Source organism: Cupressus sempervirens, chromosome 4 (assembly GCF_028749045.1).
Source record: "Cupressus sempervirens isolate cs-2001-9-10 chromosome 4, ASM2874904v1, whole genome shotgun sequence".
Lineage (NCBI taxonomy): Eukaryota > Viridiplantae > Streptophyta > Pinopsida > Cupressales > Cupressaceae > Cupressus > Cupressus sempervirens.
The window spans coordinates 820,168,263-820,312,441 of NC_143121.1; the positions used below are offsets into that span (position 1 = coordinate 820,168,263).

At 34.7% G+C, this 144,179-nt stretch overlaps 1 protein-coding gene across 1 annotated transcript; it reads left to right on the top strand.

Moving 5' to 3' along the window:
* Positions 1 to 8,269: 8,269 nt before the first annotated feature.
* Positions 8,270 to 85,591, top strand: LOC149563902 (histone-lysine N-methyltransferase ATXR7-like). Its single transcript, XM_089827017.1, has 20 exons — positions 8,270 to 8,404; positions 8,544 to 8,716; positions 14,810 to 15,063; positions 15,289 to 16,114; positions 16,213 to 16,335; positions 21,328 to 21,654; positions 21,801 to 22,124; positions 22,241 to 22,696; positions 23,449 to 24,054; positions 24,321 to 24,996; positions 25,104 to 25,543; positions 25,639 to 25,761; positions 25,952 to 26,032; positions 27,141 to 27,194; positions 27,358 to 27,509; positions 29,354 to 29,399; positions 29,520 to 29,608; positions 29,891 to 30,004; positions 58,325 to 58,425; positions 85,354 to 85,591. The coding sequence occupies exons 2-16, from the start codon at positions 8,585 to 8,587 to the stop codon at positions 29,373 to 29,375; spliced, it is 4,596 nt and encodes a 1,531-aa protein (XP_089683143.1). The 5' UTR covers positions 8,270 to 8,404; positions 8,544 to 8,584; the 3' UTR covers positions 29,376 to 29,399; positions 29,520 to 29,608; positions 29,891 to 30,004; positions 58,325 to 58,425; positions 85,354 to 85,591.
* The last annotated feature ends 58,588 nt before the right edge of the window (positions 85,592 to 144,179 follow it).

Consider the following 144,179-nt stretch of genomic DNA (forward strand, 5'->3'; position numbering starts at 1 on the left):
TAGATTGACTGTGTGTCATCTCTTTTCTTTCTTTCTCTTAATTACTCAACCTAAAACTGCGTTCACTCCATATTGATGGGTGAATGTTAGCACACCTTTGTGTCTTCTATTTAAATACACAACTAGTAATTTATTCATTGCATTTTAAACAAAGGGAGTTGCACCTTCATGTTATAATTAGAGAGCACTTGTCATAATAAGTGACTCAACTATTAGTTGTAGGTTATCTCTTCCCACTTGGGCATCTAAGAGTTATTTTGAAAGGGTTTTGTGAAAAGACAAATCTGTTAACCAACACCATCCAAAATATCAAACAAATGCACAAAGATTAGGAGTTCTTGATGACACATATAGATAGCCAACTTACATCAAGTGAGGAACTATTTGATAGGTTGATGCATTTGTTTTCCTCTAGTGATTTGGTAAAACTATACAAGATCAAAGAAAGTTTAAAATGTTGAACCACCCAATAATGTAACAAGTACTACCTAAGTACAATGTGCAATGTAGATCTTCATGAACAACTTAAGACAATACTACTACTTTGTGCCAGCCTATTAAACCTTTTTCCCTCGTAGATGCAAAAACATTTCAACCTTGAATAATTTCAACAACTTGTTCAAGGTATCCTAATCAATGCAACTTCTTCACTTCTTGAAGTCATTTATACATAAAAGATATTATGTCCACATGTTGTTTTCATAGATGGATAACTATGAAGAAACCAAAATAAATTAGAGGAAATTAGATAATTATTGCTTCAATCCAATTATTATTTTTACAACATTTGTTATCCTCCACTTCTCTGAGAGAAGTTGAATTTGAATAACTTGCGTTGTTTATTTGTGTCTCTCATTGCTTCAATCCATTCATTATCATTTTGAAACCAAACTTAAGAGTTAATGAGATAAGTTTGCATACAGGGAATGGAGATCCTTTGTCATCAATATTGCAGTTATGATTTTTGTTGCAAAAGTAGTAATAGGTCATTTGAGATGGTGAAAATACTAATAGTTAATTAACTTTTTTTAAAGGTAATATGTTCTATATAATAGTGTTTCCTATTAGTTTTAAACTTAAAATATTATAAGGTGATAAAGTAAAAACTAAACTTAAAAAAATTTGAAAAATAGTTATTTAAATAATATTATTAAATAAGATAATAAGACCACTACTTAACAATCACATCAATGTTCGAACATAAAATAAAATCTTAATCCATGTAATAGGTTAAGATTTATTAAATTTACTTTTATCTTGCCCTAAATTTTAATTTATTGAAATGATTTATAAAAAATTTAAAAGATAACATGTTAAAAAAATGATAATATTTATTATTAATTCAAAACCAAATATATTAAACACAATTAATTTTTTTTTATCGGTAAACGATTGAAGCCTAATGTTTTATATTAGCAAGGTAAATTGAAAAGTTCTCCGTTCAAATAGACACTAGTAGGAAAGAACGAAGAAGAAAACCTCTAGTCTAGACTGAGACCTATACAACCGTAAAAGGGGCATACCCCAGTCTTTATTTAATACATTAATAAATTTGCAGATTTACTTAATAATAACTATTACACAAATGGATAGGCAATCACTTCCCAATTCTGTAGGGTTGTTAGAGGCATTCCTTTCATTAAAAGACAATGAAGGGTAATGTGCGATCTTGGAATACCATAAGATAGTTATGAGGCTATACTTGCCTTTTGGTAAAAGTTCCTTGCTCAATCCCTGCAACTAAGATCGCTTGAAATCTTTAGATAAATGTTAGCCTTCTTATATCATACATTACCATGAATTCCATCCATTTATCCTTATTTGTTTAATAAAAAATTGTAAAATCTAGATCAGATCATTATATACACTTTTTCATAATCCTGTGCTCTAATACTGTTAAAAAATAAAAATAAAAATAAATTTTTAAAAGTAAACCTTGAAGAAATAATTATTTAAATAATACGTGTTTAATAAATTCTAAATGACCAAAAAAAATCATCAAACATGCGAGGAAATGTTAACGGACAAGGTAATGATGTTTATGTTTCAAATTATTAAAATTGATTTGAATAAATTAAATGTATCTTAACCTTAAGTTCTACTGCTTTGCTTTTGACACAACATGTGTGTCTAAACAAAAAAGGCATGTCTCCTAGACTTATGGTGGCGAAAGAACAAGTATGCTAGGTCTGCGATCTGTTAACTTTTATTTATGTACATGTCTGACCTCAAAGTACACATGACCATAGGCATGCACAGGTTGACTGGACCTAGGCATAGCACTGGTTGGGTGCAAATATTTAGCTAGAGAGCTAGTGTCGAAGTGGTTTGTGTGTTATCTAGTTTTGTTTTGTTTTGCATCCACTCTATTTATATTATTTTTGTAGTAACATTGCATGTAAACACAATAAGCAAACAAGAGAGAGCAGAAAAAATAGTAGTGTATACTATCTGACACACTTGTTGGAAATGAAGACTTGTGCTCCATGTGTTCCTTATGAACCTGATACAATGTTGAGATGGGTCCTGACAACCCAATTTGATGTTTGCACCCTAGTTTTTGTTGATGCAATCTTTGATAAACCCTAGTCTTTGCCATATAATATCTGATAACCTTGCAATCTCTACGAAGCCCTGATCTTCACATAAATCCTAATTCCAAGAGAAGCTTTCCCACGAGTAAGAAAACTTTCCAAACAAGGAAGAAACAAAGCACCCAATAATATGTACTATATCCCATTAAAAAAAATTATTTGCTGATAGACTTTCCTTCTGGAGTTACCTCCAGCCGGAAGTTGACTCACGCCAAGAAACCTCTGCTGAAAAACAATTTTCAGAGCATGGTTTACATATTTCAGACAATGTTTTGTAGGCTTCAGGTACATCTCTGCAAATACAACTGGTAGAGGAGACTACTTGCTCATTCCAATGTAGGCCTCTTTGGCCACCTAGCATGAATCTTAATGATGGACATCATGAAGTTGCACGCTATTCCACTCCTTCCCACTCTGATTTACAACTGCCTTTCCTTAATCATGGAACCCATTCTCCATGCTAATTTGTGTACATCTGCCTCCTATTTTCATTATTAGTGTATAGATTCATGGTTGCTTCCAAGGAAATATTTTAATAAAGGTAATAGAGATTAAATGACTGCTCCACAGTTTACTTCTGTGTTAGTCTTTGATTCATGGAAACATGGTTTTGCCCTTGTCAGATCCTCTCTGTAATGCTTCATTCAATTTTTCTTTGAGCTCCACCAAAATGTAGTCTAGACAGTTGACAATCCATAAAATTGTGTTAGACTATGTATAAAGCATCAATTCCTACCCGTTAAATAGGTGATTTTCTTGTTAATCTTCTTTAATTCGTTCCTTCTGCTCTCTTTAAATAGTTTTCCTTTTTTTTTTCATGCAATACTATAGAACTGGGCTTAAACAAAAGAATAAGCCTTTGACTGCTTAGGTGGTTGTTTTAGGCCCATTACCATTGGCAAAGTCTGCTTTGTTCATTCCCATTTCCGTTAATACTTATATTCAAAAAAATTCTCCTTAAACAAACTTTAGCAAATGTCTGTAAATCCTTGATTGCAGCTTGTTGGTAGTTTTTATTTCTTAGTCTCCTGGCCTCTGCCAACTAGGAGCTTGAGAACAGGGCATCGACATTCAAGAGCCTTGAACTCTTCCTCAGAAGCTGACCTTGTCTCCAACAAAGTGAACAGGGCATTTTCTGTTCCCCATTAGAGGGAATCAACAACAATGATCCCTGACTAATGAGGCATATTCCCCATTCCAGGACCTCCTCGCTACCTTCCCATGGACTCAACAATGGTTGTGCCAGGCTGCCTTAGCAGCAAATTGGTTGTGATATTTTATCATGATTGCAAATTTGCAAGACATACACAAAGTATGTTACTTGAGAAGGATTGAGAAACTTTCAGCTAAATGTGATTTGCGGCTGTCAAGCCAAATTCTGTAACCTCTGTTAGCATTCTCACAGCTTGTGCGTTAATGGGAGTTTTTCGAACAGGGTATAGAGATCTGTCACACAATAAATGGGAAAAGACATTCATAAATATTGTAGTTTGAAACTGCCCTGACAGTCGTGTATACAAAATGTCAAGTATGAACGGTTTGATATTATGCCTTTGTAAATTGTTTCCCACAAGGATATGTAAAAGCTACTTTTCCATTAGAGGTTGAGTTACCTTTCTTGTGGTCTTAGTGCAGAATATCATTATACATAAAGGCTACTTAGTATCCTGGCTACAAAATCTTCAAATACTTAATGAGAAATGTAATGCTCTTAATCATTTTATAATACTATTGGAATCGTCGTCAAAGAAGCTACAACAAGAAGGTCCATATCCATCTCAGAATCTTTGGATAGTTCTTTATTGATTTTATAGAATTTTATACAAATTATTTTGAAGGAAGATTTTATGGAAATCTATAAAAGGTTGAAAGCAAGCAATATTAGGAATTAGTATACTAAATATATAGTTAAGCTATTTTAGGTCTTTTGAATCTTTGGTATTTCCTACAAGTCATTCAAACTAATTTTTCAATCATGTGCCAACATTTTTAAAGGGAAGAATGAAAATTCATTAGGCCTTTGAGCTTTTTGGAGTTCACTTCAAATGAATCTAAATTCATTTCCCTTTTAATGAAATATGCCACTAAAAATTGATCATAATCACTTGTGATTTAATAAAGAAAATGAATCAAAATTTTGATGCATTTTATGGGGAATAGGTTGGCTTGGCCAACCCATTCTCACTAATGAGTCAGCCTACCGGACATATTCTCCAAGGTTTGTCGCAAAATTCAAATCAAGGGCCTACCTCAACAATAAGTGAAAAATTTTAAATCTCATTGACTTTCTTTGATTTTTGAGCTCCAAAATATTATGAGAGATATATAAACAACCCACCTTTCCTCACTTGGACAATGGTGAAGTTCAAATTCAAAAACTCTCATACAAATTTACAATTAAGCATTCTTAAGAAAGATTTCAACTGGACAAGGCATCCTTTAAAGGCAATCTTCTCCATTGTAACAACTTCTCTCTCATAAAGGCCAAGTAGACCTTAGTCAAACAAGAAGATCCTTTATATATTCATGTCTGTTGATGGTCTCCTCATCTTGCATTGTTGGTGAATCTTATTGTGGCTCTATTATGTTTTCCACATTTAGTCTATCTTTTGTAGCCTTCGTGACTGTTGGTGGATTGTTGGATGGACTGGCATGGGTTTTTCAATGTGTTCTAGTGTCTAGTTCAATCCCTATTCTATCTAATAACTCTCTTAGTGTTTGGATGGCATTTTGTGGGCATTAATAGATGTTTCTATGATACTTTTTGGGGCCTATGTTCTTAGTGCCTCACCTTCAACCCAACATTTCAACTTTCAACCCAACATTTCAACTCTTTTGCAGTGATTAGGAAGTTGATTGCTTCATCCCTGATCTTGGGTTTTGATAGTCTTCTTTCTAAATGACCTTCTTTTGGTGGATGTCACTAAAGGGGTTGTTTTCTTTGTTCTAGGGAGTATTGGTGCTTAGATTTTTCCACATGTTCTAGGGCCTTCTATTCAACCTCTTGTAGTTCTTTTCATCCTCTCCCTCATGGTTACCCCTCCTATGGTGGCATTTGGTCAAGATGCAGTGGAGAACACAAATTCTACTATAATACAACTTTGGTGGGTAGACTTTTTGGTCAATGACCTATGGGTCTTCATTGTTGGGTTGTAAGTTCCTAGTTGATTCTTAAAATTGGTAAGATTGAGCATTTTTCTTGCACTAAAGGTTTTTTTATTTTTTGTCTTTTCTTCTTTGGATGACAATAATTTGATCTCAAGGAATTTATGAGTTGTAGGAGAGAATGCTCTCTTCCAAGCCTTGAACTTATTCTCTCACCCTTATTACCAAACCTCATAAGGTAGTTTAGTGTGGGTGCAACTTTTGAATCCCCCTCAATTGTGGGAGACCATTTGTTATGTTCAATTATTAAAATTCTATTAGATGGTTTTATAATTAATTAATGTCAAATTTGAGTTAGGAGAGAAAATTAAACAATTAAAAAATATTACTCGAACTCAAATAGTACTACACACTCAAGTTAGAGAAAGAATCAAAGTATAATAAAAATATATATAATACAAGACAAGGACATTATACCTCCATTGGATCATTATAATGAAATCCAATGGTTGAAGTATTGGGATGCATATGCTCTTTACTTTGATGTCACTAAATCTTAAATCATCTAAGTATGATGAGTGATGGATCCCCATGTAGTTTTGATAAGCTTTCTTAAATCTAGGACTAGAGGATAAAATCAATGACTAGGATTGGTTTGCGAGTATGTGCATTATAGTCTATTGACAAGTGGTAGAAGGAGGTGAGAGATTCTCGATCAGTGAATGATATTTCCTTATGAATTTGAGATGACACAGAGATATATGATATTAAAGATTTTAAAATAGTTACAATGACAGAAAATTTGAATGAATTCATGCACAAACTATTTGCAATTTTGTAGCTTTTGTACTTACCTCAAGGAAATATATGTGGATGCATATTATAAAGAAGGAAATGCTCCAAACATTCAACATTCATTCCAAGCCTATCTAAATCGTACATAGTACATACTCCACTTGTGTAGCCCTACATTATTGTTTTATCAATGGCTTCTCTTATACTACTCTTACAAAAATAGAGGTTGTGTAGTTTTGGATCTCTTGTAATCATTGATTTATCTTGATCCTTGTTCCTTTGGTGCACCCAATATTGATATGGGTTTAGTTTGTACAAATCTAGTTCTATTTTGAATACAATATACATCATTTATATTTTCAACAATTTCACATTTGTCTTCTCTCTTCACTTCTACATTTCTATATTAAAAAGAGAGGGCATGTCCATTTAACCATTATGATTTTTTATATATAACAACTATTTCAAGCCAATATGCTTCTCCTCAACAAATAAAACTCTCTTAGAATAAAACATCATACAAAATACTTATTCATGATATACAATTCCTCTCAATTGAGAATTAGAAAAAAGTGCCACACCAAATGAATGCCATGAGTTACAAAACATTAAAGAAACTTTACATATAGGAAAGGACGTTGACGAGATGGTTGTATGTCCACCTATAAGTTCAACCCACATTGACAAGTACAATATTGAGGGTTTGTTTAACATGTCATTTACCACTTTCTTCCCAAATAGAAATGCACTAGCCCTCCAATCTCAATCTAGAGGTGTACAACTCCATGAATATGCATCACATCTTATGCATCTCCATGATACCAAATTTGGTTAACATCTACGATTTAGATACTTTCTTTTGAACCTTATGGTGAGTCATCATAGCTATTCACTTGCATCCACTTTTATTAAATGAAAAGTTGAAGGAAATATACTAACCACTATTGAAGAAATACACTCTCACTTAACTCACCTCTGAGAAAATAAACTAGTTGAAGATGTCAAACATAAAATACAATATTCTACTATTGTAATTTAAGGTCACGCTTAAAGGTTTCTACTATAGACATATTATAATTCTACAATTCAATATGTTCATAAGATGACACTTCTATATGATTTCTGGTTTCTACTATAGACATATTATAATTCTACAATTCAATATGTTCATAAGATGACACTTCTATATGATTTCTTACATTACATAAATCTTTAGCTCTACTTCCAAATCAAAAACCTATCAGCTACACCTTGCACCTTTTTTTGGTGCAAGCGCTAGTTATAAAATATTCTTAAAAGCAAAAGGAAACTTAACTTTCAAGCCACAAGGGGAACAAAAGTACCAAACAAAATGTGCTAAAAGAAGGTTGAAGATTGAAAATAGAGAAAAACAAGAAAATCCACATGACAAAGGCAAGGACACCCTTGTTGGGTTATGGGTCACGGTGTCACCCCATTAACATGATTCTCGCACTCCAAGTCAAACTTTCCAATGGGGAGAAAGTTGTCATCTAAATTTTAAGGAAAAAAAAAATTATAGCAATAAAAAAAGCTAATTCTGGTTGAAGACTTGTCTAAAATCGTTCTCTACATAACTAATGCGTCCCTGACATCATTGATTATTCTGCAGTTTCTGCAGACTCTCCGCTCTAAACGGAACACAGGCGAGAAGAAATTATATTCTTGTCAATTTATTTTACCGGGGGAAACCCAAACGTTAACAACCCAATAAAAATATTCTCCAAAATTAAAAAGTTACACGGCAGGCTATAGAATGAATGTCTATAAATAGAGCCTAACGCTGAACGAGTATGTCTAATTTCTCTCTTAGATCTGAGGGAGAAACGGCAGCTTGGTTAGACTTAGTGGAGGCGCTTGGATCAGAAGCGATCCTACATTCTTATTTACAGGTTTAAATTTAAATGTTTGGATTGAAGCCCTGGTTTAAATTTGCAGGGTTTCATTAGAATTTATTTTCTCGAGAGGGTTTTGACTCGTGAAAAGAAAGAATCACAAATTGTGTTGTGATGGGCGCTGTTTACTTGTTAGGGTTTTGAGTCTTGAAGAGAAGAAGCACGACTTATGTGATCATGACTGTAGATTGTATTTTTATGCCGGTCATGGCCGATCAGGTAGCAGGACAACCGTATTATGTTCCGCCATTGATAAGCAATTCCATGCCGGCAGTTAACGTGGCTTCTTATTCAGAATATCATCCTCAGGTAAAATTTTTAACACTTCTTACGGATTCTTAATCGAATTGGGGTTTTTAATGTGGATTAGGTTCACCTTAGGGTTTCGATGTTCTAGGATTTTTTTTTTTTAATGAGAATTGTTAGGCAGCGAATTAAACATAATGGAAATATTACGAGATATTTCTTGGGAAATACCTTTAAAATTATAAACATATCAGCGTTTTCCCCCTCCATGATTAAGTGGACTATTGTGAATCGCTGATTAGCTAATTGAAGTTACATTTCTTCAAAAATATACTCAGGAGACGATCTAGAAAACTTAATATAACAACGTTTTTTAGTTTGATTGTGGACGATGTAAGTAAAAGGTTCACTTATGTGATTTTTTTGATGCTATTTCTGTTTAATATTCTACACTATTAATCAATTGCTTAATCTTCTGTGCTTGAAACCTACTATTCTGTGGTTGGGAGTTTTAGATCGTAATGCGATTTTCAGTTTGTGCTTTCTGTTTGTAATTTCATTTATCTGAGCAGCCTCGAACTTTGCTTGTCAGGGTAGGACTTGTGTGTCAGTGTCAATGTGTTTAAAAATCAGTATGGGTAGCTTCCTTAACTAAATTTTTTAAAAAAAGATAGATAATAGTTGTGGGGCTTAATGATATAGGTACTGTGCCCAATATCCAAAAGACTTTAAGAGACAGTAATCTATTATTTGCATGTACACAGAAATGAAATCATTGAGATTCTGTTTCTTCTCACGTCCTCCTTGTACAGATTCCATGCCTTAGTCATCTTATTTTTTTCAAGCAGCATTTAGGTCAATGAGGCTTAACATCACCATGAATAGAGGCATTGTTAGGATAATATTGTTATGATAATATCGATGTTCTCACACACCTCCTCCTGGTAGTCTTGATTAACTATACACTGTGCCATACACATTGCCTCTAGAGTATCTCCTAGGACTTGCATGGTAAATGAAATTTAAAAAAAAAAAAAAACCCTCATAATCGTGCTTGCCATTCTAGAAATGAAATTCAAAAACCTTAATACATATTTGGAAGTCTCCTTTGATTTCAATGTTGTTCAAATTTCTTGCATTACATAGTTTCAGACCACGAAAAAGTATCTCCATTTCTGTTTCACTATTGGTAGTAATACCAATATTTTTTGATAGAGCCCAATCACATTTTCTATTATAATCTCTGATGATACATGCATCCCTTCCTTCCGTGGGTTACCCTTTAGCAGCTCCATCAAAATTAAGCTTCCATCTGTTGGATTTTGGTGCTGTTCTCCTTACATTCTCCCTCTTTTGTTTCTTATTGTTTGCTATAATTCTCTGGCATTTGAATTCTTTCCATTTATTTATTCATCCCATTGTGGAGACATTGTATTAACTATCAGGTTTTAATCTGCATTTTGCATTGGCCACGCTTGATTAGTCCAATAATCTCTTCTGCTCTTTTCTGTGTCTCCTTAAAATTCGTTATTCCTTTCTGTTTAGATCTACCAAACCAATATTGAAGGTGTAATAGTCCGTAAATTTGACCACTATGATTTACTTTTAACCCTTGACCAATTTGTAATTACTTCCCCAATATCCTTCTGACAAAGCCTGGACCATCCAAAAGCAGCTGTGAATCCAGTTCCAAGACATTATTGCGAAGGGACAAATTAAAAGGAGATGATTGATGGTTTCTTTGATACATTTGCAAAGAGGGCATCTTGATGGTCACCTTTTTCACATAGGGGATCAGCAGTTAATGTTCATTTATTCAAACCATTTAAAAAATACACCTGCTTTAGGAAGAACTGAGGTGTGCTAGCACAAAACAGACAATCAATTCTGGTTTGTTTGTATTGCATTTTGTCTCAAGTATCCCATCTTTACAAAGTATTCCTAGACTTAGCTCCACACCAAATAATTTTTTCATTTTGATAATTATTATTATTTTCCTCTGGATAATTCTGTTTGTAATGTTCCTTGGAGATGTACATGAATTGGCAGAAGATTGTTGTTTGCCTAGTTAGGAGAGCGACCCATTGCGTCTTGGACCAATTTTACATACTACACTACCTGTAAACCAAGTGCTGTTTTGGTATCCTCTATGAACTTTGCATTTCTATCTATATCCGTTAGAGGCATGTGGCTGATATTGGATTCCACTCAAATGTCAGCATTGCTGATTTTCCATGTTTAATGTTCTGTAAGCAGCTCTGTTTGCCAAAAGGACTTTCAACTGGTGAGCCTTATTCTGTATTGCTAATAGTAATATGCGACTAGGTTCATGGCAATGCACATATTTTATGTAAAAGATTCTGCACCGAAGTTTGTGTGGCTTCTTATACATTTTTGCATCAGAGCTTTGCCCACAATGCCAGATCTTGAGACTTCATTCTTCTTATATCATCACCTCCAACCACCCTTGGAAGATGAACCTTTCCTCAATGAATGGATTTTTCTTTGCTTTTTTTGAGCCTTCCCAAAGGAATTTTTTGAGGAGAGTTGGAACCACCAAGAGGGGTGACTTGATTTTAATAAGCCATCTAACCAGAGTTAACCATTAACTCTTCCATGCTATCATCTTGTTTCTGCAACCATCCACTCTCTTCTCCAAATGATTTGAAGGACATGTTTCGACAAAAATTGGAGCCTCTAAATGTTTGGTTGGTAAAGATGAAATGGGAAAGCCTTAGTATCCTTTTTTTGGTGGCCTTTATGTATTTCAAAAATCTCTGATTTATCTTTGTTCATACTTTGCCCTGATAAATTAGTGTATCTTTCCAAAGCCTCTTCAATAATTTTAATTTTTTGCTTCTCACACGTTTGCCTTTCCAAAGAGAGACATATCATCTACAAACTGTACATGAGTGATAAGTTCCAACCCATCAACTGCCTTAATACCTCTCCGCATCCCGCAATCTCTTCTATTTTTAAAAGCTCTGCCATTGGTTCTGCCATTATCACTAATAGAAATGGAGAAATGAGGTCTCCTGTCTGATTCAGCTTGGTGCTACAAAGAATCTACATAGGGAACCTTTTGCTAGTATGGAATTTTTGACCAAGGAAATACAATAGAAATGGAGAAATTAGGTCTTAGTGTACCTTTCTAAAGTGTCCTCGCATGTTTGCCTTTCCAAAGAGAGACACATCATCTGCAAACTTTGCATGAGTGATAAGTTCCAACCTGTCAACTGCCTTTATAACTCTCCACATCTCACAATCTCTTATATTTTTAAATGCTCTGTACATTGGTTCTGCTATTATCACTATTAGAAATGGAAAAATGAGGTCTCCCTGTCTGATTCAGCTTGATGCTTCAAAGAATCTACATAGGGAACCGTTTTTTAGTATTGAATCTTTGACTGAGGAAAACAAATACTGGATCATTTCTAGCGAATGATTGTTGAAGCAAAATTTCTTCATCATTGCCAATAAGAATTCCCATACAATCATTCCTTCCAGTCTTTCTGATATCATGGTATTCACAGTATTACTTAATGCAATAACGCTGCCAATGATTTCCCTGCCAGGCATAAATCCTTTCTGCTTGTCTGATATGATGAAACTGACTATTGTTTACAAGGACCTTTGTTATTATTTTATAAACTTCATTGCACGACAATATAGGTCTGTTGTCAATAAAAGTTTTTCATCAATCCAGCACATACTTTCTAACTTGAATGCTGTCTTGATAGGTTGTTACTTTGCTTTTATTTTCCAGGCTAAAGGGTAAATGATCAGGAGACCAAAATAGGAGGAATTAATGCTTCAGTTTGAAAATTGCCATTCAACCTAATGGGATATATCAAAAACTTGTCTAGCCTTTCCAGAATGTTTGTTTGTTGGTCCATGTGTATGTCCCATTTGATGTTACCCAGTCAACTAATCAGGTTTCTTCAACAAAATCTCTGAAATTTTGTATATTTTTGTTTAACATTTTTGATTCTCCCCTTTTCTGTTCAAGATCTAACATTGCATTAAAGTCACCTTCTAATATCAGGGGGTAAATGATCAGGAGACCAAAATAGGAGGAATTAATGCTTCAGTTTGAAAATTGCCATTCAACCAAATGGGGTATATCAAAAACTTGTCTAACCTTTCCACAATGTTCGTGAATCCTCATTTTGTTGGTCCATGTGTATGTCCCATTTGATGTTACCCAGTCAACTGATCAGGTTTCTTCAACAAAATCTCTGAAATCTTGTATATATCTGTTAAACTTTTTTGATTCTCCCATTTTTTCTTCAAGATCTAACATTGCATTAAAGTCACCCTCCAATATCAGGGGGTAAATGATCAGGAGACCAAAATAGGAGGAATTAATGCTTCAGTTTGAAATTACCATTCAACCAAATGGGACATATCAAAAACTTGTCTCGCCTTTCCACAATGTTCGTGAATCCTCCTTTTCTTGCTGATCCATGTGTATGTCCCATTTGATGTTACCCAGTCAACTAATCAGGTTTCTCCAACAAAAATCTGAAATTTTGTATATTTCTGTTTAACTTTTTTGATTCTCCCTTTTTTTCTTCAAGATCTAACATTGCATTAAAGTCACCTTCCAATATCAGGGGAAGATCCCTTAATTCATCCATTTCATTTTTTATGGACTTCCAAGTGGAAAATTCTTCCTCTTTTTAAGTAGGCCCAAAATTGAACAGAATGAAATGAATATTTGACTTGATATTGTATACCTGACAGACCATCCATTAGGTATCAAATAACTTAATTGCCATGGATTCCTCCTGTTACAGAATTCCCAATCCTACCATGGTGCCACATGTGTTATGAAACAGACAAGTCCATGGCTTACAGTACTTAGCAAATTTTATAGCCTCCTCAATGGTTATTTTGGTTTCTTTTAATAATTCACCTGACAATTTCTGCAAATGACGATTAAGTGTCTTTTGTCAGGGGCATTTAAGCCTCCGACATTCCAAGTGGTGATATTATTTACTTTCTGAGGGAGGCATTTACTCCCTTGGATTCCATCATATATTTCTTAGTGCTTGCATATCCTTTTTACACTGCATTATCCTCTCTTTTTTGTTTTTCAGATTTCGGCCTTTGCTTTTGCCTGTCTTAGTTCTTCCTAGTTCCCTGGCAGCAGATGAAACTAATTTTTAAAATGTCAATGATGAAATGCAAATATTCTTGTTTTGTCTCATGCATTTTAGTTTTTTGTGTTGTTGATCTAAATCAATAATCTTGATTATGATTTTTGGTTCCCTGTTTTCTTCATTAGGCACTTCCATTTTGTATACAAACCTCTCAAATGGCACTTCCAAATCTTAAACATTGTGATCTCTTTTGGGATTCAACTCTAAAGACCTTGAGCCCTTCCCCTGTGTGTTTGTATGCATTTGATTCATATTGTCAAATTTTGTTGGATATACGTTTCTATGATTATTAACTTCTAATGATGAGTAATAATGTTAAGTTCTCCTAATCTCTGATTTTTGAGTTTCAGAAAACAAATTAATTTATGCGTTATAGAATCTTCGTAAGGCCTTGCTGTTATGAGTGGTGCATTTACCTGTCTTTAACAAGTTGGTTTATGTGGCATAAACTATTTGAAAGATATTGCTATTATAAGTGCTGCATTTACCTTTCCTTATTTGTGGTTTAGCATCAGGTGAGTTGCATTGTTTTTATTGAGTTCCTCTAAAGTAAAATGAAATTTGACATGAAGATAAATTCTTTTAATAATTCATTCAATCTTTACAGATATATCTTTAACTTTACGTACAATTTTTACATCTCTAATATCACTAATTTATACGATACAAATATCACTAATTTATATGATACAAAAATCTTTTCCATACAAGCAATTCTTTGATGTGTTTCTTTTTGTATGAGACCTGTGCCACCTTATTGCACCTTGGAAAGGTGACACATTTTCATATGCCATTCCAATAGATTGCGATACCATATAGTATCTATAATATATGTCAGGGAATATCCATTATGTTTGTTTCAGATCGGTAACATATCTCATTCCTGGATTGACCAGATACAAAGCAGTATTATTTCTAAGACAATCTCTACTTGGCCATAACATCTCTGTATTATTTGGAATATTTATTCATTTTTATTGCCTTTTTTCAGTTCACTTATCGGATTGCAAACAGAGGCTCAAGAGTGGTACATGCAGCTAAAGAAGGTTCTATGGAACAGAAAGCTAATATTAACAGAAGACCAGCTGATATAGAATGTTATGGAGATTCATTTGAGGCCAGAAAGAAACAGAAAATGTTAAATGGTCAGGGTCAGTATTCTACCCAACCAATTATTCACACAGCAGGTGTGGGAGATGGTATTACATATGCAAATAGTCACCATGAAAGCAAGTTATCTCAGCAGTAAGTGGCTTTCTCACTTTTATCCTTCTTTTTTCCTGATGCTTTTACATTTTCATTGCATTTATTCTTGGTTATGCATTTGGGATGTTAATGTTTTATCCAAGCATTATTCTTGACATCTGTTAATTTACTTGTCTGTTTTGTTTGTCCCTGAAGTTTTTTTCTGATTTTTCCATTCATATGTAGAATATTTAGTTATTATTATTTTTTTCATTTTTATTCTAGATATCTCAGAGGTGCACAGTGGGTTCCATTCAAACATGATACATCTGGAACAACAGATTTGAACTCCTTTCAGGATTCAAAAAATACATTTCAAAATGCTGGATGTGCCATACGAGAAGCTTATTTTAATGAAGAAGGTAGTAATAGAAAAGACACACAATTGGTGACTTCAAGGGGCTGGATGTATGTTAATGATCGAGGACAGATGTGTGGACCATATATGAAAGAGCAGCTTTATGAAGGCCTTTCAACTAATTATCTTCCAGCAGAACTTCCTGTCTATGTGGTTTTGGATGGAGTACTTGGTGAAAGTGTACAATTGAAGTCCCTATTTCATTCTAATACAGATTTTGAAATTGGAAAAACAATAGGATGGAGCACAGATGCTGTTCAGGGCAGCCATTTTCAAAATTCATCTATGTTGTCAACTGCTTCATGTAGTGAAGCCATAAAGTCCACCAAGTTGGCGGGGAATGTATTGCATGGTAGTCATTTTTCTCAGATGGTTCCATCAGAAATTAAGTCACAGACAGATACAACTTCTTTTGCCTCCCACGAATTGTCAACTGCTTCATGGAGTGAAACTGTAAAGTCTACCAAGTTGGTCAGTGATGAAATGCGGAGTAATCATTTTTGTCAAACTCCTCCCTCGGAAATCAAATTACAGGCAAATACTACTGCTTGTGGTAGTCACAAATCTCATACCAATCCACAGCAAGGTTCTGATGTAGAATCTATTCACAACTTTTCATTGGCAACCCTCATGCAAGACAAGCAGCAGAATATGCAAGATGTAACGAACGAAGAAAAAACTAGTTTTATTGAGGTGCGCAATTAGCTTGTGAATAATTCTTTAAATCCAAGCACATCCTGTTGTGATATAGTGATTTTTATTTCTAGAAAATGATGTTTTTCTTTCTGTAGGTTCATTCTTTTGATGAGCGATGTTGGGAAGTTAAAGACATGGATGGCAAATTGAACGGTCCATTTACTTTTTCAGAACTTTTGAATTGGCACTGCATGGGCTATGTTTCAGGATTATTAGAGGTTGGTTTTGTACTTTGTAAATATTGTATTGCATGCATAATGCTTATTGATGCAAAATTTATAATCAACAAAAAATAAATGTAGTTAAATTGTGACATGAGAATGCAATTTTTCATTACAATCTGATTAAACATAGATACATGGTTTCAAGTAATTTTTCTAACAAAGATTAATTTAGTTAGTAGACCCTAATACCTGTTGGTATGATAAATCATAATTTGAATAGCAAATGCTTTCCATTTATTGGGGGAGCAATTTGGAGTTCTGCTTGATTAGTTCTTGAGATTGTTTCTAAGTTGCCAACTCGGGATCAAAATTGGAAATTGGTATGGCTATACGAGTTGTCGGTATGACAAATTGTATATTTCTTACCTCTACATGCACTTTTCAAATTGGCTTCACAAGTGGTTATTATAGAGTTCTTAATTTCTTAAGAACAATATTATAATTTAGTTACAAAAATTCTAGTTGCCCCCTAGATAAGATGCCCTCTGGATTACAAAATTTTGTAATGGTCTTTGACAATTTAGTGTCATCTCTCTGATTCGATGGTATGTTGCTTACCTCATAAATGTCCTTTTCAAGACAGCATCATTAGCAGTGTATATAGAATTCTAGATTTTGCAGAAGAAGTGTTATTCTCGTTCTATTACCTATTATCCTCTGTGATACGAGTCTTGCTCTATGAGGTACATGCCTTGGAATAGTTGTGACATAGTTGTATGAAGTCATTCTTACAGAATATACTTTAATTTTCTTCTGGGTGTCCAACATCTTTAGCCTAAGTCAGGGTGGCATCTTCTGTGTTCTCCTGATGGATACACTATTTTATTTACACGCTTGCATGTATGTCTCTAAGTTTTCTAGAATGAGACCTCTGTAGTGTTTTTTTAGACTGAGAAATCGAATAGCAATTATGTTGGCTTCACGGTCAGGGAAAAGGGGCATAAGCATTTTTTGATGCCTCGATGCATCAAAAGGCTTCTTTGATTTTGCAATGGCTGTTAATGCCACATTTCATAAGTTACCTGTACAACAATGCCTCTGTTATAATCTTTCACCTATTAAGTTGATTTTTTTTTTCAATGGAAACATCCTTTTAGGTACAACAACACTTCTGTTATAATCTTTCACCTATTAAGTTCATTTTTTTCAATAAAAAAATCCTTTTAGGCCCTAGAGGTAGCTCCTCCGTATATCTCCTATATTGTGGCATATATTTTTCACTACGTTCAAGCGTTACACTTAAATACCATGTCCATTTTAATATCATTTCTTCAGTCCATTGTAATTTTTCTTTTTCAATAATTAATTGAATACTTATTCAGTTAATCATTCTTGTAATTAATCATTTGTCCCAAAAGAAACAACAAACCCATTTTCATTCATTTAAAAAAAAGAGAGTAAAAAGTCTATCCTCTAATGTTCCATCATATCTCCTTTGGATTGTTTTCTATTTTCAACCAATGAAAATAGTTAAATAAATAAAAGTGGATAAATTATCCTCAACCATTTTATAGCCTTTACTACTTCTAGTTAGTGAGGATACATTATCCACATACTCGTCCACTGCCCCTCATAGAATCTGTAAAATTACTGATCAGAAAGCATAACACCAATTTGATGTTGAATAATGGAACCATCCTTCCCTGGAAACAGAGATACACTGAGAACAGCTGCGGAACCCTCCAAACTATTGCAGACAAGAAAAATGTCCCAAAACTGACTACAAAATACTATGTTTAAAGAGTGCGTAGCATTGTCTTTTGGAGAAAAATAGTAAATACCCTGAATGAACATCCCATATGAACTTAGCATATTACAGAAAACAGAATTTTGATTTTTGAGGAGAAAGCTTGACCAAAACCCAACATGAATTTTTGAAGAGAAAACTCGACCAAAACCCAACATGATTTTTGAGGTGAAAATCAATCAAATGAAATAGAAGATGGAAGATATAGATCGAATAAGATGGATCAGAGAATGCAAAACTCCATTTTTGAGGAAAAACGGTAAAAGGCAACTGCTTTGTTTAGGGGAAAAACTTGTGAAAACCCTCCTGATTTTTTTAAAGGGAATTTTATTTAATGAAACCCATAGATAATATTTTAGAAAAAAATTATTAGAACCCTCCTATAATATGAGTTTGATCAGAAGGCATTGTAAATTCTAGATTCAACAAATAAAATAATGACGAACCCAAAAACAAAAGGCCTAAATTTTTTTGGATTAAGGTTTGCATTTGTATATAGAATTTTTATAAAAGCTGTTTGGAAGTGGACAACGCCAAAATAACTGGCTTAAACAAAAAAATACCAAAAGTCTTGAGCCAACTTACTTGTTTATTTATTAGACTCTTGAGAAGAGCAGAAAAAACCGAAATCAGTGTTGGAACCTGATAAAAATGGAAAAATTGCAGATCATATAAGATCTGGTGGGACTGAAAATTGCAGGGACTTGATGAGCTGAAATATGCCATCATGGGTTTGGAGAAAACTATTGGGTGTTGAAGGTAAAACTATCACTGAGGAAGTCAAATTGGGTAGAAGAAAATTGTTGCAGAGAATTGCTGGGTGCCTAGTTAACAACGTGTCAGGGAAAAACAAAAAAACATTGTTGTCTTTGAAATCTGCGTGTGGTGAAAAATACATTGAAATTGAGCAGAAGAAAGGAATATTTGAAGTAGCCGTAGGTGAGAAATAATGGGCCATTGGCGGAGACAAATAAGAAAACACGGACTCCTCCAAAATAGTGGGCTGCAAAGAAAAATACAGAGGGTACGGCTAAAAATAACGCTGCCTCTGATCAAAGTTTAAGCTTTAAAAACTCTGGAAATTCTAAAAATGTTTCACAAAAAAATTGTTGAAGAAATTTTTATAATTTGAATTTTTTTACAAAATTAAAAGCTTCCAAAATCTTGAGCTCCACCCTAAGGAAATTAGGCTTACCCACTTTGATACCTAGAAATTGTAAACACCGGAATGAACGGAATAAATGGATTGATTGTTTTATTAACAATGAACTCTTAAATAGAGTTGTTTATAGATGCTAATTATAGTGTAGTCTAAAAGTAGACTTAACTGAAAAAACTAAAAAAAAGCCTAAAGGACCATTAACTAAGGTTCTAGAAGAATGGGCTAAATATAGCAAGAACCGAAGATACTAACAATAATGTAATAGTTTTAACAATTAACTTCTATGTATTCTTTTCTTCTTTTTTTCAGAATTCTCATAGCTGATGTGGCTTATGTATTGCTTCGTTCTGAATAGGCAAGAGTATAGAGCCCTCTGTGTATATTTTGGCATCAATCAATTTGGATGATGAATGTATAATTTGCGCCCCTTAAAGAAAAAATTACTGACATGTCCTCCCCCACACCCAAACTGTGGAGTACCCAATTATCCTCACCTCAGCCATGCACATACAGGAGATTCCCAGGAGTCCCTAGAGTGTCTTGTAGATGTCCCCTGTTGCCGACTGACATCAAAGTCATATAAAATGTTATTTTATTTTATTTTTAACCTTTGGTTTTTATAATAGGTTCTATAGGTCCTCAGATTGATGAGGATGAGATTGTAGGAGGTGTGTTTGGTGTTCCTTTGGCGAATCTTGACTGCGAGGAGTCTAGTAGTTTTAATGACAAGGACTTTGGCTTGGGGGATGATTAGAGGCATCCCTTTAGTACATTTTGACATGATTTTGTACTCGTTTTGTATCGATCATGATTCATATGATGCCACTCATTCTAATCATATTTATGATATTTGATAAAGTGATCCAATATAAATCAGAATGCTATGTTTGCTGATAATTCAAATTTTGACTTTGAATATTTCGATTTTGTATGTAGTATGTTACTATGTTGAATTTCCAATGGTTTTGTTTCATGTTGCAGCTTTGCTTTGTTCAAGTATTTCAATTTGGTATGTTATACTGAAACATCATTTCATAACTAGAATTTCAACTTCTACATGTTAAGTATGCCCCCTGCTGCTGCTGTCCCAAAATTGAAGCCCTTCGATGCCCCATCCCTGAAACTAATCCCGATGTCCTCAAGTTAGGGTGTTACATTGGGAAAAATACTAGTGCATGGGTACTTGTATCTATACCCTTGGGAGACATACCAGTTGCTGGTACACGTACCCAACTATTGGGTACTTAGTGGAGCATTGTAGCAAAGGACCTTGATTAAAATTTCTGATTTTTGTTTCAGTTTTTTAGTTCGCGTATCAGCTTGCTGTTTAAATGGCTTATTTCAACATCTAATCACTAATCATTTCGAAACTCACAATGATTATGTGACCTTTCAATTTATGTACCCGAATCCATACCCATCTCCATAGTACCCAAGTACCCCTGTCTCCGTGCAACCTTGGTAATTAATGAGTTGTGCAGAAATCTATACCTTGATGTTGAAATCAATAGTCATAGCCTATAGGTCTTATTGGATATTTAATTTCCACAAAGCAGTCATCAGTTAAAAACTGCTAGAGCATAAAGCTTATTTGACTATTTGTTCCCGACGCTCTTACCAGTAGATCTCCCACCTATGAGTTTGAAAGGTGGTTCACTATGGATTGCAAAGTGTGTCTACCAAGACAAATGCGTCTGTTTCTTTCTTTGTTTTATGTGGACTACAAATCACGCATTGAAAAGTTATTTTGCAAGCTTGATATAAGAATTTCTGTAGATGCTTATTTATTGTTTGACATGTTATCTTATATCAGTTTATACTTTCTGGGCAATAGAATCAGTGTGGAATGAGTTTGATTTAATTGCTGGTTGATACTTATTATCAATTTGAAAATCTTGCATGCAAAAGTTTTACATCTTGAAAGTGAAAAAATACTATAGACTGTAGAGCAATGTTGTAGAAAACTTTAATTCTGTAGTTATACTTTTGTAGACAATAGTGAAAGTAGTAACATTATATAAGATGTTTTGGGACTATAAAATTGCTTACCTTATCATATCATGGATGCTAATGACAGGTTCATCATACTAGCAAGAAGTTTGGCCCAAGCAATCTTGAGCATCTTCTTGTGACTCAGAATGCCGTAGTGAACTCTTCTGGGCCAAATAATGCAAGTAATAATTGTGATTCCATAAAGAAGGTTCTAGATGAGATTGTTGTGAATGTTTGCTCAGAGTTGCATACTCGTACCATGAAGAAGGCCCGTACATTTGTTTTAGATGAACCAATCAGTGGCTGTGTGGAAGGTTTTTTGAATTCCAAGAAGGACTTGCACCGGGAGAAACTTAAAAAAGATAGTCAAAGACAAGCTATTAGGGAACAGTCTGCAGAGAAGCAGTCAATGGTTTGTTGAAATCTAGTTCAGTATAGTCATTATTTGTTTTAGTTTTTCACTGTAAGATAGTGATATGCTGTTTCCATGTCCCTACCATCTTGAATTACATACCTAAAGTCTTTTTTTACCATGGAGTCTAATTTTGAGGTTTATAGGTTGGCACTGGGGATTTGTCTGTTCTGCTTCCTTTTGAGCAAATTGCCAGTGCAGACCTATTTAAAAGGAGCTGTGGTAGACATGAAAGTAGTACGGAAACTTCTCAAATGATCAGGACATCTGGGGAGGTAATTAATGCTAAGGAACTGCGTTCAACAACACACAAGCATTTACATTCAGCTTGTATGGAAGTTCTATGGCGGGAGCTCTTTACTGAGCCTTTGAAAGACTATATTGGGAGGTGGACTAGGACAAAGAGGTCATCAGGTTCTTCACAATTAACAAATATTTCTGCTGGTCGTGTGTCTCTACCTGCTCATCGGGTAGATATACTGAACTTAAGTTTTGATGACTTCTCAATACTTTGTAGTGTAATTTACTAATTTGTCTATGTTCAGGTTTATGTCCAGTTTTTAAAATTTATTCATCTTTTTAACAGGCTGAATCACATCAATTTTGTGACTTGACCGACTACCCCCCTGGGTTTGGGCCCTGTTCTTCAAACTATAGGCGCGATTTGAGACAAAATTATAGTCCAGATAGCATGAGAGGAGGTCATGATGATTCACTTTTGCCTAAGTCAGACTACCCCCCTGGGTTTGGGCCGTCTTCGGATTGTAAACGTGATGTGATAGAAAATTATAGTCCAGATTCGAGGGTAGGTCATGATGATTCACTTTTGCCTTTCCAAAAGCACAGTTCTCACATCTCTGAGAAGGGGAATGGGCAGACTAACTTGGGCTTACACAAAATTCTGTGTAAAGAAGTACAGAAGACTGTCAAAAAAGAAATGCATACTGTAGCACTGAAATCAATTTCAAGTCATCTTGGAGATGTTGTAGCGACTGAGCTGAAAAAATGGGTCGTTTCTCACAAGAAAAGTGAAGAGATTAAGGTACCGAATATCATCTTTTGCCAGCTGTTCTAGAAAACTACAAGTTATTCGTTTCTCCCTGTTGGAAAAGTAGTTTCTTGCTAGGATATAATAATTAGTTATTATTTTGGGATGAGTTCAAACAGGATTGGTGTTTACGTGAAATATTTCATTATGTGACTGCATAAAATCCAAAGCACTGCTGACATATAAGACAAAGTAATAAAACTATACAATTTAAAATATAGCCACCAGAATGACAGAGAGAAATAATGGATATCAACAGAGAACAAAACAATTATATTTATTTTTACACTTTATCAACAATAAGAAATAAAAACTTTATTATTTGAAGATTTATTATTTATTTTTTAAATTTAGGCACATTAAAATTTTAAGATGTAAATCAATACCTACAAATGAAAGTATTAGAAATAAGTATATAATATTTACAACACAATCATTTTAAATTAAAAGTGAAGGAAACATTTATTGAAATAATGCATGGTGTCTTTGCCAAAAATAAAATTGAAGTTCAGATATAAAAGTAAAATACAGATACCTCTTAAAGTAAAAGTACAAAAAAAACTTAAAAACCTAAAACAATTTGTCAATCAATGTATTCGGTACATAAAGTAAGTTTGAAAAAAAAGAAGAAGTAATTCTGAAGTAAAACAAATTGCCTGAATGTTCGAATCTGATATTTCCCAGTGTTTATGACAAATGTATTTAAGATGTGTATCTTAGTTTATATTTCCAAATGTTGATACCAGGTTGGCAATGGCTCGAAACATGTAGAGAAGGTTGACAATGGCTTGAAAGCTTCTGAAGTTTGCATATTGTCTTCCAAAGAGTCTAACGCATCTGTTACAGCAGCTGATTTGGGAACAGGCAGAACTTGCACAGTTGAACCTGCTATATGCAGTCTCACGGATGCAGTAGGAAATTCAAAGACACGTGGTACTTGTAAGCAGGATATAGATAACACTTATCACTGTAGACTGGAGGGAAGTTCAAAACATTCAAAGGGAACAAATATTTGCAAGCCCACTTCTGAAAGATCTCATTTATGGGAAAACAAAAATTATGAGGAGCCACCTCCACCTGGACTTGAAGAGGTGCTGAAGCCAGTTGAGTATCGTCATAGAGATGGATGTCACCAGGTAAAGCCATCTAGAGACTTGTCGAAAATGGACGAGTATGTTGCTCGGACACTTTTCCGACAGGAGTTGCATAAGGCTGTGGTCAAAGCATCCCGCGCAGCTATTCTTGATGATGCTATCCATGAATATTTAGGAGCGTGGCTTGCACCCAATAAACAAAATTCTGTTCAGCTGCTGAATGCCACATCTGGTATTGAGATTGGCAGGGTTTCTCAGGTAGTAGTTTATTGTTTATCCTAACTAGTTTCCCACTAATTTGGAATTGCAAGGTTTGCTTTGCTTTTATTTAAAACAATATGTTTCTGTGGTTCCTCTTCTTTTTAATTGATAAAAGGCTTGAAGTCATTTATCTCTTAGTTTAATGAGACTTCTATTCAGGAATCAGGATTAACAGGACTTTTGTTGAGGAACTTATAGGTTCAGTTTAGTTATTCTTGCATGCTTATGGATTTAGTTTTACTTATACTTGCATGCTTTTGTAGGAATCAAGCAGTCAAGATTCAAGCTCTATTATCAAGATGGAACAAGCACATGCTTGTTTGAAGAAAGATACAATGTTGTATCAAGAAAAATCAGAGAAATGCCTGCAGTCAAGAATTCCATCTAAATGTCATGCAGTAGTTAGTACGAAATCAATTATAGTAAGTGATAAAACAACTCAAAAGCGATCATGGGGTGTATCAGTCGACAGGAAGTCTTCTCTGGTTAAAAAGAGAAGTGCACTATTAAATCAGTGCCCAGTGAAACCGAAAAAGCAAGACAAATTAAAACCATCTATGCATCATTTGCAGGCCAGTGTCTCTACAAATTTGAGTTGTACTGGAAGCTCTGTGGGCTGCAGCTCTTCAGATGGTTTTACACAAAAAGTGCACAGTGTTAATATTGAGGAACAGATAAAGGATGCCAAAAAATCTGTGCATTGTAGGGATAATGTGAAATGTTCTGTTGAGAAACCACTTAAAAAGGTTTTGAATCCTCACAAGTCTCGCACTGTTTCTATGGATCTCTTATTATCCAAGGCACAATATGGCTCTCTGGAAAATTTGGGAGGTGATGGTATAAATGGTAGTGGAAATATTTCCTGTTGCAGTCCTGGTGTAACGTATTCTAATAAGGCTAAGACACAGGATGTAGCCACTGGAAGTTCATCTTTACAAGGCAAGTGTACATTATTGGATAAATCAATTTGTATGGCATTTCATGTTCTTTTGTTGGCTGACCCATAGACGAATTGTAATCTTCATTTGATTTCATTTTCTGTGCAGTGCCTAGCTTTAAAAGAAGAAGTTTGAAAAAGAAATATGTAGCAGAATTGGCAGAGAAATCTATTAACTGCGATGACAATTGGAATGTACCCTTCCTGGCTGGTATAAGTGAGGATTTGCCTAAGCAGTTGAGAAAAAGGAAAGAGAAATCTGAATCTCTGAAGGCCTTTGTGAAGTATAATAATCCTTTGTCAGATGGTTGTGCCCGTTCTTCTATCAGTGGCTGGGCATGGCACAAATGGTCACACAATGCTTCTCCTGCAGAGAGAGCGCTGGTGAGAGGTTTTCGAGCTCTTGCTATTGATCAGACTGGTGGTTCACGAGACAAGCCTTCAAAATTGGTAAATAAGAGTCAGTCAGCCCGTACAAATCGAGCAAAGCTTCGGAATCTAGCTGCTGCTGCAGAGGGTGCTGAGCTACTCAAAATCACCCAATTGAAGGTTTAAGAAATAATGAATTCATCTTCAGTTTATATAGTTCTCACTCTCAGTTTTAATCAATCCATTAATTATATCTGTCCTACTTTGTTCTCTAGGCTCGAAAAAAACGGCTGAAGTTTCAGCAAAGCAAGATACATGACTGGGGCTTGGTTGCTTTGGAGCCTATTGAGGCAGATGACTTTGTGATAGAATATGTTGGGGAGCTGATTCGACCTAAGGTTAAATACTTGACTCATGTTTGTTAGATTAAACAGGGATAATTATGCTCTGAGGTGCCTTATTTGTGTGGGTAATGGTGTCCTTTCCTTTTTCAGATATGCCTGGGCTGTGAAACAATAATAGGGTTTTCAAATGCTTTATTTTTTGGAGATGATTCGGATGATTGTATTTTTTGCCTTAATCTTATAGGTATCTGATATTCGAGAGAAAAACTATGAGAAAATGGGTATTGGCAGTAGCTACCTGTTCCGAATAGATAATGAGTATGTGGTGAGTTATCTTTCCTGCATTTGAAAGGTTCTCTGCATGTTTAATATGTATTCTTTATAGATTTTATATTTTATATCTTGTGGATGTTGTTACTGCACCCAATATTGGAAGAATTGTTAGATGCTATTTCCGTGTGTTTATGAAATCTATCATGATGATTTGTAATAAATACATTCATATGTAGTTGCCTGGTAACCTTGCATATATCTTATAGCCGAATGACAAACTATATTGGAAATAATGTAAATGTATGCCATTTGCATGCCGACTCTATTTTGGCAGCTGTGCTATGTGCCTGTATGATTGTTTTGATCTATTCTGTAGTCAGTGGCATGCACCAAATGATAATCTTTTCTTTATATCAGACATTATTAAGCATCGCACATGAGGTGATATGTAGTGACATCATTATATGAAATAAGATTGCTCCTTTTTAAATATCTGCATTTCAAAAGACTTCATCAAGTTATAATTCAAACGAAGTAGCAAACCTTGTCTTTGTGTACCTTCTTTTTGTTGATGTTAATCTTCTATTTACTGGCATTCTTCTTTTAAATTAATCTTGGTTTATCTTTTAAATCAATTTAGCTTTATTGCATCTGGTTAGATTTACTGAAGTCTGCTTTCTCAGCTTAGTTATCCAAAATTTGTTGTATATGGTATGTGTGCTTCTGTTTTCAGACAAAATAATATATGAAGATTAGCTCCAGTATGGTTTGGAAATTTTTAATCTTAAAGGATGTATTTGGTATTTAAAACTACCTGTAGCACAAGTACATGACTTAAGCAATAGTGACTAGAATATATGCAAATCATTTTCGTGGATTAAATCAAATAAGATATTATTAATTCTAGTTTGCAACAAAAGTTGATAAGATATGGAATGACGACACTTCAAGAGCAAATATGTCTGGTCAAAATAATTTGGTACAATGACACTTGAAGTTAAGTTGAATGATTTGTTCAAGGAAATTTTAACATAATATTCATATGCAATGTTATGCTATGCATTGTAGTGGTTGCTAACTATGATTGTCCAGATGATCTGGTTGTAGTCAAAACTTTGTTTTCTGAACTTTTGGCTGATGATACGAGCTCCAAATGACAGGTTGATGCAACTAAACGTGGTGGGTTAGCAAGATTTATAAATCATTCATGTGAGGTAAGAAGTACAAGTTGGTACTGAGTTGGTTTTCCTTTTTCTTGAATTTATGTATGGTTGACTAGACTTGTTGGTTTCTTTATGTACTTTCATCTTGTTTATCAATATTATAGATCCGTCTTAACTATATGGGCAATTTACTATTGAAATTTTGTTGTTTCAGCCAAACTGCTACACAAAAATTATAACTGTGGAGGGCCATAAGAAAATATTCATATATGCAAAGAGGCTTATAACTGCAGGCGAAGAGCTAACATATAATTATAAATTTCCACTCGAAGAAAAGAAGATTCCTTGCAATTGTGGCTCAAAAAGGTGAATCAAGTTTTCTCAGAGGAGCTATCATATAATTTATCATTTTATATGTATTGAATCTTGATGTCTTAAAGAGTATTTGTCTATTGGCTTTTCAGTTGGATTTGAAAATGACATTTATTTTAGTTCTCCTTATACAAACATTAGCCAAATTATCTGTGGTTCACGTACAGGTCAATTATATAATAGATTTAAACAGCATGGGCATTTCTCTCATGCAATTTCCTTGGAAATGGTAAAGGGTTCCTGTGGTTTAAATATTTGATAGGGTATTAATATTCAGCCAAGTGATTTCTATTTCATGGTTATGTTGGCCAAATTCCTACTTCCAGCAGCAAGCTGGAAAATTAAAGCAGGCAATAAAGATTCATGGTTTCTTGTTCTGAGATTTTTTCTGCTATTGAGGTTACTCGTTTTAACTACTTGGTATTATAATTGAACTGTCAAATCCAAAATTGAAATCACTCTATAGTTCTTAGTTACATAACTGCAATGAGGCAGGGAATCCTGAAATTCACTCTCTTTATAGTTCCCGGTTACGTGGTTTATTGTTATAGGCATGGTCAATACAAATTCTTTTGGTAAGGCAAAGGTTGTTCTGCATCTGAATATTTCTGCAGCTAAAATACTACATGCAATTATTGTATGGGTATCATCAAATATTAATAAAAATATTGTTTTTACCTGGTAAGGAATTCTATTCCACTTCATAGAGTTCCTTATTTAATTTTCTCTTGTTTGCATGTGGGATGGTGTAACAGTCTCTAGTGAACTTGAATAGCCTTTTAACTTGTCTTCAACTTTATTAAGTTATAGCTTCAGTATTGCCCATTCTTAATTTAAAATATTTTAAGGCTAAATATTAGCTTTACTGCCTGTATTGGTATTATTGCTCTTATTTTAGGTCAGTTCAAAGCTGTCCATAATTCTTTGGTATAGTAATAGGGCCCTTCACTTGAGTTGCTACACCACAAACCTACTGAATTCTTTATACCAAAGCAGATTTAAATTAGCTTAACCCCAGTGGAACTCTTTCAAGAGACATCTTTAACATGATGTTTGCCTATGCTGTGTGCTCAAATCAGTCTATTATGAAAAATAGTGTCTGTTTTCGGTGTCATTAGAGGATATAAATTTGAAATGCTTGTTGTGGGCTTGTATCAAAAGTACCATTAGATAGGATTTTTTGTTCTACTATGCAAGATTTATATTCTTTTCCCAATCATGGTAGATTACTTCTGGGGTATGTTTTTATTGCCTATGGGTCCATGGTAGTGTCTGCCTTTTAAATCAAGAGGCTGTTTAAAACATGTGGGCGTGTGTGTGTATTTATATTGATTTATATGCTGGGGTGTGTGTGTGTCTGTCCATCACAGCTTGTGTATTATTGATATTGATTTATATGCTGGGCATGCTGCTTCTTACCTGAAACCTCCTAATATCATTTAAGCCTCTTCAGTTTTCTTTGATTTTTATCGAACTCAATTCAATCTGTATTGTTCGAAGAGTATCTTTTCCCACTCTTGTCTCCTTTGCTTCAATCCTTTTGGAGTTCTTTTTCTTTAAACATGTAGATAGGGCGATTGTGATTGCTGCATATGTTATTTCTTTGTCTATTACAATATTACTCGTCAGAGCAAATTGACACCTTGTGTAGCATAATTATTTCCTGATTGTGCTTTTATCCATACTTTAGTATATCACTAATTATTTGTAGTGAAAGTTCACTGGTTGATTGTGGTGGAGATTTGTAGTTTAGGATAGCAAGATAGCATGAATTGAACCTTTACTGTTTTCTAAATTTGTTAATCTTCTGTTTCTCATAGTTTTTAATTGGTTCACAGGTGTCGTGGATCATTAAACTAAAAACCTATAAAATGATGCTACAAGGTAGTGTATGCAGCAGGCCCTCTTATTCTTGTTATATTAACTTGTGATGTGTTTCTTGTAGTGTGTGCCATAACACTTTATTGACTGACTATTTATGAATAAATTATCCAACTGTTATAGGATATTGTTGAATCGGTACATGATTCAGATCTATTGATGGTTGCTTGCACTTCCTAAACAGGAGGAAAGGTCTGCACATATTTTCTAAGGTCAGTAAAGGTATAGTACTCATGAAGATAATATTATACATTAATTTTCATAGTAATTTGCTCGTACGGAAAATATATGCAAGGTGTACTAAAATAACTACAGATGCTACGTGAGAATTTACTTATATTGATTCATTGAAGTCTAAGAATAACTATGGACTATACTGTAGCGCAAGATAATGCTTCGTTCCAGTTGATTGAGTGCTTGATTAGAATAGTTTGTCTATTTGGTTAAGAGATGGAATATTTAAAATTTTCCACTTTTTTCATGAATGCTTGCAGGTGAAAGACGTGGAAAGCATGTCTTTTGCGCATTACAGGAATTGCTCCCTGGAATGCTTCGTTTTCTGCATGCTGGCTATTTCGACATTGAGACAAATGACAGATGATTGTAATGCAAGTACTTCTCTCGTCCTCTTCTTGTCAAAGTGTATAGCAATAAGGCTAATTTGGATTTTTTATTTGTATGCACTACTTTTCTGTATTTGACAGCACATGCTGGGGGTTTTTTTTATCGAAATATAGCATAAAAATAAATTCAGTTGATAAATGTCCATGGAATAGAGAGTTACTTTCTCGCCTGCATATTATTATGCTGCATAATATATACATTTATGTTCATTAAAATGAACATTTATAAAGATGATGGTTTGTTGCTTAGAAATCTGTTAATAGTGATAGTAAAGAAAGTATGTCTTGTTTTTTGTCTCATTTTTTCCGGTGGATATCTCTTGAAACTAGATGCATATAAAATTATTTGTCTTGCACTTAAGGAATCTTAAATGATTTTACAAGTATTTACAGAAAGTGTATGATGTTGATATATAGTAATGTTCAAATACCAAATACTGATTACCATAATGAAAACAAGGGTTTGCTGTTAATGCTAAATTTAGAGATACAGGCAAATTAACGAAGCGTGAAAGTTTGGTGTGTATTGTGATACATATTTTTATTGAAGCTCTTTTTGCAGTTCCCTTTTATAGGGGTATGGTAAACCAAGAAAACAACTGGTTTGTGTAATTAAGAAACTAAAATAAAAATTAAAAATTCATTATTTATGTTTCTTAATGGTAGAATATATATTTTGCGAGCATGTGCCATTTTCTCAATTGTCAATTTAATTGGCACAACCTCTAATTCTGAGCTAATAGCGATTTGATATTTGAGGGTTCTTATTTAGGTGTACAATAAGCCAGAAAAGCTGATTATAAAGTATTGATGTTATACTTGTAATCTTGTAGCAATATAACATGATGCAGAGAAGGTATATAGTTACTCTGGTTGCATGTTTATGTGCATAGTCTCTTTGCATAAAAATTGACAAACATTAAAACATCTGTTCGGTGGGGAGGTTATGGCTAGAAATACTTGGGATATATATCTCAATGTTTAAAAGTCCTGAATTCTTCTTTAGTGCATGGGGATGACAAAATTTGAAAAAAAATCACAATGTTTCTCCAAGTTTGCACAATAAGCGAATGCAGCAAAGTGGGGTATGGTTTCAGGGATGGCAAGTTTTCTCGAATTTTGCGCAAAGTGAGGGGACTGCAATTGAGTTTATTCTAAGTTGCTGGCTTGTGTATGGATACGGGTACAGGTATCCGGTATGTGGGTTACATGGAATTCTTTTGGGGGGTTTGGGTACACCTGTGTGTAATGGTATATATATATAAATTAAAGAAATTTACAGAATTGTAAAATCAAATCATTTGATAGTATGATACTTAATTATTGATCAATGCCCAACACCTAACATAAATATTATATGCCAATTGATAGCTCAAAAATATTGAAATAAGCCTCATCATATATGTCCAAGATCACGATTCAAATGAAGATCGTTAAAATTACAAAATCGACAATAAATATGGTAATTGCCTTCTATCTTAACTGTAGTACATTGAACATCAAATGGATTATAAAACAAATCATCATATATTGCATTTTCAGCTGCTGCAAGTTCAAGATCATATGAACCAAAAGTGGTGCCATTAACACTAGATGCACCATGTGTAGGTATGCCATCATCATCATCATCATCCACATCATCCACAGCGAGTCTAGCAAGTATATACACTTAGTGGCCGCAGATGCGCTCGAGCACACCCCAGATGTGTTCAGGATGCACATCTTGGCTTGTAAATGCATGCTGAATGCACTGTTTGTGCATCTGGGTACTTCTACAGTCTGGGACAGTCTGGGATGCACCATGCATCTGGAGTTGATTCATACCTTAAGGAGGTGAATTCGGTAACTTAGTATTAATTTAAGTAAATTTGAAGTACCTTGAAATTTTAAAATGTAAATACAGTTTTCTGAATTTGCCAATGAAAATTCTCCTATCTCTTTGGCTTAGTTCCTCATTAACTAAAAAAGAAAAAATATACACAATGGAGCAGCCTGTACTATCCAGGAAAAAAAGTATGGCCCCTCCATGTCAGCCAGGACATTTGTGATGTTGCCAAGATTCCTGGAGAATTGCCCCTGTGGAATGGCTCAAATACACTGATTTTTTGGCTGTGAGTTTACCAAATGAAAATTCATATAAGGTTTTCTAGACTAATGTTTATGGAATGTGATATATTGATGAAAGCATCTCAGAAATTTCTATTGGTGAAGATGATATGGAATAAGGTGGAGATTATGTTGCATGACGAGGGGGTTAAGATGGTGCTATAGATTTTGTTACACATTTTAATCTGTCAATATGATAGGCAATGCTTGACAATTATTGTTAATAAGAAATTTGGCATTTTAACTCCTCAGTGATATTCCTTTTGGACAGGATTTCAAGTATTTTGTTGCATATAATATTAGAAACAGGAAATGATAATAATTTTGACAAAAGAGTTGAAAACAGTAAATAAGAATTCAAAGATTTTAGGTTGAAGAAACATTTGTCCAAAGCTTCTAGGTTAAAGAAACATGGGTCTTTATGATTTTTTTAATGGGAACCTGAATATTTTGTTACCTATATTGTTAGAAACAGGAGATGAGAATGAGAATGGGAAGAGAGTTGGAAACAAGAAATTGGGACTCTCAAGGTTTTAGGGTGAAGAAATTATAGTTGGATTTTTTTTTTTGGATCAGAATTTGAGTATGCTGTTGGCTATATTATTATAATTGGGATGATAAATCACAATTGGATAAGATTTTGGAACACGAATCAGGGTCTCAATGGTTTTGGTATGAAGAAACATTTGTCTCAAGACTTGACAAAGGAAATTGATGCATCATATTGGTATGAATTATTGCAAACCAAAATTGGGCTGCCCTTGATAATGCATTTGATTGTTTTTGCACAAACCATTGACAATTACATTCATTTTGTTATCATGATTTTAGGAGATATCTTTGCATCTTGTAAATGTCTTTTGAGGTATTCATTTTTCTAAGAATTCCAATAAGTATCCGTCTCTTGAATCCATATACAATATCTTTGCTAAATAAATTTCCCATAGATATATAACCAGTTACATCCTTGTCCCATCATAGAAGGGACCGATGAATTTAATCAAAATCCAAGCATTCTCAACTTAACCAAAACACCGGGAACACAATAGCTATCATGGGTGATAACATGTCATCAATTAAGGAAGAGAGTCTCATGTGAGAAAGTAATAGATATGATATACATTAAATACTCTCCATATTATAGGGAGGAAATAATATAATGTCTCAATAATAATTTCATAGCTCACAACTTACTTAATAGTACTTCGGCCATTAAATTTTGTAACCATTTTGTATTGTGCTTCCCATATATCCCGACTTGTAAATCTATGCTACTGATTATTTGAAATCTCTAGCCCTAGCACCATGAGATGCTTAGATGTCCTTCGTCTCTTGATTTTGTTCCTTAGAAATTTGAAGTAGGGCTTATTTTAAAAATTTCCTATAGAAGTGCATGCCTCAAGGTTGGCATTTCATCACTATAATTCTATTGATGAGAAATTTACATAGGAAACCATAATGAATATCAAAATTATTTTGATTTCAAAAAGCCTTTATAAAGGCTCTTTACAAAGGGACCTTTTGTGGAACTTTCTCTTCAATTGCATGAATGTCAATTGTAATAAATTACCATTATTAAATTAATACCGATAAATGTGGTATGATGGATAAAAGAGGCACACCCTTTATCTTATTGAAATAATTTGAGAACTAAAATTTGGTTCATGCGACCTAACATCATAGAGCTTGTTATGTACTATGCTGCAATAAAAAGGTTGTAGCGATCCCCTAAAAAAAGGTGAAATGTTGTAAAATGGACCGCTCTATCATCTTGATGTTTGTTTTGGTTTTTTGAATTAATCGACCATAAATAGACATTACTTGCTTCAAGTAGAATTCAACTATTGCAGCGCTTAGAACTAGAATGATGTAAACACTGATAGTATTCATTGGGATGGTAAATATTGATTCATGCTTTTCTACTAATTTATTTCGAGCAATACACATTGGTAGAGAGCAACGATGTTTATTGGCTAGGCTTTCAGTCGTATAATTTTATGAAGATAATCAATTGTCATTTTGTAAATGACATTTCAATCCTTCATTTCGTTGGTTAGCCAAGTGTTCTAATTCATCACACATTTTCGAGCAATACACATTGGTAGAGAACAGTGGTGTTTATTGGCTAGTCTTTTCAGTCGTACAATTTTATGAAGATAATCAGTTGTCATTTTGTAAATGACATTTCTTTGGTTAGCCAGTGTTCTAATTCATCACACATTTTCAATTGCTATTTGGAATAGAAGTATACATGAATTGGTATTGAAACATAAGTTTCTCGAGTCTTGTAGGAATTCTTGGGTGATACAATTCTTCTTTAGAATGATTTAAGTGACAATTCTTTCAAGATGTGTAGTTCGTAATAGTGCTGAAATGGTAAAATCTCATAAGTAATAACTTGAGCCATCCAAGAAAGCATGCAACAAATATTGGAGAGAACAAAACTCTTTGGGCAAAAGTTTTTTATTTTAAGGAAAACATTGAAGAGTTTGCAAGTAGACAAGGAAGGCTAATTCTAATGGTTGGTTGGTACCCTTGAGCATTTGTATCAAGAGTTGATAGATCATAGCATGATCCAAAAGTATTTTTGTTAAGTGTTGATAACAAATGATGAACTGGGCTGGAAGCTTGGAGAATAGAAATGGGATTTTATAAGGAAGAGGGGACTATGCAAGAGTATATGATAAAGTTTTCTTCAAAGATTTGAAGCCTATTGATTTCAATTCCATTTTTGAATGCATTCCAAAGATATGGGTTGCAAATTGCTAGTCAGGATGAGATATGATTTAGAGTTCTTGCAAATTAGAACTATTCTTAGAAGATTAGTTGCTAGTATGCTTTATACAAATATAAGAGAAGTATTTTTGGTGTTTTTAAGGTGTCAACCTTTTTAAGAACATTGCTCGACTAATGAAATTCATGGTAGACTTCTCCATCACAACCTCAATATGAATGCATAACAAGAGTGCGTTGGAAATAAATTAACACTCTTGCTATGAACTTTTTACATTGAATAACTAAATGTGATTATTACAATGCTCATAATAAAATAACAATGTAATCATATAATGGTCCTAATGTTACATCCTTATTATCCCTTTGCAAATCTTTATCACCAAGTCTTCAAACGTGCAATTTTTTGATTAAGTTGGTTGAAATGCTTTGAGGTGGCATGTTTATGAAGCTTGTGTGAATGGTGGTACAAAATGGTATTGCACTTGAAGTTTGATGCCCTTGTCCAAAGACCTTTCAACAAGAGATGAAAAACACAATGCATTTTGGAAGATTAAGGGAGAGAACTTTACCAACTTCATTGTGGTGTTCAGTGAAGTTCATAGAGTCTTGTTGTTGGATTCTGTTTGCTTGTAAATTTAATGAATGTTTCTTTGTGGCAAAAAAATAGGAATATCAAATTTTGTCAAGTGAATGCGTGGTATGAAAGATGTTGATTTAAATATTTTTTCATGTGGTTTTGTGGCAATGGAAGACAATAGGAGAGACAAATATATCAACTTCATTGTGGTGTAGTGAGGTTCATAGAATTTTGTTGTTTGATTTTATTTCCTTGCAAGTTTAGTGAATGTTTGTTTGTGGCAAAAAACCATAGGAGTGTCAAATCTCATCAAGTGAATGTGTGCTATGAAAGATGTTGATCTAATTATTGTTTCATGCAGTCTTGTGCGAATGCTGATTTGTACTTGATAAAGTGGAGGAGATTCTCTTGATGGTTGAGAATAGAGTCAAGAATTTGTATTTTAGAAGTGCATGAGATGTAGGATTTGAATGATAACAAAGATTAGCTATACAAAAGTTAATATGGAAAATGCAATTGACTAGGAGTAGGCATAGACACAAACAATTGTAGTGGGCATACCTAAGAGATGATCAACCAACATAAAAGTGACTTATAAGTTGCAACTAGAATTTAATAATTCCATAATTATAATGAATTTGTTATGTGTAATTATGTAATGGGGATTTTCTTTGAGGGCCTTTGTTTTTTGTCAAATAGGAGTTTAGAGAGAGCTCAATGGGGTGTGCACTATGGAGAAATCAAGATCAATCAATGTCAGGTAAAAAAACTCACCTCACATTGGCTTTGCAAAGCCTTGAATTTATTGTATGTTGCATGCAAGACATGAGGAACAATGTAACACAAGGACTTGCACCCACTCCTAAACCTCGAAGTACCTGTCCCCAAGGCTTCCCCACACTAGTTAATTGAGTACCCAAGTACCCCACCTTTGCCATTCTACAACCATGCTACCATTGGGATGGGTATTTGAGATTCTATTTGATTTTTGATTTTGAATGTTTGTAATATGTTACTATGTTGAATGCTCAATGGTTCTACTTCATGTTGCAATTTTGCAATGTGCAAGTATTTTAATTTGGTATGCTTTATTGAAACATCATTTCATCACTAGCATTTCAAGTTCTATATGTATACTATAAAATACCCCTCCTTGCTCCGTCCTCACCTTCTCGTTGTCCCTTGGCCGTCCCTACGTTGTCATGAAAATGAGGCCTAGTTTCCTCACGTCTCAGAAACTCGACTTGGCATACCCCAGTACTAGTGTTACATTGCTAAGGAATATTGTCATGTCCCTATTGAAAACACTAATGATAATACATCCTTTTAGAAATAGTTTGTAAGAATAATAAAATATATTAAAACTAGTGAATGAGTTATATTATAATATGTCATTTTTTTGATGGAGGTTTAGACCTACGAGCGAGGATGATCAACAAAGGCATGAAGCTTGTGAGCAAGCTAGTCCCAACGAGGGTTAACATGGAGAATTTTCGCTGCTTGATATGGGAACACGAGCCTATAGGCTGAAACCTCTTAGAGTAAGAGCTAGGGATTGAGGGGTATCCATTCCGCCAAACCCGCATGTGGCATGATCTTGGACTTATCCTTTATGATGTCAAAGCTTTGCACTTAACAAGATTTGATCCCTAGTGGGCTCATTTGGAGCCATTCAACTTCATGAGTACACTAAGGGCCCCCGATGATGACTTATCATTAATATATTATCAATAAAATAGTAAAAAAGTAAAATTACATTATAATATTATTATATTGCATTTGTGTTATCATTGTTGACCTTAACAAATGAGTCAGTGGAAATACATGAGACTGAGTGACTCTAGAGATGAGCATATCGATGCTTGTTGAAATATAATTGATGTAAGGAACATAATTATGAATTGTAGCCATAGTTCGTAAGCATTAAAAAACTTACATGTATTAGTGACAACAACCATTAAACGAGGTCAAATTAAGTTAGTGAACAAGAAACTCATAGTTGAAAATCTCTAATCAACTATTTAGCAACATTGACAAACATTTATACAAACCTATCGAAGATGCATATTTGGGTTACTAGATAAATAATTAAACATAGGCAAATCATTGCCCATAGTAGTAAATTAGTAAACATGTTATTTGGTCTCCATGTTGCTATTTTCTGAAGGGGCATGCTACATGAATAAGTGTGTCTATTTGAGGAGAGCCACCTTTGATAAGATTAATTCTATTTAGGTAGTTTCAAGTGGTTAGTACAAAAAGTAAGATACAATGGGAAGATATGTTGTGGAGAATGTATAGTCCCTTTAGGATACCAAGGATAATTTGCCTACAACTAGAAATATATATCATAAAGTCTCAAATCATTGTAGAGAAGGAAAACCATTATATATGAAGATTATTGTATTATTTAATATCATTATATCATGAAATCTAAATAGGGACAAATCATTAGAAACATTAATATTTATAATTACCCATTCCTTAGGAATTCAAATAGTTAAAATCAAAATTGAAAGATTGATAAGATGACATATATGTATATCAATCACAACAAAAGTTCTTAGATAATCCAATATAACTTATTGATCGACGAGTGGAATCAATATATTGATATTGAATGATTGATATTTGTGGATAACATCTCCTTCTGTCTTTGAGTTGTGTTAATAATACGGTTGGATATCGTTGTTAAAGATAAATCTAATAAGATGAATAACTAATCATATTAGGGAACATTACAATCCAAACTCTAATCGAGAAATATCAGATAATTTAAGTAGGGTGCTAACATGGGACATTACAAGTGGTATCAAAGCATGGTCTCACAATCTTGTAGGGTACAAATTTATGCTAATGAAAATGAGTCCTACATATAAATAATATCAATAAGACTAGAATAATAATTTAAAGCAGTATATCATATGAATATATACTTATGGTATTGTAATATAAGTGATATTGATATACAGTAGCCTTGAGAGTTGATCATTGGTGTTGCATAGGGAAACACAAAATAAATCCTTATAAGATAGGTGGATACCAAGATGGTGAAGGACATGTATTTCCAATGCCTTGAAGGAAAATCCTAACATGAGTATGAACATGTAGTCTCAACGCTTTGAGGAAGCCTATTTGTGTCGATCGCCCTATGATAAGTAATTCCACACTTTCCTTAGGGTTGAGATAGGACAAACTTAAGGAATTAGGCCTTAAATATGTTAACTATCTTGAATGTATTATGAAATTATTCTTCAATTTTTTAAGTTGAATGGGCATATGTTGCATATACTTTATGTATGCTTTTGTCCTCGCGCACTTATATGTATACTCTATGCATGCTTCATCTATTCATTCATTAATGTACATACATTGTGTCTCCTATGTGTCTTCAAGCATTAGTGCGTATTCTTTGTGTCTTCACATATTCATGCATATGTTTTCATGCGTATACTTTATGATGTTTTACTTGGTTTATCGACAACAATAGAATAATTTAAGAGAGATGACTCTGAGACATATTATCATGCAAGTAAGATTTTGGCAAATTCGATTGGCAACAAGAGGGCTTAAGATCATCTATAGATAAGATAAGATAAATTTATTAATGTTTAACAAGAGACCAACGAGGGTCTAAGGGACTGGAAATAGTATAAAGGGCAAACACCAATAGGGGGAGCACCAAATGGTGTCTGTAGAAAGAATGTGAAAGCAAAACAAAAAAAGAACCAAGAAAAAGAAATAACAATAGCTAAGAACTCCTCATAGGCGAGTAGTAGTCCACAATGGAAAGGTGGACATTAGGGCAATCAGGTACACTGGAAGGTCGCCTCTGAGGTCTACTAGAGGGGCGTTGTTGAGTGTAATCTCTGTGGGGTCTCACAGATCTGATGTGAACCAAGATAGTGCAAAGAGGCCGCTTCGATCCTCGAGCAGGAATTGTAGGACTGAAGAAAGAGGTGATCAGTTGCGTAGGAGTCGATGTCGAGCAAAGCTGGAGCTGTAAAGTGTGCTTGTGAAGCCCCATGGTCTCCTGAAGGTCGAGTGCAAGATAGTGCTGGTCAATATATTTGAAGAATGAGGGAAGAGATCGACACTCTCTGAACAAACAGTAGAGTCTCCCTAGGATCTTATAGTAAATGGGACAACGAAAAATAAAGTGAGACTTGGTCTCAATCTCCCTGAGGGGACAAAGTCGACAGATCCTGTCCTCCCTACCAATTTGGTGACAAAGCCGATGAGATCCCACCCTAAAGGATCCCAAGGAGATGCGAGGAGTGTGAGTCCAACGATGAGTGAGGTACCAGGGATGTAAGATGAAGCTTGAGATAAAACTTGTCTTAAGTTACCAAGTGTTACTATTAAATAAAGAAGAAACATTTAATTGCTTGAAAACAAGGGACTATCGTGTCCCCATTGACAATACAAATGATAATAAATCATTTTAGAAATAACATTTGATAACAGTAAATGCTTATAATAAAATTATTGAGCGAGTTATATTATAATATGACTTATTACTAATATTTACTTATATACCAATAAAAAATAAAAATTCTATTATAACACCATTACTATGCATCTATGTTATCACTGTTGACCTCTAACAAATGAATTAGTGGTAATACACAAGACTAAGTGACTCCAAAGACGAGTATATCATTGCTTGCTGAAATACTTTTGATGCAAGGAAAATAATTATGAATTGTAGTATGCAAATGATGCATAGTTCATAAGCATTTCGAAACTTTTATGTATTAATGAAAAAGATCATTAAAGATGGTAAGTAAGTTAATAAGTGCATATAAAAGACTAAATTCCATAATGAGATATTCACCATTAGAGTATTATGATAATAGATAGTTTCTATTATTATTTATTATTTAATGGGTGTCTATTGTAATCTCTTGTAAATATTAGACTGTTCCTAATATTTAGTTTCATGTGTCTATAATAGAATGTTTCTATTCTTTATGATTGTTTCATAAGGAAATATTGTCCATTCTTTTGTATATATTGATCTCTCGATCGTTGTTAATATCAAACAAATATTTACCAATTACTTCGTAATATGGTATTAGAGCCAATTCTTTTGAATATTATTGAATAATATTATAATTTCTTGGTTGAAATTATTAATTATATTTTTCAAAATTGTTTTCTATGATATTTGCATCATGTGAGGCATTTTTTTGTCTACAACTTATGACCATTTTTTTGCAATTGTCGTCTATAATTTTCTTGTAAAATTGGACCCAATTTTCATGCATTTTTGCAACCTGTTTGTGGTTTTTTTTTTTGAAAAAAAGTGGCCTATTTTGCTTATTTTATGGTTGGTTGCTATATTTTGTGACTTATAGGTTTTCCAAACCCTTAAACTCAAATCCACAACTAGGAATTGTGTTTTTTCTTCACATTTTCGCCATTTTTTTGGGTTTTTGTAGCCCCAATTTTTTTGTAGCGGATTAATTTTTATATAGATTCTTGGTGGGTGTTTTGAGATCTCAACTTGGTAGTTGTTCGTTTGTCTTCGTGCCCCAATTTTTTAGCAACTGGATCCAGAGTTTGACAGCATATTCTTTTTGGGTTTTTCGAGCTCTTCTTGGCACCACTTCATTTTTTGGGTCTTCTGCTCTTTTTCCTTGAAGTACGTACCTTCACAGATTTTCACGCTTTTCATTGAAAAATGTGTTGTAGGGAAACCAGAAGTTCAACATTCACGATTATGGCACATGGAAACAACAGATGCAAACCATCTTCAAATATTGCAACACCAATCAGCCGGTTTTGGGTACTACAACTCGACCTACTTACGCTAGTCTTGATTAGGTTACGTGGGATCAGAATAGTCAGGAGGGGGTGATGCTTCTCAAGTTATTCATAGTTGATGATCAACTCCCATAGATTCCATCTTGCAAAATAACTGCCAAGATATGGGAGCATCTCAAGAAATTTTATGAGACTTCAGACAAAAGTGAAGCCTTATTTCTCAAGAGAACTCTGTTTTCTATTATCATGGATGAGTGGAAATCACTCTAGGAAGACCTGAATGAGATTTAAGAAATCCATGATCAATTGCTTGTTATGGATGCAAGATGGAGGAAGAGGACATTGTGGTCATAACTCTTAGGAGTTTATCCAAGTGCTATGAGCATTTTATCGAGAGTCTCAACATCACTTCTACTAGTGTTGATATGAAGTTCACAGATCTCTGTATACTTATGCTTCATTAAGATGGGCGAAAACAACAATTCGGTAGCAATTCCAACTACACCTCCACAGAGCATGCCTTTGCTACTAAATCCTTTCAAAAGGATATAGGCAAGTCTCATTCACAAGAGTCTTCTTAGAAAAAGTCCTTTGCTCTAGCTTCAGAAGACTCCAGGGAAAAGAAAATTCAATGCAACTATTACCACAAGTTTGGTCACATGATGGTTCAATGTCGAAAATGCTTAGCTGCCCCATCTAAGTAATTTGGTTCACAACCCAAAGCGAATAGTGCAAAGCACATTGAGTAGACATAATTTGCCTTTAACACCTTCATGGCTAAAAGACCTACAAATCATATGAGGTCGTCTGCTTGGTATATTGATTCAAGTGCCTCCTGTCATTTCACCCAATGTAGAGATTGGTTCACTAACTACCAGTCTTATTCAGATTTTGTTATTTTTAGTGGAGGGGAAGAGTAGACCATTGTCGGCAAAGACAACATTTGGATTTAGTCTTCTATATGAGGAAACTCTGAATAGACCCAAAGGCACTACTGGCTTAGGGTACACAAATCAAGAAAAGGAGCACAAGAGAACAAAAGGCCTACCTACAACACTTGTTGAAAAATAGGTCATGCTTCAAATGTTTGTTGGAACAATACCATGTAGTCCAAGTTTAAAGGTCAGTGCTACAATTGCAATAAGTATGGTCACAAGGCAAATGAATGTAGAACCAAATCAAAAATTGAAGGGAATTGTTTTACATGTCATAAGCAAGGCCACAAATCTTTAGAGTGTAGATCAAATCTAAACATTCAGCACAATGGAACTAGACAAAGAGCTTTTATTGGTTGACAGTACAATACATGGGGAAGATGTCATTATTGTGGAGGATATGGGCACATTGGTATAAATTGCGTAGAAACTCACATCAAAAAAAGAAATCCCAATATAAGATGCTATGTCACTTGGCAAGAAACTGCACGAAGAGAGATACAACAAATAATGATGAAGGAAACAAAGGTAAGTCAAAAGATTGAAGAGGTTAGAACTCAAAAAAATAAGAAATGTGTAAGGAAAATAGAGGAAAGCCCAAATCAAGAAGCTATCATCATCAAATCTAATGAGTTGGGTGAAGCATCCACATCCAACTAGGCAGAACATGAAGATGGCTAGAACTGAGAAATCAAGAAGACCTCACATCAGTTCTAGATGCTGAATAAGGAAGCAATTCAAATCAGCATAGAAAGATGGACAAGGTAAATTAACTAGATTATGTTCTAACCGAGTTACAACTTCATTGTAACCGAGTTGCTTGATGTCACCAAGCAAAGTTAGAACCTAGTTCTAACCGAGTTATGGAAGGATTAGTTCATGCCGAGTTTGAATGACTTAACCAAGTTGTCTCACCTACCATTGTACGATACATTTAAGAGGCCCTAAATTTTTGATTTTTTTTGATAAAAGGCGAAATCAAAGGTTTTATTGTTACCTTGCATTCAGTTTTCAGAGCGATTTCGAGCACTAGAGCAATCTATAGGGGAATTGGTGTTGGAGAAGGAAGTTGCAATGGAAGTTTTAGTAACTATGAATTTCATTGTTCACCGAGTACAATGGCATCCAACTCCAACACAAAGGTGGAAAAGGGTTTGGAAATGCTAGTGAAGAATGTGGTTTGCAAGGCATCAAATTTCAAGCTACATCCAACAATTGCTAAGCAAAAGGATCTAGTCGGAGCACATTCGGCCATACCACCAAAGGTATTGTTAATCAATGATATCAGGTCGTTCTACCATTGCACTATTGAAGAATTAGACACGTTTGAGATGAATGAAGCATACAATGCCCTGTGTGACAATGGAGTACTCAAGCTTGATCATAGACACTTGAGATAAAGGGTTTGACACATGCCCTATACATGTCAAAGGATTTCAAGATAAAGTGGATCAGGTTTGTTTTGAGCAGAGTGCACGACATGTCCTTCTGGCTCGAGCAACTTGTGAAGATTATGAAGATGGTTCATCGAGTAACATGAAGACCGACCTATGAAGGCTTCCATTTGGTCCACCTAATGGGAGGGCTCCAACACCTCTTGCAGCTCTAGTTATACCAATGATTCATGTACAGACACCTCTGGCTTCTCCTAGAGGATCACCTAGATATGAAGATGCTTTACCTGAGCTTGATCCTGATTCTTCTGATGAGGAAAATGATCATAAAGCATCTCTTGATAGTAATGTTTGTCATTGTCCTCTTTGGCCTAAGTGGTGGGCTAAGACACTTGCTTATCTTCGAGATGACGAGCTCATTTATGGGAGAACTACTCGGAAAAAGAGGAAACCTATAGAGTTCGTTAACTTTTCTGTCTTGGCCAACTTTAATAATGTGTTTGAACCTCAAACATATTCTAAGGCAAAAAGAATTCCAGAGTGGGAACAAGCCATGCCATCTGAACACTAGAGCCTGCTGAAGAATAACACTTGGGTCCTTTCTGATCTTCCACTAGGGAAGAAACCCATTGGCTGAAAATGGGTTTTTAAAATCAAATACAATTCTAATGGTACTTTGGATAAGTACAAAGCTCATTCAGTTGCAAAGGGCTTTTCTTAGCGTCAAGGCATTGATTGTGAGGAGACCTTTGCGCCTATTGCAAAAAATGAGCACAATCAGATTAGTCCTAGCCATGACAACACAATTTGGCTAGGGAAGGTGCATCATATAGATGTCAAGAGTGCTTTCTTGAATGGTGAAGAGGTCTACATGACGCAACCTTCTAGTTTTAAGGTTGTTGGTAAATAACACCAGGTTCTTAGATTGGTGAAAGCTCTCTATGGTTCGAAGAAAGCCCCTAGGGCATGGTACATGAAAATTGATAAGTACCTCATTGGTCAAGGCTTCAAGGGGAGTTCTTCAGACAAGAATTTGTACATCAAGACTATTGACAGTGACATCATTGTCCTAGTCATTTATGTGGATGATTTGATCATCACTGGAAGTTCAACATCTTTGATTCAAAGAATCAAACAAAGTTTATGCCAGACTTTTGATATGACTGACCTTGGGCTCATGCATTATTGCCTAGGTGTTGAGGTTTGGCAACAGTCTATTGGTATATTCATTTCTCAGTCTAAATATGCCAGGGCTCTGTTAGACAAGTTTGGTATATAGGATTTCAAGCCCCCATCTACACCCATGGAGAAAGGTTCGAAGTTATCAACCAAGTATGATTCTTCTCCAGTGGATGATACTACATACAAGCAACTAGTAGGCAACCTTATCTACCTCTTTGTTACTAGACCTGATATTTGCTTGGAATAGGATCACCTCCATTTGGGTTTCATTCGGTTGTGCACTGCGTTAGGTGGTATTAGAGCTAAAGGTCGATCTGGTGGCGATTTGCTATTTTGGGTGTATGAAGATATTGGAAGATGCCTTTGAGAAGATTGTACCCTAGGGAAATTGCAGATCTTTGTGATGCCGTGGAGACTAAGATTACAGAGAAGGCTAATGTAGATTTCAGATATGAGATGGAGCTAATGAAGAATGTAATGGCCATTGAGATTATGAGGGCTATAGTTGGTGTACTTAGGAATGTGGGTATTGAAGATGGTTATGAGGAAGCTGTTGAGGACTTTGAGTTTGTTGGATCTAGTGGAGACAATATAATTGATCGAGTTGAGAGATCTGTGTTGTGTTTACAGATTCAAACTGGGCAGGTTTTGTTGATGATAAAAAGTCAACTTCTGAATATGTGTTTAGTTTGGGTTTCGGTGGAGTCACATGGACCAGTAAGAAGCAATAGGTAATTTCTCTGCCCTCTACATAGGTTGAATATAGAGAGACATTCTAGGTAGGATGTGAAGCTGTTTGGCTTTGTCAGATGCTTGGGGATATGCATATGTCACAAGTAGGTTCGACAACTTTGTTGGTTGATAACCGAGGTGTTATCAAGTTAGCTCGAAATCCAGTCTTCTATGAATGAGCCAAACATGTGGATGTTCACTGTCACTACATATGACAACTAGTTGAAGACGAGACAATTGACTTGCAGTGGATTCCTACAACAAATCAGATTGTACAAATTCTCACCAAGCCTCTTGGTCCAAATAAGTTTGTCCAATTTTTTGAACAACTTGGAGTTGTGTATAGATTAATCATTAAGGGAGGGTATTACGATAATAGATAGTTTCTATTATTATTATTTAATGGATATCTATTGTAATCTCTTGTAAATATTAGAATGTTTATAATATTTAGTTTCATGTGTCTAGAATAGAGCGTTTCTATTTTGTACGATTGTTTCCTAAGGAAACATTGTCCATTCTTTTGTATATATTGATTCCTTGATCATTGTTAATAAGAAGTAAATATTTACCAAATTCTTTGTAGTATAAAGATTGTGAACATCCATCTCTATGAAGTTGACAAGCATCCAATCAACTTTCAAGCAATGTTAGCAAACATTTGTATTATCCTGGATAAATAATTGAACAAGGAAAATCACCGCCCATAGTAGTACATAATGCATGTTAATTGATCTCCATGTTGTTATTTTTGGAAGGGGATGCAAATAAAGGGGCATGCCATTTGAACAAGTATATTTGAGGAGAGACACCTTTGAAAAGATAAATCCTAGTTAGGTAGTTTCAAAAGTGTTGACTAGAAAAAGGTAGATAAGATGGGAAGATGCATGGACACAAAGGATAATCTGCCTACAAATAGAAATATAGATATCATGGAGTCTTAGCTTATTGTAGAGAAGGAAACACATCATCTACTAAGATAAAAGCATAGTATTATTTGATATCATCATATTACATAGCCTAAATGGGAAAAAACATTGGAAACCTTAATATTTATAAAAGCCCATTCCTTAGCAATCAAATATTAAAATTTGAATGGAAATTGATAACATGACATATATGTATACCAATCAGAACAAAAGTTCTTGGATTATACAATATAATCGTATTGATCTATGAGTGGAATCGAGCCAAAAATTGTTAAAATACTGATACTAATCGATTGAGATTTGTAATCAAATAGGTAGAAGTGAGGCAAAATATTACTTATTAATTTTCTTTATATGAATTGTATTATTGACAAGCGTTCAACAAGTAATCTTGGTTGCTAAACATCATATCTAATCTTTGTTACGGGCAAAGGACCCATATACGGTCTTATATATATTGAATTGATAAAAAAATCAGAATTGAATATAATAAATATATTCATTACAGTACCAAGATTGTAATATCAATTATAATAGAAAATTTAGAAATAAATATGTATGCTCAATCCTATTATTGTTCAACTTACAAAATAGAAGTTGTAATGTTATCAAGGAGGGGCTTGTATATTTTCCAAGCTATGGATCTTTATCCCAAGATAGGGTGGGGAACAACCACTTTGATTGCCTTGCAAGCGTCAACTAAAGAAAAGCTTAAGTGCTTGGATTTGCAAACTTTGAGGGAATCCATTGCAAGTTTGTGTCTAGGCAACTTGGATAACATCTACTCCTTCATCTTTGAGTTGAATTTGTAAAGGTTGGATTTGAGTGTTAAGGATAACTTAAACATAATAATTTATAGTAGAAATTATGTGGAGCATTTGTTGAAGTTCTGAGATTTATTCTAGGAAAGTGTACATTCAAAGAACACTACTATTTTCTACCTTAGGATACTTGCATGCGAAATATCACTTTGTTTTCACCAGTATCATGTGATAAAGCATTGATAAAGTAGTTATAAGCCTTTGGGATATTAAGGTGCGATCATTTATACTAGTATGTCCATGTTGTATGCTTATCTTTTCATAGCAATGTTTTGACTGTAACATGTAATGTGTACAACTCGTGTGTATCTAGCAAGGAGTATCTTCACAGTCCTCATTGCAGTATCAAAATGTGATAAAGTTTTTCAAACTTGAAACCAAGAAGGATTGCCTTGCTTGGAGGATGAATTAGGGATATATGGAGGAATTCTTCTAATATTGATAAGTTAGGATGACCACTTGATAAGGGGTGACTAGAGTATCTCTAAGCATCTCTAGGTAGGCAGACAAAATTTAAATTTAAGAAAATAACCCTTCTTAAAAAAACTTTTAACACAAGCACGATGTATGACAAAAAAACACCATCTAAGATGGCTCTTTGATTAAGTCCATATGCAAAAATTATGGCTTCTAGAAAATATAGGATTAAAATTCATAGGAGTTAGGTAGGTTTTGTCCTTTGAATCTTGTTAATGTTTGGTCTCTTCACTTTCCATTTGAAGGTTTTGTGTCCAAATTATAAATTTTCTAGCAAATAGGAGTCCAAAGTAAAGGGTTGGAGGATAACTAGTTTATTGTATCCCTTGGAAGTGCGAGGATGATTTATAGTTATAAGGTTAACTAAGATTCTATTACATTTTCTATTTTTATAGTTACAACAATACACCCTTTGTGTACTAATATTCAAATTCCTCACATTGTTTACCATCATTTTGAATTGCTAGTAGAATAGTCTTATTGTAGGGAGAATTCTAGATTTGTAATAAATAATGCAAATACGATAGAGAGCAACAACGATGTGAAGTAGGAAAGACTCACGATATAAGAAATTCTACAATGGTAGTGATGTTTGTGAGGAATTGTTTATTATAAGTAATTATAAGTGAATTATTCTCCGCGAGGATTTTGAGAGGTGATAATGACCAATGGTTAATGGTGATGAGTAGTGATGAGGACTTGTGATGAATCTAAATTTTAAAAAATCCTAGAAACATCCATATTTCATGGTTTTGTAGCAATGGCTTATGTGTCTAATTAATGTATATGAAAATTTCAAGTTGTTTCTCGGATATGGTACTAAGTCCTTTGCACGTGATGCCCTAATGAAATATTTAATTAAATTAATTAATAATGGCTGTGTACAACTACATATATATTTAGATTCAAACTACAAAAAAAGTGTTCAAATGCCAAGTATTAATATATACATAATACATAACATGTTATGTGAGGTCTTTTTGGAAATTGGCACATTTATTAGGAAATAGATGGTTGTGGAGGAAATCTTGTCTCCTAGCAAAAGCTTCATTAGTCATTTTGTTCTTCTAATCTATATACATTCTAATTCATGTTAAGATTATCTAAGTCTAGTATGTGTAACACATCATTTTTGTATACAGTATCCCTTTTATGAATGCGAGGAGTTAATTTACGCAAATCTTTTGTATACAGTATCCCTTTTATGAAAGCGAGGAGTTAATTTACGCAAATAATTATTTTTTAGATTTTTTTGAGTTATTATTAATGACAAATCATACAAGCAAACTTTTGTCCACTTATAAAAAACAATTATGTGGATGCTTGCTATCTCTTGTTTTTATTTTTAGGTTGTATGCTATGGTGCAAAAAAATAATAACAATCTCATCAGTGTAATGTATTTTTGGGGTCATCTTTGGTATGTTGGGCTTCCTTTACAAAATCAACATTCTCCGAAGTTTCTTTTTTGTATTTGAAGATTAAAAAAAAACCTGTTAGGATATGCTCGTTTTATTATGCAGCTAGATTCAAAGGTATTTCTTATATTAATTCCACATATCTCTTATATTCAAACCCTTTTTACTATTTTCATTTTTTGATTTGTCTCTATTAAAGTATTTGATGGCTTTGCATGCTTTTTTTAAAAATTTTTTTAACTTTTTACCGAGGTTGGGTATGCTTGTGTTGTTTTGGTAGTTTTACTACAGTCTTGTAAGCAATGGAATCTTACAACATTGTTTTTATATATTTATATTTAATCAAACTTCATTATTTAGATAATAGTTCAAAAGAGTTAATGTTCTTTTGGAAAACAAATTTTATGTGAAATTCAATTGCACAAAATATTATATGATTGTAGCATGTTTTCTATTGGATTTGAGTACAGTAGGACACAAATTTACATTCAACATAGAAACACAACTCATAAATGATATGATTAAAAATCATAATAAAAATTTACATCTCCGTACAAAGATTTACAATGATTGAAACTCAACATGATGTCATCCAATTCATCTTTTGTTGTTTCTATTGCCCTTACTTTGCTTCTTTCCCAAATAAATGATCTCATCTTTGGGTGGTTGTCATCTTGTACGATATAGTACTATATAGATTAATCTTATTAGAGACAAGTGACTCCTTAGGAGTTGTCTCCACCTTTTAGTACAAGATGAAGGTTGTAATCCACAATGATGAGGTCATTGATGTGTTTTGTTTCAACTTGCTCAACTTCTTTGTGAGAGTAATTGAGAACGAATTTTGCACACTCATAGAAGTGCTGCATGGTTGAGACAAAAATGTAAGGTGCTAGCTTTGGAACATTTGGGGTATTTTTGTACTCTTCTTCCTAGAAGTATTAATACAAGTGGCATTTAGAACTCCGTAACAATTGCAACTTGTAAGCAATACTAGTGAGTCAGAAGACAATTTTATTTTTTAATTGATTGTTACTTGTATAATAGGTTAGAATAGTTGATTGTTCCATCTTCAATCAATGGTCTTCTATATGAATTCAGTTTGATTTTGTATATATCTATAAATGTAATTGATTAGAATTTACTCCCTATTCATCAAGTACAAAACCACCACCAGGAATTTAAACATTTTACTAGCTAATTTAAGTTACAATTAAAATCAGGCACTTTAAAAAGATGATATGAATTTCAAATGATATTTTAAAATTTCAAATTAAAAAAAATTCATTTTTTATTACCGGCTGTTTATCTAAGCCTCTATTTGAATAAGAGTTTTTGTTTTTAAGGAAAACCGGATGCAATATAGCACAGTATTGTACGTTACTAATTTGGTAATCATCAAATTTGACGAGGGATGAGATTATCATAGTCCAATTTGAATATAAAGTGTGGATTGGTGAAGGAACTTGGTTGCTGTCAAATAATATTGGAGATTGACGTTCTGCCATTTCCCTCGCAAGAAATTATTCCATACCCGTAACGAGAAATTATCGATACCCCTTGCAAGAAACTTCTCAATAAATTTTATTTAAATTGTTATCTTTGAGGCCTTAAGTAGATGTGATATTTTTGTAATTTAATATAGTCGGGAAGCATCATACTAAGGATTATATAACTGGTTGACAAAGTTGGTTGATGCTTTCCATGAATGTTTAGGTACATTACAACACCTCTTCTCATATGACATTTCTATTTGCCCTTGTTGGCACATCTTACATAATAGTGTGCACATTATTTGATTTCCAAAGACTTAGGTATATACTCTCTCCACTTAGCTTTTAATACTTCTGTATAGATATATGGAATTTACAATGGAAATTGTTGATTTCTTTACTCTTCAATGGCAATTATTGATGCAGATTTGATGGGCAATTCACTCAGCAATACATTAAATTGCAGAAAATTAATGTATCATGAAAGCGAAGAAAAGGATGATCAACTCAATAATATTTATGATATTGCATTATAATCTAAAACCTTATTGATTGATGGAAAGGTCTCAATCTTTAGGAAGAAATCAGAATATTCAACGGGCTGATTATTAATGAGGTTTCAATGAGAATTCGTTTCTGCTTATATCATCTACTTTGGATTATTGGCGAGTATGGCGAGTAGAGGAATTTCTAAGTATAAGAGCGATTATTTTCACATAACGGTTTAATCAATCCAAAATCCCATTATAATTGATTAACTTGGTTGTATTTTCCTTGGGCTGATAATGGGTATTGTAAGTTTGAGAATATTAGTTTTGTTTGAAGGAGATATGATAGTTAGCTAATCACAGTTCCTCATCCGTCATTTCCTTTTTATTTTCATGGGAGAATTATGCTTTCTTTTGTGACATTGAAAACATATTTTTTTTTTGATTGATTGGAGATATTCCATTTCTTCGCATTATCTAGAATTTTTAAGAAGCCATGTACTAAGAAAATCAATTAGGCCGATGATTATATATCTTTTGGTGCAATCATCAAAATATCTTCATATTAGCCTCTTTAGTTTTGTGTTACAGTAATCTTTGGGCATAACTCTTCATTGGCTTTCAAGCTATTTCAAATACAAAATGATTCCCATTGATTTTTACATTGGAAGAAGTATTTGAAAGTGCATATGTTTTTCTCTTCGAGGGATCTAGGTTAGTTCAATATAAGTTTGAATAAATAAAAATCTGTCTAATAATATTAGTACTTGCGATTAAATCTTGAATAGAGACATACTTGTAATGTAAATTTATTTTAATATTAATATAAATATCATTGTAAATCTCCATTTTTTTGGTTCCTTGTTTGGTGAATAGTTGATGTCCTTATTTCTTTGTTTGATCTTTAATAATGTCATTGTTTGTCGTCTCAAGACAAAAAGGAAAATAGATTAAATTTTCACATTTGTTATTGAGCAATTAAATGTTCATAATGTTTGGATCGCTTTTTGAGGGTTCATCTAAGATCGAATTCTAATAGTGCTAGTCATGAATGTCATATTTCTGGCTTTGGTTTATGGGGCATATTGAAGTACGTCTCCTAAAAGACATGGACTTCCAACTACTCTTAACACAAGGAGGAATTTTAGTTTCCTTGAAAATGAAATGATAGGACATTCGCAAATTTGTGACGAGGCCTTTAAATGAATATCTTGTAGGCCTTGACCTTCTAAACTCCCTCCTTGTTTTGAATGCTTCTAATTAACTAAGATTTTTCTGGTTGTTCTACAGTCCAACTTGCCACATAAGCCATTCTATGGATCCATTCTTTTCATATGATATCTTTAGTGGCAGTGATATATTCATTTAGTAGATAAGAAGGGAAGCCAAGCTCTAGTGTTTTAGTTAAGGTGGTTAGCTAACTATTAGATTAGTTGTTGATTTTTATATTTATTTAAGAATGTTTTTCAATTGGTATGATTTGGGATACGAGGAAGAGGTAGAGATTTCCATTAAGTAGAAAGCACAATCATTGCTAGCCTAGATCTCTTGAGATTCTGTAGCTTCATAGGTGAAAGTTAAGTTGCATCATAAACCTTAAAAATTTCATTGAAACTAGATGCTAATCTTCTACAAGTGAAAGTTAAGTTGCATCAAAAACCTTAAAAAATTAATTGCAAATAGATGCTAATCTTTTGACATACTGAGGAGGCCCTACCAAACATTTGTTTATTATTGGGTATAATTTAATTGCTTTCCTATTTGACGAGTTAGTATTGGACAATATAGTTGTCTTTTGTTGTTTTTGATCTAGTTTTCCCCATAAGAGTGGAATTCTAGTTGTGCACATGAAAGGAGATACAAAACAACCTTATATACACGAATCAAATTTGCAAACCTACAATTAAGTAGAGGGAATCTAGTCAACCAAAATCTTCAACAACACCCAATTTCAATGAAAGGAGATGGGTGACATTATGTAGAAGGCATTTGTTGAGGTACTTTCGATTGAGGAGAGAATTGACTCTTAAATTATTTGTGTAGATGGGACAAAACTGTTTTGCTCCATTGAATCAATATTAGATAATACACTCTTTAGCTGTTTGGAGATAATTAGCACTTGGGAGTAGGCTTTTGCTTAGGAGGCTATAGTTAGGAAAGAATCCTCTATGTTTTTGGATTAATCATGCAACCTAATAAGGGGGCTGACCCTTACATAGACAAAGCTTGAAAGCAATACAAAGCATTTACAACACTTAGACAACACAACAAATGTTGACTAAAAGGGTAAAATACATAGCATAGAGGCTGCGAGCCCTCCAAAGGTATGGCCAAACTCACATGGCAAGATATGATGAGCGATAATTTGAAGAATAGTTCTCCCTACATTGTTGGATAAAAGTCTAGGTGATGCTATCCTTAGACATCCCAATTAAGGTAAAGCGTTAGGACAACCATTAGCATAGCAACCAAAGTGCTGAAGTTGAGCAAAGTAAACAAAACCTTGATGCAAAATGCTAATGTTGTTATGTTTTTTGTTAATATTATAGAAATCTATTTCTTCTTTGCTTACAAACGTAAGAAAATGATAGGATCAATTCCATTGTTGTAGGGTTAATTCATATTTATGCCCTCTATAATTTGCTTTTGAATAGTTCTTTCATGTGGTTTAAGTTCATTTGCATTTTATTAATTTGAGTTAGAAGCCAACTCCTATTGTATATTTGAGATGTTGAATCTGATTCATATATTCTATTAGTGAGATGGATGTACAAGAGACTCTGGCCATACTTGCTTGACTAGATTCTCTTAAATATTTCCTTATTTAACAAGATAAAGGAGAACTTGAAATGAATTTGGAAGATTTATGAGTTTGTAAGAAAGTTTTGACACTACCTTGAGATTTACTTCTATAGCATTTGAGGCCCTCTAGATTAGTGAAGGACCTATAAAAATTAAAGAAGCTCTTTTTATTCTTGATAAGGAAACCACCCTTTCTCCTTGTTATAACAACAAACAAGTTTAATATTCCATCTGTGGATTAAATTTTGTCATAGAATTGGGTTTTATGAAAATTGTGTGCCAATTTTTTGTTTGTTATTTGATTTGGGGAATGCACATTGTTGATGTTTTCCAGAATGTGTGAATAGTGTTGAGTACCTAGCAAGGTGTTGCCCCAAGTTTTTATGGGTTCCTCGGTAGGGACTTATTCACATGTCTTATGTTTTCTTAGGTCCTAGGTGGCATTCTAGAAGGTTGGTTGGTTGTTACATTATCAGATAACAACTACTTCTAGTTATCTAAGTGAGCACTTTAGTTGTCCCATTGTATAGGATTATGACACATGCTAGTACCTTGTTTGATCCTTCTTCTTGCCTTATGCTTATTAACAAGGCCTTGTGTTTGAAGTAAGCTATTCTTTTCCTTTGTATCTTGAGGAAGTTATTTTGGTCTTGTAGAGATCATTGAGTGTTGAGTCACCAATCTCCTCTATCAATCATAAACTTTTGAGGGTTTGATAAATGATGTCCCTATTAGACATTTTAAGATCGATATGTCAAAACACTACATGAGGTTCCTTCAGAAGAAGTGACTAAACTTAAAATATACAACTAGATTTTATTATCATTTTTATGGCTTTTCTGTTTGTTTCTCAAATTTTTAAAATATCATGTGATAAAGGGTGCTCCCCTTAATAGCACAAACACTCAAAGAAATAGAGAAACAACAACAATTTTGCGAGAACAAAATATGGGCTTCATATTATCTTCACAAGTGTGGAGTTACAAAATTCAAAACTACAATATGCAAACCCACATGGGTGCCTTCCTTACAATAATATGCAAGATAGAGTACAAGACCACCCAAAATTGCACTAGAAAACCTGTGGGCTTTCCTTATATAGGCAATTTCCATTGCCTGGGAAGGTTCTTGACACTTAGCCCTAGTTCTTGAGGTCGACTAACCTCATATTATATTATTTTATTACACTTTAATACCTAGATTCGGCTTAAGACAATTTACAAATCACATTTTTAAACAACCCAACTATGGAGACCATGACTTACAAACCATTGTCCCGATTGGCTTTATCACCACTTTTTGGAAACAATAAGCTCCTGCCCTACAATGGCGAAACGCGTTAAGTGTCCATCAGCTAAGGTTTCACCTGTTTTGGAGCCATTTAGGCCTTCATCATTGAGCCTCGAGTTTCATATCAAAAATTCATACCAAAATCTGCAGTAACTTCACTAGTACATATGATAGGGCAGTTAAAATTGTCTGGCATGATAATATATCTAAGATAAAACCACACCTATGAAACTAGAACATTCTGAGCTCAGATGACCTACTTACTAAAAATAGTAAGGTTTCACAAACAACTTTTCCCTTACACCCAAGATGCTCTTGGATCATCATGTCTTTTAATAAACTAGATATGTTAAAGCAATGGTTTCATGTGTTTGTCCCCTAGACATTTTATATTCTAGGCAAGTATCTTCACCTCTATTTGTTTTTATTATATTTGTATATTTAATTTAGTGTGGTTTGCTTTGAGTTGCTTCTTTTGCATTAACCTCAATTATTTTTTTGCTTTTGCTTTTTTTCTCTCTCTCTTAGAGAAGTTGCAATTCTCTTGAAATTATCTTTCTTCACTTGGAAATGGAATTAGTTTGTCATCTTATTCTTTTTTAAGTTGCTTTTTCCTGCTTCCGTGCTTTGGGCAAGGCATTGGATGAATTGAAAGTGGAAGCTTTTTTAATAGAAGTCTAAATATTGGTAATATAGGGAAGTCTCACCTTCATCAACACTATTGAAAGCGTTTCTTTAAGACTACCAAACTTTAAGGGCCAACTGTTTAAATACTTTGTCCTCTTGGTTGTGAAGAAACTTTTCCTAAAGATAGCAATTTTAACTTCACTGTGAGCTTTTGAGTTTCTATTATTTTTCCATCCAATGTTCAAACAATTGAGGAAATGTCCAAGCTACCTTCAAATTATCCACCAAGGTCCACCAAGGTTGCCTCTGCGAGATAAATGAAAATTTCACTACACCTGCAACTTTAATGAGCATTTTAACAACATAAAATGATAGAATTGAATTGATGGAACCCAATCCATGTTTAACAATGTGCAAATCTTCCCTTAACTTAATAGTTTTATGATACAAAACTTCTGATGTAATTTGCTTTAAAAATTACTTAACCTACGTTATAGATATTCTCTAAATAACATGTTTAAAGGAGCAAAATTCAAAATATTTGAGAATCTGGAATCCCTCAATAGAGAGAGAGCGTGGAGGTGGCGAATCTGACATTACTACATACACAACACAAAGGCGATTATAATTGGATGGTAAAGGTATTGAACCTGACTTAATGACCTACACAACACAAAACGATCATAATTTCATCAATCATTAACAATTGAAAGTGCGTATATGATGGCTGCCTAATCATTGCCCCAAGAATTAAAAAGATTTAATAGGTTAGGAACTACGATTCCAGTTGTCAATGTCATATGCATTGATTTTACTTTAAATGTATGAATATTCAAATCCCTTATGCTACAAACAATGTGATAGGCTCTCCCTAGAGAGCTTCTTACTTGAAAGGATATCTAGTGTTCACTTTTTTTGTTTGTCTACTTAAATTATTTGCAGGCCCCTACGCTTGGTCATGTAGTTTATCCCGTTTGATGTTTGCATAAAACAAAATTTAAAAAAGTTAATATCATGGGAGCGATCAAATAGGGATTAACTATAGTTTTAAAGGGAACTCATCATTGAGCATTATAGTTTAAAAAAAAGATATCAACCTCTTCGAAATATGGATTCTCTATGCTCCATATATATATCATTATCTAATGGAGAATGTTAAGTATCAATAAATGGGGGCTACTTATCAATTCATCTCCTACTTTATGAAAATTCTGAAATGCTATGCCGGAAGTTTACTCTAATACTGCATACACCTTTTTGCATGCTGAAACTCGTCAAAACAGATAATTTTGGGTTTGTGTTATTAGTCTTTTTTTTAAATAATCAGGCTTGAGGAGCTCATTTTTCACTTGCAAATTGTGTTGGTACAATTTATAACACCATTATAAAAGTTGTTGTTTGTTAGCATTCTAGTTTATAGTGACTGTCACGATTCTTATTTCTGCGTAGGGGAGTTCTTTTATTAATATGATATGTATTGTCTATTATATAAGAGTTTGTGTAGATTGTATTGCAGTCTTCTTATTAAATAAAAAGATCAAAATGAGATAAATTTTGAAATAAAAATGAAATAAGTTGATAAAAGAATTGAAAAGACAGGTTAAATTATTTCTTTAAGTTCGTATGGTTTGTTACAACTTAAATGCAAGTAAATTGGGCCTATAGTTTGCTAGCTTGAACTAAAATATACGAAAGATGAAGAAAGAAAAAATTCCAAGATACCAATATTCACAATCACATCAATAATCATATCCAATCGGATTCACTTATCTTGGCTATTGTACCTATTGTACTAGTGGGGTTTATTTACTCTCTACATGGAGAAGAATTAATATGATTGAAAATAAAGAAAATTAATTGTGTTGTTTAATCATCCATTTGTCTATTTTGTGCTTAATCTAGCATTTGCATATAACACTTGGTATGCTCGATTGTTTCATATTAAATCATGTTGAAAATCTCCTTTTCAAAAAGGAATAACAAACAATCTAAATACTCTACATATAATTATCAACAAGATAGGAGATGCTCATCTCAATGACCTAAATATAGACAATCATTTCATTGGTATTTAATCATAAAATGCATGAAATGATACATCATACTCAATGGGAGATATGTTCCACACAATCAACTAAAATTTAGCATTTGTGATGTGAAATTAATGTGAAGTTTGATGTTATTCATGCATTTAAGAAAGAATTAGATTGTATAACTTTAATGCATTATTGAAACATCAAGAGCCTAGATATGTGCATAGTTGAAGTTCTTTAAATTAAATGTCATGTTGATTACCATTAATTAACATGTAAACTAAAATACTCTATTCGAACTATTCAAATGAAAACTTCAAATTTATATCGATTGTGTTACAACATGACACACTATTATTCCTTGTTTATACAGTTGGCCATAATATAATGATGTTAATAAATAACGTGCAACCCATGTATTTGCTATTGCAAGTAATTACATGGTAGTTTGGTATCATACATGTATTCATATAAATGACACATGGATGCACTACACAGGTGGGTTGATATCAAGAACAAAACACATGTTCATTTGCTTCGTATTTACCTGCATCGATGCACATGATCAACTTGGATTCCATGTTGCTGCAAAGTATCAGGTATGCTTCTTCCAAGCTTTTGTTTTTGTATTTGAAGTATCATATGATGTTTGTTTTAAGAAACTTATTTCATGCAAAGTGAAATCATAGACTAGATAGTTGTCTTCTAACTTTGAAGGCAAAATGACATAATGGATTGATAATCATTTAAGTTGAAGTTCTTTGGGACATGTGTCTTTGATATTGTCTAGATGCTCTAGTGCTCGATAAGGGAAATGCTTGAACATTTTGTTATGAATTCAAAATACCTCAATTGCTTAGATAACACTTTTTAGTAAAATAACTTTACAAGAATGAGTAAGCCCAGATACATTTTATTGTGAAATATTAGAGAGAGAAAAAGGTAAACAAACATGCACCTTTGGCAACAATATTGTTATGGTTGGGTTTCACTTTACTTCCCCACATACAGTGTTTTAAATATCATACTAAGGGTATACATATGCATGTTTAGTAGCAATGCCATAAAGGTGAGATTTTACCTTTCATGTGTTGTACACAATGTCACAGTGCTAATAGTGGATACATTATAGTGATGTATAATGAATTTTGATTAAAATTATTATCTTTTCATGTGGTATTACCAAAACCCAAGATCTATCTTAAATTTTATATATAGGTGCTTTGCTAATCAAACAACTAGTCCATTGTGTTAAAGCTTTTAAATTAAAGTTTTTGCAAGGTTTCACATGTTACATCTTCACAAGCCTCAAACAAATATGTCTGTGAATGTAAACACATACAAATATTATGTATGTGTGTTTGGATTATGATGTTTGTTGTGAGAGAGCATACACTCACTTGTACAAAGATATGTGTTTATATTTGCATTTGGATTGTGATGTTTAATTCCTTAGACAAATTAGATATGGTAGAACTTAAATTGTCAACCTCCCCAATTTATGTAAATATTGGTATTATGGTTTTGTCACAGTAGCTAGTTTAGACTGGTTGGCACTTAAACTTTAGACCTCACAAACTTCTTGTTAGGCTTTTTGTTAAATTGAACTAAAGTTTAGATCGACCTAGTTTCTTATCAACATTTTTTTAAAGTCTGACTTGTAATTTGAAGATTTGAATTTCCTCTCAAATACTTAATTGCTTAAATTCATAACTTAATTTAACCACATAAGTTTGTGAAAGTTTAGTTGAATCACAATGTTTATTATCTAATTCAAAATATATTTTTTAAGACTTGAATGCATTGCCCCCCCAATGGTTGGACTCGATACTCTTACTAATGTTGAAAGAAAATGATTTTTTCACATTCAAATTATGTATAAGATGTGTAATACATTGTCAAAATGGAATTGATGGGTACAATCTAATACTTGCTAATTTTGGCTACAAGGGTCACAAACTTTACTTATGAAAATAAATATTATTGAACTTAATTATGTAAGCCAACATTTATTTATAATTTACATAAATAATAAATAGTACAAAATTTTCTTAGTATTACTATTTATGTATGTTAAAGTATTTAAAGATTTATGTTGTTATTCTAATATTACATTTAACATATTTGTTTTACATATGTTAAATGATCAAATTTTATAAAAGATGTATCGAAATATATATTCTAAATATTAAGTATATATTTTTATATAAGGTACTTCTTTTTCTTGATATAAGGTACTTTTTATTGTGTGTGCACTTGAGCATGCACAAGTGGAAGTGTGTGAAAACATTCTCATCTAAGCTTTTTAATTGTGTATGTGTGCTTGTGCATGTGTATGTGCATGCATGCACAGACTACTAAGTATCATGTATGTTTTTCCGAAGCTTTTGTTTTTGTATTTTAAGCATCATATGATGTTTGGCTTATGAAACTTATTTCATGCAAAATGAAGTCATAGACTTGATAGTTGTCTCTAATTTGAAAGGTGTGTGAAACTCTTCATCAATTTTTTTTATTGTGCGCATGTGTGCTTGTGTATGTGTGCACGTGCAAGTTTGATAATAAGGAACAATAAAACACGGTTGCCATGACCATTACAAATATAGATTAAAAAGACTATTTACAACAAAGTCGAGAACAAACCATTAATAACAGACTAGCAAAACAACTAGTAACCTACATCAGGAGTGGGTTAACATCTCATTCAAAAGATAGGGAGGAGAATGAGACTCTATAGAATGATGTTTTCGATGTCATTGAAGAACCCTCGATATAACACTATAACTAGGTTCCCACAACAAGGGGGGCAAGTTTAACTATAAAAAGTTTAAGATTTTTTTGTTTTACCACTCTGCTCTTTTACAGATTGTTGCTCATTGCTTTGCGCTGTGGTTTCTCCCTGCTATGCTTCTTCGATGGACCTTGTGGTTGTTGGTGCCGCGTCTGCTTGACTTGTTTCTTTCGGCAGTAGAACGAGGGTTAGGTCTTCTACTTCTGTTGTTGGCGGCAATGTTGCCTCTTTTGTAGTAGCTTTCAAAGTTGATGTCCATGGATTGGGGGTTCTATTTGTGGATCGTCAAATTTTTTCCTCAGTTGTGACTCCTGTCTCGATTAGCACTCCTATCCAGTTGGTGTTGGAGGATGTTATAGTCGAAGAAATTGCTCATACGATTGAGGACTTCTCTGAGAGGGCAACTATTTTTAGATTTTGAGGCTTCTGGCCTTCCCTTTAAGCTCTTCATGCTTGGATATCTAAGCACCGAGACCTGTTGATTTTTGAATCTGTCCAGATTTACCCTATGGCTAGGGGTTTTTTCATAGCAAATTTTGATGCTGTTGATGGTAGGAGGGCTATTTTGTGTAGTCTCTTCAGCTGCAAGGATCGTTACCCTTTGTTGGCCAAACCTTGGCACTAGGGTTTTGACCCTGCATCTAAATCTTTTTCCCATATGCCTCTTTGGGTCAGGCTCTCGAATCTTCCTCTTCACCTATGGCTGGATTTGGTTCTTGAAGCTCTGGGAGATGCCATTGGTGACTTCCAAATGGTGGATTCTAAATCTTCTGATATTTTGCATACTACTTACGCTCGCATCCTCGTGGTGGTTGATACTTCGAAGGGTCTCCCTGAGAAGATCAAACTTGAGGTCCCCAATGGTTCCTAGTTTCAGAGTCTAGATTACGAAGGAATTCCTTTCCGTTGTAGGGTTTGCTATGGGACTGGACATATTGTTGCACACTGTCCTATAGAATTGAGGAAATGAAAAAAAAAGACCTTCTTGGTGGTTTGGGGATTTTGTTCAACAATACTCTGTCCTTAAAGACTTTGCTCTCCTTCCTCAAGCCCCCCTGTCTGTGGTTGTTGTAGGTGCCAGTAGCTCTGCTCTGTCTGACTAAGCTATAGATCCATTGTTGGATGTTGATGCCACAGTAGCCCATCCCTTTGTGGGTCGGGTTCCTGTGGGCAATTTTTCTAGGGTGGTTTTGCTAGTTTCTCTGGTTGGGTTAGATGTCGATTCTTTGGTTTGGGAGAAGGAGGCTTCTCTGGTGGAGAAAGGTTGGACAAAGGTTAAAGGTAAAAATGCAAACGCTCCCAACAGTCTTCTGATTGACTTCTTAGATTCTAGTTGGGTCAGATGTTGATTCTTTGGTTTGGGAGAAGGAGGCTTCTCTAGTGGAGGAAGGTTGGACAAAGGTTAAAGGTAAAACATGCAATCATTCCCAACACTCCTCTGATTAACTTATTAGATTTCACTCTTTTGGGATTAGGGGGTCCTAAATGGTTTTATTGAGTTTTATTTGGTGGCAAAAGTGTATTGTGTTATCTGTGAGGCCACCCTAGTGACGTTTTTTTGGTTGGTGACCTTTTTCACCTTTGGTCTGTTGCATCTTTTATTTGAGCTCCATTGAAAATATTTTGACGTGTAAAGGGTTTTAGGAATCCTTTAAAACCTGTTTCCTTAATAAAAAACAAGGGGGGCAAGTGGAGAAATTCTCATTGTGAGATTATCAACACAGGCGCCGGGGTTGACAAGGTTGCACATCACTAGCTCAAGGTTGCACTTGAACACAAGTTGTAGTTGAGGAAGGGTTCTCGTGGCCTAAGGGATTTATATCGAAAAGAAGAGATGGAGTAGGATCCACAAGGTATGAGGTAGACCAAAGCAATAATATGAGCAACATGATGTGGGGAGTCATTGTTAGCCTAAGAAGAGCCACTAGAGAAAAAGTTGTAGTACTTTACAACACAAGAGAGCACAATCAGTTGCTAATAACCATAAGAGAAGCGTCAACATCCATAATCCAATGATCAAGTTAGTAGCCTACCTCCAATCATGAGAAGCACATATCTAGGAAGAGGTGTGGAGATGCCAATATTAACCAAAATGCATGCAAAAGGTGGAGAGGTCAATGGAGGTTGTGGTATAATCTACCTTTAAGAAATGACCAAGAGTTGCTGAAGACCTCAAAATGAGAATTCTCCCAAAAAGGAAGGCGAAGAATGGGAAGATGAACCTACACTCGACACATTGGACACATTGAGTGTCTTTGTAAGAACGTTGAAGGAGACCATTGTAGGTTTGGCAAAAAGATTGTGAGCTCCTCAAGTCTTATTACATCTTGCTCATCAATATATCTTAGCTATCAATAAAAATAAGTAATAAAACACCCTTAAACACAAGGGAAAACATCAATGTTGCATAATATTAATGCTCTCTTCTAGGCATCTATCTCAAAACGATGAAGCTTTGGTAGAAAAGGCTAGAACTTAACAAAGTTATAGACCAACTCACAATGTTGGTAGTAGTCTACATTATCCGTTATATCAAAGCCATAAACAACCATAGGGGGAGGCTTTGGAACAAAGAAAAAATCAAGAGATTTCCTTAGGAGGAAGGCATCACTAAATTTGGCAATAGGAACAAAGCTTTCTCCACCAACAACAAAAAAAAGGGTTTTGGGGGAGGACCCTCCAAGTTGTCTCCGCTGGTAGAACTAGGAACATATTCACGAAAGAGAAGCTAGTGTGTATTACTTGAACAATAACCTTCTCACCAACATAGACACGATTAGAGGCAACATAGACACGATTAGAGGCAACATCCAATAGATTCCTAGACTACATAGTCCAATCGACTAAGAGAACAATGCTATAGGGGGAAAAATGCTCTGGTAGGAGCCAAGGATAGTGGTATATATACCTATATAGATATATAATTTGCTGTTTTAAATGTTGCTCTCATATATGTTTGTTATCTTAAACGTTGGAACTTTTAATATGATATTGCCGTGATAATTGAGAAGACTAGGTGAGTTATAATTCACAAAAAAAAATCTTTTATATGCAACTTTAGGAAGTGTACTTCATCCAATTCTTTTTTGATTTAGGCAAAAAAGGTTTTGATGGGCTTCAAAATCTCGAGGAATAAAATAACCCGAGACACCCACAAAACCAAAGAGCCACAAAACAACAGTCAAAAGATGAAACCTACTAAGCTTAAAGTTTTTCTATGGGTTTTGAGATTGGCTCCCCACAACCTGACAAAAATAGAGCAAAAGGTACCCGTAAAGATTTCCCTTTGGCATCCTTATGGGAACAAAGGGTCATCTCAAAATAGGATGATGACTTCTTATGGTGTTTACCTAGAACTAGAATCCAATAATCTTTGACCTTAACAACAACATCTATGGTTGGGAGTCCAAAATAGAAGATCCAATACCCATTGAAGGGCTATTACCTCGTAGAAAACCAATAGAGATAGAATTGATATATTGCTAGGCAGACATAGGTGACACACCAAACTTTTTCTATGGGTTTTGAGATTAGCCCCCCACAATCTGACATAAACAAAGAACAAAAGGAACTAGTTAATATTTTCCCCCGACACCCTTATGGGAACAAATGGTCACATCGAAAGATGACAAAGGCTTCTTAGAGGGTTTACCTAGAACTAGAATCCAACCATCTTTGACCTTAGCAACAATATCTTGCCATGGCTGTGAGTCCAAAACAAAATGTCCAATACCCATGTAAGGGCCATCACCCCGTAGAGAACTCGTGGAGAGAGAATTGATACTCTGTTGGACAGACCTAGCTGACACACCAACCTTCTTGTCAATTGGCAAAGTAGGAACTAGAGAGAGTGAGCCAACAAAAATATCCAAAACCTTATCTAAAACAATTGTTAAGCTAGAGGGAATCAAAGCAAAAGCTAGAGCAACAACACTTAATTAACAATAGATGAAAAGCCATGGCTGACACCAACCTAGAAACCACACGATTTTAGTCAACAACATTGACAATAGGGTCCTTCTCAACCACTTGGGGAGAATTTTTATTTACCATTAAATTCAAAATATATTTGTTAATTTCAATAAATGATCAATGATAACATATATATTTTTCTTCGAAAACCATGACATAATTGACATATCTAGAACACAAATTATACTTTAATAAATTAGACACATTTGTCAAATAAAATAAGATAACCCGAGTAAATAAATTATTATAAAATAGCATAGGGTATTAAAATTCAAATTAATTTCATGTAAGAAAAGTAAAATAAAATAAAACAATGTTAAAAAACTAATTTAATCTTGATCTTAAGAAAATAAGTCTAATTGCTCAACAAATTAAATATATGCCAACTATTCTTTAAAACAACAATACGTATTAGTAAAAAAAAAATGCAACAGTTTGTGAGTTCTATTTTGAAAATTTATTTTTAGCCCTAAAATAATTCAAAAAAATTATCTTCAAGGTTTTAAAATACTATTCAGAAGGTAGATTTTTTTTTGCAATATTAAATGTTTGAATTATTAATAACTTTTATTTTGTTGAAGACAATAATTTTATTTAACATTTTTATTTTATTAATATGCCAAAATGATTGCATTCATTATGTTGCCATTGTAGTTATAGCTTCCCTTGCCACCTTCCCTTTTACCAATCTTAGAGAACCTTGAAAGCCCTCTACCTGATTCTAGTCAACTCCAAGAAAAAAATCTCTAAGAAAAAAATGTATTAAGTGTTAGAAAATGAGGGAATTGGGAAGGAATATAGTGAAACCCACCTCAGGAGTCCCACCAAAACAAGGCTTCCACTCCCTTGTTACAAACGAGATTGAGACTTGTTTTACCAACTATGACCCTCTCTTCAGAGTATTCCTATTTATAGAGCCATTGTTTAGAAACATTGCGCTAGAGAACATCTTTACCATCCATTACCCCTAAATATTTTACATAAGGATTCTGACGCAACCCAATTCTTGATTGATGCACCATATCCAAGGAACAATCCTGTTTAGGCTTCCTTGATGTAAATCCAAACCATCACCTTGTTTTGATTTACAACTAGAGTCCCATTAATCCAAAGTCCACTAAAAAGGAAGCAAGTTACATGATGACCATAAGAGTTGTTGAGAAAAGGGCTTCAAAGTCCTTGATGAAGCTTACATGAGACATCTTCGCATAAAATGTATAAATTGGAAGATCCTAGGTCAATAGACTTCAAAGAGTTAGTCTACCCATAGTTGAGGGCCATCTATTAGTCCAATGATTGACTCTATTACAAAGCTTATCCAAAATTCCCTGCGAGAGCTCCCTAGGCAACCAGTGAACTGGGAGAGGAATTATAAGATAAACAAAAGGAAGAGTCCCAATTTGAAAATTAACATATTAGCAATCTTGACTTGTATGAGAGCCATGGTATTAAAAAATAAAATAAACTTTTTCCTTTCATTGATCTTGTTAATGTTTGGTAGCTTTTGTCAGATAACTCTTTTGATATACATGTAATTATATATGAGATATAATTCTATGTGAGATATAAACTTATTATATGTGACATATATATATATATATATATATATATATATAACAATAATTAAGTTTATATAAATTAATTATTTGATTATTGAATAGACATGTCTATTCAATTACTTATGCTCAATATAAATGAGAGGATGTTGCATATGGAAAACATATACAAAATACAGGCAATGCAAGTACATTTGTAGTGATTTGAGAAACATCAACATGGTATTAGAGCAGGTTGCAAGTGTAATTATAGAAGCCTTGGAGAATGCAAGGACAATTCATGTAGTTGAGCAGGATGAGATAAAATTAGTGGGGCTTTGTCAGGCAGGAAAATTGAATTTTACATTATCTACAAAAATGATACTATTGTAGCACCGATTAATATTATGATTGTTTGTGAAGATATATTTCTTTCTCTATATGAAATAAGAGTTTTATTTTGAGTGCTATTAGATCATAGAAGATGCCGTCTCCATCTTTGACATGAGCATATATTGTTTCGTCATATGCAAAATTGTAAAGGCAGCTCGAGACCGCCTGAAATAATTTATTGCACACTATTGGGTTATTTAAACTTTTCCAATCCAGAGTAACCTTCGGTTATTAGAGACGTTTTGTCAAAGATTTGACATACATGTTCCCTTAGTAATGCGCAGAGGTATATTGCATTCAAAGCCTTCTAAGACTTGCGTGTAATGAAATTTTTGTTGACTCCATTCCCACAGTTTGTTGTAGCATGTCGACAATGTGGTGCTGTAGACAATGGCAAGTTGTGGCAAGCATGGATTAGAGATATCTTCTAGCGCAAAATGAGGAGCTCCATACAAACTCCACATTTTCTCTCTCACACCGCACGCCTAAAATTATTCACATACTCTCTATTATGGAAGTCAGATTGCATTGATGCCGCCACCATAGGAAGGCTCTGCGATTGCCACAAATCGAAGGAAGTTTAGCAGAAATAATTTTGAGTGTGCCATCTCATGCACCACAGAAGCATAGAGGACTGAACTCCAATGTGGATCAGAAAACTTGACTCAGACAACTTCAATATTACATGCAGAATATATTCCTAGAAACACGTGTGCTAATGTTTCTTCCTCGTAATATTATCTGTGGTGTTAAAGATTCAAATGTTGATAGATAAATTTCATTAGTGAAATGAAAAACACAATGTCTTATTGGAAGAAGTTTTTGAAGTTAAAAGTGGTGGTCATTATCGTGGACATGAGTGGGGATAGAAAATTAAGGTACAGGCTATGGAGTGAGGAGGTAAGTTGTTTAATTAAACAAATTATATTGTTATGTTTTGATTAAGTAAAAACAGTTTTTGAAAGGACCTGGAACCTTTTACAAAGGGCAAGAAAGATATAACACTGAGGATCAAAATACAACTGTGGAAAGCCACCTAGCCAAACAGAGCGACACACCAAAGTGCCCAACAAGAGGGCAAACAACCCAAGAAGTTACAGACCATCAAAATTTACATTTTGGTCTAGTCTTTTGAGAACGTAAAGACATATCAAAAGAAGGAACAAAAGATTTGCCTTTTTTTCCTTTGACTGATGTCCAACCACGCTCTACCTTCCCAGTAGCCTTTTGCCAATCCCTTTTGACCCCCAAAAATCCCTCATTAGTGTTTTGGACATAGTCAGCAACAGAAAAAGGGACATTAACAACATTCTGATCCAAAGCCATCAAAGGAACAATAGTGGAATCAACAGAGATAACAACAGGCGACGAGTCAGAAACAACCTTCAAATCATCATAAATAGTAAAAGAATCCTCAGCGAAAGAGAGATCAAAATGTGAAGAGCTATCCGAACCATCCACCTCCGTAGAAACCTTATGAACAATATAGTGATCATTCGAAACCCCCAACTACCAAGAAGGTGATTTCCTCGATTTAGCCTTGTCAGAGGAGCAACTTGCAGCAAGATGGCCGATCTTATGGCATTCCCTGCATCTGAAAGGAATACCCTCATAATCAAGTAGTTGAATCCAAGAACCATTTGGAGAAGCCAACCTCATTATAAATAGGAATACTAATTGTACTATTAGAAATATACTTTCTAGTTATAATGAATATTTGAATATTGATGTTTTGGGTATATGTAATATAGGGAACAAGAAAATTCCCAAAACAGGCGACGAGTCAGAAACAACCTTCAAATCATCATAAATAGTAAAAGAATCCTCAGCGAAAGAGAGATCAAAATGTGAAGAGCTATCCGAACCATCCACCTCCGCAGAAACCTTATGAACAGTATAGTGATCATTCGAAACCCCCAACTACCAAGAAGGTGATTTCTTCGATTTAGCCTTGTCAGAGGAGCAACTTGCAGCAAGATGGCCGATCTTATGGCATTCCCTGCATCTGAAAGGAATACCCTCATAATCAAGTAGTTGAATCCAAGAACCATTTGGAGAAGCCAACCTCATTATAAATAGGAATACTAATTGTACTATTAGAAATATACTTTCTAGTTATAATGAATATTTGAATATTGATGTTTTGGGTATATGTAATATAGGGAACAAGAAAATTCCCAAATTAATTAATTTATTAAGTATTATATTTATCATTATTTGAAATGAAATCTATTCAAATAATATTAATGTGAAATTCTATTATTGGTTGGTACATAAGTAAAATATGTTTTATTTATTTATTTGAATAATATATTATCATTATTGAGAACAATTATTCAAGGAAATTTTTTTTTTACTATAAAAAGATTTGTGGCTTGATCTTCTCTTTGAGAATGTTCTTGTTGGACATTGATGACTAATACCAGATTGAAAGGGAGTCTGACACTTCTTCAAAAGCAATATTGAATGAAGAACTTTGAAAATTGATGTTCAAAGGGAGATTGAGATTCGGAGGGAGGTTGACATTTTAGACAACCTTGAAATAGAGGGAGAAGACCGAGGATGCTATTTTGTTAACCTTCAGTGAACCCAATCTTATTGATTAAGAGGAAGTAAACCATGTTGAGATGTTTTCTCTGAAGTTCAATAAGTTGTCACAGTCAAGAGGACTGTGACTATGTATGGGCCTACCCCCTGTGTAAATCATGAGGAAGTGATGACTTCCAAATGATGTCACTTTTGTCTGGGAGAAGTTGTTGTAAGGTGATGATCTTACAATCAACTTGTATTATGAGATCTAATAAATTGAGTAAATGGTGAATGTCTTGTATCTCAACATTTTGGGAGGCCATTACTCTTAGAGTGCTTTGTGAATATCATTGATATTCTGGGAGGCCAATACTATTGATATCTAAATGTTTTGAGTAAGTGGTGAATATCATTGATATTCTGGGAGGCCCATACTATTGATATCTAAATGTTTTGAGTAAGTGGTGAATATCATTGATATTCTGGGAGGCCAATACTCTTGATATCAAATGTGATATCAAAACGTTTTGAGTAAGTGGTGAATATCATTCATATTCTGGGAGACCAATACTCTTGATATCAAATGTGATATCAAACCTTGATTTTGAGTACTTGATAAATATCAGATGTCGATATTCTGGGAGATCAAGACTCTTGATATCAAATGTGATATCATACCCTAGTTAGAGAATTGATGAATATCATATGTTGATATTCTGAAGATCAATACTCTTGATATCGTATGCTATATTAAATGGTGAAAAACTTCTGAGATATCCTTAATATTACCAATGGTGTAATATTTGTCTTGTGTTTATCCTCCCTTGCTAAGAGGGAGTGTTAATGTTTGGTAGCTTTTGTCGGATAACTCTTTGGATATATATATATATATATATATATATATATATATATATATATATATATATATATATATATATATATATATATATATATATATATATATATATATATATATATATATATATATATATATAAAACAATAATTAAGTTTATATAAATTAATTTTTTGATTACTGAATAGACATGTCTATTCAATAACCTATGCTCAATATAAATGAAAGGATGTTGCATATGGAAAACATATACCAATATAGGCAATGCAAGTACATTTGCAACGATCCGAGAAACATCAACATATCTTCTTTTTTGAGGCTTCATAACACATGAAAGGTAAAGGGGGAAATCCATGAACTCAATTCCAACCTCCCAATAAAGAATTACCATCAACAAATGGAAGATAACAGGGAAGTCCATGAACTTAATACCAACCTCCAATCAGACCTTGCCTAAAACTAGACTTGATAAATCTTCCTAACCCCTTAGCCGTTAAAATGAGTAAGTATGAGGAGGAGGTCATCCTAACAAAGGCCTCTTGAAACACCAAAAAACTTAGTGAGCTCACCATTAATAAGAACGACGCATGAGAAGGTAATATACCGCATAACACAATTGATTCATTCAACACTAAATCCAAGTGCAATAAGAACTTTGTGTAAGAAGCTCCTTTTGACCCTTTTATATGCATTGGCCATATCCAACATTATGAACATAACCGACTCCTCAAGAGTGGCCATAAAACACGCTTTCTCTTATACAATGATCTCATCTAGGATTTTCCTTCCAACCATAAAATTGCCTTGCTTTGTAGAGATTAATCTATCTAGCCATAGCTTGAACCTTTCTCTAATCAACTTTGTGATTATTTTATTAAGCATAGTACAAAACATTAAGGGCCTATTTGGTAGTCAAAATTTGATGGGAATAGGAAAATCTGATTGCTAGAATTCGGAAATTCAGCATTTAGTTGTAAACACGAAAAGTAAAATTAGAATTTATTAATTCTAAGTTTATCCCAAAATGAGTATATCAAAATTCTTGCTTAAAAGGTGGAACATGAATAGCCTATTCCTATTCCTTTTTTTTCGAACCAAATTTTATATCTCATCGAGTCCAATCGTAGTTGCATAAGCCAAACTATTGGAGGGAAGCTATTTTTTGGTGAAATGTGGTGAGAGAAGCAACGACAGAGGCATAGTCGGGGAGTTCGAACAAATTTTTCTCAAATGTATTGAGCAAGCCCAACTCGAAAAGGACTCGTTAATGTCGTTTGATTCTCAAATTTATTTAAAAAAAAAAAAAAAAACTTATTCCATTTCCAATTTCGATTTTTTGCAACCAAATGTAAAATATGCATCTTTCGACTATTCTTCCAGTTCAACCAAAGAGGTCCAAATGATATTCTAGAAATTATTTTAAGAATGCGTGAATTCTAGAAGTGGGCTTATTCCAGCATTACTGAATGTTGCATTCGACAATTCCTGCAACCAAATAGACCTTAAACATTAATCGATTTTGAGGAATAGACTTCTTCCCTTTTTGAAATAAGAGCAAAAATGTAGCATTTATTGCCTTGAGCACTTCCTTGTTACTAGATGATTCCTCAACAACTTTGAATAGATCCATCTTAGTGATTTCCTAGAATTATTGATAGAATTCTATAGGGAGTCCATTTTGTTGTAGAGCTTTGCTGTTCTTTATTGCAAGCACTATTGCATCAACTTCAAAGAGTAATATGGGCCTTCTAAGATCTTCATTCATTTAACTAGTAACCATGAAAGGAATACAATCAAGCACTGACCCTTCCTCCAATTCATATATAGTTCTAAAATAAACTAAAAATAATTGATTTGAATAAATAAAATATCTGTAGATAAATAAATTTTTACAAGATTTCTACTTTGATTTTCTAAGATTTTTGTATTTGAAATATTGCATTACCCCAAGAAAGTATCGAGGATGTATAATTTTATAGGTTGGTTTTTAAATTATTTATGCCAAAGTTAATGAATCTCTATCAAATGCAACTTACTTGAAATATTGTCTATATTTTTATAAGTTATTTTCGTGTAGGGAATTATCAAAGTGTTATATACCATGATGAATACAAAATGAAATGTTAACAAACATTGGAGGGGTCACACAAACACAACTATAGTATTCAATATGTCTAATATTTACTTTAGATCTTATAAAGGGCTTGGAGAAAGACACCATATACACACCAACACATCATTGGAGGGTGAATTTCTTGCCCTCTTCCATAATGTATTGGTTTTGAAATCCTTCCTAACTTGTAGTTATTAATTAAATTCAATAAATGATTTTGTTGAGACATTTTCAATCGAATTCCTTATTGCGTTTCGTAATTCAAGATATTGGTTGCTTTAGACTCGCTCCCCCTATCCTGTATTTTGACTACTTTTTGTGCCAAAATTTCTCCTCTCATTGTTTGCAACAAGGACATGACAAATAATAAAGATTCTGCTAGGCATTTTTTAGGTTGCCAGTTATCCTCGCTCTGACATACTCTTGGAGGCATGTGGTGTTTGGTAAGATTGAAATGCTTTCCTTGTGAAAAACTCTTTTATTGCTAAATTTTGTTTATTTGATGATCAAAGTTTTCAATTAATTTAAAAACAAGATTTTAAGGTATCAGGAACCCTTTAAAACTTTAGAGCATAAAGATATTCAACAAAGTCCCAAGATAAAATGCTGTCAATAGACACTGAGTAGCAACCCAAGACAAACCAGACAAATAGTGGAAAATACACCACTATTTAAGAACAAATAAAACCAACATAATAGAAATTATAAATAGAAAGCCCAAACTGCCTAAAGGGTTAAAAAACTAGAAACCCACAACCTGCAAGAAACAAGGAAAAACTAGGATTTTCCTTTGCCTCCCTTCTTCTGGGAGTGCAATGTCATGCCAAAATGAGGAGGGGACTTCTTATCGTGTCTTCTAGTAACTGGGATCAACCCCTCCTCAATTATAGTAGCCTTGTCTTGCCAATCTTGATAATTCAAACCTTGAGACCCCATGATAGAAACAAGACAAGAACCAACCACTATAGATCCAACAATAGAGTTGTGGACATAATCAATGTTGGGGTTTTCCCTGAGGAATGACATCATCTTTTTGTTGAATTGAACCAGTGACAATACTCAGAACATCATAGGAATAGTGCAAATGACAACATTATTCAGACCAAATGAAAACAACATAATAGAAAAATAAATAAAAAGCTAAAATTGCCCAAAGGGTTATAAACTAGGACCCTAAAATCTGCGAGAAACAAGGAAAAACTGGGATTTTCCTTTGCCTCTTTTCTTCCAGGAGTGCAATGTCATGTCAAAATGAGGGGACTTCTTATGGTGTTTTCCAATAACTAGGATCAAACTCTCCCCAAGCATAGTAGCCTTGTCTTGTCAATCTTGAGAAACTAAAGCTTGAGACCCCAAGATAGGAACAAGACAAGAACTAACCAAAATAGATCCAACAAGAGAGTTCTTGACATAACCAACAATGGGGTTCTCCGTTAGAGGAAGGAGATCATCTTTTTGTTCAATGGAACCAGTGACTATAGTGACAACAACATCATGCTTGATCATGCCACTAATAATGATTTTCTTAGCACAACCAAGGTCTGCCTCCTCCAATAAAGGAGAAACGCCAGGCCCAACATCATTGACTAAAGTGGAAAACCCAACAAATTCAATGTCCCTAACCTACATAGAAGAATCCATAGACACATTGACCAACATAGATTTAGCTAGAGAAATAACATGAGAACAACCAAGAGCTTTACCACTAGACACAATAGGAACAATTTCAATAGAAGAGACACAAAACTTTCTCTGGAAGACACAGAATTGGTAGAGCTAGCAAACATAAATCCAACATAATCAACACTAACAACAAGGTTCACTCCCATAGGAGACTCCTAAGGCTTTGGGAAAAGCTCTTCTTAATAATTGTGTAATGGTCAAAAGAGGCACCCTTCCACTGAGATGAAAACTTGGTTGTCTTAGCCCTCTCTAATCTATATTGGGCTGCCAAATGACTCATTTTAAAGCACTTCCTACATTTGAAGGGGAGCCCTTCATAGTCCAAAATTTGAATCCAAAAACCCTTAGAATGCTATAACTTAATCTTTTTTGGCAACTAGGATTTGTGCACAAGTAGAGTGCATAATATCAAATGACTCATCATCCACCATCAAGTAAAGTCAAAGAGCCTTTTCAACCTCTTCCAAAATGGAGCCAACCTAAAGATTAAGTGGAAGATAGGAAGCCTCACCCATATTAGAATCTTGTTAAAGGTTTCAAAAGAGGGGGAACAATCAAGGTACCATATTTTAACCATCAATGTAAAATGATCTTCCCAAGTGAAAGAATGATTGCACAAAATCAACTTTCTATCATCATCATTTTCAAACTTAGCGACGAAAAATCCCCTAGCCATAGGGGAGATGTGAATATTACTAGATAAAATAGGTTCCTGATGAAAAGAGATCCACATGTGAAAATGAGGAAGACTCACCCTCAGATCCTTGAAACGACATATCACCCCATGGTCAGACAAACCAAAGGAGGCAATCTCAATGTTTTTCAATACAACCTCATCCAAAGAGACATAGATAGGGTTTGAAATAGGGAAAGGTCCCTTCACTTTCAAACTCGAGTCACCACTATTCTTTTTACCACTAGGAAGAGGGGTTGAAGACCCAACTTAGAACTTACCAATATACAATAAGGCCCCAATAGACATAGACCTAGTAGATGATGAAGCTCTAACATGCAAATCTCTAGTTGAAGCTTAACCAACACACAACAAAGATCCAAAAGTTGTAAATGACAACTAGGATCCAACAATAACATAACAATGCATCAACTCCTTGGAGTCATAACATTTGACTTGGATATGGGTTTTGGCTAAAATTTTACAAGCAGTTGTGTGAGGAGGAGTTATTTAGATTGCTGATGGAGCTCAACTCAATAGGTGGCCATTTCAACATTTTTTTGGGAGCTTGAAATTTCGTCTTGACCTCTGAAATTAGCTTTTTGTGTTTTTTTCTAGTTTTTTAGAAAGTTGATTTTGTAATAAATTCGAAATCATATTTTTTGATTTCGTTGATTAGTTGGCTATTCATCTTGCTTGAGTTGGGGGCTTTTCTTGGGAGACAATTGAGATTCGTAGGATGGGTTTTGGAAATTACCAAATATGGAAAAATTTGCCAAATATGGTAATTTTCAAAATTGTAATAAGGAGTTGTTTTCTTTCATTGTAGGGGTAGAGTAGAGTTGGAAGAATTGAATGAAGAATCATACATTCTAAAAATTTGTGTTATTGTTTTCTGAGTTATTATCATTGAAGGGGTTTGAGCTACATCATTTGGTATTAGAGTGGGAAGATGGTTGGGAGAGGAAGATAAAGAGGAAGAGGAAGATGAGGTGACACTCCAATGTAGAGATTTATATTGGATATGCAGACGCAAAGTGAATGATTGAATGAGCGAATGAATAGTCAAGGAATACCAGTAGCACAAGGAGAGGACAAATATGATGAAGAGGGAAATCGAAGAGGCACTAATCAAAATGAAAAAAATGAAGAAGACTTGGAAGAGTTGAGTTATGCAGATAGAGTACTTCAAGCTTTAGAAGGTAAAAATGAAGGGATCAAGATTGAAGTTTCAAACTATGCTGGTAGTCTTAAGCCAAAAGAGTTGATAGACTGGCTAATTGAGATGGGTAAATTTTTTGGATGGAAGCCTATAGGCAAGGAAAAGAAGATGAAGCTTGCATGCACAAAATTAAAAGGACATGCAATGATATGGTGGGATCACCTCCATAAGGAACGAACTAGAAAACAAAAGGGAGAGATCAAAATGTGGAGCAAGATGGAGAAAAAGCTTTGGGAAAAGTTCTTACCCTTGGATTCTTCACAAACCCTATTTCGTAAGTTCCATAATTTGAAACAAAATTTGTCTTCCATACAAGAGTACACAAATGAGTTCTATAAGTTATCCATGAGAATACAACATCAAGAAGATGATGAGCAAGTGGCTGCTAGATACATGAATGGTCTTAAATTGTCTATCCAAGATAAACTAAGCATGCATCTTCTTAACAATATGGAGGAAGCCTACCAATTAGCGTGAAGAAAAGTAGAATCGACAGTACAATCAGAGGAATAGAGGAGCAAGAAGGGGTCCCTCAACATCGTTTCGAGGAGGTTCTAAATACGGTCAAGGGGAATCCTCCCAAGGGTTCGAAAGAAATATAGATTCCATATAAGATCCTGCAAAATAGGAAAGAGGAAGGGAATTTCAGCGAGGACGAGGTTATGGTAGTAGAAGAGGATGGGAAAACTAATAGAGGCCCTTTACTTGTTTCAGATGCGGGGAAGAAGGACATAGAGCCTTTGAATGCTCAAATTATAACATGCTAGACATAAATCAAGGAAGACAACCTAGAGTGAATCTGGTTCAACCAGAAGAGGAGGAGCAAGAAGTTTCACCAGATGTGGGAGAAACCCTCATGATGAGGAGATCAGTGATCATTCCAGAGAAAGATGAAGTTCTTGCAAAGAACTTTGATGACTTGTGGCTTCGGACCAACATTTTTAGAACTAGATGCACTTCTGGTGGAAAGGCATGCCAAGTTATTATTGATGGGGGTAGTTGTGAGAATATGGTATCTAGAGAAATGGTAGAGAAATTAAATTTACAATTTGAGAAGCATCCTCGTCCTTACTGTATTGCAGGAAATGAAGTAATAGTTGATAAATGATGTTTAGTCAAATTTACCTTAGGAAAATTTTATAAGGATGAGATTTGGTGTGATGTTATCCCTATGGATGCTTGCCACATGTTGTTGGGAAGACCATTGCAGTATGATAGGAATGTCCTACATGATGGGGAGAAAAATACTTTCACATTTTGGAAGGATGGCTCTAAAGTGGTGTGAAACCATGTTGTCTGCAAAAGAAGTTGTCAAAGAAATGAAAGTAATAGGTTGCTGTTATGCACTAGTACTAAAAAGAGGAGAAGAACGAGAAAACTTGGTGCCACCCAATGCAATGAAGGTGCTGGAGGAGTTTGTTGATGTTGCTCCTGATGAGCTACCTGATGATCTCCCACCCAAAAGAGATATTCAACATCATATTGATCTTATTCCTGAAGCAACTCTTTCCAATGAAGAAACCTATCAGTTGAATCCAACACAACATGCATTGTTGAATAAGCAAGTGACATAACTGATGCAAAAGGGTTTGGTCAGGGAAAGCATGAGTCCTTGTGCAATACCTGCATTGTTGACTTCAAAGAAGGATGGTACATGGAGGATGTGCACTAATAGCAGAGCAATCAATAAGATTACCATTAAGTACCCATTTCCTATTCCTAGGATAGAGGAATTGGTGGATGAATTAGTGGTGGCTAAATACTTTAGCAAGATTGATCTCCGAATTGGCTACCACCAGATTTGAATTCGAAAGGGAGATGAATGAAAGACAACATTTAAGACGAGTTGGTTTGTAATGGATGGTTATGCCTTTTGGGCTATGAAACACACCTAACACATTTATGCAGTTGATGAATACAGTGTTGTGACCTTACATTGGTAAGTTTGTTGTAGTTTACTTTGATGATATTATGATCTATAATAGAAGCAATGAAGAACACTTACAACACTTGAGGATCATCTTGGGTGTCTTAAGGAAGGAGAAGCTCTTTGCAAACTTGAAGAAGTATAGGTTCATGCAAACTAGTTTGACCTTTCTAGGCCTTGTCATTTCTCAAGATGGTGTTCAAATGGATCCAAAAAAGGTAACAACAATCCTAGAATGGTCCAAACCTTCTAGTATAGTAGGAGTACGAAGTTTTCATGGGTTGGCAACTTTCTACCAAAAGTTTATTTGAAATTTTAGCAGTATAGTAGCGCCCATAACAAACTCTACTAGAGGAAGGGAGTTCACATGGACAACAGATGTTGAAAAGAGTTTTAAATTCTTGAAGAAAAAGGCAACTGAATCTCCTATATTGACACTTCCAAAATTTGATAAATTTTTTGAAGTCGAGTATGATGCGTCACATGTTGGGATAGGCGTTGTTCTTAGCCAAGCAAGTAAGCCTGTAGCCTTCTTTAGCAAGAAATTGAATGAAGTAAGAAAGAATTATTCTACCTATGATCTGGAATTTTGTGCAATTGTTCAAGCATTAAGACACTGGAGGCACTATCTAGTCCCACATGAATTTGTGCTATGTACTGATCATATTGTTTTGAAATATCTCAACACACAAAAGAAGTTGAATAGTTGACATGCCATGTGGGTATCTTTCTTATAGGGCTATATCTTTGTTCTGAGACATATGTCTGGAAAAAAAAATCAAGTTGCTGATGACTTGAGCAAGTGTGCTACACTATTAACCACAATGGAAACAAAGGTCACTGGCTTTGATGCTATTAAGGCTTTATATGCAACTGATGATGAGTTTTGGGAAATTGTAGAATAGCTAAAGGATTCATCTTTTGGTAAGTTGGATCATGTGAAAGGTGACTATTCTATGCAGGATGGTTACCTCTTTAAAGGTAACCAACTATGTATACCAGGTGGGTCTATGCGGGAAAACATTATCAGGGAATTTTATAGTGGTGGACTAGCTGGACACTTTGGCAAGGACAAAACAATAAACTTGGTTGAAGATAAGTATCGTTGGCCCAAAATAAAGAGGGTCATCACTAAATATGTGGTAAGGTGCAAAATCTGTTAAGTGGCTAAAGGACATTCACATCATACATGATTATACATGCCTTTTCCAGTACCCACCGAACCATGGATTGACTTGAGTATGGATTTGGTATTGGGTCTCCCACACACTCAATGAGGTAATGATCTATTTTTGTGGTTGTTGATCGATTTTCCAAAATGGTCCACTTTATTGCTTGTAAAAAGACCAACGATGCAACTAGAGTAGCAAAACTATTCTTTTCAGAAGTTGTTCATTTACATGGTCTTCCAAAGACCATTACCTTTGATAGAGACACTAAGTTCTTGAGCCATTTTTGGAGGATTCTCTAGAGGAAATTAGGAACAAAGTTATAGTTTAGTAGTGCTTATTATCCTCAAACTGATGGACAAATATAGGTAGTCAATCAAAGTTTGGGAAATTTGTTACGCTGCATTGTGGGGGAGAAGCCTAAACAGTGGGACTTGGCATTGTCCTAGGCAAAATTTGCCTATAATAGTTCTATTAATAGATCCACCAGAAAATTTCAATTTCAAATTGTCTATGGTTGAAACCCTCAAGGTGTTTTAGATCTTGTGTCACTTCCCTTGGATACAAAATTAGTGATGATGGAGTTGCCTTTGCTAAACACCTTCACCAACTCCAACAAGATGTCAGGCAAAAGTTATAGGATAGTAATGTGAGTTACAAGATTGCTGTAGATGCTACTTAGAGACAACAAATATTTGCTGCTGGTGACTTAGTGATGGTTTACTTGAGGCATGAATGGTTTCCTGTAGGCAAATATCATAACTTGAAGTATAAAAAGGTTGGGCCTTGCAAAATCATCAAAAAGATTAATGATAATGCTTATGAGGTTAGCTTACCAACAAATCTTGACATCTCCCCTGTTTTTAATGTTTTTGATTTATACACATTCCATGGAGATATTCCTAGTGCAGATGACGTTCAGGGAGTGGATTGGCAACATCACCTTCCTAATAAGAAGAAGGAAAAGATTGCCAAAATTCTTGACAAGCAGACTACCTCCACAAGGCATGGCTAGCACAACATATACTTGATACAATGGGATGGGTTACCTGCAACAGAGAGTACATGGTTATCTGAGTGGGTAGTAATGCAGTTAGATCCAATAAAATTGCAGCAATTCACAGGCATCCACTTGCAGGATTTGTGTTTCTTTCGAGAAGGGGAGAATGATGCATCAACTTCTGGGAGTCATAACTTTTGACTCAGATATGGGTTTTGGCTGAAATTTTATAGGCAATTGCGTGAGGAGTTATTTAGATTGCTGATGAGCTTAGCTCGATAGGGGGCTGGTTCGACATTTTTTCGAGAGCCTAAAATTTCATCTTGACCTCTGAAATCGACTTTTTGTGTTTTTTTTCCAGTTTTTTAGAAAGTTGTTTTTGTAGTAAATGTGAAATTAAATTTTTGATTTCATTGATTAGCTGGCAATTCATCTTGCCTTAGTCAGGAGTTGTTCTTGGGAAAAAATTGAGATTTGTAGGATGGGTTTTGGAAATTACCCAAAAATGGAAAAATATGTTTTTTCTAAAAATTTGCCAAATATGGTAATGTTCAAAATTGTAATAAGGAGTTGTTTTCTTTCATTGTAGGGGTAGAGTAGAGTTGGAAGAATTGAATGAAGAATTAGACATTCTGAAAATATGTGGTATTATTTTCTAGATTATTATCATTGAAGGGGTTTGAGCTACATAACGTAACTCTCACATATGCCAAAACCCTAGTCGAATCTCCATCAAATGACAACACTCCAGTAGAAGAGTTGTTAGAAATAGGGTATGCAGAGAACAGGGGGGGTGGGGGGGGGGGGGGATTGAATTAATATTTTATAAACTTTTGCCCAAAATTGGATATCTTTAACAAACTTATAACTTGCATATGAAAGTGCACTAACTATGCTAAACAGTAAACACAAGCATACAATAAAGTAATTCATAACACCATATTTTGTAAACTAGGGAAACCCTACCTAAGGAAAAACCTCGGTGGGGATGACACCCACAAAATGGTCCACTAATCAAAAGTATCTTGTGAAAGATATTGACCCTGTTAGGAGTTTGCTACATCCTTATAGTGTCTCGGCCCTTGTTAGAAGCCTCAACCCTATTAGGAGTTGTTATTACAATTTACAAATGTATGCAAGATGAGCCCATTGCCCAAACATGCAATATATAATGAAATTCAATATACAAAGAGTAGATACAAAAACCTCTGCATACTGTTGCTATCTTTAATATATGGTATTTGCCTTTGCTGCTCTTCACAAACAATTCACACAGCTATGGTCTTACATCAGAATTTGCATCACAAAACATATCATTATAGACCTACTAGTTTGCACATCTTCATATTCAAAAACTTTTCCTTTATACCACATTTCTTTTAACTGTCAGCATTCATCTCTTTCACACTTGCCAAAATGCAAATTGATTCTTGCTAACTTAGGGTTAACATCTATGATGTCAGCCCTAATTAGTTAAGTAATTATTTTGATAAATAAAATCATTCCTTAACCCAAGATATTCATTTCCTCAAGTTGGCCCTGTTCTGCCTTTTCAACACTGTCTTTGTAAAACCAAAATATTTTTGTCCGTATTGTGCTACCCTCTTGTACACTTCATTTGGACAAATTGTACTTCCTCTAGTGAAGTGCACACGTGCCATAAATTCCTCTGCGAACTGCGCTGACCAAAAAGGTCTTGTGCTAACAGATACACTCTATTACACTTGACAGTTTTCTAAGTCTTTGACCCAAAACTTTATCTCTAAGATTTGTTGACTTCATCTACGCTATATGTTTCCATAAATGACAACATCACATTTTGTTAACCTACCAAAATTGCCACCAAGATCACAACGACTCAGCAGATGCTGAAGCTCCAGTGGACGAAAAAACCCTATCCCCAAATGACAAAACCCCAACTGAAGCTAGCAACTTCCCAGTGGATGATAACACCCTAGCTGAAGCACCAATGATCTTGTCATTGATGACCAAAGCTAGTTCTAGATCAATCTTGTGTTTAATAAGAGATTTCTCTTTTTGTCAAAGCTTAAACTTCCTCGTTTAATCTCTCGTTGAACCTTTCTTTGCGTTTGGGTTAGATCACCTAATCATCCCCTTTAGATTTCATGAAGATTCTTATTACAAGGCCCATTAGTAATGTTATTGTTCATTTTTTGAAGGTGGATGATTGTACTTGTCGCTTGGGTAACTCCACCTTTGGTCCATTCTTGTTGAAATAAAAAATATAAGAAACTCTTAATGGGGATGTGGTGTTGATGGTCGGGGACATGCCTTCAATGCTCTTAATAGATTATAAGGGCCTCCTTGTTTGTTGTCAATATTGTTTAGTTGTTGGTCACCTAGCTTTGGATTGTTCTTAGACACTTAGAAAGGTATTCTTACATGGTGAATGGATGCTAAGGTATACCACTTAATTGTCGAGGCTCCCATTGGGATATGCAATTCAATGATACTAGTAAGCATTGTGATTTGGGCTTAATGTTGTTGTGCCCAAATGTGCCTTTTGTGATTTTTCTATTCCTTATCCATGTTTGGATGTGCATGCAACTCCTTGGCTATCATCTTCTTTGGTGGTCATTGATATGCATTTTAATTTTATTGTTCCTCTGGATTTTGGATAATCATGTCTTGTTTTCTGTCATGTCCCCTTTTCAAATAATAAAAAAATAATAATCTTTGCTAAGACAGGCAGACCCAAGAAAGTGAAGTTTCGGAAAAAGGGGGGTTAATCTTTGGAAACTGTTGGACTAATAAATGAAATTATTATTAAAATATGTTTCATTAACCTCTCTTGGACGTGAGTTACGGTTATGGCCTCTTTTAAGGGGTTTGGAGGCATTTTGGGCAGGGGGGAGAACTTGATTTTTGCTCATTCTTTGTTATTCTTCAGAGGCTGCCAAACCTGTGGAGAAGGAGACCCAAGAACGAGAGTTTGCAGGTTTCTAGGAAGGCTAAGGACGGGAGTTTGAAGCCATTCCATGTGCATGCTCATACAGAGTTTTCCTTTGTGCTGAATAGTGTAGATTTGTGGGTTTTTGGGTGTGTTTTTTGCATGAGTTTGGTGTTTTCAGTTGAGCATTTCATATCAGTTTTGGTTGCTGCTGTATTTTAGACTTTAAGCTGTTAAAATAGAGCTGAATATATGTATTGGGATGTGATTAAACTTCTAAGATAGTTTATTAGTGTTTTTGTGGTGTTTTCGGGCATTTTTGTGTTAGTTTCGGGAGCCCGATGAACATAGTTTTTGTCCTACATTTGTGAGCTGTTGTGTAAAGGCTATATAGATCTGAAAATGTCATTTTGTAGGCTGTTATGCTGCTGAAAAATCTGTAAAAATGGCCATTTTCAGATTTATTAATAATAGGTGAAGCTGTGAAGCTTTTGGCACCATTTCTGGCATACCCGATTTGGGGTTTCTTGAGAAATTTGGAGGATCTTTGTGATATGAGTTGTTTGATCTTAAAGATCTGATTAAAGATTGGAAATATCATACAAAATCAGAAACGGGACATTTCATTTTCACTATTATTGGGGTGATGGATTGTAACATCGTTTGGATGGTAGTTCATTGAAGGACATACCCTTTTTCTCTACTTACTCATTATGGGGTGGTGAAAGAGAACTATGTGATATTGGGTTAGAACCCTTGTCTCCCTCTAATTTCTAGCTTTGGTCAAAAGGTCCCTCTCTCTTCATTTTCATCGTTTTCTCAATGCCACCTCTTCATATTCACTCTGTTTGCCTTGATGGTGACTTGTATTAGTTCCATGCCCTTCCTCTACTTATCTTATCAACGAATCACAATGTTTAATCAATAACATATCTTATTATGTGGCCCCTTGTGTATGAATTACAAGACTTTAGGGCTAGACCCATGCTAAGGAATGCAATAAACTATTATCACTAGCCATAAAAGTAGAATAGCTAAGTTTGTAAAGCGTTGGAACTTGGAACTTGTAAGCGTGCGAAAGCTTTTTGTGGATATGCTTCTTTAATGTAATTTTGTAGAATAGTAATGTCTTATCTTTCCTTCTTTGTATTTGTTATCATTGGTCTTTTGATTGTTTGCATCTCACTTTTGAAGAACACATTGCTAGCTCTTTGAATCATTGCTAGCTCTTTGTAACATTTAGATAGAGTGCATCAAATGCTACCTTATCTTTTCCTTATGATATAACTCCATAAAAATGGAAACATGTAAGAAGAAATGTTACAATGATCATAATTTCCATTGTTTGAACATGATGTTTAACATGAAGTAGCTAATGGTGAATTTTGTTTACTTGGATTTTGTATTTCTCAATTGTCACAAAATATGATATTATCCTCTTTTTTGTATTAGAAAATGTGACCATTGGAAATATTAAACATTCGTTTGCTTTTCATCGTTAGAGACACTTCTTAACAACTCCTCTCATAAAAATTGTTACATGGTGTGATGCTAACTCAAGCCCAATCTAAATTTTAATTTTTTTAGAGTACATATAATCATTCAAATTATATATGTGATTACTCGATGTCATGGGTATTCACATGCATAGTTTCTACTCTTCGATGTTGGATCTTTGCATTATTTGTATTTATCTACTTCCTTATAATAACTAATGACCTTAAATATGTTATACCATATGTTACGTTTGTATGGACTTATATTGCTAGTTGGTGCATACTTTTGCTTATTATCTTATTATTCTTTTTAATCTACTAGTGTAGATATCTTAAATAAATCTATCTAAAGAAATGCCGATAGATATCTACTACAAAATAATTATAATTTAATTTACTACATATGAAATTATTTATATTTCCTTTATCTCCATTTATATAGCTTTTTGCTAACTTCCCAGCTTTTTATTTTAATTTCTTAAAAAATTGATGATTTATATTTTCAAATATAATAATTTATATGGATATTTTATGTGGTATTTATTAAATTATTTTTAAAAGTATATTCTATTCATAATAAAATTTAAACTTGTGACATGTAGATGGTTGTCAAATTTAACCTAAAAGAATAAAAGTTAACATTAACACGGTCACACCATCTCACTCCCCCATTTTGCTATTGTAGAATGCCTATTGGCATTAATTATTATTTGTTTTACTTCAACCCATTCTTTCTAGAGTTTAATGTAATGTTTAATTTTTAACATTTATGCTATGAAAGCATGACTATTTTTAACGTTAATCTAATTATTATTGTCAATCTTATAAATAAAATTTGAGACATGGATTAGAGGTTTTCTTTTTGATTCTTTCTTCTATGAGCTCTTGAACTAGTTACAATAAGAATATGTTTCAGTGGCTATGCCCACTTTTCCCTTAAAAAATATAAAAGCAAATATTGAGATATGGAAGCACAATGTGTCTCACTTATTTGAAATATGCCACATGAAATATATCATATGTTATGTTTGTATGAAATATATTGTAAGCCACAAAATCACTTTTATTATTCTTATTATTGATTATTGTTATTTAATTCAATATATGCTTTAATTCGCTCCTATGCTTAACTTTTATAATTAGGACTATTGTGAATATTTATTGAATTGTCATGTACAATTTATTTTGATAACTTTTTCCTAGGAAGTATTTATTATTTTTATCCAAGTGAAATTAAATAATTGGTTTTTCCTATGCAGGTGTTAGTGGAATCATACGTCGAGCGTTATTTGATGACTGGGTTGAGTTTTATCAGGTGTTTTCTACTATATTCTACTATTCTCTTTGCAAGAATTATTGAGGCAATTCCACATCTAGTTATATGATCTAAATGAAAGTTTGTAATTTTTTCAAAATAGTAGTTGGAAAATAACTCTCAAAGACAAATTGATTTGAACTTATTTTTTAAATCAATAGAATTTTTTTTTTTTGATTGCACACTAGTGTACTTCTTTCATGTGAACTGGTTCCTATTGCAAAAAAATACAAAACAAAATTAGTTTTTTTGAAAAAACACCTCATACTTAGTATATAAAATGCTTGTGTATCTAATGTAAAATAGAATAATTTTTTAAAGATGTAAGCTTGGATATGTGTAATGCCATATATAAGATTACACCTAAAATAAGCGTTGAACTTAAATGCATAATATCAGATATGAACTAAGCATTTTGCGAGACGAGTACCGTGTGATCATAAAATTCATAAAGACTAAATTGCATGGCGTTGACCCATTTTTTTAATCGGAGGGTAGTTTAATAATGTTAGATGAAGTGTAAACTTATAATACATAACGAAAAGAAGATTGTATAAAGGACCTTAGTTGTGTTGTTATAAATCTTTCAATTTTTGTTGAGAACCTTAATACATGTATTTTCTTTTTCAACTCTTTTTAGGATGTCGGGTTTTTTTGCGAAGGTGAATATTTTTCACTTATACTTTGTTTTCAATACTAATAATACTAGCAATAGTCATTAGGCTTACACGAATAAGCATATCAAATTGTTATAACTACATCTATTTTTTACATTGACTATTTTTTGGGTTATATCCAATTTCAGTTTTTTTTTTGGTTTTCTTATTCTTTGTTTTGAAATACTAGCCATTGTTTTTTTTTGTTATGATTGTGGAATACTATCTTTTATGATGGGGGGACTTATCAAATTGCTGTTTATAAATAAAATCTGAAAAATATATTCTTTGTGACTTTCATTTGTACATCAATATAACAAAATACCTCAACATTAATGACATCTATTAAGAATTTAACAATAAACATATCTAAGTAATTTTATAAAATTTCTAGGCATTTCATGTGTACAAGTCTTTGAATCTTCATGTCTTACACACATAGACATAGACACACGCACACACACGTGCACACACACAGACACACAGACACAGACACAGCCACAACCACAGACACAGATAGACATGCACGCATGCACGTGTATGCACACACACACACACACACACACACACACACACCCCACAGACACACATGCACACGTGCGCACACACACACACAGACATGCACACGTGCGCACACACACACACACAGACATGCACAGACACACACACATATAGACACACACAGACACAGACATAGACAGACACACCCAGACACGCACATGCACGCACGCAACATGCATACACACACACACACACACCCACAAACACACACACACACACACACACACACACACACACACACACAGACGCACCCAGACACACGCACGCACGCACACACACACACACACACACACACACACACACACACACACCCACCCACCCCTACCTTTCCTTTACTGCTCATTCGAAGCTTGATATTTTTCTTTACCCTACAAATATTACGGCTGCCTTGAGCATTGCACATACAACCACAAATTCACTTTACTGCTCATTCAAAGTTTGATATATATCTTCATCCTACAAATTTTATGGCTACCTTGAACACCACACATACAACCACAAATTCTTTTCTTTTCTATATTTTTCCTATTGGAAAGGTAATTGCTTTCACTATTCCTTTTGTGATTCTTTGGTGCAACTTGTAAGTTCTTTCTCAAATCTTGCTGCCGTTGATTGCTGGTCTTTAACATCATCAAATGCCACATTTCATAGAGGTTAGAACTCTTGTGAGCCATCAAAAAGAGGCACACAAATTTGTTCTTTCATTTCCCTCCAATTGTCTTTTGAAATTCCTATGGATATGCTTAGAATTCCTCATTAAATGCTTTCAAATATAGAAGTCAAGGTTGGTAAGCTATATCAAACAATTTGTTGATTTAAATGAAAAAATGATAAAACTATGGACAAAGTCTTGCTACTTAGAAAATTGACGAGTTGTGTTTATTTTCTAAAAACTCATTAGTTTCTTTGTCCATTTTAGGCACTTATCAAGAATGAAATGTCAAGGATCAATTGCCTTTTTGAACACTCCCCGAAACATCCAAATTGAATAAATTAATTCATTTCTAACATAATACGTCAATTAATCCCTTCAAACTTTAAAATCTTGAAATTATGAAATAAGATATTTTTAAAATGAAATTAAACATTATATTTATCTTTTATTTTTTGAATGAATTGATAAATCTATTATTTTATCCATGAACATTCTAAAAATACACTTGTAGCTGCAATCTATTTAAAAAAGAACAAGAAGAAAAGAAAAGTTAAATATGAAAGCCTTTTTTTGACCTAATTACTTGTGAGCTCAGCTCTGCATCACTCCTTGAATGTCAATATTTGCATTGTTAAGGAAATGCCCTTAAAAGTGTTGGATTGTTCTCGAATTCAAAAGAACAAATCTCAAAGGCCCAAGATAATTAATTGACTCTCTTTTTGGTTTCAGTTGCTTGTTGATCGAAATATAATCCTTGGCTCAAAATAACGACTTGTTGGCAAAAGTGACTTTCAACGAGGGTTCAGGTTTTGGATGCATTAGGATTCTATAGTGTGTTAATTATAATGTTTTTAAAAAAGCTTTAATTATACCCGCTTTCATGGCGCCTAAAGGGAAGCCCTCACTCACTCATTGTATTCTGAGCCTTTTTTAACCTAATATGTTTTTGAGTGTCGATTTTTTATTATTATGAGTTAATTTATCTATTTATAATATAAAATGCAAAGTTCCACGCTTAAATTTCTAATCCATGACCAAATTCTCAGGGTCAGATGTACAGTCATTAAATTGGTAAGAGTGCAAGCTGAATGACATATTCCTTGTACAGGAAGAGCTTGACGCGTTTGCCATCAATATCGTAGTGTACTATTGCACGAATTGAATGGCAAAGGTGCCTTGAGTTGTTTAGTGTTGCATTGCTTTATAGCAAGTCTTGAAGGATTGGGATATATAATTGGCTAGTGTTAATGTCTGGAAATACCTCGCATCTTCGACTAAATGATACAACATTGTTCGCTCCTCTAGGTTTCAATCAGATTTAAAATTTTGAAATGAAAGAGGCAAATTTGTTTTACTTTCTATATAGGAAGTTCATAGAGCATAGGAAATTGAAGGCTACATAACTTAGCTTATCTAACCAAAAAAAACTACCGACACTCACACAAACCTAACAACCACACTAAAAGAGATAAACAAATAAAAAGTAGAAAGATTAAACACCTAATCTGTCTTGAGGGAAAGAAACCCCCCTTCGGTTAAAACGAGGAAAACACTAAGATTTTCCTTTACCTCCCTTTCTCTGGGAGCAAAGCTTTATGTTGAATAGAGGAGATGATTCCTTATGATGTTTTCCAATAATTGGGATCATTCCCTCCTTGACCAATGAAAATGCCTTCTGCAAATTGAGAATTAGCCTAGATCTATTGCACCAGATCCAACAATAGAAACTTGGATAGAGCCAATAACTATAGTTCAAAAAGAAGACAAAACAACATGAACATAACCAACAATGGTAGAACCAACAGAAATAGCCTCTGTTAGCATACAACCCACCATAGCTTCTAGGAAATAGAAGGAAACATTCGAAGACTGAAGATTGACAATGACAACAGGGCAATCGAGAGAAATACTAACAAACCCTGCAATAATAGAAACAATGCCAATACCAACATCATCAACATCCAAACCAACCACCACACCACCCACAACAACACTAGTAGCATTAATCGAAATAGGAACAACATGAACAGGCTCAACAGTGGGGGAAACCTATGCAACCTTTTTAGCAACAATATAATGTTCAGAAGATGCCTCCTTCCACCAAGAGGAAGTCTTTTTAGGCTTAGTCCTCTGTATATGACATTGAGTCACCAAAGGCCTATTGTTGTAGCATTTTCTACATTTGAAGGGAATCCCTTCATAGTCCAAAGTGTGAACCCAACTTCCATTAGGAAGCTCAACATTAATTTTCTTAAGCAAACCCTTAGAAATATCCACCTCAACAAGGATTCTCATGTAAGTGGAATACAAAATATTTGACGAGTCTTCATCAACTATCAAGAAATCACCAATCGCTTCACCTATAACATTCAATAGGAAATTAGATTTAAGATGTCTCTGGCTCACGCTCTCGCTCTGGTTGCATTTCAAAATGATGATGTTCCCACCCACCGTCTTCTTGCTATTGTGCTCCCCGATTCAACTACTGCATGTGGGGGTGTCTTGCCAGCGGTCGCTGTTCTTGGGAACTCTTTTGCCCTTGCTGTTGCATCTGGTGGTGGGTCTTTTGGGCTGTCTCAGATGTTGCTAGGGTCTTCCCAGATGACCCTCTTAGGGTCTCGGGTAGCTACGAGGAGGTCAACGATTTCATATGCGGATGTGGTTGCTTTCGAGGCAGGTATCTGTGGTCTTGTCTCTGTTGGGAGAGGGGGACACTGTCCTTTGGTGTTGCCTGTCTTTGTAAGTAGCCCCATTGTGGTTAATCTTGATTCAGATACTATGGATGAGATCTTCAAAACTGCGGAGGATTTCTCTTCTATTGCTGCTATTTTTCGTTTTAGGGGTTTCTGGCCCTCTCTATTGGATCTACATGTTTGGATTTCCAAACATTGGGAACCAATCATAATTGATACAGTTTAGATTTACCTTATGGCAAGGGGTTTTTTAATTGTGAAATTTGAAAATGCTGCAAATAGGAAAACCGAGCGATTTCCCCTGATGGCCAAACCTTGGTATCATGGGTTTGATCCTCTTAATGAATCCTTTAATAAAATACCTTTATAGGCAAAATTTCCAAGCCTTACCCTTCATCTTTGGCTAGATTTAGTCTTAGAGTCTATGGGGGAGGCTATTGGGGATTTCCAGATGGTTGATTCGGATTCTTCTGATATGTTTAAGACGATGCATGCTCGTATTCTTATGGAGGTTGATGTTTCAAAGGGTCTCCCTGAACAGATTACTTTGGCTTCTCCAAATGGTATTTGGACCTAGAATCTTGATTATGAGGGTATTCCTTTCAGATGCAAGAAATATCACAATACTGGCCATCTCGTTGCACAGTGTTCCTCTGATAAGGTTAGATCGAAGAAATCACCTTCTTGGTGGTTGGGGGTTTCAGACCATCATTATACAGTTCGAAAAATTTCCAAGGAAGGGGGTGTGGCGGATTGCTCACCTCAGATTGATCATTCTTGGGCAGTTGCTATTGCTGTTGTCTTTGATGCTACAAATGCTGTCTCTAGGGCAACTTTTGTCCAGAATGTTAAGGCTGTCCCTTATTTTTCTACTGTCTATATCTAGAACATTGTTGTTGGAGTTGGTTCAGCTGTCTTATCTCTTGGTGATGTGGGTATTAATGCCCATGTTTCTTTTGGGAGGGTTTTGGGGGTTAGCTATGGTGCTACCCCTTTCCCTTCTATGGATACTGTTGCGGTCTGCCCTGGTTCTTTAGGTTTATCTCTGGATTGGCAGATGGCTGCTGAAAGGGTGGAGGATGGATGAACATCAGTTAAAGGAAAAAAAGTCAAATCCTCCAAACCTTCATTTGATGTCTTTATGTTCTCAAAAGAGTGAGCCAAAATGTAAATCTTGACGGTCCTTTGTTGTATTTTACTGGGTTGGTTTAGCCCTCTTGTTGGGAACTATGGCGAGTTACTCTAGTTTGCTGGGTGGTGTTCCACATTTGTGTTAAGATCCTTCATTGCTATATCTTTCTTTTCCCTTTGTACAAGGTTTCAAGTCCTTTCAAAACTTGTTTTTACTTGATCAAAACATTCAACAGGGAATCAACCTAAAGATGAAGAGAAAGGTAGGGAAGCCGAACCCAAATTGGAAACTTGGTAAAAGATTTAGTAGGATGGGAGAAATAAGGGCACCACAGTTTCATCAGCTATAGATGGTGCTATGAAGAACCAAGAGAAAGAAGGACGATAAAGGATCTTCTTTCAATCCTTTGTGTCATCGAACTTAACTATAAAAAACCCCCTTGATCATGGGGAAAATATGGATAGTACCTGATAAAATAGGATCTCGTGGAGATCCACACATGCAAATATGAAAGACTCGGCCATAGGCCTTGAAAGTGACAAATCACAAGATGATCTAAAAGATTTCTGGAAGCATCCACAATGTCTTTTACCATGTCCTCCAAACGAAGCAAGAAAAGATAACATATAGGAAAGGGATCCTTCCCCTTAGAGCCTGATCCATTACTAGGAAGAGGAACTAAAGGTCGTGCAACAACCCTAGCAACATACAAGAAAGAACCTCCAAACACCCTAACGCCATCAACATGCTAGCTCTAGTGCTCACACCAACACCCTGTTAGCTTCAGTGCCAATACCCTTGCCCTAGTGCCTACGAGAAATACAACGTGCCTTGAATTGTTTACTATTGCATTGCTTTATAGAAAATCATGAAGGGTTGGGATAAATAGTTGGCTAGGGTTTATATTTTGAAATACTTCGTAGCTTCAACTTAATGTTACAACATTGTTCACTCTTCTCTAGGTTTCAATAAGATTAAAAATTTTAGAATGAAAGAGGCAAATTTTCTCTACATTCTTAACATGAAGCTCATAGAGCATAGGCAATTGAAGGCTACATAACTAAGCTTATATTTGTTTTAGTTTTTTTATGAGAGAAAAGTTTGAATTCTCAATTTCTCATGACTCTTTTTAAGAAAGCTTGTTTTCTTTGTTGATTTTGATTTGTTTTGTGAACAGTGATTTTTATTATTTGTCTTAAATTTCAATTATCACTATTGAAATTGAGTTCATTTAGGAGGTGAAATTCAATTTTTATAACTGAATTTGTTGAGTTAATTTTTGTTTGATAAACAAATAATGTTTTTAACTAAAGTAAGTGGGAAATGACATTTTGTTAATGCAAACCATTAGAACAAAAAGCTATTGTGGGACTAAGAAACATGGTTATTGGTTACCTATAGGTAGTTAAAGTACAATACTGCAAACTTCAATTTGACCTAAACGGCCAACTAATGAAGATCGGAGTTAAGACGAGTGAAAGGGTCCAATGAAATAATTTGAGATTTATGGGCTGAAAGGGAATGCTCCTTTTATTATTATTATACAATAGTCCATGAAAAAACATTATTTTTTAAGGAAAGAACGAGAACTTTATTGGCAAATCCATTCGAAGCAACATAGAAGTCAAACAAATGAGACATCATATTTGAAGGAGGAAATTCACAATCTAGAGAGAGGGTGTCAAGAGTAATATACAAGATAAGACATGTGCTTGAAAGAACACACATGTTTTGAGGCGAAGGGATATTTAGGAAAATGGATGACCATAGTAAGAAGAACAAATACTGAAGTGATAGTGGCCACATGATGCAAGGAGATATGAACCATTGAAGTAGGAACAATGGTTGGATAGGGGGTCACAACTTCTATAGGAGAATTAGAACCATAGTTTCAGTCTAGCGACAAAATCATAGGATAACATTATTCAACATCTTTTCACTAGGTTGGAGAGGAGTGATGTCTAGAGCCATTGGGACAATAAGAGGCCAGTTGCTAGTGGTAATTTAACATCTACACTTGAATAAGATACTCTGAAGTCTAGGGGATTTTTGCAATAAAACTCACTAATAGTATCATAGAAGCAAGTGGTTTGGAGAGGTTGAAGTTTGCTAAAATCCTCACATAAGAGGGTTAAGAAAAAAAAGATGGTATTATGGTCAACTTTAATGAAACACCCCAACTTATTGCCAATAGATTAGAATTATAAAGGGAGGTGGAGGAGCTTGTGCTAAGTAGGGGAAAACACGATAGGACCCATTGAAGGATTGAAGATGGTGTCCAAGGAAAAAGGGGTAGAAAAAGGGAAAATGAATTGTGCATGTAAATTCCATTTCTACACACCCAATGCCAAATAAGTATCTCTATCATTTGAATGCTTTAACAAAGAAACCATAACCACAAGGAGGAGCGTCCATGCAACTAGGGGACTGCATTAGACAAAAGAGGTGTTGTCATGTTCATTAGGTATAAGGAGGCCAAAACATTAGGAGAATCACCTCATCATCAACATATGGAAAGTGGAAGAATCAGAGTTTGGGATAGTCAAATGACTAGGTGGCAATGTCTTTACAATGTGAGAGAATATTTTGTAGCTAGATGACAATTACAGGAACACTGTCTACATTGAAAGGGGAGGTCCTCATAATTATAATCTAGTAATTGAGTCTAACTCCCGTCCCCAGCCGTGAAAACAACATCCCCCAAAAGGGGTGTGGATATGACAATATCAATTGGAATGCATAGGACGGTAGCAAGGCCCATAGTTGTTCTAGCGTCAACCACCTTTAAGAAACAACCAATATAGTTTCCAATAGCCTTTAAGTAAGAAATTTACCAAAATGGAAGGGGACACACACCAAGAAGTTTAGAAAGAGGGTTAAAGTAGATTGTCTAGGCTTAAGATAAGGTCATATAAAATTTTAATGACTGTTTTTAGGCTTGAGTTTTTGGAATAAAGTAGCTTAATTCAGCCTATCATTTAAAGACTAATTGATGAACAAAGAGAGTTAACCAATTCATTTGGGATTCTATTAAGTAGATTAATTGTATGTATTCAAAGAATGTCTCACCTTGGATGGATTTGTTTATACTTTAGTTTTATTTGGTTGTAGGAATATATTTGTGAGACATTGTAGCACAAGAAATATTGGGTTATTTTTGGATGCAATATTGTTGATTATCTCACTTGTATTGGATTTGACATGATGCATGGAATTAAAGAACAAATAAACTATTCAAATGATGATTCTTGGAAAGAATAGGTTGAAACAAGAAGAGATAGACTCATAAGAACTATGTAATGAGGTTCTCCTAGTTTGGGAATAATTTTTCTTGGAGTTAAAGTGTAGAAGTATTTGAACATGTTTGAAAAACCATGATGCATGAGCATCTTGGGTGTAAGAGCAATCTTGCATCACCCAAAAATATTTCCTGTTTGTTTCTAGAGGATTTCTACTTAATAAGTCAGTCATACGAGCTCAAAACGTCCTAATTTTAGAGGTGTATGTTCATTTTGGATATATTAGTCTACTAGTTGACGACCAATGCCATATCATGAGTATTTGTGAAGTTATTGCAAATTTTTGGCGTGCAATTTTGGTCTAAAAGATTCAAGCTCAACATTGGAGGCCTTAGAGGCCTTGAATTGGTTTTGAAATGGGGTCGATTGGAGCTTGCACATGATGCGCCCTATAGATCAGAAGCTGAGGATTCTTAAAAGTGGTTATAATAGCCAATTAGAGCAATGATTTGAAAGTTACGACCTTCAAAATTTAGGCCAACCAAAATTTCCAAAATAAGTGTCAAAGGTGTATTAGGCCGACTATGTAATTTTAGAGTTATTCGGTCTTAAGGTTTTAGGTTTGATGTCTAGAGACTTCCTGGGCGGTGTAAAAATGCCTATATAAGGAATGCCCATACATTGTCTAGGACAACTCTTCGTAGCTTTGTGTTGCAAATTATTGTAAGGAAGGTGCCCATGTGGGTTTGCATATTGTATTTCAATATTTTGTAATTCCGTATTTGTGGTAATAGTAAGAAGGCATATTTTGTTCTCGCAAATTGCTGCTATTTCTTTGTTTCTTTTATGTGTTTGTGGTAGTAAGGGGAGCACCCTTCAACAATCCAACTTGTTTAGTGTTACATTAAATGAGAGTTTCTCAAAACTGTGAATGTAATCGATCTTGTGAATTCTTGTCTAGCTTTGCGACTAGGTATCTAACATGTGCACATTCTAGTGACATTTTTCTTTTTAATATTTTTGTTAAACTATTGTGGATATATTTCTCATGTTATACATATCCATGCTTTCACAAGTTGTAGACCATTGTGATATTCTAATTGACTGTGTTAAAATCCTTGAACTAGAAGATGGTCTTGCTAAATAAAGAAATAATTTAGTGAAATCTCTAGTAGGCTAGCATGTTGAGTATTGTGCAACTCTGGAGAACCTGTAAGAGATAGTATTATATTCTACACACATAATAATGATCATAACAATAACAAATAATTTAGGGGAAGGGTGTCTTTTGCATTTCATTCTATTACTTGTCAACTTAGTTTAATTTATATCCAAGTAAATTTTGTTTAGTTTGAAATGAAGGCTAATGTATGTATTATAAGTGTTGTTATTGTTTTTATCGCTGATGTTTTGGTTGTTTGGACTATGTAGGAGATGATCTAATTAAAGTGTGAGAAAGTTTCAAGTTTAAAGCACAACAATAAAGAGGATTACACACTTGCACCCTAGAACACGATGTGGTATATTTGGTGATGCATACTTTATTTTACGACTTAAAATTTATTTTCATTTTTATTAAAAATGATGAGATTTATTGCTTTATATTGATTTAATTTTCTAGATTTTACAAGTTTTCTTATTTGATTTGAAGTGAATGTCTTTTATTGCTTGAACAATGATGTAAAGCTATCTACCATCATTTAAAAAAAATTATTTTATTGAATTGCATTTGATTTTGAATTGAATTTACTTATGTTGGACATCACCCTAACAATATTTGTCTTGAGTTGATTAGAAGGTTAGTGGTGAAATGTACTTACCTATTAGCTAATGCAATTGTTTTGTATAAATTAGTGTAGATGCTTAATATTGTCCCTAAGACTATATTAATGTACTTAACATATTATGTAACACAATTTTTAATTATTTAATAATGATTTATATTCGTTATATTCATCTACTTATTTAGTTAAATCTATTCATTTTCCTAAAAGTATTCAAATTAATTTCAAATACTATCCTCTAAAGTATTAAATTGAATTGAATACATGCTTGCTCCATAAATCCCTTTTAAATAAATTCTATTTATTTATTTCCCTCACACGACTTATAATTTCCTAACTGACGATTAAGTTAAATCTTATTTAATTATATCTTAATTGATCCCTAGATCCTATCCTACTAACATCCCTTTCTATCTAATAATCCTACCCACTAATTAGCCGAGGATAATTAGACCAATTTTCATGTTCCTACAAATATTAGTCCTCATATTTTGCTCCAACATGCGAGAAATGAATTCTAAAAAACCAAAATATGACCTTCTCCATCAACTTACCTTATTTTCTCCAAAGAAGGGACTCTTACACCCCTTATGACATCTCTTAAAATTTCTTGAAGTGTTTAATTGACCTTTTCCTCTTACACTTTATTATACACCTCTTACACACACTTACATGTGCACTCATAGTACATTTGACCCATGACATCCCAAGTTGCTCCCACATGTGCGAGCAAACCTTAGAATTTGCATCATTTACATGTCTCTCTTTTGGCACCTATGTGGATGCCACATTGAGGCCACCTCCTCAAACCTCTTTAAAAATCTATAAATAGAACCCTTGTCCCAACCAAATTCATCTCCTATTTTACATTAGAGTTATTATGATAGAATAATTGTAGAACATTTAGTATTTTCTTGATCATTATATTTCTTGCATACTAACCTTGTCGGTAGGTAGATGCATCCACATTTAGTTTAATATAAGTTTTCATTTGATTCATTTTAGATTTGTGTGCAATCTTATACTAGTTTTTGTCACATTTACCCATAGGATCTCATATTTTTATCTTGCATTGAATGCTTTTGAGAATGGTTGCTTTCAGAGTCATCTTGAAAAATTCAATCATCTTCATTCTAGTTGATAAATCTTTGCATTGTATTCTTGGATTTATCATCCATATCTAATCTAGTTTGCGGGATTCATGATTTGTTTTTGCATTTTGGGAGTGCACATCCATAAGCCTCTCCATGATGAAATTAACAAGTTTATATTGGTGTACTTGTTGAGCTGCTTCGAGGTTGTGTGAGGAAGATTGTTTGTTGTCTTTCAACTTTTTTAAAGCTCAAAAGTTTAGTTTAGTTGAATGTTATTGAATCTTGATTTATCTATGTACTTGTTCAACTATCTTTACCTTTTTTGAGCTTGATCTCAACATGTTAGACATACATTTTGGCATGTACGATGAGACCCATCATGTCCCTCAAGTAATCTTAAAATTTTAAAAAAATTGTAACTTGTAGATAAATTTCACATTTTTTTGCTTATTTGAAGGACATAGTGTCGTTTGCACGGGCAACTTTGGCATCTCTGTCCTTAACCACATTTTTTCCTTTAAAAGTTTGTTTCAATTTGATTTTTAGCACGTTTGGAATTTAGTGCTCTTGTGTTTTTTATAGTAGGCAAGTTTAAGAGAATAAAACTTTGACACATTTATTTTCTAACTATTTAACTTGCAATTTTTCTCCAATTTCTAACTCTATCGCCTGCACAGGTCTATTACGGCATTTGCATAACTTGGCATATGAGCTGATAATTTGTCATCTACGACTGACATAATGTTCTTTTTGGTAGGTATAATAATATGTATTTTTAGCAAGTGAATACTTTTCCATCTTTGCTACTAATTTGTTGTCTTTGTGTTTTGGTGTATGTGCCTGGTTTTGGCATATGTGTTGTTTCAATTTCTATTAATAAGGTTAAATTAGTATTGTACTTCAATTTCAGATTTATTTATTTATTTTTTATTTTTTGTGATTTCCTAATTACCTGACTTGCAGATTTCGCCTGCCAAAGGCAATAAAAACACAAACTACTAAAGAATCTTTGATTGTATGTTGCCTTGAAATTTGACTAAACATAGTGTTTTCTAAACGTCAATTTCTAGGAACTTAGTTTTATTATGAACTTTATTGTGATTGTAAGACGAAAAGCTGAGAGAGTTTGCTCTTTTCTCCAAGCAAGAAAATAAAAAAGTATATGATGAAGAAGAGCGAGAATCTAAGGGATTAATCATGTTTCCACTTCTAGTGGGACCTACCTTGATCAACACTAAATGTCATGTCCTTAACTTAGACTTTACAAATAACATTTTGATGCAAGGAGGGGTTGATAATTAGGGCCAAAGGCTCACCTAATCACTAATCCACCTTGTTGAAACAACAACACAAGGAGAGAGAGATAGAACAATAGATCAATGTATTTCATTAATCACACTTCTTACATGCCAGGCTGTAAGGGCTTCACAGTTGCGACCAACTACAATAAGAATTAGATTATTACAATCCTCATACATCCATGCAATATCCCTGATCTGCCAGCTGCCCAACTAGAACTCGCAATTGCTACCTAAAACCCAGAACATGACTCCTTATTTACACTAAGCAAAATGACTTACAAATCTTTGTAGATCTGCATTGGAGAAAGAAATGACCCAAATATAGGACCACATGATTTCCAATGATTGATCCCATTATTAAATCATGACCAAAAATTAAATACACAAGTTGGCCATCCAAATAAATCCCTCAATGAGACCAAGAGTCAGAGAACGTCGAGCAAGATAACAACTCGGTGGACATGACATCACTAAGAAAATACGAAATGATCATAGAAGCCACTCGATGAATACAACACAAACAATATAAACCAAGCCAACTCGGTGAACAAATACATGAACATTGAGAACCACAATGATAACTAAGCACATCTATCGAGCGTGATTGCTGTAAACTCGAGATGCTCCTGCATTAGACACCTAGGGTTGAAAAAAATAATTCTCTGAATCATGAGTATGTTATGACCCGAGTTGAATCCAACTCAGATTGAGAAATCCATGTAGAGTCTTCAATCAACCTGTTCTTCCAATTTACAAAATACTCTATGTAATCTTTACCACTTGTGCTTTTGCCAACTTTTGGCTCCAAAATCTATTCAACTTCTTGTGCTTGCTTCTTAGGACAATCTCTTGATACCGTCACTTCTTCATCAGGTTCATGATACTCATATAATTCAATAATGTTGAATATAGGTGATATGTTTATGTCATCAGGTAACTCAACTTTGTAAGCAATTCCATTGTCAAACTTATTAACTACCTTGCAAGGACCAAATTTCTTCATCTTCAACTTACTATATGTTCCAAGAAGTAATCTCCCTTTCTTCAAATGAACCATTACTTCATCACCAACTTCAAACACCTTATATCTTCTTGACTTATTTATGTTATCCTTGTATTTTTGATTTCTTTGCTCCAACTTATGCTTTACTTCCTCATGCAATGACTTCATATACTCAGCAAATGCTTCTCCATCAACACTTCTCTTTTCTTCTCCAACAATATTCATCAAATTTGATAAACCTCTTGGTTTCATATAGGTAATAAATTGAAAAGTTGTCTTTCCAGTAATCCTGTTCATAGAACTATTGTATTTAAACTCTATTTGTGCCAACATTGAATCCCAATTACTCGCTTATCTCCAACTTAACATCTCAAGAAATTACTAAAACTCTTGTTCACAACCTCTATTTGTTCACTAGTCTGTGGGTGAAATGTAGATAAGATAAGATAATATTAATGTCCAACAAGAGACCACAACACAAGTCTATGGGACTGGGAGCTTACAACCAAGAAGATAACACCAAACGAAACACCAAATGGTGCCGATAGAGTCACCCCGAACAAGATTAGGGTTTAGGGATCCTTCCTCAAAGGGCAGAAGGACAACAATGAATGAGAAGGATGGGGGAAACTAGGGTCTCTATTCTGTCATTGAGTGCTGTAGGAGGAGTGTAATTAGCATGGAGGAACACTACGAGGTTTCACTGATCTAGAGTGGCCAGTGTTCAAGAAAGTATATGGTCGCTTCATACCCCGAGTAGGAGATGAGGGCGAGAAGGACATGATGAGCTATACCTGGGTCTAACTAGTGGGAAAAGATAGCTACAACGTGTGGTTGTGAAGTTGTATGGCTTCACGAAGATAGAGTGCAAGACAATGCTAATCTGTGCACTTGAAGAAGTCTGAGAGGGATCTACACTCTAAACAAACAATAGAATCTCCCTCTAATCTCATAGTATATGGGGCATCTAAAAAGGAAATGGGTCTCATATTCTACCTTCACCATGGTACTAAGTCTACAAACCCAATCCTTTCTATCTATATGGTGATTGATTTGAATCTGGAGTGGGTGAGAGCCTGTTTTGAAGAAGCCAAGAGAGATACGTAGGGCATGGGTCCATTGTCTATGCAAGTGGTTCGAGCACCAAATGATCCTGTCCCAAATATCCAAGAAGTGTTCAACATAGAATGCCATCTTCATGCCTAAACCCCTTGGAGGATTGACCCAGGTTTGGGTAATAAACTAGCTGTAGATGTCAAGTCTGATATATCTATTCAGCTCCTATCAAGAGTGAAGGAGGTGAGCTAGAGTATCTAGTGAGAACTAGTAGAGAGGGAGATGGTTGATGTCTATTCCGACCGATTTAGTAAGATAGTATCCTGAGTCTACCAACAACAAGTCCTAGATGTGGGATCAGAGTCTATAATTGAAACTGAAGAGAAATATGCCAAGTGAGGGTATCTATATTGGCCTTGAGTAGAGTTTGCAAAGCCATGAAGGTGGTGGAGGAACCAAATTAGGTAAAAAATGGCCGCTAGTCTAAAAGGGTAGGCTCCAAACTAAGCCAAAATAACTTTGTGGGGGTGGATCTCTGGCATTTGATAATCTGACAGAGGAGCAAAATTTGGATATGTTCAATCGAGGCCCAATCTGATTCCAAAAGGGAAGGTGCCCATACCACTGAAACATAGAGCACCGCGGGTTTGACTAAGGAATCCAGGAGGGATAACTTAGTCAAGGTGTCCTAAAAGTGATGTGTAAAGCATTTTCTCTCAAGCATGGCAAGGGAACCCAATGCTTTGCAACTTTGAGGCTAAATGGCTGGTCACAAGCTAAAGTAGGGCCTAGAGAACTTAACCTCGAGGTATGTGTAAGATCAAGCAATCTCAACTTCTTGATCTCGGAGGTGGAAATGGAGATGTGAGGTCTTTAGAGTGTTAAAGACGATAACTCAGGTATTCTCTGGGTTCACAAACAACTATCTCAAGTCACAAAAATATGCAAGTCTATCAATGAGCCTTTGGAGCCCCTTAGGACAAAAAGCTAAAAAGGCCACATCATCAGCAAAAAGGAGGACATAGATCAGTACCTAGTGCAGAAAGCAGCCATCATTTGTGGGATAGGAGTCACTGAGAAACATCTCGAGCTCATCAATGTAAATCCCAAATAGGATGGATGAGAGTGGGCAATGGTGCTTTGGATAGGACCGGAGAGGCCCTTGGGTGTCTTGAGTCTACCAACCAGCTTCTCGTGTAAACTCTTGATCATTGTCAGTAGGATCTCAGAAATACCAATATCTCCAAGCCTTTGAAAAAGGGCCGCACAGGGGATGGAGTCGAAAGCCTTATGAAAGTCCACAAAATAGCAGTAGACTTTCATCTTGCGGTGGTGGGCCTCCTCAATAATAGCTCGTAGTGTGAAGATATGGTCCATGGTTTAGTAGTTTGCCCAAAAACCTGCCTAAACCTTAGCCCTACACCCTTTCATTTCTAGCTCTCTAGAAACAATGGTACTCAAAGTTGTGGCATACAATTTGGCAAAGGTATGCCTAATCATGATGGTCTTGTAGTTGCCGGGGTCCAAAACCAACCTAGACTTATGGATCGGGTAGATAGTGTGCATCGACCAAGAGTTTAGAAACCCAGTACAAACCACTCTACTAAGGAGTGTAAAGAAGAAAGGACCCAAGATTGAGGCATCGAGCTTGAAGAGCTCAGCCTAAAAATCCTCCTCATCAGTCGCCCTACTACATCTCATAAGTCTGATGGCCTCATAAATTCTAGAGGTGGAGAACAGGTGACAATGTGGAGGCAGGATGGGACGGGGAGCAAGTTGACTAGGGATGTCATAAAGCATGGAAGCATGGGAGGTGAGGGAGCTAAGGTTTGGGGTGGATGCAGGCTGGGGGCGACAAGGGAACACGATGCATCAAAACAACTTGGGACAATGAGTAAGCATGTCGTGGAGGGACCAACACTGTGAGGTAATGAATAACCACTTCTTATGGCAAAGAAAGCGATAATAAGAGAGTCATAAGTCTGTGAAAGCGGGGGAATGAGCATCAAAGGCTAAGTGCAAGGAGCAGTGGACAATTTTGTAGGTATCATCATACCATTGGTTTATGGGACATGTATTCCACTGCATAGAACTAGGGGTGCAGGAAGAGGGGCGATGGGGGATAGAGAGGAGAGATAACTCCCAAATCGTGAAGGCAAGCATGTGGAATAGGGTGGACAGCTGGCTATTTTTAGTAAAACTATTAGAGCAAAGAAATTTTCTCAGATGGAGGATGAAAAGGTCTTGGTCACTCTCATAGAAGTAGAATCAAGTAGGGGGCCGGAGAAAAGCAATGGGGGAGTGAGAGATGGAAGGTAGAGGGTGGGAAGAAGAAGAGACATGAACTGAGAGATTGAGGAGAGCGTGATCGACCAAGGGGAGGCAGGAGATGGTAAAGCTGTAGATGAGAGGGATGAATGAAGCAAAGCTAAGAATGTAGTCAATGACACTCGCACCCCCACTATGAGGCCAACAGGTAAAAGTCTTTAAGCTCAGAGAACAAGATACACTATTCAGGACCACCAAGTTAGAGGACTCACAGAGATGGAGAAGGTGGTGACCATAATAGGATAGAGGCCCACTGTGATCCTTAGATACATGTTAAAGCCCCATATTGGTAAGATCTCTCTCTGAAGTACAAGTCAAATCAGAATTGCAGTCGTGTTGGGGAGTCTGAAGATCTCTAGTTTGCGCATTGAAGTCCCTTAAGATGATGACATCACCTATAGCTCCAAACTTGGAGATAAAGTCATATAAGTCAGTAAAAGGGCCCTCATCCTCCACACTGTGAAAGGCGTAAGGTGAGGAAACCAACGAGAAGTAACAAGCAATAAGGAAAATATCTCTTTGACGATGGCTAGTATGACCAATGCGGATCCACATAAATCGAGCATAAGTATTAGAATGAACCATTGAGGTATTGCTGAACATATCATATTTAATCAAACAAGCAACACCACTAGAGCCTCATACACCCTTGGAAGCACGAACCTCCTTGCTACAAACTGAAAGCCACTAATATTGAGCATAACTTGGAAGGAGATGAACATGACTCTCATGTGTCTCGTTGACTACCAAGATATCTACAGAACCAACAACATCATGAAAGAGATCCAGGAGGGACCATAGAGAGCCATTACCATTCCAACAATTGATAAGAAGGGAGTCAGGGGTGGGTCCCTCCTTGACCAACTATGTTGAGGGCGTCATGCGATCTTGAGAGCTTGTCTCGATTCCCAACTACTAGGGGGAGAATCTTGAATAACTTCCCTAAGGTTGTGAACAACCATCCACTTACCATTGCACATTTCCTCAACAACAAGGCTCCTAGAATGTTTCAACTCTGTGAACTGGGATTTCGTGAGATCCTTGTCTAAGTAAATCTTAGGGTAAAGAGGGTATAACATCCTCTTTTCCCTAGGAGCCCACAACCTATTAGAGAGGGAGAGAAACTGGATAAAAAGAGTGCCATCGGCCCTATCCATCATTTGTCAAGTGTGATGTCTAAGATGCCAAGCTGGTCCTTGAGGAAGTAGTGCTTAGCCGCTAAGGGGTCAACATTGGAGGAGAGAACACGAACCCTTGGGTCTAATTTACGAGTTTGCCTCACAGACTCATCATCCATCTTCCCTTGGACCGATTTCTCGTCATCTAAAAATGGTGCAACAACAACTGAGTTACACATAGAGGTCCAAGTATTTACCTTAGCATCAATTTCTGTCAACTGGGAGGAGTGCCTCTCCACAACCTTAGATTGCATTTGTTTGATGGTATTCAATCCCTTGAGCTGCTCGATAACTGAGTTTAGGTCTGATCTAAAGGCTGGATTTTCAGTTCCTAGGGATTGCCTAGTATCTTGAAGAGTATGGTTCTCAGCTTCCAGAATTGCCAACTGATCAAGCATTTTCTTAGAGCGTGAGGATGACAAGAGGATTGCATCTTTCAGGATTGCATTCTCAGAATCTACTTTTGTCAAGTGGTCAACAAGATGCTACAAAGTACCCGAGTCAAGTAAGGGTTCATGGTGCATAGGGAGGTGTACAACCAAGCAGAAAAAGTCAAATGCTAAGGACTCCCTACATTAATACAGTTCATGCATTCTATCAAATAGTTTTCCAACCACTTCCTCTTTCAACAGAGACCCATGTCAGATGTTTATTGTTCAAACAAAGTTATAACTATACTTCAACTCGGTGTCTAACTTCTTGCATAACGTATTCCAAAAATAGCCAACAAACTTACTGTCTTGGTAAGAGATGATACTCCTCGATAATCCATTCAATTTGATTAAAAAAAGGTCTTCTGTATGCATTGCATCTAATATTTTCCTACATGGTATGCAATGGGCCATCTTGGAAAATCTACCCACAACCAAAAATATGGAATCATTACCTCTTTATATCTTTAGTAAGCCAAGAAAAATATCCATGTTGATATCACTCCAAGGTGTCTTAGGAACATAAATCAGTGTATACAATCCAATATTATGACTTACTCTCTTTGGAATATGACAAATTCCACAACTCTTCTTAAATTTTTGAACATCCTTATACAACTAAGGATAAAAACAACTTTTCTTTAGTAAACACAATGTCTTATCAATACCAAAATGTCCAAGAAAACCACTACTATGCTTTTCCTATATCAAATTAGTTCTCATTGATCTTGTCAATATACATAATTGAATCCTCTTGAACAACCTACCTTCTTGAAGAAATAGTCCTCCTAGTTTCTTGGTTGATCTAGAATAGTGCTCTACACATCTCCATGGCTTAGAAAAATTAGGGTCATTCACATACAAATTCTTCATACCATCAAAACCAAGAACCTTAATTCTCATTTCAGTCAACAAAGATTTTGGTATACTCAATCCATCAACAACTTGGTTATATACTCCACTTTGATGTTTGATTAGGAATGTGAAAGTTTGGAAAGACTCAACCCATTTCATGTGTCTCTGAATCAAGTTATTTTGACTACACAAATATTGTAAAGCCTTATGATTAGTGCATAACACAAACACATTTGACATCAAATAATGTCTCCAAATCTTCAAGGCTTGAATAAAAGAATAGAATTCTTGATCACACACATAATGCTTCTTTTTAGCATCATTCAACTTCTCACTAAAGAATAGAATTGGTCTACCTTCCCGACTCAACATAGCTCCAATTGCACGACCAAGTGCATCTCCAATTGCATAACATTCCACTTGAAATACCTTATTGAAATCAGGAAAATATAACACAGGCGATTCAACAACCTTCTATTTCCAAGTCTCAAAACTCCTATCATCTCCATGTGTCGACTTGAATTCTCTTTTATCACCTCTCATTGTCTTGGTCATAGCTTTGCAAATTGAACTAATTTTTTTGATAATATTTCAATAAAAACTTGCTAAACCATAAGTGATCTTACCTCACCATCATTGTTAGGTGTAGACGACTCAAGAATTGCTTTAACCTTCTCATGATCCATCTTCAAACCATAAGCTAAAATAAAAAAATTCCAAATACACAATCTCCTCTTTCATGAAAGAAGACTTCTTCAAATTAATCAACAACTTTTCCTCTTTCAATCTTTGCAATACTTGTCTAATGTGCAATAAATTGTCTTCTTTGGTTTTATTGAATGTTAGAATATCATCCAAGTATACAATAAAAAATTTACCCAAGAAATATCTCCAGGACCTCATTCATTAAACTCATAAAAGTACTCAAGGCATTAGTTAAACCAAAAGGTATAACCAACCATTCTTACATTCCTTCCTTTGTCTTAAAAGCAATCTTCCATTCATCTCCTTCTGTATTTCAGACATGATGATATTGACACTTAGGTCAATCTTGGTAAAATATAGTTCTCCACTCAAACAATCCATTATATCATCCATCCTCATCATAAGAAACATAGATTTAATTGTTATTTTGTTAATAGCTCTCGAATCAATACATGTTCACTACTCTCTATTCTTCTTAGGTGCCAAAACAACTAGTACTACACTTGCCCTGATGCTCTCTTCGATCAAACTTTTTGGCAAACTAACTCTAGGAATTACATCCATATAGTGACTAATACCTCTCATCGACAGTAAACCATTAGGTACATTATCTAAAATAATCTTTTTGTATTCAATGACAAACTTCTCACCTTCTAGTGGAACTCGATCTTCTATTTTCTCACTCGATTTATTTTGAATTACCACAAAACATACATCATTCTTCTTTAGATCTTTAACAAACTGTCTGTCTTCTATCAAACAAGCTTTCATAGATGTACATATCTCACCAAAAGATTCTTCAACCAAAGGTAACAAGACCTATCTCTTGCCATTAGCCCAAACAATATATTTATGCAATCTTCCATCATACAAAGTATGTCTATCATATTGCCAAGGTCTTCCCAACAAGATATGACAACAATCTATAGGAATAATATCACACAACACCTTATCATAATTATTTTCAAAATTTAGATTCATTAAACATTGATCACTTATTGTAAGCGTGTACTCATCCTAAATCTATGAAATCTGATATGGTTTTAGGTGCTTCAACCTTTGTAGCTGTAGCTTGGTATCCATTGCCTTAGATGACAAATTCTATGAACTTCCACTATCAATGACCACCTTTCAGACTTTATTTGCAACTTTGCAATTGGTCTTGAATAAGCTCTTTCTCACTGGAATTTTCTTATTCTTTTCACTCCACAATGCTCTTCTTACTACCAGGTTTCTTTCTTTATCAAGTTCATTCAATGATTCCTCTTGCATGAAAGCATTTCTATTGATACCGACCTTATTATCAACATTCTTACATTTAAATGATCTATTCCCTTCTCCATAGTTGTATCAAGTTCCTCAAAATTCACCTTTGCTTTGCTATATCCACCTCGTTGACAATTTCCTCTTCTTCAGGATTGATATTCACCTTTCCACTCTATTTTGCCTATGTCTTGATTTGTCTATCTTGTCTTGTCCTGATTAGGTCTACTATTTTCACCATAAGATCTACCTCTTTCTGTAGGGATGTACCACCTCTCCCTTTTCGTCTTTTCTCATGTCTCTTAATTTTCTTGTCCTCAACTTTTAAGGAAAACTAATAAGCTTCCTGAATAGTCTCCATCCTGAATAAATTGATTTCCTCTAGGATGAAACTTGCCAATCCATTTAGGTATCTTGCAACCCTTTCCACTTCAACTTCAATATGTCCAAATCCAATATCAAACCTGGAGAATTTATTAGTATAATATTTCACTGACCTATCTTTTTGTCTCATGCTTTGCATTTTTCTAACCAAGCTAATATGATAATGACAAGGTAGAAATTTTCCATTTGACTTATTCAACATCTTATCCCATACCTTGCTTCTTTTGATCTAATTGCAAGTGTGCACACCACAAGGATGCATGTCGTTTCAATGTTGTACTTGCAATTTCACCTTCTTTTCTTATGTTATGGTCTTCATTTTGGTGATCCAATTCATCAACTCGTCTTAATCTAGCTTTCTGCTGTATTAAGGAGGATTAATATGCAATGTAGAGTTTAAACTTGTCAATGCTTTTGAGAATATTTCTTCTGGTGGATTTATCATAGGTTCAGATCTGGCAACAACATGCACCCCTTTGGCTTCATCATCACTTACATCGTCAAGATGTTTTCCACGATATTGGGTTGTCTCAACAAATTCCAACTTGGCAGAAACTTGTCTCAACATATTAACTAGTCTTGGTTCTCCATGTCTCCTTCTATGAACCATCTTGAAACCATCTACAATTGCAAGTCAGATCATAATATGATACCCCACAAGAAATAACTAACTAGGGTTTACAAGAAGGAACTCAGATTGAAGGTCTAGATTCACAAACCTAGGTCAACTTGCTTTGATATCTCCTGATGCAAGGAGGGGTTGATAATTACAGGTAGATGCACATGTAATCACCAAGCTAACTCATTGAAACAACACAAGGAGAGAGAGATAGAACAATAGATCAATGAATTTTATTCATTAAACTTCTTACATGCCAGGTTGTAAGGCCTTCCTAGTTGTGGAAAAATATAATAAGAATCATAATAGAACAATCCTCATACATCTATGTAAGATCCTTGATATCCCAACGTACTAACTACTACTCCCAACTGCTACCTAAAACCTAGAACAAGACTCTATTACTCCTATAAGCATTTAAGTATTGTCATTAGTGAAAAAGTATGGTCGATAAATGTTGGAGAGATTGGTTGGTGAACATAGTTACTAACCCAGAGTATAGTTACTGAATATAAGAAGGTACCAAGTGAAGTATGAGTAAACAAAATGATTACCGAGTACAACTTTTATCGAATAGATACATATTGAGCGAGTGAAGGTTTTGTTACAATATATAGTCCATTGATATAATCGAGAGGGGCAGGGGGGGAATCAGTTATCCAACTATTATCACCATTATCAACCTTAAACAAAATTAATAGTATGAGCAATATAAATTAAAACCACAACAATATACTCATACACAATAACACCGGATATGTTAATTAGGAAAATTGTTGATAAGAGGGAAAGCCCTGGTGGGGATGGTACCCACAAGATGATGTACTAATATAAATATTTCTTGTTAGAGGATGAACCTTTTTAGAAGTTAAGGCCTTGTTAGGAGACTTTGAATCCTTGTTAGGAGTTGTGCCAACGTTGTTAGGAGTTGTGGAAAGCTACTGGACCGACTGCCCAAATAGCTTTAAGGATAAGACCAATGAACCCACTATCCAAATGATCTCTGTATTATTCCTTGTAGAATAATATAATTGTACTATATTGTTCCTTCCTCTTTCTCTATCCTATCAACTGGACTTTTTCTCCTTTTGATCTTGTAACTAGATCACAAATGTCACATCCAATAATCCCTTGGGTCGCTTATACGCATTACTCAAGCACTTTGCTTCTTTTCGCACTTCGCAGGTCATGCAACAATGGATACTCCTTAAAATCAAGGAAAACATCTTTCCTCTATACCATATCTTCAAAATAATTCCTTGAGTCAGCCTTGAGGCTTTCCCAATTAATTAAAATAAAGTAATTAATTAATTATATTTATAATAGCACTGTCGACTCATATTCTATGCAAAATGTCACACGTGCGATACTAAGGCTTGCATATTCACTGACATCATCAATTGATTGTCTAACTGCGCATCTTCTCATTGCATCTTAGATGTAAGATAGCAAACAAACGTTAGGAATTGCTTTCCCAATACTCTTTCTCTGAACTGCTCTTTGTAAATCAGGTACAACTTTCATACATCTTCAACTTAGACTTTGTGCACTTGACCATGTCATCAAGATATAATATATAAAATTTCCATGATTGCACATCACTAGATAATCAACTCATTGTTTGTACCATTAAGATCTCTATCTACTGCTCAACTAGTCTTTACAGAAACCATGCTATGTTGACATCAATGACAAACACAGTCATGAATGCAACATGTTAATACTCTCCAATGCTTATAATACTCCCCTAATGTAGTATCATCAATATTCATGCTAATAGGTGTAACCGAGTGAGCTAAGTATGCTAACTGAGCAATGTTATTACCAAATGGCAACATCTTGAGAAAGCATGAGAGGCATTACCAAGCTACACATGAAGAACATAAATGTTTATCGATTCACTAAAATCAATTTATTTCAGTTCTACAAAGCAAGATATCATGTTACCAAGATCAACAAGAATATTTGAAGATATTTATTGGGAAGAGAGATTTGATTGTTGATAATTCCAATGCATAACGCAATCTAATGAAATAAAGGGGTACTATGTATGATAATAAGGATGACTTTGGATCATAGATCTTGATTAGATGTAATGTCCAAAAGTTTCTAAAAGCCTAATTAAGTTATACATTGCGAAGGCAAAATATTCCTATATAAGGACATATCAAGAAAAAATTAAGAGTTGCTCTTGAGATCTTGAGAGGGTTATGAGACAAGGTTATGACATAGTAAAGAATCTACTACAGAGCAAAGTTACATAGCATTAACAAAGGAAGAATTGGTGACACCAATTACAAAATGCAATCTATTGGTGATGAGCATAAAGGAGATATGGATAAGAAATGTAAGTTTGATTTTAATTAGGTCATTGCTATTACTTTCTTACTATTTTAGTAGCAAAATATCCCAACTGAGTGGACTTGATACTTCTTTGTTGTAAATCTTCTAACAAAGTGTACACTTGAAGAGTGCTGGAAAATCCTTGTAAAAGGTAGACTTTAACAGGTGTATTTGTATTAATCCTAATTGAGTAAGTCACCACAAGTGACATCATTGTATGCGCTAATAGGCAAGCTTTATGTTACAATAGGGAAGGATTTGTGAGTCCCATCCCCACCGTAGGTTTCCCTCTAACCGAGGGTTTCTGTGTTACCAAATCATTGTGTCAATTGTATTTATTTGATGATGTGTTTATATGCTAATGATGAATTAGATTAGATATGTTTACTTTAATTTAAGTTTAATAGATAATGGATATGCATGCACATATTAATCAGTGATAAGGAGGTAAATTTTTTTTGTTAAAGGTTAAAAGTTTTCAAAGGTACTAATTCACCCCCAACTCTCAACACCTTACCTTTCCCTGAATTCCAACAATTTGTATCAGAGCTAGTTTTCTTGTTAAAAAGTTTTACCACTCAAGAGTAAACATCAAAAAGATGGAAATGTATAGGCTTGATAAGATGATTGAGAATCATAAGTTGGAACTAAATATTTCCCTCGGTTAGATCAGTGAAATGAGAGTAAAGTTGAAGTAGTTATTTAACAAAATGAAGGAATTAAGACATCAAATGAATGAAAAAGCATATAACGCGGAAGTAATTGAGGAACTATATGATGGTAATATGTCTAATGAATTTGAAGTGGCTATATCAAATCTAGTGGAAAATAATCAAACCCTAATTGGGAAGGTGAAATCATTGAAGAAAGAGGAAGAAGCACAATTAACAAGGATGTGTGAAATCTTGGAACAAAAGAGGCAAGTAGAGGATGGCAAAAGAATGATTGAGGATGATAAAAGGCAGATAAGTGCAAGACTAGATGCAAAGGATGCTGAAATAATAAGGTTAACTCAAAACCACTATGATATGGTAAATCAAATACTCATTGCAAATGGGGAGATTGGCATGAAGTTGGAACAAATTGTTGAGCTGAGATCTTAGAACATAAGATTGAGGAATGAACTAACTTCTAAGGACATAAATGAAAAGCTAAAGAGATCAGAAGAAAGCACGAGGAAACTAGATGAGTAGTTATAAGGCTACATAAGATCGAGGGACACTACTGTTCTAGGCTTTATCAAGCACTTAGCTGCCGAGAAAGACAAGTCATCAAAAAAATCTGAACAAAGGAATGTGTATGCAGTTTAAAAGACAATGAAGCCGACATACTATCATTGTGGAAAGGCTGGATGATGCAAGAGCATCCTGGGTGTAAGAGCAATCTTGCATCACCCAAATTTTTGTTTTTTGTTTTCAACATTTTCTATTTTAATAAGGACTAGTAGTCAGGGGGGTTACTATCTCTAGGAACTTGCTATTTTTAGTAAGTTTGTCATACAAGCTTGGAATGTTCTCATTTTCTACATGAAGGTTCATTTTAGAATTATAAGCCTACCATAAAATTCTCATTGCTCCAACTTAAGTACCAGAGAAGTTATTGTAGATTTTCGGTAGAAAAATTTGGAGAAAAATCTTTGAACTCAGTTTTGAAGGCCTTAGAGGCTCGGATGAGGTTTGAAAACTCAACGAAAGGGTGCTTGCATAGTTTCAAGCTTGTAGATAAGGAGCTAGCATTTTTGAATAATGGTTTTAATAGCTAATTAGAGTAACGATTGGGGAGTTGTGACTTTCTAAAGCTGGGCTACCTGATATTTCTAAAATAATTATCAAAGATGTATTTGACTGACTCTATATGTATTGTTAGGGTCCATCGGCCCTAGGTATTAAGTTTGAATGCCTAGAACTTTCTTGGGTGACATGAAATTGCCTATTTAAGAAAGACTCAAATATTGTCTAGAACAACTTTGGGTGGTAGTTCACAGCTTAGTCTTGCAGATTACTGTAATGAAGACACTCATGTGGGTTATCATATTATACTTGTGAATTTTGTAATTCTACATTTGTGGAAATAATAAGAAGTTCATATTTTGTTCTTGCATTTGTTATTGTTTCTTTGTTTCTTTATGTCTTATGGTATTAAGGGGAATGCCGTTCATCAAGTGGTATCAGAGATAGAGTTCTCAAGTGTGTGGATAGATCACTGATTGTGAGGCAGTTCACACTAGGATCATGGTTTGGGTTGAGTATATAGACAGATTGCCGATTGTGAGACAGTTTGCACTAGGGTTTCAGTAAAAGAACGAAGATGCCTCCATGAAGAGAGTGTGGCGGAAGAGCTATAAGTGTTACACCTAAGGGTTTTAGAGCCCTCCAAAGACAAATGGAAGCATTGGAAGAACAAATGCGTAGAGAAATAAATCTTATAATAAGAGATCAAAGCGAGGAGGAGGATGAAGAAGAAGAAAATGATGAACCAAAGGTAGTTCTAAATCTAGAGGAGGAAAGGCTTTTTAAGGCCATCTCTAAGATTGGAAAAAGACCTATGTTTGAGGGTCCCACATTTTTGGGAAATCTTAACTCATAGGAGTTGATTGATTGGATCAATGAATTGGAGGAGTACTTTGGGTATGAAGATATTGAGGATCCTAATAGGGTCAAGTTTGCAAAGACAAAATTGAAGGGACATGTGAAAATCTGGTGGCAGGAGGTTCAGTTAGAGAGAAATGGAAAGGGAAAGGAAAAAATCATCAGATGGGATCAAATGATAGCTAAACTGAAGGGACAATTCATTCCCATGGATTATGAGCTTAATATATTGAGGAAAATGCAAGGGTTGAAGCAAGCGGGAAAATCTATTCAAGTGTATACCAAAGAGTTCTACTGAGTCCTCATTAGAAGCAGCCATGCAGAAGCTTACAAGGAGAAAGTGGCTTGTTATCTTAATGGGTTAAGGCTAAGTATTCAAGATGAGCTGAGTCTGGTTTGAATGAACAATATTGAGGAGGCATACCAATTTTTTATAAGAGTTGAGGAGAAACTGAGCAAAAAGTTTGACAACAAGAAATGTGGAAGAGGTCATGGTGGATGATTTGGCAGACAATCTTATGGTGGCCATAATGATGATCAAAAGAACAGGGATGAGGCTGGAAGTAGTAGTTAGAACCAGAAAAGATACAATTCCAATCAATTCCATGATAAGAACAATAGAGATAAGAGAGGAAGAGGTAGATGACAAGGATCTGGAAGAGGAGGCTTCCATGGAAAATGGTTTCACTAGAGAGAAGGGCATAGAGCGTTTGAATGTTCCCAACGTCAAGGAATGATAGATCAAAGGACAAAAAGCCACGCTAGAGTTGCACATGTTGATGAAGGTGCCATATCATCACATTTTTAAGATGCTGAAAGAGGAGAAGTCTGAGTTAACAGAAGAGTCACGTTGAGTGGTGAATATGAACTTGATCAAAGAAGGAGCTTGTTTCACACAAAGTGCATATGTGAACATAAGTTTTGTGAGGTGATCATTAATGGTGGAAGTATTGGCAATTTGGTGTTAGAAACAATGGTCACCAAATTAAAGTAGAAAAGACAAATCACCCATGTCCATACCATATTGCTTCGGTGCAAGATGACCACAAGGTCATGGTCAATGAGCAATACTCAGTGAAGTTGAAGATTGAAAGTTACTAGGATGAGGTACTTTGTGATATCATACCTATGGACATATGTCATGTGTTGCTGGGTAGGGCATGGCAGTTTGACAAACATGCTATACATGATGGGCGAACAAATACCTACACTCTAACTAAGGATGGACTGAAGCATAAGTTGAAGTCGTTGAAGGATAAAGAAGAAAATGTATGTAGTGCTACCAAAATATGTTTTTCTGATGGAAAAAAGTTTCTAAAAGGTTTGAATTGTAAGCATATGTGTTTTGGTATAATTCCAAAAGATAGTACAAAAGAAGTAGAGGAGGTACCTGCAAAAGTTGCATATATGTTGGGAAAGTTTTCTGATATTGTGTTTGATAATGTACTTGATGGATTGCCCCACTGAGGAAGACCAGTCAACAGATGGATTTGGTTCCAAGACCCAATTTGCCAAAAAGGGCAATGCACAGAGTGACACCAACAAAAAGCGAAGAGTTGAACAAGATCACAATCAAGTACAAATTTCCATTACCAAGGATGGATGATACTATGGATTGTTTGAGTGGAGTTGAGTATTTCACAAAGATAGATCTGAAGAGTGTGTACCATTACATTTGTATTAGAGAAGGTGATGAGTGGAAGACTACTTTCAAGACAAAAGAAGGACTATACAAGTGGCTAGTAATGCCTTTTGGGCTAACCAATGCACCGAGCACTTTCATGAGGCTCATGAAAGAGGTACTAAAGGAGCTTCTGGTTAAGTTTTTCATTGTTTACCTAGATGATAATTTGATTTTTACTAAGATATTGGAGGAGCATTTGATCCATATTCACAAGGTGTTTGATAAGTTGAGGGAAGAAAAGTTGTTGATAAACTTGAAGAAGTGCAGTTTTGTAAAGGAGTTGGTGTACCTAAGATTTGTAGTCTCAGCAGAAAGTTAAAAAATGGACTCAAAAAAAGTGAAGGCTATTCTTAAATGGCCTACTCCAAAGAGTGTAATAGAAGTAAAATCTTTTCATGAACTAACTAGTTTTTACAAAATGTTCACAAGAGGTTTTAATAGTATTTGTGGACCCTTGATTGAAACAATGAGAGGGGATAAGAAAGAATTTAAGTGGACTATAGGAGTAGATAAGACTTTTAATCTATTGAAATAGAAAGTTACTTAGCAACCTATTTTAGCACTTCTTGATTTTAACAAGGTGTTTCAAGTAGACCGTGATGCTAGTGGTACTGCAATAGGAGTTGTTTTGAGCCAAGAAGGTAGACCTGCTACTTATTGTAGTGAGAACTTGAATGATGCAAAAAGAAAATATTTTTTTTATGATTAGGAATTTTATCCTGTAGTTCAAGCATTGAAGAAGTGGAGACACTATCTATTTCCTAAGGAGTTTGTTTTGTATACTGATCATCAAGCTTTGTAATATTTGAACAGTCAATGAAACTTAAACCAAAGGCATTTGAAGTGGGTTGAGTTTTTGTGGAGTTATACATTTGTTTTGAGACGTAGGAGTGGGAAGTCTAATAGAGTTGTATATGCTCTTAGTAGAAGACAACTTTTGTTGACAAAAATGCAGATAGAGGTGGTTGGGTTTGAGGAACTTAGTACTTTGTATCCACATGATCCTAATTTTGGTGAAGCGTGGAAGGCTTGTTCATAACCTGTTACACTTGATAGGACAAAGTGGTTGGATTTCATGATCTAAGATAGTAAGTTGTTCAAAGGAAGCCAATTGTGCATTCCCAAAAGTTCAATGAGAGAGAATCTCATGAAGGAGAAGCATAGTGGAGGATTGGCTAGACATTTTGGTAGAGATAAGACCATTGCTTTCATTGTTGAAAATTATTACTAGCCACAATTGGAACAAGATGTGAAGAAGTTTGTGCAGAGTATATTAGATGGTGAAATGAGTGAAGAAAAATACAGGATTGTATCAACCATTACCTGTACCAAAGAAGCCATGGGAGGATGCCCGTATGGATTTTGTACAAACTTTCTGTTTGGTGGACGTAGCCCAAAGATTGGGTGAGCCACGTTAAATCTTGGTTTCTTGTGTTCTTTTTTGTGTGATCTATTATATTTTGATATTGTTTATATTTGCATGTAATTTTATTTTTGTCCGTGGTTTAATCCTAACAAGTGGTATCAGAGCAAGGTTTTTTTTCAGTTATCCTCTGCAAGAAAGTCTCACAGTTGAGTGAGAGCGATGACAGACGAGGGTAAGCTAAGGGATGATAGGTTTAATGGGCAGAACTTTTAGTTATGGAAGATGCAAATGGAAGACTATCTTTATCAGAATCATTTATTGTAGCCGTTAGAAGACAAAACTAAAAATCAAGGATCTATGTTAAATGACGACTAAGATCTTTTGAACAGAAAGACACTTGGAAGCATTCAATTATGCTTGGCACCATTAGTGGCATTTAATATTACAAAAGCGAAGACAATAGAAGAGTTGATGCAAACCCTAGCAAAATTGTATGAAAAGCCCTCCACTTCAAAGAAGGTATTCCTCATGGAGCGCTTATTTAATATGACAATGACAGAAGGTGGATCGATTGTAGATCATTTAAATGAATTTAATATTATTACTAGTCAGTTATCTTCTGTGGGTATCAATTTTGATGAAGAAATTAGGGCTCTCTTGATTTTGTGTTCTTTTTCTGAAAGTTGGAATGGCTTGGTAATGGCTGTGAGTAATTCTGTTTCTGGATCTAGTACCCTAAAATATGATGTTGTGATCGATGTTATTTCGAGTGAGAAAACTTGTAGGAAATTCTTAGGTGGATCTACATCAAGAAGTGCTTTGAATATACAAAGTAGGGGTAGAATGACTGAGAGATGAAGTAATTCCAGAAATCGTGGGGAATCAAGAGGAAAGTCAAAGGGGACGAGGTCTCAATCGAGAGGACCAAACAACTGCTGGTACAATGAGAAACTAGGGCATCAAAAGAAAGATTTTTGGACCCGAAAGAAAAATGAAGGAGATAAAGCAAATGGAGACAAGAAGGAAAATGTGGTAAGTAACAAATCCGAAGAGGATGGTTTGCTTTTGTCTTTAGAAAATGTTGAGGATTCATGGGTTTTAGATTCTGGTACTTCATTTTATGTTACATCTCATAGAGGTTATTTAATTGATTATGTCCAAGGGGGATTTTGGACTTGTTTATTTGGGGGATAATGAACTCTGTCAAATTATTGGAAAGGGAAAAGTTAAGATTAAGTTGTAGAATGAGAAGCATTGGCTACTAGATGAGGTAAGGCATGTTCCAAAGTTGAGTAGGAATTTAATGTTAGCAAGGGCAACTTAGTGATGAGGGTTGTGTAGTTACTTTTAATGAGAAAAATTGGAAGGTTTTAAAAGGTTACCTTGTAGTAGCGAAAGGTGTGAAAGTAGGCACCTTATATCTTTGCACATGTCATATTGTTTCATCTACTTTAATTGTTTCAGAAAAAATGAATGTAAGCTAAGTCAAAGAAATATGTATTTGTTGGATATGACATTAATGAATTTGGTTATAGGCTTTTGGATTTTGAAAATCATAAAATTGTAAGAAGCAGGGATACCATATTCAACGAGAAATTGTTGTACAAAGATCTATTGAAACAACATGAGAAGAAAGAAGATGATTATGCAGAGCTGGATGATGCTCCAAAAGATGATGTTCCAACCATTCCTCATGATGTGCAACAACTGCAACAACAAATACCAAACACACTAGTGAATGTTAGATGGTTAGCATGGATGAGCGGACCTCTAGAAAGATTTTCTCCCTCTTTGTATTCTATTTTACTTACTGATGCTGGTTAACCTGAGTGTTATGATGAAGCTGTATAGGTGCATACTAAACTTTATTGGGAGTCTGCAATGAACGAAGAAATGGACTCTTTGTTGAAAAATAAGACTTGGGATTTATGCAAATTTCCTGCAGGTAAAAGGGCTTTACAGAATAAGTGGGTTCGCAGGTTAAAAGAAGAGGATGAAGGTAAGAAAAGATTTAAAGCCAGGTTAGTTGTAAAAGGATTTGCAAAGAAAAAGGGCATTGATTTTGGTGAGATATTTTCTCCTGTTGTTAAGATGACTTCTATCCGTACTATTTTAAGTATTATGGCTACTGAAGATTTGCATTTCGAGCAGCTTGATGTTAAAAGAACCTTCCTTCATGGTGATTTGCATGAAGAGATATAGATGACTCAACCAGAGGGATTTGAGGTCAAAGGTAAGGAGAGCTTAGTGTGCAACTTGAAGAAAAGTTTATATGGCTTGAAGCAAACACCTCGGCAATGGTATCTGAAATTTGATAGTTTTATTCATGAGCATAGATATAGTAGGTGTTATTCAGACGATTATGTTTACTTTAAGAGGTGTGATGATGATAGCTACATTATTTTATGTTTATATGCTGATGATATGCTTGTAGTTGGGTCTAACATGGATCACATTAAGGGGTTGAAATGCCAGTTAGCACATGCATTTGCTATGAAGGATTTGGGAGCAGCAAAATGAAGGATTTGGGAGCAGCAAAACAAATCCTTGGTATGAAGATTTTCAAAGATAGGAAGAATAAAAAATTGATGCTATCTCAAGCTGATTATGTTGAGAAGGTGTTGGAACGTTTCTTTGTGGAGAATGCTAAAGCTGTCAGCACATCTTTACTTGGTCATTTGAAGTTGACTAAGGAGATGTGTCCCAATACACAAGAAGAGGAGGAGAAGATGTGAAAGGTACCCTATACTTCAGTTAGAGGAAGCTTGATGTATGTAATGGTATGTACAAGACTAGATATTGTACATGCAGTGGGAGTCGTTAGCAGGTATATGAGTCGTTTACGAATTGCGCATTGGAATGCAATCAAATAGATTCTCAGATATTTGAGAGGAACATCCAATAAGTGTTTACACTTTGGGGGCTCTACTAATTATTTACAAGGCTATGTTGACTCAGATTTGGCAAGGGATATTGATACCAGGCAGAGTACTACAAGTTATGTCTTTACTGTTGGTGGGGTAGCTGTGAGCTGGGTTTTTAGGTTACAGAAAGTTAATGCTTTATCTACTACAGAGGTAGAGTATGTTGTTGCTACAGAGGCAGTGAAGGAGATGATATGGCTTCAGTTCTTCTTGGAAGAATTGGGACACCCTCAGAGGCATAATTATTTGTTTAAAGATAGTTAGAGTGCCATTCATCTTGCAAATAATTCAACTCTACATTCAAAGACCAAACACATATAGTTGTGGTACAATTTCATTCGGTCAGTTTTGGATGATGGACGGTTAAAACTAGACAAGATACATACAGATGATAATCCAATCGAAAGGTAGTGACAAGGGAGAAGCTGAATTCCTCTTCAGCTTCAGTTGGTCTTCTAGAATAAACATGAATAAAATAATAGCAAAGTCCAGGGTGGTTTTATCCAGTGGGAGCCCCATGTGGTAGCGTTATTGCTATAGGATCAGTCTCCAAGTGGGAAATTGTTGTCTAGTGTGGAGTCTGATCAATCCCCAAGTGGGAGATTGTTAGTTTGTGGTGACTAATCAGGAAAGTACTATACATGCAATTATTAATTATAAACCTAAAGTGGTAAAAATACTTGTATTAAAGGCCTTAGGGTTAGGGATTATTTCATTGTTGTGATGCAAAAATTTGTTCTTATGGTGGTATTGAGCTATAAGGAATTACATATTGTAATTAGGTTGTAATCACTGGATCATAATAATATCAAACTTTCTTTTTGGCGGACGTAGCCTAGGGATTGGGTGAACCACATTAAATCTTGGTGTCAGGTGTTTTTTTCTATGTAATCTATTATTTTCTGATATTGTTTTTGTTTGCATGTAATTGTTATTTTTGACCATGGTTTAATCCTAACATGATGATGTTCATGTGGCAGAGTGGTTTTTTAGAGAAGTGGTGAGGCTACATGGTCTGGCAAAGAGTATAGTTTCCGATTGAGATACCAAATTTGGTTGGTATTTCCCACTTACATTGTGGAAGAAATTGAAGACAGAGTTGAAGTTTAGTTCTTCACATCATCAACAGATAGATGGACAAACAAAAGTTGTGAATTGTAGTTTGAAAAATTTGCTTAGATGTTTGGTTGGAGACAAACCAAAACTATGGGATATGGTTTTACCACAGGCAGAGTTTGCATATAACAATTCTATAAATAGGTGTACTGGTAAATCATCATTTTAGATTATATAAGGGAGTAGTCCTAGAAATGCTTCTAAATTGCGACAGTTGAATAAAAGGAGAGATGAGCAGTGTTGAAGCGGAAGGTTTTGCTAAACATTTGAAGAACATCCATAAGGAGGTGAGAAAGCACATTATAAAGATGAAAACACAATACAAAGCTAAGGAAGATGTGCAATGAAGGTATAAGGAATTTCAAATTGGAGATATAGTCATGGTTCATTTGAGAAAGAAGTATTTTCCAGTGTGTACATATAATAAGCTGAAGATGAAGAAGTTTGGACCATGTAAGATATTTAAAAGACATGATTTTGGAAATGCTTATGAAGTGGAGTTTCCCGTTGCATTGAATATTTCATTAGTACTTAATATTTAAGGTTTACAAGAGTATTATGAAGGATGTGATGGAGATGAAGTTATAGAAGTGTAGTGGAGTATTTCAATAGCTAGTTGTGCCACAAAGGAGATTGAGGAGATACTAGATAGTCATGTTAGAAAAAGTACAAGGAACAAAATTTATGAAGAATACCTGGTCAAATGGAAAGGGAGGCCAGTAGAGGTTTCATCATGGGTAGCAAGGGAGGAGGTTAACCATCTTGGTTTTCCTCTGAACACCTAAGATGTGATTAAGTCACTTTTCAAATTACCCTAGGTGTCTGATGTAGGAGCATCCTGGATGTAAGAGCAATTTTGTATTACCCATTTTTTAATTTTGATTTCAACCTTTTCTATTTTAATAAGGACTAGTAGATAGGGGGGTTACTATTTCTGAAAACTTGCTATTTTTATTAAATTTTTCATACGTGCTCAGAATGTTCTCATTTTCTACATGAAGGCTCATTTTAGAATTATAAGCCTACCATAAAAATCTCATTGCTCTAGCTTAAGTATCATAAAAGTTAGTGGGGATTTTCAGTGGAAAATTTGGGAGAAAAATCTTTGAACTCAGTTTTGAAGACCTTAGAGGCCCTGGATGAGTTCCGAAAACTTGATGGAAGCGTGTTTTTGTGGTTTTGAGCTTGTAGATTAGAAGCTAACATTTCCAAAAACTGGTAATAATAGCCAATCAAAGCAAAGTTCGAGAGCTATGGCCTTCCAAGGTTGGACCACCCAAAATTTCTAAAATAATTGTCAAAAATGTATTTGGTTGACTCTATATGTATCGTTAGGGTTTGTTGGCCTTAGGTATTAAGTTTGAATGTCTAGAACCTTCCTAGGCGGCATACAATTGCGTATTTAAGAAAGACTCGAAAGTTGTCTATAACAACTCTGGATGGTAGTTCGTAGCTTAGTCTTGCAAATTACTATAATGAAGGCACCCATGTGGGTTTGCATATTGTACTCGTAAATTCTGTAATTTTGCATTTGCAACAATAATAAGAAGTCCATAGTTTATTCTCGCATTTGCTGTTTTTTTTTGTTTATGTATCTGTTATGATATTAAGTGGAGCACCCTTGATCACTGAACACATGGCTAATGTTTGTAGGAGAAAGGTTAGTGAGATTAGTATTACTATTAAGTTTGATGGTTATTTTTATAACTGTAATAAGTATGGTCACCAAGCATATGAGTGTAGACCCAAGTTCGATCAATCTTCTAGGTAGAATGAGTTCAATAGTGATTTTTACACATATTAAGTATGAATACAAGTCAGAAAATTGCAGATCATAGAAAAAGTCTAACTAGATACCAAGAAAACAATTCAACACTATCAATTGGGACTAAAATACTAGGATTACCTGCACACCATGTGGAAGTTTTGGTCACATTACAACCAACTGCATGAGGTTTCACTTTGGAGGAATATTTATCAATTGGAGGAATTGTGATATTTCTATTAGGATTTAATGGTGTGATTTTTAGTCAAACTCATTGACCCATGTTTCATGAATAGTGATTCAACATGAATCCATCTCTCGTGAGAATAAATGGAACACTTATCACTCATTGGATCTAGGTGATGCTCACAAGGGTGAAGCACTGGGACTTCCTAGGAGGTCACCCATCCTAGTACTACTCCAACCTGAGCATGCTTAACTATAGAGTTTCCTCCATAGTTAAACCCAAAGCTTGCAATCCCATTTGAAAAACCTTCACCTAGTGCTATGCCTTATGAACCATTCATTAGAAAGACCCTTAAGCTCATTAATTGATAAGTAGGAGATAATTTCCACAACAAGTCAAATTGTGATATTGCTATCAGGATTTAATTGTGTGATTTTGAGTCAAACTCATTGACCCATGTTTCATGAGTAGTGATTCAACATGAATCCATCTCTCATGAGAATAAATGGAACACTTAGCACTTGTTGGATCTAGGTGATGCTTACAGGGGTGAAGCACCGAGACTTCCCGGGAGGTCACCCATCCCAATACTACTCTAGCCTGAGTGCACTTAACTGCAAAGTTTTCTCCATGGTTAAACCCAAAGCTTGCAACCCCATTTGCAAAACCTTCACCATGGAGGAAACTCCATATTTAAGCGCGATCAGGCTAGAGTAGTACTGGAATGGGTGACCTCCTAGGAAGTCCCAATACTTCACCCTTGTGAGCATCACCTAGATCCAATTAGTGCTAAGTGTTCCATTTATTCTCATGAGAGATGGACTCATGTTGAATCACTACTCATGAAACATGGGTCAATGAGTTTGACTCAAAATCACATAGTTAAATCCTGATAGCAATATCACAATTTGACTTGCTGTGGAAATTATCTCCTAGTTATCAACTAGAGGAATACTAACATGGTATGTTTTCATTGTAATAATGTCAGTCACTTAAGAAGAGATTGTATGTACCAAGCATCAACACCCAATGAAGGTGATACCAAAGGAAAAGGAAAAGTTGATGTTGATGAGATTCATACTCAGATGGGTAAGATGTGGAAAAAGAAGACTGAAGATAGTGAACCATCGAATGCATTAGTGGGTGAGATCTTGTCCAATGGATTAGGTGACTTCACCAAATCCAACTAATCTAGACAAAAAAGTATTGAAATTGTATTGAAATTGCTACATGTTACACCATTTCCTTATAATCTTGGAATGAAGTCCATTTCAACATATTGCAAGATGCATTAGGAAAACTAATGAAATGTTGAAGGATAGTATGGTCAAAAGACATGATCATGAATTGTAGTTGGTTGGTGGCAAAGAAGTGTTAACCAAGTTGAGAAGTGAATTGGTTATGAGTTTTTATGCAACTGAGCATAGTGATACAACCGAGTTAAGTGTATGTTGTGGGTATAAAAATTGATTTTGGGCTATGTAACATTTATTGCGCCCTACCTACCACAATAGATAAATTTACCTATAAATAAGGGATCAAACGATTAATTTCCCACTTTGCATACTAGGAGTGAACCCAAGCAAATTTAAGAAATTGAGAAGAGCAATAGGAATCCGAGCTAGAATCAACAGAATTGTGAGCAATGCAAGTAATTTGTTGAAGGATTTATGAGATATTGAATGAGTTTAACAATTGTATGATAAAAATGACAACCAGTGTTGCACCTACAATTGCATCAAGCTTCATTCATACCAAATTACATAAGGTTGCGAAGATCGAGTTGGTAAAGTCAAAAGACTATGAGGAAACACATTACAAGTTATAACTTGAAGTGGTAGTACAAATTGATGAGAAAGGGGAATTATCATTTGTACCCTCTAGGCTTCTTTTGGTCTGTGACATGAGTTCATATATACATAGAAAAATTGGATAGGTTAGAGATTATGAGTTGGAATTGGTATATGATGATCTATGTGAGAACGAGAAATTGAAGGAAGATCATAAACCTATGGTGACCAAGGATTTGATCCACATACTACATTTTCCTTATCATTCATTTGTTTCATGGAAGATGATACGAATTTGCTTTATCAAAATCTAGATTTGAATTTTTTTGCATTTGTTTCAAAGTTGGCAAAATGGGATTTGAATACCTGACTTCTAATTTCTGTCTCAAATTTAGGTTTTTCTGAGTTCCTACTAGCAAGTAGCAATTGAAAATCAAAACCTGGTTATGTTTTTTGAGGAGTGTAAAAACAATAGATTATACTACTTTTTGGAGTCTGCTTGAAACTCCAAGGTTACACATAAAAATGTGTCTTCACACTCATCTTCCAAGTGAAACAAATGGTTCAAATACAATCTATATAATAGGAATGAAGATTTGCAGACCTTTATTTGGCTAAATTGAGATTTGTAGAAATCTCAATATCTACAATTCCATGAACTAAACAGATCCTTAGGTTCGCAAAATGGAATGGATTCGAATATTATTGAGCCGAGTGCATTAGACAACCATGTGGTTGGATGGACCAATAAGAATCACAATGATGTAATTCATATGGTGACAAGATACCATGTAACTAAGAAACCTAAGGCCATTAGGTAAGCATCAAGAAAGGAAATTGAAGAGAAAATTGGAGTTGTATGGGACAATAGAGGATAAAAAGTGGCTAGAATTTTTGATCTTGAGACGAACTTATGTTGTGACCTATAAGATTCTCCAATCAAGTAAACCAAGTAGTGTACTTTGTGGAGCAATGGATTTGGCTTATAAAATTGTGAAGAAAGGTTTGAAGCTAGATCTAGCCGATTTCTTGTTGAGGTAGTTGGAAGAGAACACGAGAACGATTCGAGTTGCAAGGACTAATACTTGAAAATTTGGATCTCTATTAGTATGTTTATTTTTCATCTTTAGAATTACTTTCCCACTATTTCTAATGTAGAATAAGATGGTAAGAGGCCGATTATTTATATATAAAATGAATTTATTAATTGTTTTAGTGATGCTTTTGAAAGAGTGATGGATGAATATATTAATCAGTTCAAGGAAAGAATGCCCAAAAGGTACAAAATTTCCCAAAAGTTAGTTGAAAAAGATTCAGTGATATATGTTTCTTGTTAGACATAAAAACCACATTGATTAAAGCAATGGATCCAAGAATTTCCTGGATGGAGCTCATGGAGTATGAGTTGGATACTGACCAATCATCTAGGTTAATTAAGGATTTATTAGATCAACCTAAGGATTTGAAAGCTAAATGTTTTGGTACTTATGAGCGAGCCAAAATAAGAATTAAAATGGAAATTGTTGGACCAAATATCGTCAAGAAATCAAGAAAAATGATCAACACATTGGAAGGTAAATTTCGTGGAAAAGATTATATAGGAAAGTCGGTTGATGTGGCAATTCAGAGAAATGAAGAAGTACCAATGAAGATGAGATGGAAGAACTGGAGGCTAAGAAAGGGAAAATAAAACAAATTGCTGCACCTAAGAGTTCTATAGCTACTCATTCTAGGACTAGAGCTGCTACCCTTTCTACCCCACTTGTTAAGAAAGGCGTTGTAAAAATTCTCGAACCTATGCAATAAAAAAAAAAATCTTTTAGAAGAGAAATAATGGTCAATCATCCACCAACCTACAGACAAGTAGGAGAAGGAAACTAATTGTCGAGGATGATAGTGAAAAAACTGAGTTAGATGATATAAGTCAATTCATAATGGTAAGGAATAAAGTGTCCAATATAATCAATGAGATTGTAGCTGAAGGATCAACCGTGTTTAGACATTTTAAGTACCCTGTATTGAATGAGGAAAATAAAATCAATCTTGAAGAAAAAATTATTCATATGATGTATAAGTTTAAGTATTTGACCATTGAATTTGCCAATATGATCCTTGAAGATTTGTAGAATAAGATTGTTACCAGACGAAGATATGCATTAGATACCAGGTGAACAATGAGAGAGAGTACACTTGCAATCACAATGCTACACTTGTTAGTACCAGAAGTGAATGAGGCAATGCAAAAGTATCAGGACAAATTCATGCACAAGTATAGAGCATTAAAGGTATTAATTGGAAGACTTTGTGAAGTTGATGAAGATGGTATCAAGATATGGATGAGAATATTGAACATTAAGGATAATGAGGAGGCTATTCATGTATTTGATATTGAGCCAACACAATAAATAGAGTTGAATGATAGAGAAGAGGATTTGAAGGTACATTAGTTCAAAATGTTATGGATGATGTACGTAATATGGTAATGGACATAGAAGAGACAATGTTTGTTTAAGAAATGATGAGTAAAGATCTAGAAGAAAAAGTTAATGAAGATCAATATGTTATGGCTACTACCAAGAAAAATCTTGAAGATCAACAACATGCCATATCACCCACAATATAGATACTTGGATATGCACCTGTAATTGAGAAAGTACAAGATTATCAAGAACTTGTAGCACAAAATGAAATACTAGATGTAAATATGAATGTAAATAATTCTTTTAAATATTTAACCACTTACATTCCTATTGATGTAGACATGACATACAATCAACAAATCGAGCAAAAAGGTGGTACAAAAAAAATGAAGGAACAATAAAAACTGAACAATCTACTAAATGAAATGATGAAACAATATAAGCAAAGGAGATAAGAATGAAAATACAAAAGGTACTTCTTCTATTGGAACTAGTTCAAGGCTAGATGCATAAGTACCTCAGCTCAAGGGAAGAAAGGAGAGAGATCAACAATGAGAGAAGGAGAAGGTAAAATAAAAGCCAATTGAGCGACAACCTCAAGTTCAAACGGAGAAAAATGTACCACAAGGAGCTCCTAAGTAGATGAGAGATTTAGAAAAGAAGGAACTATCTCCTAAGAATGTTCAAACTAAGGTAAATAAGGAGAAAAAGGCTCCTAAGCCATCTAAAGCATCCTTGAGCATTAGCTCATATCAGTCTAAAGATAAGAAGAAGAAGAAGGAGAGGACCAGACTTGATCCTATTACTTTGGAATAAGTAATTATGATTCCTAAGTGTGACTCCTATGCACTCGATCTAGAATTGACTACTCAAGAAGAAGAAGCCTAACTTGAGCCAGAACAAGCTCAAACTGAGAAAGAATAGGCTTAGCTGACATAGGAAGGAGCTCCAACACCTCAAGCCATGACAGAAGAAGCCTCCCCTTATCAGTAGCCAAAAGAGCTAGCACATAAATGACATTGGTAGATGTAAAAAGGAGACTGAAGAAAAAGAGCACTACATCACCCCAGTTATTGGAAACCATCTCCAAAGTGGAAGAGGAGGAAGGGGAACAAATATACTTTATCCCTTTGAATAAAAGGACTCACTCAACTACTGCAACAAAAGAAGGGAGTAGAATAAATTTCACTCATACGCCACCTTCTTCACCATGAGAGCCTATTCATGTTGAGACCTTAGAAGAAAAACAATAAAAGTGTATTAAAGAGATGGAAGGTCAAGGAGTAGATATTTTTGACATCTCAGATTTTGATTTCATGCCAGTGGGAATTGAGATGGTAGGAGAGAGGATAAAAGATACTCCTTGAAATGAGCCACTAGGAGAAGATTGGAATAAACTACCTCCTCTACCATAAGAGCCTCTTGGTATTCCTCCTCCACCATCATAGGATACACCATCAATAATGGATCAAGGATCAGTGGCCCTACTTTCTTCGATGGTTGAGCCTGAGAGCCAAACTCTAGAGGAAGAAGAATATGTGCAAATACATGCTAATGAAGTATTAGAGGAAGGAAATATTGTAGAAGAAAGACAACAAGTTCCTCCTAATACAGAGGCTATGTCCCCAGCCCAACATGACAGAAAAGCTCACTCTAAAGTTCTTCCTTGACCCGAGAAAACTCTAGAGAGGAGTGATAAGGGAAAGGAACTTGCATCAGAATCTACTTCTTCAACAGAATACATGTCATCGATAGGGAAATCACTATCATGGCTAAAAAGGTAAGTCTTGTTTAGGTAGAAGAGACAAATTGAATTGACAACAGAGGAAGGCATGATCAAGTTAATAAAAGAAATCAAGAAGCCCGAGTCACCTTAGCGTGATGCGAAAATATTGGCCTTCATAATGAAGAATCTGGATTAGGATCTTCTGGCACATATTTCCAGTCCACTCCCTCACACAGATGCAAAGGAATTGACTCCTAAGGACTACCAAATAAAGGAGGTGGTATTAAGGAAGCCCATAGTAGACACAAAAAAGTTGCTAATTACTACAAGTCTCAAACAGGTGTTCACACTTTTAGACAAAGATGAGTCAAATCTTTTAATGCTAAGGAAACATAATGAGCTATTGATAAGGTCTCTGATTGAGGTAGTAGGTCTTATAAACCTAGATAATCTTGAGATTGTTTTGTGAGCTGCATTATAAAGAAAAGAGATGGGGAAACCTTTGGTTTCATTTTTGAACGCTTTCCAGAGATGGTGTCACAGTTTTGAGGAAAGAGGAGTGCAAATAATATGAGGTAATTTGAACTTTCTGCACAACATCCAAACTAATTTTGACAAATTGGTCACCGTTATAAACCAAGATTTTGGGCTGATGGATGAAGTGCATACTTGGGCCACTAATTTGCAAGCATTGAAATCCATAAAAGTTCAAAGATATTGGATGCTAATGGAAATTTATTCGGCGAAGGAGTTAGATAAGTTGGATGATTGAATAGAGAATATATCTTTGGGAAATAAAGTTATGCAAGGGCTATACGAGGATATTCAACAAATAAAGAATAAGGCCCAAGATAAATTTTTGGATGCGGACAAATACTTCAACATCGCTAGCCTTGAGAGCTTTGAAGATGAGTCAAGGACTAAACTTTTGTCAGTGCAAAGAATAGTTCAACAATTTTGGGATTCATTCAAAACAACTTCATTTGAAGATGACGTTAACCAAGCATTTAATATAGAAGAAGCATTGTTGGAACTAGATTCTAAGCTTGAGGATTTTGTTAATGCAAGGATAGAAGTGAGTAACTATTGGCAAGTAGTTCAAAATAAGTATGAGTCACTGGATTTATCGAAGGCTAAGGAAGTAGCGAAGATAATTGAGAAATTCAAAGAAAGCATCTAGTCATCATTTTGGTATAAAAGGGAAGAAAACCTAGATGGTGGAAATCAAGTTTTGACACTTCCAAGAATTTTTGGATTTTTGGGGTCTTATCACGAAGGTGCGCTTTTTGAAGGTGTGATTCACGAAGGTGCACTTTTTGCAAGGTTTGCCAAATGAAGAGGTGCGCCAACAATTTTGAAGAAGCATTATACTGATAGTTGATTGTCATTTTCTATTTTAGAGCATTCCATGGATTGGAAACAATTTTTTACGATAGTTCAACTCCCATAGACACCTAGAGAAGGCCAAGCTTCCATTTTTAGAGCTCTTATTGACTTCTAGATCATCACATGGCTTCTATCTTCTTCTATTCTTCTTTTATTGTTTTAAGTCATGTAAAGGTTCATGCACCCATTAATTGATATAAACAATGGTCGAGACCTACTTAGCACTATTTAGAGAGTCAGTTTATATGTGAATAGCTTTATTTTATTAGTTTTTAAACATGAGTTACATTAGAAGAGCTCTCATTCCTAACACAGAAGGCGGAGAGGATTTCTTTTAAATACGTGGACATAATATGTATTCAGGGCCGATATTTTGATGCAATACTATATGCTATTGATGCTCTCATTCTGAGTGTAGTAATCCTTGCCGGAGTGTGTTATTTTTGTGAATGCATGTTCATGAATAATAATATAGCTAATGGTTTTATTGCATTTTTATAATTGTGCGATCTTTTAATTTTTGTGTTTGCCTTATGTTAACGAATTTTGCTTTTGTGAGAAATTGGAGAAAGGATCATTATTGTTTTTACATAGTGTTTTGTCTCATGTGAGCACACTTTCCGTATTTGATGAAATGTGAAACATCTTTCGGTTATAATTAAAGTTCCTATCAATGATTGCATTAGTGCAGGTGAGGAAGCATTGGTCCTAATTTCATTAGTTTCTTACCAGATCCTTTTGATAATTTAATTTGTAGATGTGTTGTTACTTTGGCTTATGTCCATTAGGAATTTCCATTTTAGTAATATTCTTTAATCTCTTGTTACTCTATCTTCATTATTTGCTTTTCAAAACACTTGGTCAAAATATAAATTTATATAGGTTTACTGATAAATTGCATTCATCATAAAATAGAAAATATAAAAATCTATCTCTTGTGGTTATATTTCAACAAAGTTGTGCAGATTGGTGAGTACCAATAAAGGCCTCCTTATGAACAATCACATTTATCTTCAATTGAGTTAACAAGCTCCAATTCCTCTGCCAAGTTACTTATTTTTTGACACTTGTAAGAGATGACATCTCATTTTTGATGAACAAGGAGTAGAGATTATTGAGGTGAATATGAATTTATTGCACGACATACAAGATAATGCAAATAAGATGACATCCGTAATCAACCAAGATTTTTGGTTTCTAGATGAATTATCCACCAAAACTAATGATCTGGTTGCATTGTAGAAGATTAAGGGGTAGTGATATATGATATTGCTCAATGTTTTCATATGGAAAGAGTTGGATAAGAATGATGATTGGATAGAGAAGATAGAGTTTGGGAATAAGGTCATGTTATCTATGTATGAAGACATTTAAGATATGAAGGGAAGAACTCATGCCCAAATATTAGAAGTAGATAATTATTATAGTGAAAAAATCCTAGAGATTATTTATGATGACTCTAGAGGACACTTTTACTCGACGAAAGTAGTAGTACAACAATTCTGAGCATCTTTTGAGGAAGTGTCTTCCAAAGATTATATTCCACATGTATTCAAGGCCAAGGAGACACTAAAGGAGTTGGATTTAAAGACAGATGATTTGGTTGAAGTGCAATCAAAGTTCCTTGATTTTTATGGGGAAGTGAGGTCCAAGTATTAGGCATTAGATTTGTTGGATCCGCAAGAAATCACTATAGTTATACACAAGTTCAAGGTAGCTCATCTAGCCATCATTTTGGTCGAAGATCAACAATACCAAGATGTCAAAAATTTATATTATGACTTAGAGAAAATCCTACAACTTTTGACCCTGAGACCTCCGAAGGTATGTAACTCCATAAATCTATATTTTAAAGATTTTGGTGAAGGAATAAAGTTGTCTCCAAAGGTGCGCAACTTCACAACTTTGCATTTTGAATATTTTGGTGAAAGAACAAATTTTGTCTCCAAAGGTGCACAACTCCGCAACTTTGCATTTTGAAGGTTATGGTGAAGGAATAAATTTTTTCTCAAAAGGTGCACAACTTTGCAACTTTGCAACTCCATAGGTGTGATGATTTTTGATGACTTGCGGTTGCGCCAATGAGTAACTTCCAATTCCTAGTTCTGAATGTTTTCTAAAGCATGCAAGTGGTTAACTGATACTTATACATGTAGGAGGATGAATATCTATTTTTGGAAGGCTGTTAAGCTCTGGCTACCACTTGAAGATGTCTATCTTCTATCTTCTATCTTGCTTTTCTCTTTATTGTTTCAAGTCATGTAAAGGCTCACACACCATTTAATTGATAAAAACAAGTGTGCAGGCCTACTTAACACCATATTAGGGGTCAGTTTATATATAATATTCTTAGTTTTAATAGTTTCAACATACTCTTTGCATGAGAAAAACCCTATCTCCAAAATTCATATAAAGGAGAGGGATCATTATAAATATAGGGTTGTAACATGCATTCAAGTTTGACGTTTTATGCAATAAAGTATGTTATTGGTGCTCTCATTTTGTGTGTAGTGATTCTTGCTGGAATGTGCATTCTCTTTGTGAATTAATAGTTTGTAAATAATGAAGGAGCTAATAGTCTTTTTGTGTTGAACGTTGTGCAATATTTAGTATTCCAGGAGTTTGTGAGAAATAGTTGCAAAATACCAATGTTATGAATTATTGGAGAAGAGGATTTCTAACTTATGTTCATAGCAATTTGTCTCATGTGCACACACTTGCTATGGTTACACGATTTGATCAATTGTGTAAAAACATATTAACTTACAAGGTTTTATTGATGATAGCATTAGGGAGATTGTTGTTGCATTGCTCTTAATTTTGTTTCTTTCCTACCATCCCCTTTGAAGATTTAATTCACAGACACATTTGCCATTGTAGCTTATGTCCTTTTAGATTTTAATTTTAGCAATATATATATATATATATATATATATATATATATATATATATTCTTGTTACCTCATTGCTTTCTAATTTGCTTTTCACAAAAATCTAGTTAATTTAGAAATTCATGTTAATATAGACTTTAATGCATCACTATAACATTTAGAAAATAATAAAAATACTATTTTCTACTAATTTTTTTCGAAGTGCCACCGAGTTATAGATTAGAGTTCTGGGGATGAGCAAATGCCACCTCGTTAAACATAAACATTTATCTTCAATTTAATTACCTAGTCAGTTGAAAAACAACCTCCTGAAACCTTAGAGTTGATATTTTATCGACTTTTCAAGAGAGAGATTCTCATGAACTTTTATCGTTGTCATCACAGAATTACAACAGTCAACAATATGTTTTCTTTCATTTTTTTTTTAATGAGATAATGGATATGCAGGCAAATATTAATCAGTCATAAGGAGGGAAACAAATTGTTAAAGGTTAAAGTTTTAGGCAGTCCAAAGGGTCCATCTCTAGCTCTAGTTTTTTTTTGTTTAAGTGTGAAAATGGCCCCTCCTTGGGCCCTTGAAGGGATTATACAGGCCCCTTGGGCCCTATTGTTCATCTCGACCCCCCTTTGTCCACCTTGTCAGTCATACAATTGTTCAAAATCTTGGTTTTTCTAGTAATTCTCTTCGTAGTCCTTTTTAAGAGAAAAATGTGCAAAGTTATAGGTTTTGACCTATTTTCTCGAGAGGGCAACCTCCTCCCCTATTGTTGCTATGACACAACACATATTATTCTATCCTCTTTGAGGCATCTTATGTTTTCTTTTCCTTGACACAATGCCTGGTCCAACACTGCATCAAAGATGGACAAAATGTAGATGCTTAATCATCCATAAGATTATATTAATATATTTAATATATCATGTAACACTATAGTTAATTATTTAATAATTAATTATATTTTCTATATTCATCTGCTTATTTATTTAAATTTACTTCATCAAATTTATGAACATTTTCCAAAAGTATTAAATTAAATCCAAATACTATCCCCCAATGTATCAAAACAAATTTAATACATGTTATCTCAATAAAGACCTTTTAAATAAATTTGATTTATTTATTTCTCTTACATGACTTAATGATTCCTAACCCACCATTGAGTTAAATGTTATTTAATTTAATTCTAATTGATTTCTATATCCTACGCTGCAAACATACCTTTCTATCTAATAACCCTACAAACATTTATTTTACTATGATATTAGTCCTATCTATTTGCTCCAACATGTGACAAATAAATTTAAAGAAATGTAAATATGACATCTCTTATGCTTTCTAAAAGTATTTAGTTGGACTTTTCCTCTTACACTTTCTTACATACCTCTTACACACACTTACATACATACTTGGAGTACCCTTGACCTGCCACATCCCATGTTGCTCACATATGTGTGATCAAATCTTGGACTTTTCATGACTTATGTGTCCCCATTATAACATCTATGTTGATGCCACATAGACGCCATCTCCTCAAGCCTCAAAAAATCTATAGATAGAACCCTTGTCTCAAGTAAATTCATCTCCCGTTTTGCATTTGAGTTATTATGCTAGAATAATTATGGAGCATTTATTATTTTATTGAGCATTAAACTTATTGCATACTAACCTTGTCTTGGGAGGTAGATGCATTCATGTTTGGTTTAATGTTAGTTTGCATTAAACTCGTGGTAGATTTGCATTTAATCCTATAATGTTGTTTGTTACATTTACCAACTTAGATCCTAGTTTCATACATTTTTCCATCTTGCATTGATTTCTCTCGCAAATGATTGCTTCCATAATCATCTCTTGAAATATTTAATCATCTTTATTCTAAGTAGGAGATAATTTCCACAGCTAGTCAAATTGTGATATGAATATCAGGATTTAACTGTGTGATTTTGAGTCAAACTCGATGACCCATATTTCATGAGTAGTGATTCAACATGAATCCATCTCTCATGGGAATAAATGGAACACTTAGCACTCATTGGATCTAGGTGATGCTCACAGGGGTGAAGCACCGGGACTTCCCGGGAGGTCACCCATCCCAGTACTACTCCAGCCTGAGCGCGCTTAACTACGAAGTTTCCTCCTTAGTTAAACCCAAAGCTTGCAACCCCATTTGCAAAACCTTCACCAAGGCACAACACTTGGTGAAGGTTTTGCAAATGGGGTTGCAAGCTTTGGGTTTAACTAAGGAGGAAACTTCGTAGTTAAGCGCGCTCAGGCTGGAGTAGTACTGGGATGGGTGACCTCCCGGGAAGTCCCGGTGCTTCACCCCTATGAGCATCACCTAGATCCAATGAGTGCTAAGTGTTCCATTTATTCCCATGAGAGATGGATTCATGTTGAATCACTACTCATGAAATATGGGTCATCGAGTTTGACTCAAAATCACACAGTTAAATCCTGATATTCATATCACAATCTTTATTCTAGTTGACTATTCTTTGTATTTCATTCTTGCATTTATCATTCATATCTAATTTAATTTGTGTTATTCATAAAATCTTTGTGTTTTGGGAGAGTACGTCCACAAACCTCTCCATGAGTCAACCAAAAAGTTCAGTTTGGTATATTTGTTGAGATTTTGTAAGGTTTAGTGAGAAAGTTGGTTTGTTGTCTTTGAAGTTATTTAAAAATCAATGTTTTACTTTAGTTGAATGTTATTGAATCTTGATTTATCTATATAGTTGTTCAACTAACTTTGCCTGATTTCAACCCGATCTTGTATGCTTAGATCATTGCTTTACTCTTGATTTGAAGTTGATTGAATTTATTACATATCAATTCTCATAACTTCTTGGTATACTCAACTTATGAAGATTGAGGTTGTGGCAAACTATTTGTTTTGATACTAATGTTTTTGTTTTTGTTTTGAATAGTATTAAAAAAATATTATAGAATTGCAATTTGATTAGTGCTTCCTAGAGAACATTTATCTTTCTTTTTTCTTTTTGTATTTTGAAGTCTTTAAAAAATTAAAAAATGCTAAAGTAAAATTAACTATTAATAAATTTTTAAGACCAACACATTTAGAAAAGTATAGTAAGATGATAGCTAACATTTTTTTTTTTTTTTTTTTTTTTGAGGAGAGTTGTTTTATAAACAATTGTGATGTTTTAAAATAGTTTGGTATGTTTTTATATTTATAAATCTGTAATTTTTTATAATAGGTTTTAAAAAAATTTAATGGTCAAATAAGATCTAATAAACTTTTAGTAATAGTTAATTTGCTTAATTCATAATAAATAATTTGAAACCACGCTTCAAAAAATAAAAAATGTATGTGGAAGTAAAAAAATTATTCAAAGAAATAAGGGATTAGCTCTTGTGACTTGTAGATTAAAGTTAATAAATATCTGCACAAAATTTACACTCAAGTCCACCATGATTGTAGATTTAATTTGATACTAATATTAATCACCAAATCACCTATAATTCTAATCGAGTGCAATGACTATATTTATTTAATTCATTTTTTTAAATAAATGACATTATACTAGGGATGATTTGCCAATTTGAATGCTTTGAATGTAGTGGTTCTCTAGCAACTCATTAAAAGCTTGTTGTTATCTTTGCCTAATAGGACACTAGTAATGACACAAATCAATACCCAAAGGGAAGTTTTACCACATGCAACACCAATTTTGTTTTTCCAACATCGTATACTTAGCTAGCCAATTAATTATTTTTTAAAAACTCCAGGTGAAAAGGCCCAATTACTGATAAACGATTTGATAATCGTTATGGTTGCTACAGATAACCCCAAATAGTACTTTGAAAAAAGCCCAAAAAATGAAAATACATACTAATAGAAATCACACATGTACTAATAATCAATCATTTTTAGCTCTTTTGGTTGGTGATTGGCCCATTTGATAACATTATTGGTACATTTCATAAAGACTACTAAGATATTTAGCCACAAGTACTCACATTTTTGAGTGACTATTGGTGTACATACATAGCATATATAGTGCAAGCAATTTGAAATAACACTTTTGGACCACTTTGTGCTCCACAATCGCTACAAAGGGATCCCTTAATATGAAAACTTAGTCCAAACCTTACCTTTAAGAAGTTCACTCACCCACATAGTTACAACAATAGAATTGGGAAAATTTGAGTTATAGTTTAAGAGTTCTAGGTGTGTGAAGTTAAAGCCATGGCTTCCTAAACCAGAGAACATAGTATTATGTTTACTCCTTAGTCAGGTTAGCTATATCATTTAAAGCTATTTTTCAACGCCAATCAATTAAGTATAAAACTAAATATAATAATAACAATAAATATATAAGTAAATTGGATGTTGAATTTTGAAACATGGGACATAGTTCGACTAGTTTACATTGGGGAAAAATATATTTAATTTTAGATAACCTATTGTAGATAGAGTCAATTCATCAAACATTAATTTTAATTTATTACTTAAGTGTCAATATTATGGAGATTTGGTATGATTTTTAAGTGATTTCTTTAAATTGTTAAGTTGGGATGAAAATCGTCGTTGCAACTCAGGCGAAGTGAGAAACCTTGAGTCAAAGTCTTTCCTAGTCTTGTAACTTAATTCATAATCAGTCAAGGAAATTGTATGTTATGTTTGCTTATCTAATATGTTCAACACAAATCTATTTAGGAGTATAGAAGATAATTTTAAGTGGGTTGCACTTTCCTAACCTATGCACAACACTTGTCGTAGATCAAAATTACCATTTCAAAGACATAGGGAAAATTTCTTTATTTTTGTATATTGTAAGATACCTTTAATAGCTCTCATTTTTCAAGTTGGTAGACCTAAAACACTTGTCTTATATATAGTCTTTTAAATAAATATGAAGGAAATAAACATATATTAGAGCCATTGAGTGGATCCTCTATGGAGTTCACCATTTTAAAAAAGTGTTTCTACTTGTATGTAGTAATAGGATTTGGGTACCAAAATTCCCTAAATCCAAGAAAAATAAAATATTTTTGGGTTGTAAGTGAATTCAAACTTAAAATCCTAACCTATCTTTCAGAGAAAGGAAACACAACTTAAATGTAATGTGCACGAGGGGTGCACAACATGTTGTTGATTACTCATTCATAGGTGCATTGTATAAACATAATTATGTTTTTTTAATTCTCAATGAGTTTGATCATTTTGGTTTGGTTATAATGACCTACATGTTGTCAAAATTTCTAAATGGTTGCATCTATGATAGGTGTTACAATTGTTTCTTATTGTTTTATTTATTTGTGGTGAGTTATTCTTAAATTCTATTTTTTTAGGAGTTATTTAATTTTGTTGGAAATATTAAGCTATAAAAATTGCAATACTAGTCCATGCAAAAAATTGAGGGAAATCAACTAGTTTTGAAGGAAAAAATAAGAAGCTCTCGATGAAGGAAGAGATGATATCAAAATCCATGATGTCTTTAGAATTGATAAACAAATAGCTAACCATATAATTTCAACCCACGGGGTAGTCTTAGGAGGTCTAACCTTAATAACATTAAATGATATCACTCAAAGGCTTAGCCGGGAAAGAACTAGGAAGAAAACCCGGTGTCATTGCCATTACAACAAAGTTTTGGAAAACAAATTACATAGGATTTCAATCCCAAATTTTCAACAATCAAATAAATTTCCTTCAAGTCCCTTATCAAGGGATCAATATCATTTTTTGCAACACATCGCTAAGATCAAGGAGGGAACAAAATTTGATAGGGTTACAACCAAGCATAACGAAGAGACAAAATCAAACATGCATATTCATACTAGGTTTGCACGACAGGATTCACAATGAATCAAAACTAGGGAAAGGTGGATTTTTCCAATAGGAGATGTCAGACACAACACCAAACTAGGTGCCCAATCAGGGCTATAACTCAAGAACTTCCGTTCTTCCATTGTTACATGCCAAAACTCATACGTGGTTTGTGCTGACAGGTAGGGGCCCATAACACCCTACTCTCTCTCCCTCTTCTCATTGTGAGAAGAGACTCTACACTGTTGGAGTCCAACTAAAAGGACCTTTCCTGAAATTGGCCACTTCTGCCCTCTCCAAGGGTGAGTAATGCCAAAACACCCATACAAGAAAACTTCAAAAGAAAATCAAACATAAACATGAAAGAAAAAGCATTCAAGAAACATGGTTGCAATCCTTCCCAACATACCCAACATATATACAAGCATCCAAATAACAACACAATAGCACAAGCGTGAAAAAAGCATGAAAATCTGAACAAGGGACATGAAGAACTCCTACCTTCACAAAGAGGTAATGGCAAATGAACAATTTGAGTAGAGTTTTTCCCTTCCTTGCCTTCAATTTTCCAAGACTCCTCTCTAAAAGTAGAGATTGGGTAACAACCCAAAACTACTCCAAGAAGGACCTCTAAATAAGTCTCAAACTCAACCACCAAAAAGGGCAATAACTTCCACCACCCACTTACAAATCTAGAAGTTTCTAACTCAACCCATACTAAGGTTAACCACTAAGTGGAGTTGAGGTGATGTAACTCATGGTAGCCACTTGCAATTTTCGCACAAAGGCAAAAATAGGCTTTTTGAGTGACCTCAAAAGTCAACAAAAGGGGCTTAGGGGGTGGAAAATGCTCCCAACCCATACCCATACCCCTTGGGTATAAAAAAATCATGTTTTAAAGGTCTTAGGAATAGATTTGGGACAATACAAATGCTAGAAATATTTAGGAACATCTAACAACTCCAAAATGCAGATTAAGCACTAATTCGGAATAGGGGTGACTAAACTCGATTAAGAGCCAAATTAGAAAAAAGGTCACTAAGTTAGTCTGACTTTGGTCCAAAGGTTACATAGATAACCCTAACTAGCATGCTGGAATGCATATGCAAATTCACGAGTGTCAAGCGACACTAAAGAACACAATTACGAATCATAACATTTATTGATCTCGGAAAGATACATTTATATATCTCACAATAAAATTAAGTTATGAATAACAAGGTTTCCACAATGGCACATAGGGATCAATTTCATTCCTCCGTCGAGTTTGTTGGCTAAATATCCTGCACACTCATTGCACACATCAGTTGCCCCATAAAATCACATGCACATATGTATATACGTATCAAGAACTCACATAAATTAAAACATACGTCTATAAAATAATCAGGGTTTCTCTCATCCTATTCAATTCTTAAACATTCAAATCTCTTAAATCAAAGTGTTAATCCTACATTTACTTATTTCATCAACATATATATACATAAAACATTAAATGACAAACATCAAATATCTGAAAATAACATCACACAACATGAAATAATTTACTATGTTCAAAGCATTAGATAATGTCCCAACATCTCGAGTCGTGAGTATCAAAATAATAATAAGGTATCACTATGCTATGATGGGTTGGGGCGAGGCCTCACATACTCCCCCACTAGGCATGGACTTCCTCTTGGAGTTCATCAAAAGATAAGGGTACTGAGATCGAATCCCTGGCACATCCTCCCATAAAGCCGTAACCTCCTCATAGCAATCCCATGGGACCCTACCTGGTCTAGCTCTCGATCTCGAAGTGCTAGGGTCCATCAGGCAATAATACAGATAGGCTCCGACGCTAACTGGCTGACCAACTCCACCTGTAGCCTCAATAAGTGTAGCCTGATGCTTATTCTAGCAGTTGTCAATCGCTGTAAAAACTCTATGGGACCTGCCCATGTCTCCAACTGTCGGCTCTGAAAAAGCCCTTCTCTGACCACTGGATGACTATCCCTGTGGACACTCTCTAGCTATGTGACCCATGCCACCACAAGTGTAGCATGGTCATCGAGTATAAGATCGTGCATCCTGTGATCCAGACTACTGTGGGCCTCCTTACCAGCTAGACCCACTATATCCACCCCTGGTAGACTACTGAGTTTGCACTGACTGTGGCTGTGGGCTATGTACTTTCTGATCTTGCTGTAACTGCCACTACTTGGGCTCGGAGCCCTGGTAACCCTGTGAGAGTTCCTGCTGCTGCTACTGAGACTATTGGCCCTTAGAGGACCCTAGTGTATAGTTCTGATTCCCTTTCCAAGGGGGTTTCTGCCAGGTAGAGTTTCAGTTCTGAGATCAATCCCATGACGCTTGCCTACCTCGAGTATCCTCTATAACTATTATCCTTTGCCTATCTCCACTACCTATCTGAAGGTGGTAGGGAAGGCCATCCGAACGAGACCCTGAAGTGAAAAATTCAATCCCATGATGAAGCGATGAGCTCGCAATTTCTCATCCTTCATGTATTCAACATAAGGGAGGAGCTCGAGAAATCTACTCTCATACTGAGGTACTATAAGACCCCTCTGATAAAGAGAATGAAACTCCTCTATCTGCCTCTATTTGAAGTACTCTGACAAGCACGTCTCTCGGAATCTCTCCAAGAATGATTCCCATGTGAGGGTATCCATCCTCACTCCTCCTATAGTCTCCTCCTGATGCCACCAGTCGGAGGCATCTCCTCTCAATTGATGGACTGCTAGACGTGCCTTTAGATTACTCCCATAAGGGCATAATCCAGAGCACTGTTGTAGGCTCTGCAACCATGCCTCTGCTACTATCCCCTCAGTGGAACTGATAAATAATGTTGGCCCAAGTCGAATCAATTCCTTGATATCATCACTTATATGTCTAGGAGGTCTGTTAAGTGGGGGTCCTCTCTGATGTATTGACTCACCTTCATGCTCACCCTGCCCCTCTAACTGTCTCGATGGGGGACTCCTAGTCCTCTCTCTGCCTCCAAGCCCATCTCCTCCGGGTCCCTCTGCCCCTATTACTGAAATCTGCTGACTTGGCTGAACTATGGGTACTACCCTCTGCTGAAGTACATCGATCAATGTCGGAAGTGCATCAATAATGTCCTGATTCAGGTTAGGTGGTGGTGGTGGAGGTGGTCCATCCTCCTGTCTCGCTCTAACACCTCTCGCCCTATGACCTTTGCCTCGTCGATTGCTTCGAGTAACAGGAGGCATCCTACACAATTTAATGTTCAGTTTTAAGTTTTTAGAAGCGTAAGGGTTTAAGGTTCCTAGTGTTGAAACATGGGCTCTGATACCAAAATTTCATGCCCAAAAACACGAGGGAAAAAGCACACAATTTTTTTATTTTTAGAGTTAATAATTAGAATTCACTAAGTTGAAATGTTTGTGTCCATAGTTAAAGTATAGGTCCTCTACGTTTCATCTTAAGTTTGAAATCTTGAGGAGGAATAATACATTAAATTCGAACTCTTGTTATTAATTTAATAACAACATTTGTTTCGATATTTCATAAATTTTACCGCAATACATCTAAAATAATTGAATGACCATTTAAATGGACGTGGGTATAATTAACTTAAAAATATTAAATCAAGGAACTAACGAAAAATAAGTGTTACATCTAACCATACACCTAATTATACTTAAATTAACTTTAATCTCAATTTTATTTAAATCTATAATGCTATTAAAATTAAGCATTTCTAAAGATATTAACAATATAAATTACACTTAAATTTGACTAATTGAAAAAGAAAAAGAAATTAACATTTTCTATTTGTCTAACATATACTAACGTACTAAAACAAGATAATAGCTCACAATAAGTTTACTAAAACCTTATATGTATATAATTACTACCAAATTTAAAACTAATTTCCAAATTTACCTTACACTCTAAACACTTAAAATGAATACCATTGAATAATTTAACTATCTTAAATTTAAAACTTAACACAATAAAACATAGTAACACTAATTATACTTACTAAAACTAAATACATTAAAAATTTTAAGAACTATTCTAACATAACGATGACATTAATCATATAACGAAAGTTGAATAAATTAAAGTCCAAACTAGATTTCATTAGTAAAACCTTACTAACTTAAACTAAACTACTAAATATATTTTAAAATTTGAAACAAATATCAACTAAACAACCATAATTAATAACTAACTTTTAAACAAAAACCTTTAAAATAACAAAACAAACTAACCTAAAAATGTAACTAACATTCTAGTTTAAATCTAAAGTTAACTAAATTCAATAAAATCTAACTACAAAGAATATAAACTAACCACTCACTAATCTAAACTAAAACTGAAATTGAAAAGGAACACAATAATTAAATTATATGCAACAATTAATCCAACTAATTAATGACTAACTATCATTCACTAATTTAAAACTATCTTAAAACTAAATTAAACTTAAGTTAAGAACTTAAATGATACAAACTATACTAAAACTAACCCTAACACTAACCCCCTACCTAAACTCCCGCTACACCCTACCATGGGCTTCCCAAGCGCTGGCCAGGGTACAACACTCTGTCCCAGACTTCAAGTCATGCGCAGGCCCATCACATACAAGGTGGTGACCAAGGTAATGTGGGGGTGAAAAAAAGACTTAAACATGTTATAACCAAATCAATATTCAACCGTGATAAGAGGGCCAGTGCATTCCAATAAAACCTTACCACTATACAAAGACAAGGTGAAGGTACAGTGACGTCACTGTGGCAGCTAAAATTGACTTGGATACTAAACCTTTTCAAACACATCATCAAGGGTGGCACCAAGTAGGAGAAGGTTAAATGCATAAAGTAAAGTGGGTAAGAATATATTAGCCCAAATGTTTTCATATAGATTTATTCCTTTGTTTATTTATTTAAATATTGAAAGCACATTTATATATTTCATTTATGGATATTAAAGATTCTCCAAGATTCTTTGTCACAAGGGAGAAACTTTAAATTTGGTTCCCATACAAAAACCAGAGAGTTTTTACTCTCTTGAGACACATTTTTTTTGCCTTTATTTTTCTAAGTATACGTTTTGAAGTTGATCTATTAATCAAGAGGGATTTAAAAAAAAAAAGTAAATCTAATAGAACTTATTACAACTAAATAAACTAAGAAATCCAATTATCCATTTTAGCCACAATGCAAGAATTGTCTTGTTTCCAATAATCTCGAAAACTGAACCCTCATTCAAGAAAATGATACACCCTACCAAGAAGTAGAAAACTAAGGACTATTTGAAAGTGAAAATTTTAGTGAAAGTGATGCAGCAATAGAAGACCTATTAGAGAAAAACAACATTATGAATGAAGAAGTTAGAGGATTGAAGAGAAAACATAAAATACAATTAGTAAGAAAATGTGAAGTGACTAAACAAAAAAATGAAAGCTAAAGAAGACAAAGCCATGGTTGTAGAAGAATAGAGACAAATGACTACCAGACTTGAAGAAAGGTCATTTGACGTGTAGAAGCTTACAAATTATTAGCAAGACATGATGAATCAATTGTTAGCATGAATGGTAATGATATTCCTTTGGGGGAGTATCCTAAGTATTGAAGAGCATTTGAAAATATTAATATGTTGTATTCATGACTATATTTGTCATTGATGTCAACATAGTAGTAATTCTATGAAGACTGGTATAGTAGTAGACATAGATCATGATCATACAGATAGAGTTTTGGTGATCAAGTGACAGAAAGTTAAGGACATGTTCCACATTGTGTCCTGATGATGAAGTTAAGTTTGCATAGCTTAGGCCGAGGAGATACATAAGTCATAAGTGATATACAAAGAGTAGTATA

Coding starts and splice junctions, on each gene's coding strand:
- LOC149563902 (XM_089827017.1), top strand. CDS start 8,585: ATGACTGTAGATTGTATTTTTATGCCGGTCATGGCCGATCAGGTAGCA. Junction 16,336..21,327: donor ATGTTTCAGGATTATTAGAG/GTTGGTTTTGTA, acceptor TGCTAATGACAG/GTTCATCATACTAGCAAGAA. Junction 24,997..25,103: donor TGGAAGTTCATCTTTACAAG/GCAAGTGTACAT, acceptor TTTTCTGTGCAG/TGCCTAGCTTTAAAAGAAGA.